Here is a 109,713-nt window from a genome sequence, read left to right on the forward strand (position 1 = left end):
GGCCGCCCTTTTAGAGTCGTCAGTGATCAACATTCGCTGTGTTGGCTGGCGAACATCAAAGATCCCTCGGGACGGCTTGCACGCTAGAGCCTTCGCCTTCAAGAGTTCGACGTCACCATCGTTTATAAGTCCGGCAGGAAGCACAGTGATGCCGACTGTCTGTCTCGTGCTCCTGTTGAGGACAATACAATACAATACAATACAATACAATACATCTTTATTTTCCAGAAGACAACTGGATGGTCTCCTGGGCTAAAAGCTACACAAAAGCTTGACGAGGCCCAAGAGACCAATACAAGGCAGCAGCGTAAAGAATAGAAACATAATAGATGAATAGTACATAGGAAGACAGTAATAGGGTAATAATAAAACAGTTACTGTGACAAGTAATAATGATGTCAATCACATAAAGCAACCAGTAATGAACTGAAACCAAAATAAAACAACTGAAAAGCACATACGCGGAAACAAGAAACAAAAATAATGGATCACAACTGCACAAAATAGGAATGTAATTGTTTTTTGTTCAAGCCCACTGTGTGTCTGTATTTGTTTAGTATTGTAGGGAGGTTATGGGTAAGTGACTGATATTTATAAAATGTACGAAAATGAGGAACTGCCCACGCATCAACATTTCTTGTTTGCACGCTAATATTTCGTCGCTCTAAGGATGCCAAGGACGTTAGAAGGTTAGTAACTTCAGGGGAGGAAAAGTATATTGAATGTAATAGGCGAAATTCATACAACTTGTCTACACTTATGATATTGAATGATTCAAATGCACTCTTTGTAGTTTCCATGGGCTCAATATTTGCTATGTAACGGATGATTTTTTTCTGTAAAACCAGGAGTTTATTTAAATTGGTTTTGGTGGTTGTGCACCAAACTAGACTGCAGTATCTTAAATGAGAGTTAAACAAAGCATGATATACTTGAAGTTTTATCTTGGGTGGAAGTACTGTACGACAGCGCGATATAACTCCTGTAATCGAGGAAAGTTTTTTACGAAGGTGATCAATGTGAGCATCCCAGGTTAGATGCGAGGAAAAATGTACACCTAATATTTTATGGTTGTCAACGATTTCAATTTCTTGGTGCTCATAGGTTATAGTGTGATTTATTTCAACTAATTTGTTTTTAGCACGGAATATAATAGCTTTAGTTTTAGTGCAATTGATTTGAAGTCTGTTTAACTTGGACCATGTAGATAGCTTAGCTAAAAATTCATTAAATTGCATGATTAAACCATCAGCATTAGGGCCAGAAATAACAATAGTACTATCATCAGCATATATCACTAGTTTTACTGTATTATCAATATTCACCAAGTCATTAACGTATGTATTGAACAACAGCGGACCTAACACACTTCCTTGGGGTACGCCACTTTTTATCGGAAAAAGGGATGAGCTGCAGTTTTTGAGAAACACTCTCTGAAACCTGTTGCTGAGGTAGGACTTCAGCAAAGCTAGACACGTGCCGCGGATCCCGTAAGCTTGTATTTTGGATAGAAGAATGTTATGGTCCAGGCAGTCAAAAGCCTTGCTGAAATCTATGAAAACAGCCAACGAGAACAAATTACTTTCTATGCTTCGTAAAATATTTTCTTTTAACGTTAGTAAAGCAGTTTCCGTCGATCTGTCCTTCCTAAAACCGAACTGTGTATTTGTTATTATGTTTTGTTTGTCAAAGAAGTTAGTTATGCGAGCAAAAATGATCTTTTCTAGTGCCTTAGAAAATACAGGGAGGACTGAAATTGGGCGATAGTTTGTTGCCAAGTTTGGGTCGCCGCCCTTGAAGATTACAGAAACCCTAGCACATTTCATTTTTTCAGGAAAGACGCCGGAATCCAGTATTAAATTAAATATGTAAGCAAGTACGGATGCAAGTAAGGTCAATACATACTTTATCGGCATGATTTGAATGTTTTCAATATCAAGCGCCTTACTGTTTCGGAGCAACATGAAAGTGTTATAAATCTCCTGCTCATCAGTAGGCTGAAGGTATATTGTTTTCATTGTACTAGTGGAGATTCCAGTGGTATCTGGAGGATAGTCACAAGGATTTGCAATACTCACAAAATGATTGTTAAGGTAATCCGCAAGCGCTTTACCGCTCAATTCACCACCTTCATGTGTTAAAACATCCGGAAGGGAACTTTTACTTTTACGACCCAAAACAGTGTTTATTGCTTTCCATGCAGCATCCGGGCGTTGTCGAGCGCAATCTGCAAATAACTGCTCATAGTATAAAGATTTGGCTCTCGGAAGCTCAGCGTTTAGCTTATTCCGCAATATTTTAAACTCCTTTAGAGTTTCTTTTGAACGTGTACGCAAGAAAGAATGAAAGTGACGATTTCTATTTTTGATCATTTGTAAGTGTTCTCGAGTGACCCATGGTTTCTTAATCTTTTTTGTTGGCACGATAGTTTGCAAAGGGAAATGTTTAGCATAGATGCACACAAAACGATTTATGAATTCGTTATACGCGTCATTCGCATCCACATTTTTTAGCACGGCAGACCAATCTTGGTTCATTATTTCATTCTTGAACGAGATTAGCTTTCCTTCGGTAATGCGCTGAACAAAAAATGTTTCCCTTTTCACATTCCTGTCCAGTGAATCAATGCGATATGTTAAGAAAGTAGGACAGTGATCACTAACGTCGCAGGCAACTGTGCCTGCATTGTAAATTTCAGTGTCAAGATTCGTAACAATGAGATCTAGCATGGATGATGTAGAACATGTAATTCGAGTTGGTGTTTTAATCACATTTCTGAAACCAGATGAAACCAGTTTTGTGCTAAAGTCACGAACACAGTTATTTTCCTCTAACATGTTTATGTTAAAATCACCACCACTGATGAGCCTAAGGTTGTTTTTACAAATAAATTCCAAGAAGTCTTCATAAAATTCTAAGAAGCGTGCAACATTCCCAGTTGGTGGACGATACAAGACAGAAATTATTTCTTGTTTATTTTTCAGCGTTAAGATTTCATAATCCACAGTGGTCTTACTGAATTCCGGCAAAATTTCACCTTTCTTGTGCTTTGCAACTAGAATTGCGACGCCACCACCCCTGCTGTTTTTACGATTAAGAAAGAAGTTATTGTAACCATCTAGTTCCAACATTTTGCTACTGTTTGTATACCAAGTTTCCGACAGCATTAGGACAGAAAATTGAGAGCAAAATTGCTGTAATAAAAGGACAATGTCATCCTCTTTACAGTTCACTGAACGTGCATTGATATGCATAACTGATTCGCATGATAAATAATCAAACTTCACATCAGATGGCAGAGTAAGCTCCTGATAATCCATCTTTCAAGGCTTTGAAAACACGAAGCAGATAGCCAGATGAGCACGATGTCGGCAATCACACGTTATCGGCATCACGAGCTGTGTTGTTGACCGAGCTGATCCCGACACCGCTTTTGTTTTTCTCGGCGCCATCTCCACGTCCGTCCTCACTCAACACCAAAGAGACGACAGTGAACTATGGCCTCTCATTGAGTATCTAGAAGGAAGCGCTGAGTCTCCACCGCGAATCTTCTCTCGTGGACTGTCGTCGTTCTGTTTGCGCGATGGCGTTTTGTATAAGAAAAACTACCACCCGACGCAAGCTCTCTATCTGCTCGTCGTACCTGCGGCCTTGCGCGACGAAGTCCTGCAGGCGTGCCATGATGACCATCTTCTGGTCACCTGGGTTTTTCCCGCACTTAGGCGCGGATACGCCAAAAGTACTACTGGCCCAGGGTTGCCGCAGTTGTACAGCGTTACGCCAGAACTCTCCGCGAGTGCCAACGTCGCAAGACACCACCGACTAAGCCAGCCGGACTACTGCAGCCTATTGATCCACCACACGTTCCTTTCTACCAAGTCGGCATGGACTTACTCGGCCCCTTTCCGGAGTCTTCCCTGGGTAACCGGTACATTGTGGTCGCCAACGACTACCTCAGTCGATACTGTGAGACGAAAGCTCTTCCCCGTGGAACAGCTGCGGAAATTGCCGCCTTCTTCATGCACAACATCATGCTTCGTCATGGCGCACCCACGGTCGTTATAACTGACAGAGGGACAGCATTTACCTCGGCGCTGACAGAGGAAGTTATGCGACTCAGCGGCACCAGCCACCGACGAACAACAGCTTATCATCCGCAAACTAATGGACTCACTGAGCGCCTAAATAAGACGATCGCCGACATGGTTTCCATGTATGTCGACGACGACCACCGCAACTGGGATGCAGTACTCCCTTACGTTACTTTCGCATATAACACTGCCCTGCAAGAGACGACTCACTTCACACCGTTTCGTTTAGTCCATGGTCGCGAAGCCACGACTATGCTCGACGCAATGCTTCTTCCTGGTAGTGTAAACTCCGCAGTCGTGGGGGCGGACCGCTTTGTTCACGAAGCTGAGGCCGCCCGCCAACTTGCTCGGCAACATATCCGGCATCAACAAGCAAAAGACGCTCACCGTTACAACCATCGCCACAGGGATGTCACATACCAGCCCGGAGAAAACGTTTGGGTGTGGAGCCCAATCCGACAACGAGGGCGCTCTGAAAAGCTGCTTCGGCGGTACTTTGGCCCCTATAATGTGATACGCCAACTCGGCGAGGTAAACTACGAAGTTCTCCCTCAAGGAACTGTTGGTTCCGCTCGACGACCAACGTCCGAAGTTGTGCATGTAGCACGAATGAAGCCGTACCACGCCCGCTAGCAGCTCACTCGTCTCTACCTGCGGGCGCCGAACACTAAGGTGTTCAGCGTACGCGCCCGTCGAGATGGTGGTCGGCCAGAACCGCCTTATGGAATCCCACACTCGCCCTGCGGTCCAACCACAACACGCTGCCGCTTGAATACTCCGTCGGACAGAGTACCCACGGCTCGGTTTCGGGAACGCTCACCGACCGCGTGCTGCTCGCACTGGAAGTAGCAAATGTCCACACTACTGAGAGCTGTCTCTCCCTCCTCGCATACGAGATCAAGACGGCCGTGACAGGATTCCGCGCCCGTCGATGATAACTGCTCCGTGCACCAGGACTACTGCCCCTCTCCACGGGCACCCCATGAACAGCAGGTGTTCGTGTGCCAAAATCCCGTGCGCGGGAAAGCCGCCGTCGGTCCACACGACCAGCCGCGCCGAGGGCGGCGCTTTCCACAGGGGGGGAGCAATGCCACATTCCTGGGTACTCTCGTGGCGCCGTCTCCCGGCCGAACTGCCTTCCCCGCTATTCTGGCTAGCCTTAGCCGTGGTGGCGGGCAGGGCTGCTTCTTCGTCCTCTCTTCTGTGTGGTCCCCTCGGGAGTCCGCTGCTACCTGGCGCTGCACAGTAAAACGTGTCCTGGCCGTCCCGACTGTCTAGCCGTGACAATATTTTGTGTTCCAATAAATTATGTCGCAGCATGTAACTTCTGCAGGCTTGCCTAGGCAAAATTTGCGTCGTATCGCTATCTCGGTCGGTGTGCAAAAAAGTGAGTGTTGAATAGTGAATTGTCTCATAAGCTGGCATAAAAACATGGCCTTGAAAAATTCACATTCTAAAGCACTGTTCACTGAGCTTGACTACAATTTCGTTTCAGAGGGCTGCAAATAATTTCGATGATTCTTATACGTTGATAGTTGGGAATTTTATTGTATGTCCAAATGTTTTCCTATTACGGGGAGACCATAATGTTCATGAAACAGGGTTAAACAGAACACACGCTTCTCTTCCGTACACCAAGAATGTGTTCTACCCAAGAGAATAAGTGTGCAAGAACGTATACATAAGCAGCACAGCTCCTCGACGAACAAGTAAACGTTCGCTTATTCTACACAGCAGCCCACGTAGGTGTTTTACACCGCAGGAACGATAACCATGGTGAACTGCGATCTAAACTTTAGAGCTTAGTGTTAACTCTGACACCACTGTTGAGTCACTTACCATCCCTTGGGTCCGAAGCACAAGATTGTGCAGTAGCTGCGATCGTAGAAAGCAAGCACAGTGCCCACCAGCTACGCACTTGCTCCATGCCTCCTGAAAGCCTTTACGATACCCAAGATCTGAGCTAGAGTGATGGGTGATGGCAACATATACGCAAATATTTAAGTGAAAGCACCTGCACTGCAGCTGTTTTTCTTGTCACGACGCCTCGTGACACTACTCCTTGATAATTATCTTGCGCTATTGTCTTTTCTCTCCAACCTTGGGTATCCGAATGAATAATCGCTCACGCTCGTGCCTATCTGCTTAAACAAAAAAGTCGAAGTTTCAGTTGTTTTTTTTTTGCTGCACCTGTCATTCTACGGCCATAGCGAATGCGCTGGCTATGACACATGCGAGACAAGAATATGACATTAAAGAAAGTAAAAAAAACTGGGGGAGATTAACTGGACCAGGCTGCGCGAGACACCTCCACTATACCCCGCTGAAGCAGGAGAATAACAAGCTGACCATCGAGCACCTTGAAAACAAGTAACATTACGTGATAATTTATTTCACGTGTTGTATATACTTTTAAATCTTAACCCTCCTTTCTGGGTGAGAATAGTGAGGGAAAGGACAGCAGTTTATGCAGAAGAATAAATCTTGCGCAAGAAACGAAAATGTGATTGCACATTTTGAAAATGCAAAAAAGGATAGGACATGGAATAAGACAGCGCTAGCCAATATGTTCCAGTCAACAGTGCGTCAACTGTAGTGATGACTTTATGCAAAAAATGCACAAAACAGCCGGAAAAAATACTACTCCGATGAATAGTGAGATTATGCGTCAGATGCCAGAAAAAAAAATAATCTGGGCACGAAGAATTGCTCGCGGAAATAAAGACACCCATGCGCACGTAATGCGAAATTTCAGGGATAACTACTTCAGCCCATAATTCTCCTTGGCCGAAATTGTACAAAAACATGGGTGAAAAAAGGAAGGTAGAGTCACAGAGATCAGTAAATGTTTTTACAAATCTTCAGAGAATACCTGCGCCAAATTTTATAGGGTGCTGAGCCCTAAACTCATTAAGCACTCTTTACGACATAATCTGGCCAATGTTGTCGGGGAAACACGAAGAAACGGCGGAATGGCATGATGTTGCACCAGAGGAAAAACACATTAAAAAATCTACGCTGAATTTAGCTAAATCTTACCTCCGAACATTATAAGACCTGGTGTATACGCCACGTGCGCTGGCTGTAAGGGCGCCGCAAAAATAAAATTGGTGTGGTTTAGCTCTGGTTAAACCTAGTTGGTTGCGAAAGCAATACAATGCAGAAGCAGTAGAGCAACTAGATTCAGATATACACTCTTTGTCGGTGAGTTCTTTGGCGAGACTCCTCGAGGAGTGCGGTACGACCGGCTCCTCTTGGCGGCGATGAAGAGAGCAAGCTGACGTCATGCGTCACCATAGCAACGGAGAGGCTTACGTCACACCATCTGTTAGGCGCGATGGCGGCTCCTCGAGGAGCAGAGGAGTCCACGGGCCACGGACCACGCGACGAGGGGTTAGACCTGGCGTAGTGTTGCTTTCGCAATAAAACCTCTTGCAACCGGTTCAAGAAACAGTGGCGGAATCCGCTGGCCGTGTTCCTCCTCGTTGGTACCCGTTTGCAGACCAGCTTGTCGAAACTGCAGTGGCTCAAGTTAGGGGCTCACGTTTTCTCTTCATGTTTCCTTTGCAATAAGGGAGCCTTGACGCTGCATATTGTTCACTGGAGTGTCGTGAGCACCTTCTCTTTCCTATTATCTAACAAGCTACGCTCTTCACTTCGTTTTACGCAATCGGCACCATCTGCTGGGTGGTTGTTGCTGCACATGCAACAATGAGGCTGCTCTGAGGTGCAGTTATCAGCAGTATCACCTTCTCCGTAGAAACGGCAGCGGGACTCGGACTTGCATACTTTGCTGCTATGCCCCAACCGCCAAAAGTTGATGCATTGAAGAGGGTGCGGTTGCAGCCTGTCTACACGGATACAATCGGCCACATTTTCAGTTCATCAGGGCAGGAAGAGCCAGAAGAAGTTTTTTGTTACAGACTCAGTAGCAGACACGCGTGCCATTTACCCCTCCACTGCAACGATAAACTGAAAGGACATCAAGTCCTGCATCCTGAAATTCTTGTAGAATTTCTTGCGGGGAAGATGCTGGGTCGACACCACGTACAATAAATACCCTTGACACATGCAAGCTGTTCGGGAATGGATGCTTCCACCGGCAATCAGCTGGAAATTTTGCACTGAAGCAACTCCGCTACACAAACGATGTCTGAGGACTTGCAGATAATTTCTCTACGGCACTTACGGGTGACTTGCTGGGTTTGGGTCTGGAGATCTGGAGAGCTTGGCTGGTGTCGCTGGGCGCGCCGTGGGAGTGAAGGACGAGGCCCAGGATGCGAATCATGGAGACTAGCGGAATGGGGTGGTTCCCTAGCGCAGCGTAAGTGAGATAGGAGGGAGGGTCGGTGGGGTCGTGCGGCCTGGGGCGGTGAAAGAAGAGTTCTGATTTGGAAGGGGAGCAGGCTAGGCCGCGTTTGCGAACGTACGAGTCGATGGTGCTGAGGGCCGACAGTACGTTGTGTTCCATGTTGGCATCACTGCGTCGATTGGCCCAGACAGTGATGTCTTCAGCATAGAAGCTGAAATGTAGGTCGAGATCTTGGGAGAGTTGGTGGGGGAGTTGGAGAAGGGCTATGTTGAAGACGTGTTGAAGGGGATAGGAGACTGCACAGCACCGTGAGGCGTTGCTTCCGGGCTTCCGGGCCGCGTTTCTGGCACAACGTTGTCACTGCCTTCAGCCCACATATCTCTCCCAAATTCCTGGTGAGACTTCGCATGGGCTCCAATATAATCATCGCAAGTACTCCCTACGACGACACGGCTGAGGCTCTCCGCTGCATAACCAAGCTGGTCCTAGGGGGCAAGGAATATCACGTCAATGCTTATGTGGCAGCGCCGGAAGACGTCGTGCGGGGCGTGATTCACGGAGTTGACCCAGGAACACCGTCCGAAGAACTTTTGGCCAACCTCCGTGTCCGAACCCAGGGAGCAGAAGTACTACAAGCCCGCATGCTGGGCCAGACCAAAACAGCGGTCATTACGTTTCGCGGCCCGATCATTCCCCGCTATGTCATATATTACGGGGGTGAGATGGCCTGCTATCCGTTCAGACCTACCCAACAAGTATGCCATGTGTGCCTGAGACTGGGGCACAGATCGGACGTCTGCCCGACCCCCAACATCAAAGTATGCCAGAATTGTGGCCAACACAACCCCGAGCAAGACCATCCCTGCACAGTAAAGTGTGCTATCTGCGAGGGAAAACACCCAACGGGATGCAAGGAGTGCAAACAGCGTCTGAAGACCAACACTACTCCTCCCACCTCCCCCCAAAACACCAAAAAGCAAGGCAGGCTCAGCCGAATCGACAAGTCCAAGCGAGATTTCAGGTGGTTCTCATCGGAAGACGAGGAGGCCGAGTGTACCGACCGCTCCAGCGCTCGATCCAGATCTAGAGGGCGATCTAGTTCCCGGTCCAAGTCAAGGCCAGGAGACCTTTCCCTCCCAAAACACAAGCAAGACAATGCGAAGCAGGAGACCAAGACCAGCCAGGGCCAAGGACTTCCACCAGGGAAGAAAATGGACTCGCCCGACAAAAGGGAAGCTGGTCTCAGGTTGCCGTCTCCCCTGCTCCAAACAATACTAATACATGCCAGGATTGCAAACAGCTAGAAAATACTAACAAACAGCTCAGAGCAAAAATATCGGAGCAAAACCAACGCATACAAAGGTTAGAGGAAAAGGTCAACCAACTTCTTAGCTCTCGCTCAGCAACACCTAGCCTAGTACAAGCATTACCAGCCCCAGCAAGCATGGAAACTGAAGACCTTAGCAATCTACGGCCTCAGACGCAGAACACAACTCCCCAAGCCTCTGTTCAATGCCCTCCCCCTGACACAAATGTTGAACAACCAACTCTCCAACAAATTATGGTCCATCTCCAGGCTCAGATGCAAGCTCTGCAACAACAAATGCAACAACAATCCCTCCAGATGCAACAGCAAATTTCCGCTGTGCAAGGAGAATTCAATTCTAAAATCCAAGTCGTCACGCAGGGAGTCAGGAAACGCGCAGGACTGACTGACAACCACCGGGCCAAAGTCAACAGAAAACATACAAGCGTGGCTGACGTCAGCGATTGTGAATCCGTTGCTAGCAGTCAAGATGGCCCCCTCCCCTAAACAAGCACAAAACCACTTAGAAATCTGGCAATGGAATTGTAGAACTTTCAAAAATAAGGACAGTTCTTTGCTTATGTTCATTCAAGTCTCCTATACCCCCGGATATAATCTGTCTCCAGGAAACCCGCGTGGATCCTTACCTTCGTGGATATTATACAATGGCACCTACGGACTCGCCGAGAGTAGCTACTCTTGTGGTCAAATCAGTTATGACAGTCCCACATCAACTCCCCTTCATAGATATTAACCATGTTCCAGTTGAAGTTCTGCCGCAAAAGAGGGGAAAGCAGAGCATCTTTATCCTAAGTATCTACAGCCCTCCAAGCCGCAAGAAGGATTTTCTGCCTATACTAACAGAATGCACCAGAATAGCCCAGGACAACCCCTTGGTCGTTCTGGGAGACATGAATGCAAGGCACAGCTCCTGGGGCTACATAAGCGACTCTCAAAAAGGTGCTAATCTACTTGAAGCCGTGGAGATGCTAGGTTTAGAACTCGTCACTGATATTACCTCTCCTACCAGAACAGGGAACAGTATTAGCCGAGATACCTGCCCAGACCTCACCTTCATTAAGAACATTAATCACGCAACCTGGACTAACCTAGGGGAATCCTTGGGCAGCGACCACAACATCATAGGTCTCTCTATACCAACTGCCAGAATCAGAAGAGCTCTGGGAAATGTACACATCACGGACTGGACAAAATTCAGAGACTGCCCGCCGCCAGAAGGAGGCATTAAAAATATTCAAGAGTGGACTCAACTAATCAAAGATGCCCACTCAAGCAACACTCGAACCATCCAACGGACCGTAGAAGCACCGGACGTAGATCACCACCTATTGCATCTATGGGAGGCTCGAAAAGGCCTCACTAAACGCTGGAAAAAGCAGCGTCTCAATAGAAAACTAAAACTACGATTTGCTAAGATTACACAGCAAGCGCAAGCATATGCTATACAACTGTGTAGACAAAACTGGTCTGAGTTTTGTGCTCCCTGAAAGGCACTCTAAGCACATCCCAGACATGGACCATCTTAAGATGCATGCTCGACCCGAATAAGGCCAAGTCAGTTACCAGCCGAACTCTCCAAACAGTTGCCCATAAGTTTCAAGGCACAGACCAAGACCTCATAACAGCCATGCACCGCAAGTACATAGGAGACCACACCCCTCCATGCACTCTGACCTATGAAGGACAACAAAATCTAAGCTTAGACGCCTCCATAACGGTATCTGAAGTTTATGCTGCAGCAAGAATAGCTCAGCGGAACACAGCACCGGGCGGAGACAAGGTTACCAACGCTATAATTCGAAACCTCAGCAACGACCATCTGAAAGACCTAACAGAATACATTAACAAGGAGTTATGGGAGAAAGGCCAGGTTCCAGCTGAGTGGCGCCATGCGGACATCATTATGATTCCAAAGGCCGGGAAACCCCCGGCAGTAGAGTCCCTCCGCCCAATCTCCTTAACCTCCTGTCTGGGCAAACTGTATGAAAGAATCATACACACCAGACTCCAGAACTATATAGAAGATAACAACTTTTACCCCTACACTATGGTGGGATTCCGAAAAGGTCTCTGTACACAAGATGTCTTCCTAAAGATTAGCGAAGAAGTGCTTAATACAATACCCACCCACGGAGAAAACCTTCTTTTAGCCCTGGATTTAAAAGGAGCCTTTGACAACGTCTCCCATCAGGCTATCCTAGAGGAGCTGAGTGGTCTAAACTGTGGAGAGAGGATATTTAACTACATCAAGGCTTTCCTCTCCAACAGAACCGCCACCATAGGCATTGGTGAAGTCCGTTCTCATGCCTTCCCCATGCCTAACAAGGGTACTCCTCAAGGGGCTATAATATCCCCCCTCCTCTTCAATATTGCCATGCTAAAGCTAGCAAGAAAGCTTCAAACGCAGCCCGACATAGGCTACACGGTCTATGCCGATGATATAACTCTATGGGCCACACACGGCTCCTTAGCCCAAAAAGAAGAAGGCCTACAAGAAGCCATACACAGGGTTGAAGAATTTGCTGCGGAAAGTGGTCTGGAGTGTGCCCCGGAGAAGTCTGAGGTCATTAGACTCCACAAACTCCCTTACACATCCCCAGGAGAAGTTGAGCTTTTCCTGGGTGGACGCGAGATTAATGAAGTGGACAAGATCTGGATACTGGGGCTCTGGCTTCAAAGTAACCTCAGATCCGACCACATGATCAGAACCATCAAAACAACAGTTAATCAAATCTCAAGAATGATCCGCCGCATTACCTGGCACCGCAAGGGTATGAGAGAAGAGGACACCTTAGACTCGTCCAGGCCCTAGTTCTGAGCAGGATAATATACGGCCTCCCTTACCAAAAACTGGGCACTGTGGAAACCAGAGCTATCGATACAATCATAAGAGGGGCTTACAAAACTGCCCTCAATCTTCCAATAGCCACTTCTACAGAACGACTCCTAGAGCTTGGTCTGCACAACACTTTTACCGAGCTCCAAGAAGCCCTGTTGGAAAGCCAAAAAGAACGCCTTCTAAAAACCAATGCGGGAAGGACGATCCTGACTAAATTAGGGATATGGCCGGGGCTGGAGACAAGAGGCAGTAAAACCTCTCTTCCATTCCAAACCCGAGAAAAGATCACCGTTAGTCCAATCCCACGTCACATGCATCATGCTCATCAGCAAGGCAGACGACAAGCGCGAGCAAAGGCACTTCAGAAACACCTAGAAAGCGACCGTAAAACCGTTTACGTAGACATTGGGGCCTACCCCACGCCGGGAAAGTTCTCAGTCGCTGCGATTGACCACCAACTAAAACCGGCTCTCCAAGCTTCTATATATGCAGAAAACCCCTCCTCTGCAGAGGCTCTGGCAATAGCTATCGCCATCAAACATAAAGACCAAAGAGGAGAGTCCTCCCACGTTATAACAGACTCCCAACAAGCCTGCCGAGACTTTCTTAATGGCAGGCTTCCCTCAAGAGCAACACAGCTACTTGGCAATCTCAGCCTAACACACAGACTAACATGGACACCTGGTCACGAAGGACTAGCTAGAAATGAGGTAGCCAAGGATCTAGCCCGAGATTTAACCTACCGGGCGGATCCTCATCCCTACCCCACGCCCATGCCTAGCACCTATGGTGACAGATTAGAACATATTCGGCTGGATCGCAGAAAATACCCACCCCCTCACATAAAACTAGACTCCTCCGCAGCCATAGACTGGAGGAAAATTCAGACCAACACTTTCCCTAACTTGTTCATCCTACACAAGATTAGCCCCGCTCAATATCAGAATGCATGCCCTTGGTGTGGAGCTTGCCCTACGCTCTACCACATATCGTGGGAATGTACAACGAAACCAAAACACTTAACAGTATCCAACCCGACATATGAGCAGTGGGAGGTGGCTCTGACCAGCGAGACCCTGGATCAGCAACTTAAGTTGGTTCAGCAAGTCCGTCAGTCAGCTAAAGCCAGTGGCGCCTTGGACTAGGGGTGCCACCCAAGTTGCTCGAGTAACCTTCCTGTTTTTAAATAAAAGTATTTTCTCTCTCTCTCTCATCGCCCCACGTGCTTATAAGCGCAATTCAGGCGTCCACTGACCCAGGGAGCCAGTTATCAGCACTTCCTTTCATTAAAATGATTGAAGTGTAAAGCGTTGTCAACGCCAACGCCAATGAACGCAACTAACGTCGACTGTCTATGGCTTCAACGCCGCTTTTCTGGCACAGCGTTGTCATTGCCAACGCATGCAGCACACATCTGTCACTACCGCCACGTAGCTTAAAGCACGATTGAGGTGTCCAGTCTTCCAAGAGGGTAATTATGCGCCTTAACTCTGGTTCAGGTGTCCAGAGACATGTGTGACACAGATACTGCGCCATTTCTATCCCTCAAAATCCAATTTGCCAATTTTTATCCTTTGCTTTCCAAGCTCCCGCTCCATCGGTTTCGCCGCTTAAAGCGCGAATAAGGTGTCCACTGCTGGTCACAACGGGTGCAAGGGGCAACGGCGGCGGCAACGGCGACGTCGTGAAACGCAGAAACGGGAGCCGAAGAGCTGCGCTATAAAATTTGAAGGACGCTTAAGCTTCGCATCGACGGATAACGTCACCTGGACCACCGCGACACCACTCTTGAGCCGGTAGGCCCATTTTTTGGACTTTTAAAGGACTTTTTAGTGGCCAGCCGCGGCCGGGAGCGCTGAGCCTAGCGCAGGCCTAGCGCGTTCCCGGGGCGGTACCGTGCGGTGCTTGCGTGTCTCGACATCAGCCAGCATGGAACACCGGGACGCTGACGACCCTATCATGAATGAGCCTACCCGGACCTCGGCCCAATGTTCGGCGAATATTCAAGATACGGACGAATCTTCTGCCGCGCCGCCGACCAATGCGAGCTCCGGACTCGGGGACGCAGTGACCGAGGCCATGGAGACATCGCTACCGCAGCGGGACGACGGGGCCGACATCGACTCACTGCAAGACGAAGATATGGATCGTTGGGAACTCGTTTCTTACAAACGGCGCCCAAAAAGGAAAGGCTCGAAGAAAGGTTCGAAGGGGCCAGGTGATCCCCGCGAAGAAGTAAGCAACAAAATAGCGCCGACAGCCGCAGCTGGCGGAGCAGAGACGCAGGCGAGTGGCGGGACGCGCTCTACATTAAAACCACATCTGGCGGGAGCGCAGCGGCAGATAAGGCCACGTCCGCCGCCGCTACGGAAGGATGATATCAAGATCATTTATCCCACCAAGGGAGGCCTCAAAATCACCGAAATCCGTGTCGACCAGGCAACGCAAGCCCTCGTCGAGGCCAGCGGAGGAAAGATCAAGGAAGAAGACTTCATCATGAGACTCCGACCCGGATCGAACATCATGATTGCATGCACGCCCGACGTGGACATCGCCGACGTGCTCAGGAAAATCGAAAAGCTCACGATCAATGACGAAACTTATGCAACCAACACCTATCCAGCACTACCGTACGACTTGAAGCCTGCGGTAATCCACAGCGTCATGCTGGGGCAATCACCGGCCCTACTAAAATCGAGGCTGCGGCTTCGATACCAAGGAGTGAAGATCCTCGAAGTGAGAATGCTGGGAAGTCGGAAACGGCGCTCATCACGTTCGACGGCCCTTATATCCCGCAGTGGGTCATCTACCGCTCCGGAGAATTCAAGACCTACCCATATCGTCCTACCAGGCATATCTGCTACGTGGGCGGAGAGCAAGGTCATCGTTCGGACACCTGTCCAACGCCGAACACCAGGCTCTGCAGGATGTGCGGCACACACGACCCACCAGAAGGCCACCCTTGCAAGGCCAAATGCATGGTGTGCGAAGGCGACCACGTCACCAGGGAGTGCCGTCGACGCCTGAAGACTACCGACGAGCTCCGTGGCAGCACGACCGGCGGCCGGCAGTCCCGGAAACAACAATGGCACGAGCAGCAGCAGCAAGTGCCGCAGCAGCAACAACCGCAGCAGCAGCAGCGGAACCAGAATCTGAGTCGAGAGCGCCGACCCAGGTGGCTTAGCTCGGAGCGGGACCATGGCCGCTCCTCGAGCCGAGGCTGTAGCACCCCGCGAGATCGCAGCCAGAGCCGATCCAGGGATGACTCTTTCCCGCCGCTCAACCGATCAACGGACAAGCCGAAGCAGCAGCAGCAGCAGCCACCGCAGAAACAACACAAGAAGGGCGGCGTCAACGTGAACTGGGGAGCGCGCTCTCCAAACCCACTGATTCCCCACTCTGATCAACCGAATATAACGCGTAACTCGAGAAGGATTAAAGCTCAAAGAGAGGAGAATGCATCTCTCCGAAAAAAAAATCGACGACCTCATTAAAGAGATGCAGGCTCAGAGAACAGGGCAGCTACCGCAGCCGCGACACCGCCGGTCGAGGTGCAACGATCTCCAACCCCCTTAGAAGTGAGCCCCGAATAATTAAGAGCTTTCATGCAGCGCGTGGAGGATTTCATGATTCGCACCGAAGGACAGTTTCGCCAAACTCATGCAAGATTAGATGCTATGCAGGTCCAACTCAACCTGTCAGAATAGAACGTCACATTACTACAGCAAAAAGTTGCGTTGCAGGACCAAAGTTTCAGCAACCACGTCAAAAGGCAAAATACGCAACGAATAACAAACGAGGCCCGGGATAGGCTCATACACGAGCGCCGTTTCGGCACTGAAGGCTCCAGTCAGAACAATGCCCAAAACCATGGCTAAACAAACTCCACCCGAAATCTGGCAATGGAACTGCATGGGGTACCGCGAAAAGTAGAGACTCCTAATGCAGTTTTTACATCGGCAAGACTCCACACCCGATATAATAGCTTTACAGGAAACTAACGCGACACCGTCACTCAGGGGATATACGTGCAACGATAGCGGACGCACGGCAACCCTGGTCAGCAAAAAGTTGGTAGCCATAGCCCATGACCCCATTCCCAACACCAAAATTGAGCACTTAGTGACGGAAATTATTCCCAAAAAGAAGCGTAAGGAAAAGAGTGTCTTTCTCGTAAACCTCTATAGCCCGCCTCGCCAGCGGGACGCGAATATTCATACACTCTTTCTAGGGGCCAGCAAACTTGCGAAAACCAACTCGTTGCTCATTGTAGGCGACTAAAACGCTCGTGTACAGCAATGGGGATACCCCACTAATAATCAGAAACGTATTCAGGTCGAGGACGCGGCGGAAGCGATCCAATGTACCCTCTTAACAAACGAACTTCAACCCACGCGCCTTGACACTTCGATCTGCCCAGATACGTGTCCGGACTTACCGTTTGTCAGGGGAGTGAAACACGCAACGTGGGAGAATCTGCTGGAGAATCTAGGCAGTGACCACTATATCCTGAAGACCACGATAGCAGCCACCAACATCAAGCGCAAGTTCGGCACGGCCAAGATCACTAACTGGCCGGCTTTCCGCAAGGCTTGCACGGACCTGGAAGGGGGATTACTTCCATACATGATTGGTGTGAACAACTTAAAGACATCCAAAAGCGATACACTCAGGAAGTGGATCGCACCAAGCAAACACCAGAGGTGGACCCTCGGCTCCTCAGGCTATGGGAGGCACGTCGAGGACTGACCAAGCGCTGGAAGAAACAGCGCTTTAACAGGAAGCTCATGCTCAAGATCGCAGAAGTCACCAAGACAGCGGAGGAGTGCGCGACCCAACTGGCCAGGGAGAGCTGGCAGCAGTTCAGTAGCTCGCTGGACGGTACCCTCAGCACGGCCAAAACGTGGCTTATACTCAAGACCCTCCTCGACCCTACCCAAGCCAGGGCCGAAAGCGGGAAAGCTATCCGCAGACGCATCCACACCTTCGAGGGTACGGAAGAGGAACTGCTAGTTAAAGCCAAAGAGAAATGCTACGGCATGACCTTGCCTGCGGCGTACGCGAAACCATACCTGGGGAAACCGAACACCCACCTATACAGGCTGATCACCAGGGAAGAAGTGTTCGCTGCAATAAAGGCATGCACGCGCAACACTGCGGCGGGAGCAGACAAGATCCAGAACGCACTCATACGCAACCTCTGCGACGAGGCGGTCGACCAACTGACCACTTTCCTCAACGGGCACTGGGCCGCAGGAACGGTTCCTGAAGAGTGGAAGCATGCAGAGGTCGTAATGATCCCCAAACCGGGTAAGAAACTCCAGATCGAAAATCTCCGACCTATCTCACTCACCTCCTGCCTAGGCAAGCTTTACGAGCGAGTCGTTACTCGGAGGCTCCAAAGCTACATGGAAGACGATGACCTGTACCCCCACAGTATGTTCGCTTCCGAGCCCACCTCTCCACCCAGGACATCCTCTTGCAACTCAAAGAGGAAGTCCTCACCAATGTCCCGAGCGTAGGCGAGAACGTGTTTATGGCCTTCGACATCAAAGGGGCCTTCGACAACGTCAGCCACACGGCTGTAATGGAAGGAGTCGACAACCTCCACTGCGGCGAGAGGATTCACAGCTACGTGAAGGCCTTTCTCTCCACTCGCGCTTCAACGGTTGGGCTCGGAGACCTTCGCAGCGCTAAATTTTCGACCCTCAACAAAGGCATACCTCAAGGGTCCGTCGTCTCGCCACTACTTTTCAACGTGGCCATGATCGAACTCGCGAGACAACTCGAGAAGATCGAAGGCATACAGCACGCAATATACGCTGCCGACGTCACGGTCTGGGTTACCGCTGGGTCGTTCCGCCAGAAAGAAGAACGACTGAAAGCAGCGGCTACCTGCGTGGAAGAATATGTCAGTGCACGAGGCCTCGCCTCCTCCACCGAACAATCCGAACTCCTGCGAGTACACAAAGGGAAACACAAGGAAGGGTCCCTCAGTGTCTATCTCGAAGGTCAGCTAATTCCCGAACGAGACAAGATACGAGTCTTGGGAATGTTGCTGCAGAGCAACCAGCGATGCGGCCATACGCGCGGCCTTCTCAAGCAATCGACCACTCAGGTCGCCAGAATGATCACGCGCGTGTCGCAGAAGCGGAGCGGCATGCGAGAGGGGGATACCCTGCGCCTGGTTCTGAGCCTGGTGGTCAGTCGCGTGGGTTGCGCCCTCCCGTACTTCAACCTCAACAAAGGAGAAGTGGATAGTGCAGATACCATACTCCGCAAAGCTTACAAAACAGCCCTGCATCCACCAATGAACACCTCCAACGCAAAACTACTGGCTCTTGGAATTCACAACACCTTCGAAGAGATCAAAGAAGCCCAACTGGTCACGCAGTTAGCCATTCTCTCTCAGACTCCTACGGGGCGCTCGCTTCTTAGACGACTGGGGCTAGGCGGAGCTGCGGAAATCGTGAACCGTACTGCGAGCATACCGGACGCAATTCGCCAGACTCTAAAGGTTCGCTCCCTTCCCCGGAACATGGACTCCAACCTGCATGCGGCCCGTAGGACAGCCCGGGCGAGGTATGTACAACAAAACCTAGCTACCAAATCCATAACGGTATACACGGACGCGGCTCCGTATATAGGAAGCTCACATAACAACACAGTGGCGGTAGCTATTGATTCTAACCTAAAGAAATTAGCTAGCGCCTCAGTCAGGGATTGCACGGTAACCGAAGGGGAGAAGCTGGCCGTAGCTCTAGCGGCGGTAGCCGGTTATTGAAGCAACACATCCCTTACCATCCTTACAGATTCGAGAGAAGCGTGCCGTAACTACATGAACGGCCGCATAGGTCGCGCTGTGCTCCGGCTCCTCCAGAGCGCGACCGCACCAAAAGTCACACATTGCATTTACTGGGTGCCAGGACACACCGACATAGCGGGGAACGAACGCGCCGACGAGGTAGCTAGAGGGTATACGAGCCGAGCTTCCTCCCAATCGGACGATCTACCCGACCGAGTCGGCCCTACGTACTCAGACATTCTCAACTACTATAAGGGGGCACGGATCCGCTATCCGCCGCCTCATCCTGATCTAAATCAACTAGAGGCAGTGTATTGGCGAAGATTGCAGACAGGAACATTCCCACATATCCTTAACAAGATTTACCCGACGCAATATCGGTAGACTTGTCCGTGGCGTGGCAGCAAACCATCGTTGTACCACATCACGTGGGAATGCATAATGAACGACAGCTTTCGCAAAGACCCCAGTGCAGAACAGTGGGAGAGCCGGCTCTCCAGCGGCGATCTGGGTTGTCAACAAGGTCTGATCCAGCACGCCCAACGAGCAGCGAAGCTGAGGGGAGTTCTGGAATAGGGGCACCGACCGTGTGAGAAAGAGGATGTACCTCTTCTTTCTCGTCTGCTACTAGCACGTCTTTCTAGAGCAATAAAAGTCTTTCCTACCTACCTGCCTTAAGCTTCGCCTTTAAGAGTGGAACGCGACAGCGTCTTGCAGCGCTGCCAGGGAGCCCACGGAATACCCTCGCCCGTTCTGCGCGACACCTTGCCCGTCGGAAAAATTGAAATATTGGTTTTATGCGAATCATATTACAATAGGTAACCCAAGCCCTTCGTGACGGTTACATGCCGTGCACACCACGTGACACAATGACGTCACGACAGATGAGAGACCGGGCTCCAACTTGTGGCGTCGCTGCGGTTGCACGCCGTTCAGACCACGTGGTATGGTGACGTCACACCACGTGACACAATGACTTCACCACAGATGACAGACGTGGACAGGAATCAAAGTAAGAAAGAGAACGCCACCATTTGGCAATGGAATTGCCGAGGGTACCGACGGAAGCGAGCGCTATTACAGCACCACGTGCAACATGTAGAAGACAAACCAATTGCTATAGCGCTGCAGGAAACTGGGGGAAATCAGGTAAAACTGGCCGGATACCAAAGTTTCTATAGCGATAGGGGTGAAAAATGCAGGGTGGCCACGCTGGTGAAAAGGAATATAGCAACCCTAGAGCACGAAGTGAGTACGGGGGACATAGAAGCGGTAATGCTAGAAATGATTACGGGACGCAAGAGAGCAAAAAGCATATTTCTGCTTAACATCTACAGCAACCCGAAGCAGAAGAAAATGAAATTCGGAACGATATTTAGAAAAGCCATCAAACTGGCCGGCCAGAGCCCGTTGGTGATCGTGGGAGACTTTAACGCGGCACACCAGGAATGGGGGTACGCGAGGCAAGATCCGAAGGGCAGACATCTTCTTGAGGAGTCCCAAAATCTCGGACTTACATTGCATACCGACCCATGTGCGCCCACTAGAGTAGGTAGCAGTGTAAGTAGAGACACCGCGCCGGACCTCACCTTCAGTAAAAATGCAGGCAGGGTAGAATGGGCAAACACCAGAGAAAATCTGGGTAGCGACCACTTCATCGTAGCTACGAAGCTGGGAGAAGGAATCAAGCTAAGGAAACTCAAACAGGCGAGAATAGTGGAATGGGCCAAATTCCGCGAGATTCGCAGAAGCCACAAAGCTAAGGAAATTGGAGACATAGGAGACTGGACAAAACAGCTGAGGGAAGATGCCAGGCACGCGGAAGCAGTAGCTGAAGGGGAAGATGCACCGGAGATAATGGATAGCAAACTAATGAGCATGTGGAAGGAGAAGGAAAGGCTCGAGAAGAGACTCAAGTCTCAAAAATGGAACCGAAATTTAAGGCGTTCGTTAGCCAGACACACCAAGGAAATGGAAACGTATGCTGTTAAACTAAACGAGCAAAATTGGTACGCCAGGTGCGACGAAATGGAAAGGGGCATGAGCCTAGCAAAGACGTGGAATATATTGCGGCATCTCCTCGACCCGGGAAAATCTAAACAGGCAGCGAGCGCTAACCAAGTGAAAGCGAGACACGCTTTCCAGGGGACGGACAAACAGCTGATGGACAGGCTCAGGGACATTTACATAGGGGACGCGACAGAAGTACGACAGGCAGAATATGGAGGAGCGGAAAATGAAGATCTAGACGCGGACATTATGGTAGCGGAGATCAGAGCAGCTATCGCTGAGCTAAAAAATCGCTCGGCCCCTGGCCCGGATAAAATATCCAATGTCATGCTCAGGAATCTAGACAACGACTCGATAGATGCAATTGCGCGGTACATGAACAAAGTATGGACGGAAGGTAAATTTCCAGAGGAATGGAAGCAGGCAGAGGTTGTTCTCATCCCCAAGCCGGGAAAAGAACCAAAATTGGAAAACCTAAGACCGATCTCGCTAACGTCTTGCGTGGGGAAACTCATGGAGCACGTAGTGCAAGCGAGGTTAACGAGATACATGGAAGATGGAAACCTATGGCCGCACGAGATGGTGGGCTTTAGACCTAAGCTCAGCACGCAGGATGTAATGCTCAGACTCAAACATGACATTGTAGACAAGAAAGGATTAGATGCCAAGGTGATCCTAGGTCTTGACCTCACGAAGGCCTTCGACAACGTCCGACACGAGGCGGTGCTCAGAGGTCTGGAGGAGGTAAACGTGGGCAAGAGAACATACGACTACATCAAGGACTTTCTCCAAGGGAGGAAGGCGGTGATTAAATTCCACGACGCAGAGTCCCCCGGCATAAGGCTGGGCAGCAAAGGTACCCCGCAAGGCGCCGTACTGTCCCCCTTCTTATTCAACATAGCGATGAGAGGTCTCCCGGCCATGCTGAACAAGATCCCTGATCTAAAATTCAGCATGTACGCGGACGACATAAACATGTGGATGAATAACGGAAGCGACGCGGAAATTGAGTGGAGTCTTCAAAGGGCAGCAGACGTAGTGGTGAAGTACGCGGCCGAAAGAGGCCTGGCGTGCTCACCGCAGAAATCGGAGCTCTTCGTGTACAATAGCAACAGCAGGAACAAGAGAGACGTAGAAATTAAAGTGGTGGTGGGAGGCCTGGAGGTGCCCAGGGTCGAGGAAATGAGGATCCTAGGCATGTTTATCAACAAGAAAGGCAACAACACCAATACCATAAAGAAATTAGCCACATATGCAGACCAAGTGGTAGACATATTCAGGAGGGTAGCGGTAAAAGGGCGAGGACTAAAAGAAAGGAATCTCCTGAGAATGTCGCAGGCGTACGTAATAAGTCGGATCTGCTACGCGACGCCGTACCTAAACATGAACAAGGCAGAAATAGAGAAGGTAGATAGAATATTCAGGAAATGCGCCAAGTGAGCTCTGGGACTTCCGATATCTACGTCGACGGAGCGGCTTGAAAAAATGGGGGTACACAACAGATGGGTTGAGCTGGCAGAGGGGATGAGGATATCCCAATTAGAACGGCTCGGCCAGTCTGAAACGGGCAGGACAATACTCGAATGGGTAGGAATCCGGCCAGAAAGTAGCACGCACAAGATGGTAAACATCCCGGCAGGAATCAGGGCCAAGATATGCGTCCCACCTATGCCGCGGAACATGCACCCCGTGTATAACAAGGAAAGGCGAGAACATAGGGCTAAGGCCTACGAGAGGAAGATGAAGGAGCGACCGGCAGACCAGGTGGCGTACGTAGACGCGGCGTGCGGACAGCACGGGGCGGCTGTATCCGCTGTGGTCGACGGGGCAGGAGTACCAACGGTAGCGGCTTCGAGCCGCACGAGAGATGCCAATGCGGCGGAAGAGTTGGCGATAGCGCTCGCTTGCGTCGGTACCAAGGCCACGACGATTTTAAGTGACAGCAAAACTGCAGTAAGAAACTTCGCGAAAGGAAGAATCTCGAAAGAGGCCAAACACGTCCTCGAGGCGAGGCCGATAGAACGTAACATAGAGATAATATGGATCCCAGCGCATGAGTCTATTGCAGGAAATGAGGCTGCACACGAGCTTGCCCGAGCTCTCTATCACCGGGCGGCCGCAGAGCAGCCCTCCCGCATAGACATGAAAGATAGCCTAATTTCATACCACGAGATCACGGAACATTATAAGCTGAGCAGGAGGGTCTATTCCGTTCCCTCGCAAAAGAGGAGGCAATTGCGTGGAGAAGATTGCAAGGGGGGAATCATATAAGCCCCTTCTGGGTATACATAACAATCTCCAAAGAGGAGAAAGACCAATATTGTATAACGTGCGGGGAGAGGGGCACTATCGACCAAGCCATATGGGAATGTGCTGGAAGCCCGGGCGCCGAGAAAAATATAGAAGATAGAGAAGCCTGGGAGACCTTGCTGCGGAGCGAGGACCCCGCTAAGCAGCAACAAGCCATCCGCCTGGCGGCTGAGGCCGTGAAGAGACAATGTGTCTTCACCAGACCTTAGTTTGCGAGGCTCCTAAGTAGGGCTCCCTTAGGCCTGCGTGCCGGGGGGTCCAAAAAGGAGTCTCATTTCGGTGGAAATAAACGTTTTGATGATGATGATGCCGTCACTGTGCCGTCACTGCGGTTGCACACCGTGTGATTCACGTGGTATGGTGACGTCACACTCCCGCGCATTTCGAACGCGCGTTCACACTCGGTGTAGGCGAAATGCTCGAAAATTTGAGATAAGGGGTGGCATAGAGCAGAAAAGGACAAATTGGATAGTATGATACGGCAGGCCTATAAGGCTGCGTTAGGACTCCCACTAAATGCCTCAACTGAAAGGCTTATGAGGTTAGGAATACATAACACCTACAATGAACTGAAAGAAGCCCATTTAATGGCTCAAACAGCGCGATTAGCCAATTCCAGAACTGGCAGGAGTATTCTTACCAGGCTCGGAATTAACTTTCAACCTACGAATAACGATGCTAAAGTGGACTTACCCCGCGACTATAGGACGGCCCTACTAATCAAACCACTCCCCAAAAACATGCACCCCTTACACCATGAGGGTAGAAGACAAGCAAGAGCCAAAGCCTTACATAACAAATACAGACAGTGCGCTGGAACACTTTATGTAGATGCGGCAGAATACAAAAATACCAATGGCTTTGCAATTGTGGTTGTGAACGAGAATGGCGACCACATCGTCTCGGCGACAATCAAAACGAAATCCTCTGAAACGGCAGAAGAGGCGGCTATAGCCCTCGCCCTCGCGCATACCCAAGGGAGCATCATCTTCAGCGATTCCAAAATGGGTATCAATAATTTCGCTAAAGGGCGAATTACAAACACCTCCCTTAGAATCCTTAACGCAACCAAATTCTCACCAAATTATTCCGAATTGATATGGGTCCCAGCCCATTCGGGGAATCCGGGGAACGAGGCAGCCCACAATAAAGCCCGAGGTTTCGTCGACCGGGCAGTGGATGAGTCTGGCTCCCTGAATTTCACGAAGGACTCCATGATCACATATCATGATCTCACCAATCATTTTAAACTAGAGAGGAGAATTTTCCCCCCTCCAGACAAAAGACTTACTAAAGAACAAGAGGTTACGTGGCGTCGTCTACAGACGAGATCGATACGCACCCCATCACTCCTCGCGCACATTTATCCAGATCTTTACAACCCAAACTGCAAACACTGTGGCCACCGTGCTACCTACGATCACATCCTGTGGGACTGCAAAATAGAGCCACCTCCGGGTGATCTAGTTACAGCTCCTTCTCTCGAGCGGTGGGAGACCGTGCTGGCTAGCTCTGACCCCAGAACGCAAGTTTTGGCGGTGGAGTGGGCTGACAAAGTCGTCGAGGGCTATGTACTCTCGACCACTTAACGCGACATCTTGCCAAGCTCTTCCCGGCGAATAAAATGTTTTACAATCAAAAAGGTGAAATGCTCGCTCCACCGGGCAGGCGGACGCGGCTTCCGTGGAAATCCAGGCGCTCACCCAACGCGCGTCTCGGGGTTAGTCGGCGTTCCGCTGTAGCCATGCCGTTGTCTTCCTCCACGACGAAGGATTCTAGTGGTTGTATTAAAATGACCAAGTATTCAACCAAAGAAAGCCATGTATTACCAAGCCTAGCTATCAATATGCTTCGCATCTGACTAGGCTTAACCTTAGCTAAGCCTCAGCCATTTTTTTAGGGAAGGAAATGCAGCAGTCTTACTTTTCCTGGTGAACACCTGAGCCGCGTCCATGACACGCAACTTCCCATTATAGGTCGCCGGTTCGAATCCCTGCCGCGAACTAGGCTTTAACTAGTATGTTAATGAGGCCCGTGCACCGTGCGATGTCAGTGCACGTTAACGATCCCCAGGTGGTCGAAATTTCCAGAGCCCTTCACTACAGCGTCCCTCATAGCCTGACTTGCTTCGGGACGTTAAACCCCAATAAACCATAAACCAGTATGTTAATGCTGCATGAAACGACGAATCGTTATGACACCGCCCGGAACATTCTGCGGCAAACGGTTGGTAAATTGGTTTTTGAGGAAGGAAATGACACAGTATCTGCCACATATCTTGGTGGAAAACCTGAACCGCGCCGGAACGGAAGGGAGGAAGGCGGGAGTGAAAGAAGAAAGAGGTGGTGGGGGTGGTGAAAACATTTATTAAATCATAGGGAGAGGTGTTGGGGGTCGTGACTTGAAGGGTCACGCCCTTACAACCACTAGGTGGGATGCCTAGTCTGGTACCCCATTGGCGTTTGCCGCAGCCCGGGCGCGCTGCGGGGGTCCCGCCGCCTCAGATGCAGGCTAGGAGGTCTTGGGTCCCAGCAGACTCTTCAGCCAGTTGGACGAGCAGGAGCTGGAGCTCAGAGTGCGCGCTGCGCACCAGGGTCTCCCAGGTGTCTATTCTCTGTATTGTTCGTCCCCCCGGGAGAGTACGGGCATTCACATATTATGTGGTCGAGGGTCCCTCTCGCGCCACAAAGGTTACATTTATCATTCCTGGCATCGGGGAACATGTGGTTCGCCATTATCGGGTGCGGATACGTACAAGTTTGCAGTCGCCTCCACGCGACTGATTGTTTAACTTCGCGTCTGGCGATCTTACCAGTCTATACGCTTCAATCTATAATGCTACATAGTCTCCCCATATTAAGGCGAAAGCCTTTAATGCCTCATACTGTCGTCAGCAGCCGCGTTGACAGCCGCGTCGGCATCCGTGTCGACAGCCGTGTCGGCAGATGTGTCCGCGTATTGACGGGTGTCCACCGAGATATGCGAGACAGTTACTGCGTAATTACCTTTCCTCAAATACAGTTTTCAGTTTCTTCATTACGGCCCCCCTTTCTCGTTCTTCTTTCACTCCCACTTCCTTCCTTACTGTACGGCACGGTTCGGGTGTCCACCGAAATGGCAGAGAATTACTGCGCCATTTGCTTTCCTCAAAAAGCATTCCGTTCAAAGGGCAAGGCATCGCGTCGAACCTGTGGTGGCGTTCCCCCCTTCCTGTACGGTGCGGTTCGGGTGGTCACCGATATGACAGAAAATTACTGCACCATTTCCTTTCCTCAAAAAGCGTTGCGTTCAAAGGGGAAGACATCGCGCCGAACGGGTGGTGGCGTTCCTCTTTTCCTGTACGGCGCGGTTCTGGTATCCACCTAGATGACCGTGACGTCACCAGTGTCACGTAGGCAAAGTGGTGCGGGAAACGCTTTCGCCTCTACGGACTTTAGACAGTCAAAGTGCCCCTGAATTTATATAAGTATGCGCTCTCCACCCCCTCGGTCATCGAGGGGCCAGTAGGGGCTCGGCGGTAGAGATCTCGAGCCAGCTCGTGGGCCGCCTCGTTGCCGGGGACGGCTTCATGCTCCGAAGTCCAAATTGTGTGAATTTGCCTATCAAGTTTCCTCTGGCTACGATTTTGGCCGCTAATGGCGAGATCCTTCCGTTGCTAAAATTTTCTATGGTAGTTTTGCTGTCACAGATGACAAACTTCGCTTCTGTTCCAACGCAAGCTAACGCGATCGCATATTCCTCGACAACTTCTATGCTCCGCCCGCGCAAAGTGGTCACGAGATTGCCGTGGCCGCTGACGATCGTTGCCACCGTAAAACCGGCATATTATTGACCACTTCGCCATCTTTGACGTGTACTGACATCGCACAGCACACGGGCGCCTTTTGCGTTTCGCCTCGATCGAAACGCGGCCGACGCGGTCGAGTTCGCACCCGGGTACTCCGCCTCAGTAGACGAACGCCTTAACCACTGAGCCACCGTGGCGGGTACAGCTTCGTCAGCCACACCAGGTTCTGTGAGAACGTAGGGAAGGCAGCTGTCTGTCTGTTCTTTCACTCACTTTCTTCCCTTCCCTTACAGCGCGTTTAGGGTGTCTACCGAGATGTGACGAAACTTCAGCGCTTTTCCTTTCGTCAAAAACGTTCCCCTAACGCCGAAGCTATAAAAGCAGAACGCGAGAGGGACGCGCCTCTACCAACAATCTTCTCTCGTGCGTCTCATTTTAACTCTGCACGTGGCAGCGATTGCAGGTCATCGCCAGCCAGTGGACAGGCCCGTGCAGTTTCCTTCCCATTCGTCTTTCAGTCACAACGACGACTCGTCAGCGTAGAATGACTGCCGGATGTTCGAGAACTCCGGACGCCCACATGCCCAAGACAGCCTGTGCCAAGGACCTGTCCATCCGACAGCGGTGCCGACGAATGCGGAATTCCCGGTCAACGTTCAGTGGTGCGTTCGTTACTCTGCTAGCAAGTGGAGTGGTTTAAAAAGCTGCTTTTTTCTGTGACGCCTTTAACAGCTCATCATTTTGCGCTATCCTTCTGTATGTCACGACGAATTGTTCAGGTGAGCTTCATTTTTGCGACCCGAGTACTCTATTCGATATGATAGAGCTGATATCTGATGGAGCTGCATGAGCTGTGGTATGTGGCCGTGTGTATGCGTCGCACTGAAATTTTTATCGCGTGCGACACAGCGAAGCAAGAATGCGACGTCCGGGCGCCCCGCTCTACCAAGCCCAACGACCCAGGCGCAGTATATAGTGCCACATAAAATGTTTGCGTTCGAGACGAAGAAACCAGGCTTAGAGAAGCCGTCGTTCCGTCACACCCAGGCGCTCCCTTTAAGGTATCTTACGAGCAATCCGCGTCTGAGATCTCCTAAAATGTGCTTTAATGTTCCCGGGAAGAAGTCAGACATAGAGAGCGTCTGCGTGGTTGGGCCGCGTGGTTGGGCCCCGTCGGGCTATATGTCAGGCCTTACGAATCGCAGCGTCTCTTGCGTTCTATTGATTTTCCTGTTGTATTCGAGAGCGCGTAGCCGTGAAATTTCCGCGCCGGGCGCACCTTATTATCGAACCTTATGAGCTCTAGTGTCTCTGGAGACACGTAATTTTTCAATCGTATTCGGCACGACGAAGCCAGACAGCGCGCGTTTCGTCGGCTGCGTTGCGCCGGGTTCGTAGTGGAACGGCGCTCTTTGAAACCATGGCATCGCATTAAATTTTCAGTCGGTACCGATACCAAGAAACAAACCCGTCTCCATGCTTGTACTAAGACGGGTGTTCTGCGTTACGAAGAAATATTTCCGTCCTGTTTGACACTGCGCATAATTTTTTGCTGCGTTCCTCAAGCGAAAGCGGCACTTCGGGATGTGTTGTCACAGTGTGCCACGAAGGGTTCCCGTACCACGGAGCCCTCTTGAAACCGATGCTTCTCTGGCGCTACATGATATTTCTCTGTCGCGTTCGCTAAAATGAAGTTATATTGCAAAGCGTCATCTTATTGTGCTATGACGGATGCCCCGTGTTAAGTTCTAAATCTGAACTAATTAAGCCCTGTTTTGCGGAGTGTAGAATTTCTGTCGTGTTCCTTACTGCGAAGCGACACATTGAGCGCGTCTTCCTTGTGCCACGACTGATGCCAGTATTACGGAGCCCTCTTTGAACCGATGCTTGTCTGGGGCCGCATAACAATTTGTCCCATTCGTTAGAAAGAAGCCACTTACAGTGCGTCATCTTAATAGTTGTATGACGGGTGCCCTGCGTTAAAATTTATTAAAACCACAGACAGTTTGACGGCGCATAGTACTACAATTTTCTATCGCGTCCGATAGAACCAAGCGATACTGCGTCTCCCTGATGGTGCCACAGAGGGTACCCCACGTTACGAAGCTATTTGAACCGATGCGTGTTTTGTGCCGCGTAGAAAGTTTTGTCGCGTTCGATTCGACTGAGCGACAACTCAAATCCAATTCTCTGATTGTGGCGCGACGTTTACTCCGCGTTACGGAGTCCTATTTCAACCGACGCGCGTTTTGTGCCGCGCAGAATGTTTGCCGCGTTGGATTCGACGAAGCAACAGTTCGAATCCATATCCCTGATTGTGGCGCGACGGGTACCCCGCGTTACGGAGCCGTATTTAAACGGGTGCGCGTTTTGTGCCACGTGGAATGTTTTACCGCGTTCGATTCGACGAAGCAACAGCTCGAATCCATATCCCTGATTGTGCCGCGACGGTTACCATGGGTTACGGAGCTCTATTTGAACCGATGCGCGATTTGTGCCACGTGCAATGTTTTACCGTGTAGATTCGACGAAGCAACAGTTCGAATCCATATCCCTGATTGTGCCGCGACATTTACCCCGCGTTACGGATCCCTATTTGAACCGATGCGCGCTTTGTGCTGCGTGGAATGTTTTACCGCGTTCGATTCGACGAATCAACAGCTCGAATCCTTAGCCCTGATTGTGCCGCGATGGTTACCGCGCGTTACGGAGCACTATTTCATCCAATGCGCATTTTGTGCCGCACATAATCACCTGTAGCGTTTTTATACGATGAAACAGCACCTAGAACGTGACCTCGTTATAGAAAACGTCGGGCGTTTCAAGGTACCGAGCCCTACATGAACTGCCCTATTGGAACAGTGGACACCTGAATGGTGCTTTAAGCTACGTGGCGGTAGTTACGGATGTGCGTTGCATGCGTTGGCATTGACAACGTTGTGCCAGAAACGCGGCGCTGAAGCCATAGGCCGTCGGCGTTCATTGTTGGCGATGACAACGTTTTACACTGCTAATTTTAAAGAAAGTGCGCATAACTGGCTCCCTGGGTGAGTGGATGCCTGGACCGCGCTTATAAGTGCCTTCGCGCTCAGTGTAGCTCTCATCACCCCACCTACTATCGCGCTCTATGTAGCTCACACTGAGCGCGATAGTAGGTGGGGAGATGAGAAAGATGTAGGCTGTATGCGTTAGCGCTCACAACGGTGATCGAACTCTCGTAATCAACCATCTGCCACCTCCAAGGGTGGCAGGGTGGGTGGGGACTTCAATGTAGATATAAAGACAAACAGGAATTTCTTACCGCTTATGCGGGAGAACATCCCGTTCCTCTCGCTCGTAAAGCCCTACCTCGCGAAATACTTGCATAGACGTCTCGTCTTTGAGAATCATGCATTGGTGCAGCAAGTCGGGGATATTAGCCATCTATTTGTTCGACCGCAAAGCTTCCTTCATGACAAGAGTGGAGTATTTCTTCAGGAAGGAATATGTGTTTAAAATAAGTTGCCTGTAATTGTATATATATGTCTTGCTCGAATTCTTCGCCTCATTCTATCAGAAAGCTGAAACAGCTGATGAACTGCGCTCATATTTCGCATCAGGAAGTAACATAATCGTCGGCAATTTTTTTTTATATAGAGTTCTAAACTAAGCAGCGAAATACTGCTTGCGTTTTTGCGACTTTGGCGCACCGGCTACGAATCCGGACGCAGTGACTGACCTATGCCTCATGCCCTGTGCTACGGATTCCAGTGGGCCATGCACCAGAGCGTGTCTTCATCCACTTGGCTTTCGTTAATATTTTGATCTCTACCGTGTGCGCCTTGTGAAGCGGAATACGCGTATTTGCGCTCTGGTTCTCTGGCGTGTCAACGTGGTAATTCAAGCTGCTGCATTGTACTGGACCATGATTCCTCTGATTTCTTTTTTTTGCTTCTCTCATGTCATTCGGTGGAAAATTTGCGCTTCGTGCATTATTTATATCTTTTTTTTTAATGCTAACTGGTCATGTTTTTCCTGAAGACACCTTGTGGCTTTGTGTCTACTCCAACCGTGCTGCCATATATTCTGTTCAGACATGAGTAAATTCTCCCACTAAATGTGTTCTAACTGCACAAATCCTCATACTGCACAGTGTTCATACTGCACAAATGCAGTAGGTTCGAAAGGTGCTTGGAACTTTCAGTCTGTGCATTGAAATGGCCACAAGTACAGCACTCATGGACACCTATTTTATTTTGAGGCAAGTCAGGAATATTATAAGGCATGGTTATGCAAATGTTGAAGATATTTGTTCAATTTTCCTGTGCGTAAGAAATCTTTATTTAAAGAGCTTGTTCATTGGAAGTGTTGAGTAGTTAAGACAGCCACAGAAAAGCAATGAGAAACGTTTCTGGCAACAGTAAAAACATTAAGAGCAAAAATACCAGCCTGCCGAGGAGAGATCTTCGGATATTTTTTTGTGAAGTGGAATCTTGCGATATATGATAAATTTTCATTCATGAATAGTTTCCCTTGAAACACGCGCTAGTCTAGAATTTCTGTGCGTGAACTATCTGAAAATATTGAAATTATTGAAGTGCGCACGAAGCCCAGAGTTACCATCACGGTAGTGTGTGTTTATTAGTTTGGTGCCCAAAATTGCTCTGTGACGCATTGAAACGCGTTTTATTTCACCTGCGCTTTTTGACCGCCACCGCTAATTGGGCATGTTGACTCCGGCCTCCCCTTTTAACAGATGCTCATGTGTTAGGAAATGACGCATTTTCAATAATATAACAAAGCATATTTTGTGCAATACAAAGGCGCCGCATTCTTTGCTGTCAACTTGTATTCATGGAACCCAAGTTGTGGATATTAATCTGAAGCCCTGCCATGCGGCGTCTTTTAGAGCCGATGTTAACTAGTCAGAGGTAAAGCCCTCATCACATTCCATACCATACCTTACCTTAGTTCACCCTGCCACGCCATACTGCCTTACCCCTTTATGAGACATCAAGTTGGGAGCAATTCACGCCGGCTATTCACGGTGGGATTCTTGTTCTTATCAGCCTCTTATGAACTATGCAAAATTCGAGTTCTCTAGAGTTAGCGGTTTTTGGGAGTCCCACCGCGCCATGAGTGCATTTGAGAAAGTGGCACCTATGTATCCCGCTGACCTCTGAAGGAGAGCCGCTTAAGAAGAAAAAAAGTAGTTTTGTTATGTGATTTGAAATTGCTGTGGGAATACAAGCAACAAAGCACAGAGCATACAAAAGCCCACTTTCTAAGACAAAAAAATCTAAAGAATGTAATTCTACATCCATGCACTCAATGTCACATTCGGAGAACGAACACGGGCGTGCTTTCCGCTGTCTACTTTCTGTCGTGGAAAGGCAAGAAGCAAATTGCACAAAGGGGCACGTCGCAGACTGTGCAGGTTAACTATGTTCTAAATCAACATGCAGCGCAAGCAAGGGGATCGGTTCGCTTGAGACGCAGGTATGTACTGCCACCACTCAGCTATATCATAAACAGCCATCAAGACACCTTCTTTGAACATCCACGAGGTGGCAGTAGAAATTAAAACGAAATTTATTCGCGAGGTTTCCACTTCAGAAGTCAGTGTAACCACGAAAAAAGTAGGACATGTGAGTCGCCAACGATGGATTTGCATCATCCTCATCCTCCACGCTGTCGGCATAAATTTCACTGTCACCTAAGACGTCCAGGAGTCTGAACACCAGCTCAACTGCTTCCTGCGTGGACAGAGACTTACGTGCATGACGCAAAATGAAGCTCCCATGCACCGACGGGCGGCACACAAAGTTATAGTGGATATGCTTCAAGAAATATATTGCTGAGAACCTTTTAATTTGACTTCGCAAAACTTTCTTTTTTTGCAAAAAGTACACACAGGACAAAAGGCAATGATGTATAAAGCAGATTTCAGAATTAGTCAGTAAAAAGAAAACTTTTGAAACTTATCGTTCATAATGAACCGGCTGCACAAAGCGCCAAAATCTGCTGAAAGCAGCACGCAGCGCGCGCAAGTGGAACGGTTCGTTTCAGACGCATGTCCGTGCTGTAAGCGCGCGTCTACATTTAACATAACTATTAAAAAAGCTTCTTTCAACATCGACTAGGTTGCAGCGGAAAATTAAGTGAAATTAATTCAGCGGTTTCGAGCCCCAAAAGCAAAACATGACTGTGTAAACAGTGGGACTTATGAGTCCCGCTCTCCAGCGAAGGGTTACAGTACCTTAGCATATCTTACCATATCACACCAAAGCATACCGTACCTTACCGTACCTTCCACGCCTTGCCATACCATACCATACCTTACCATATCTTATCATTCATACCAAACGATACCATCATGCCTTACAAAACCTTGCCCATACCCTACCCCATCATACATTAATATACCACTTTTTACAGTAAGCAGCCTCCTTTCGAGGCTGCCCATCTGGGATTCCACTGCAGAACATTCTGGATAATATTTCCACTGCTGGGACTCAAGAGCTTCAATGAAGGCGCCGATAGCCCTGCTAGGCAGTCTCACGGTGTCCGAGGAGCTGGATGGTGCACTGCGCATTTAAATCATATCGCTGTGACTGGCGACGCCTACTTGCAGCGAATACTGTCAATTTTCCAGTCTGCTATTTTTCCAACAGTTCTTTGGTGACTGCAAAGCTTCAGTGCTGCTGGCTATATGTAATCGCGCTACTGATGTGCTTTGTTTTCAAGCAAAAGCAGCAGGAGCCTGTTTTGATCATACCTTCTTTGTGTATGCAGACGGTGCGTGTGTCGGCAGCGTCCGTTGTGCAGTTGTCACGTGGGTGCTGCCGGATGCTGACGCCCACGATTTCGATCGGCAGTAAGGCGATGAAACTAGCGAAACCGAAGACCACAGGTAAGGAAGACTGTTAGGACGAGAGCAATTGGTCCGGTCCTATAGTCACTACTGTTCCCTGGCCAACAAGATAATGTGGGCATTGTTCGTTGGCACCTATTACTCTGCTTATGTCAAAAAAAAAAGTTGGCAAAAAAAATGTCGCCGCCATCTTGAATTTCGGCGCCGTTCCAGGATTTGGCCCCCCGGACTTTGCCAGTATATTTCGACTTGCGGGGGATGGGGGCCCTTGCTCGTATTTTACGGTATGAGTGTATTGGTTGTTTTCAGACATAGAAGTGATAATATTTTGGTCAATTGCATTTCATAGAATGCTCCATACACGCCCGTTGAGAATTCCTCCCGCGTGTCACGTGGCACTTAGTAAGGCTTTTGTTTTTTTATACTGTTATACTGCTACACTACTATACTGTTATACTGTTATACTGTACTTTTATAGGGATAAACTGTTAAACCGTTAGCGGTTAGTGTCGAAATGGACTGATGGTTCTCGGAGACCTGTTGTTTCTCAAAAGTACTTACCTCTTCCTTTGTTTTTGGTTTTTTCATGGAATGTATTTACTTCCGAGCACAACATAAAATATCATTAGTTAATGAGCTCACCCGCTCTCAGCAATAAACACGATCATGAAATGCTCGAGTTACATTCATTTTTATTTCTTAGAGGCAGTGTTGTGCGGTATGAATAATGCATGTCTTATGGGACATGCATTAGCACGTGTTCAAATGCGTCCCTGATTTTTGTTCAAATGAGATAGGAAAGCGGAGGTCTCTGTCTGTGCTCAATGCACACATTAGCTGTCATTGTTTTACTCAAAGCCAAATTTTTGCCGTGATGGCTCGATGGCTATTGCGCTTGGTAGCTGTCCCAAAGACGCAGGTTCGATCCCGGCCACGACGTCCTCATTTAGGTAGAGGGGAAATGCTAGAGGCCAGTGTGCTGTGCATGTCAGCCCACGTCAACAAACCACAGCTGACCGAAATTATCCAGACCCTTCGCTATGGCGTCCCTCACAGCCTAAGTTGCTCTGAGACGTTAAACTTCATACAGCCAACCAAACGAAATTTTTCTATTGCAGGTGTCATGTGGCACCTGTTGTCTCTTCTGATGTCCATGGCGTCCTGCCCTTAGCAGATATTACATCACCGTTTCTTTTGTCGCCCCACGTCACCGATTGTGTAGAGGCTAAGTAGTAATCACATCTAATAGATCTATTCGCCCTTCACTATGGCAGCACCCCGCTGCTTTGGGATGTTACACCTATATCAGCTAAACTAAACTAAACGTTCTCAAAACTGGTTTGGCAGTGTTGCGAGCCGTGCCGGTTGCTATGATATGAACACTGACCTTCTTTATTGTGTCTTTCAGCAGTGACAAGAGTCTGTGCCCATCGAACCTTCATTGAGAAAGGAAGAAGACATTGGCGTTGGCCGCACTTGGCGCGTTCGTCACGTGGGTGCCAGTGGAGTCTATGGCCCGCTTCCTCGCCACCGCAACGATGAGGGGAGTGAATGTGGTGCCTAGAGGTGAGGAGCACTGCGAATAATTGTGTTCCAGTGGATGAAGTGAGCAGCCCAAGAATGGTGGAACTCGGACTGCTTGCTTAACTGTGCTGTTGGCGTTACTGAAACCAGCCGTTACTGAAACCAAGCGCATTAGTAAATGCTCTAGGGAATAGATTTATTCGCCCTTCACTACAACATCAACGATTGCCCGAGTCGCTTTTGACGTTAAACCCCTATAAGCTAAACTAAACTACACATTCCCAAAACTAGTTTGGCCTTCTCTAGAGCTGCACCAGTCACAACGATGTGAATACTGATCTTCTTCTTTGTGTCTTCCAGCAGTGGCAAGAGTCTGTGTTCATCGAACCTTCATTGAGAAGGAAACTGCCGTGCGTGTTGGAAGCACTGGGCGCATTCGTGCCATGGGTGCCAACGGAAGCTCAGACCCACTTCCTCTCCACTGCAATGATGAAAGTAAAATTGGGGCCTAGAGGTGAGCAGCACCATGAATAATTGGGTTCAGTTTGATCAAGCGAGCAGCCCAAGAATGGGGGCGCTCCCTCTTACCACTTCACTGCGCCGTTGACGCCTAAGAAAGCTATGCATAAAACTCTATTTGGTATTGTACCAGGTCTTTAATCTTTTTCTTATTCCGCACAGAAAATTTTGAACATGCTGAACGTAAATGGGAGTGGTCTTGTTGGTACTTATGAAGCCTTGGACGGCACGTGACCGGGACCAAGTGCAATTTAGGGACCATTACTTCCACTAAAGGAGCCGCTACTTTTTAATTTTTCTTTGAGGGCGTGATATTATATTGTGGAATGGTAAACATGTAATAAGAAAAAAGCGCGCGAAAACAGCCGCTGCTAACACCAAGCGCATCAGTAAGCGCTCTAGATGATCAGTTAATACTATGAAAGCAAAGGCGCTGTCATTTTCTCTCGTTCTGTGTGTGAACCTGAAGAACACTTTGACCGAATACATGGAGGGAGATAGGAGTTTAGTACACTTGTGCATTATGTGAATTCTTACAGAGAACGGGCGATGATGAATCTGCAGTCGAGGCAGATAAGTGGTTGTGGAGGATGCCTGCTCTTGCTCAGTAAATTATAGCCATTTCTCTTACTGTCTTCCATGGTTTCTACAGCTTACTGCGCACAAAATACGGCGATCCTGAGCATGCCTAGTTCGAAAATCTGAAGTTTAACTGGCCTATTGTGTTTCCCGCACTTATTTCTATGTCTATATCCTCGCGAAATGCACTGATACGAGTTTGCTGCAAGTAGCTGTGCCATCTGCGGAAGCATTCTAAGCCAGGTTGTTAAACCTAAAACTGTGCTCGTGTAATGCTTTGAGAAGCAGAGGATCATTCTATGTCTGTGGAGTTTTGAGTGCCTGGGCAAAAACATTTTTAAAAAGCAACTATGCATCCTCGCCTGGCCACAGAACAACTGAAGCATAGAGGGGCGAAGCATATGCCAGGTTTTTCAGGGAAGCCGCCTAATAATTTTTAAACATAGGGTTTTTTAGGAGAGGAGGAGCTTTTTTTTTAATAACAATAGACGCGTTGGCGAATATCAAAAAAGAACGGAATCATGTTAATTAGTAAAGTGAATAGCTAAATTCTAATATTCACTTTTGAACTACTAAACATAGGTACCTGATTGCAATTAGGGATTTCTAGCTGGACAATAGTAGTAGCCATACCAGTTTTGAAAACACTATTACTCTTGCCACTGCGGCTCTACAGCTATGAGAACACAACCTCGCCTGGCCGCCGCGGTGGCTCAGTGGTTATGGTGCCCGGCTGCTAACCCGAAAGACGCGGGTTCGATGCGTCCGCGGCGTTTGAATTTCTTTGGAGGAGAAATTCTAGAGGCCCGTGTACTGTACGATGTCAGTGCACGTTAAAGAACCCCAGGTGGTCGAAATTTCCGGAGCCCTCCACTACGGCGTCTCTCATAGCCTTAATCGCTTTGGGACGTTAAACCCCATAAACCAAACCAAACCAATCTACTAATTTCAGCTATTTCTCGCACTCTTCGAAAACCTCGTGCCTGTACTTTACACAGCTGCGTCAATCAAAAATCGGCACTTTGTGAAGCGCTTAGAACGTGCCATTCTCTACCCCACCAGCTCTGCAGCAGCAAAGGGATGAGGAGCGGGGTCCACGGCAGCTTGGGCGGGGCTAAGAGTGTCCCTTGGTGCATGCGGCATATACTCCGTTTCATACATAGCTGTCAACGCTGCCAAAGGTACGAAAGTAGTCCGCTGCAAAAAACAAGCAAAATGTATCCGTCCGCCTCGCGTCGTGGCTGAGTGGTACGAAGCGCGCGCCTTTCTGTTCATTTTACAAAGGGCCTAGGTTCTACTCCCGGCTCGGGTGGTTTTTTTTATTATTTTTTTTATTTTCCTAAAAAAGATTCATTAGGTATAAACTCGAAACTGTCAAACTCTAATACCTACTTTGAAAAACACAGCGCTGTTTACTTGTCTCGAAGGGAAAGGCAGTGTAGTGTATTGGCGACGGACGTGATTGCGAAGTGCTTTTCTCGGGTACTGAACGACTTTTTAGCATGCGGCACACAATGAATCATTGTGTGGTGATAGAATTCAGTGTGGCGTCGATTATTCGGAGCAGCCTCGGCTAGCGGCAACCTTGTATTGATCGGTGTACTCGGCGGCTTTAAAGTGAGGAGCGTCTGACTCGGGTCTCCTCTTTGAGCTGTTGTCACAAGGAAAATTCTTTGAAGTCCTTCCGGTCGTAGTAATGTTTTGTATTAGATGTCGGATTCGGTGTGTTATGGGAGTGAGCTAGTGCGGCGAGATGGGGATTGTTGAAAGCTCTGCATTTTTAGGCCCTGAGCAGAGATTCCGCTGCACAGACCATCGAACTCAACAAGTGGTGTCGTATATTAGCGCACTTGCCGCTGCAGGTGACATTGTTATTGTGAGAAGACGACGACGAGGTACCGTGGTTCATTAAGAGGGCGCACGAAGAAGTTGACGAAGCTCGCTGTTCGTTCTCCTCACGGTAGCTCGTCGTCGTCCTCTCGCGGTATCAATATAAACGAGTAAAAATCCGGGCTTCTTACACACCAGTGAGGGGTAAGCGCAGGCAGCGAGAGTGAACGTTGCGGCCGGCATTTAATCGTTGATTCTGTCCAAAGTAGGTATTTCGCGTTCGGCATACATACGATGTAACTTGAGTCGGATGGCGTTGACTGCAAAGCTGTCATATTTAACACTGCGAGAGCTAGATATGGTCAACTGGCTAGGTCGTTTTTGCGGTGATCTCATTCCAGTAGCGAGACCTTCCTTCTTGAACCTCGCAACTGTCCGAGGGCTCACCCCGGTCATCTCGCCCAGTTTCGAGAACTTCGCGCACAGTCTTCTCCGGGAAGCGCTTCCTTACGCTAGAGTAAACGTTGACAATAACCTGCTTGGAGTCTTTCGAAAATTTCGGAGACTTCAGCTTGGAGAACAGGCGAGCAGGAGATGTTTTTGAAGCCGCAGTGGGCGAAGAAAACAAGCGAGTAGGCGATAGCGGTGCCATTTTCTCCATACTCGGAAACCGAAAGACGAACGCGGAAGACATCACCGGCCGGCCTAGCTGCGAAAACCTGATACAGGAGGAGCCGAAAAAAACCCAGAAAACTAAGGCACTCTGTTTTGAAGAACATTAAAGAAAAAGCAATCTTTTTGCAAAATAAAACACCATTATTATTATGCTGCAATATTAACCAAAAATAACTTTAATTTTGAGTTCATTACTCTTGTCACTTTCGACGCACTACATTACGATGCGGACGAGAAACGGGAAGAGGCGCCGTAGCCTTGGCTGCGTTGACAGCTATGTATGAAACGGAGTATAGAGAGTCGCATTGGGATTGATGTCACTTTGCGCCCTCCCGCAAGCGCATGGTTTTCCGATACCGCAAGAAACGGTCCAAATTATTTGAACCACTTCGAGCGAGGATAATCGCAACTTCAGAATTCTAAAAACTGGCATGGTTATTACTAACTACTGGCCAGATATATAAAATTGTAATCAGGTGGCTCTCGGTAATACTTAAAAGGCTAGCTATAACAATTATTTAAATTTTAATATGATTCTGTTTTCTGACGTCAGCAAACGCTTGTATTGCTATTCCATAAAAAAGCTTCTATTTACCACAAAAACTCTTTACCTAGGATTAATGGGGCCATCCTCTCTGAGACACCTGGTATACATTGCATTGAAGTTTTAAAAAGGACAAAGCTCATGTGTTCATCAGGTATGTATGAAGGCATATACCAATTCTCCCAGCTAAATTTAGCAATTGTTTAAGAGATGAAAAATCCTGCCACCAACGAAGTTTTTTTTATTCATGAAGGTGTTCCCTAAACATGTAATGCTGTAAACACTCCCTAACCGAAAATCTAATTCGCAATGGAAGTCTCTCCCTACGAAAATCAGCGGCATCAGTCTCTCGGTACACGACTGAATGCTGTTAATGTCTGTCACTTTTGAAGTTGGTTTGGTTTATCGTTTATGGGGGTTTGACGTCCGAAAGCGAGAAAGGCTATGAGGGACGCCGCAGCGAAGGGCTCAGGAAATCTGGACCACCTGGGGTTCTTTAACGTGCACTGACATCGCGCAGTACACGGCTTTGAAGTTGATAAAAATTACTCCATTGTCTTAGAATTATCTCTTTACAAAACTGTGTCGCTGCCAGTGTTTGGTGAAACAATTCTGCCGCTTATGAAAATGACGTTTTAAAGTGGGTTTTCCTAAGATAGTTATCACCATGAACTTAGGGGTAAAACTCATCTGCAATAAATGTTCCCTCCATCAAAGTCTTTTGCAATAAATAATTATCGCCTGAATGTATGGCAAACGGCCTGTACGCGAATTTTCTTCCGCCATATTATTTGCCCTGAAAATCTTTTAGCACTTATTACTTGGGCTATACCTCAACAAAACAGTCCATGCTTTATCACAAAACATTCTTTTCTCTGTGTATTCATTCTCTAACACTAGCATATGCAGCGTCATTCGTCTTCTGGTCACGTGGCTTGCTTTAGGCCCATATACATCATCATCATCATCCTGGCTGCACCCACTGCAGGTCAAGGCCTCTCCCGTGCCTCTCCAATTAACCCTGTTCTTTGCCAGCTTGTTAATCCCTTCTTAATCTCATCCCCCCCCCCTAACTTTCTGCCGTGCCCTGTTACACTTACCTTCGCTCGGAGGCCACTATGTTACTCTTATGCACCGGTGGTTATCTTGCCTTCGCATTGCATGTCATGCGCAAGCCCATTTATTCCTCTTGATTTCGACTAGGTTGTCTTTAACCCGCGTCTGTTGCCTCAACCACTGTGCCTGCTTCTGGTCTCCTAACTTAACTCCGGTCTTCTAACTTCCATATCTCGCGGCACTGTCCTTAACTTAACCAGAACCATTTTTTGTTAGCTTTCATTTTTCTGCATTATAGGTGAGTACCAGTGAGGTAAAGCTGTTGTATACGTTGGTCTTGACAGTTATCCGTAAACTGCCATTCGTGATCTGGAAGGACTTCCCATATGTGCTCAACCCCCTTTTTTCTATTTCCCTCTCATGATCCCGATCAATAATCACTACCTGTCCTTAGTAGACATATTCCCTTTTCCCGCACCTCGCTACCAATTGCGAACTGCTGTTCCCTCGCGATATTGTCGAGCGTTACTTTGTTTTTCTGAATGTTAATTTTCAGACCCACTGTTCTCCCCTGCCTGTCTTACTCATTGATCACGCTTTGCAGTTCATCTTCTGAATGACTAAGCAAGGCGATGCCATGAACGAATTGCAGATTACTTAGAATTTTTCATTAACTCCTATCTATATCAGCACTTTTGCTCGCTAGCTTCAGGTCTTCCTTCGGTGCAACACTGCACGGCTCAGAAGCACAACAACATGCACTAGAAAATTTCTAGCCATTTTGTTTCGTCAATGAACAGGAGTAAGTGCCAGTAGCTGCCGCACTGCTGTTTCTGCATCTATTTGCTACATTGTGTTCTTCTTACCTCTTCGGAAAAAAATCCGACGAATTAAACTTCTTAACAAGAAGAATTGTGACACGCTCAGATGAAAGAAAGATTTTTTTCATCAGACAGATGTGACATACACATATTGAGCGAACGTAATTTTGCGTGAACGACAGCGAATGAACCGAGAGCAGATTTGACATCTTCCAGGAAACCTGCTGCTGGCCTAGTTGAACTTTGCTGCTGAAGTGTTTTATGATAAGAAGGGAAGAACACAAAATGAGTTGTAGAGCCTGTCTTTGCTCCAGCCAGCAGAGCGACCTCTAGATGTTGATTTGTTAGCAGGAAGGGAATTTAGCGTGTTATTCTGCAGGAGTCCTGCAGTACATGGAAGAAACTGAAGTTTACTAGCAGAGCTATGAAATTAGTCATTGTTGTGCTTGGAATGCACCCATGGGCATGAACAGCCTGAGAGGTATTTATACCCTTTTCACACCAGCATCAACTCCGGTTGTTCTATTCCCGAGCCCCTTATAGAGCGGACTCGATCATTTTTGTGCCCTTTGTCTGTGGGGTTGCATCCAAAGTAAACGTAAGAAGTCTACACTCGGTGAGAACTAGGACTTCGACATTTATTTACACTCCATAGAACTGACGAATACTATACAGCAAAATGCACCACATTCCTGAATCATGCGGCAGTTTCCGCGTTTTTAGTTCATAAGTATTCGTGCGAGGTGAATCGTTCTTGGGTAGACCCTAGCCTGCTGCGTTTCATCACTTTTAAGGCATTCTTATTTCCTGAAGACGAATGTGAATATTTCTCCAGTTCCCCTTTAGTAATCGCTGGGATATCACTTTTGCTATTTGCAGTTTTCTTGCTGCGTAAAAAAAACGCACATAATTTTATTTATTTATTTATTTCAAGATACCCCTAAAGGCCCTCTTGACGAGGGTATTACATAGATGGTGGTAAAAATTACAAATTTTATACATAGAAGGAACATTTAACATGAGTAACAGGGCAGAAAAAGAAGCAAGAAAAGAGCAATAACTGGTACTCAGCAACAATCGAAATGTGGCGCAACAACAATACGCAAAAAAAGAAAAACAAAAAACAAAAATAAAAAATTACCGACGATTACGTTACTTCCTAATGCGAAATTTGAGCGCAGCAAATAAGCTGTTTCACCTTTTCGATAGATTGAGGCAAAGAAATCGAGCAACACATGTATGCGCTATCACAGAATTTTTTTTTTATTTTTCACACGTATTCCTTTAACAAAGACTCCACTAACAGTTCTTGACAGTCATGAAGGAAGCTTTGTGGTCGGAGAAATAGACTGATATATGTTCGACTTGGTACACCAATGCTTGATTCTCAAAGACGAGATCTATACAAGTGCCTCTCGAGGTTGTCACAGCCGTGGGACGCGTTACGAGCGAGAGGAACGGGATGTTCTCCCGCATAAGTGTTAGGAAATTACATTTTGTCTTTATGTCAACATTAAAGTCCCCCACTACTAACATCGGTGTGGATCGATGGACGGTTAATGCGAGTTGCAGGAAGTGCACGACGTCTTTCGTGAGTGCGGTAGGGGCGAAGTAGGCAGCTACTACCAGCAAGCCGTTGGGCAACTTTGCGGCGCACAGTTCGCCAACTTCATGTGACGTGCCAAACATTTCGACTGGTATTGCAGAGAGACCTGTGCGCAAGTAGATAGCGACTCCCGCCGCTCTGTTGTGGTCTCTGCGAGCACCACAGCAGTATAGGAAATCTATGATTTCGAGAGGCTCTTCGGGATCCATCCAGGTTTCAGCAAAGCAAAGTACAGATGAATGGCGCAGAATGTGATCGTGGTGTACGTCCTTGGCATGTGCGGCAAGGGAGCGTACGTTAAGAATGTGGTTGTGAATGATGAATCAAGTGCTGCCAGCGAATGACGCGTCCATTGGCTGTCTGCGTGTGTTACTGATGTGTGGTTAACATGTTAAGCTTCGCCTGTAAGAGTGGAACGCGACAGCGTCTTGCAACGCTGCCAGGGAGTCCACGGAACGCCATCGCCAATTCGGCTGTACGCCTTGCTGGACGGTAAATTTATTTTTTGAGGAAAGGAAATGTATCTCTCTCGCATATCTGGGTGGACACCTGCACCTCGCCGTAAGGGAAAGGGGGAAGATGGGAGTGAACGAAGACGCCGTATTAGCTAGACGCGCCTTTGTTCATTCCAAACCATTCAGCTGGCATTACGGAGTGGCTAGCGTGCTCGTATCGCACTCCGGAGACCCTGGTTCGATTCCCCAACTCGACCAATTTCGTTCTCGGCTTTATTTATTTATGCGGTCTAACTAGAAAGGTTAATTAGGCTATTTCATATTTATATTATTGTATTTCTATCCATCGTGTTCTGTCATTAGAGAGTTTTAGTATAGCGGGCTTTGCGTAATTGAGTGCATAGCGGAATAGCGGGTCCAGAGTGCGCATGCGCAGAACGCTAACGGGGAAATAGCGTTAGCGTACGCACGCAATTTTCAGAATTTAGCGTTGCGGCATTTGCGCCCTTAGCGTGGAAACATGGCGGCGTCCTTTCAAGCGACAGCCGCCCGCTTCAGCCGATTCAGCAGCTCTTGCGATTCCGGTCGGCATGTTTACCGGCAACTACTGGTGTTTTTGCTTTTCGCTATGACTTACCTTGCTTCGACGATAAAGTTTAAGCTGCAATTCAGCCCTGTTTTTAAGATACGCTCTCGATTCTGGAGCGCGCAAGCCTAATAGCACCTCCAGCTGCACTGCTACCGTCTGCAACGGCCCGAAACGCAGCAGAAACCTAGCAAAAACGTCTGGAACGAGACAAAAATAGATTTGGAGGCTTTTCGCGGTGTTTTATGGACTTAAATTATGTAAAGAGAGTTTATATTAAATTTACAAAAGTTTTTTTAACATTAGACGTCATGTGATAACAAATATTCTTGCTCCAACGGCTTGTAGCTAACATTGCCTTTACTAGATGGCGCCACTATTTTACGTTTCTATTTTATTTTTTTTTCAATTTCGGGGTAATTTTGCAGACGAAAATGAACGCTGCACTAATAATTCGTTTAACAAACTCGGAAATATTATACTTTGGCAAGTTAGCGGCAATGTCAACCATTTTAGAAGGAGCGTTGGCATCCATGTCAAGCAGATGGCGTTTAGCGTTTTCAAAACGCTACACTAAAACTGTCTGTGGGGATAAGTTGCTTGCGGCACGCTAACGTAATTTCCCTTAGGTCCGCTATCACGCTAACGCTATACTAAAACTCTCTATTAACCTGTCAATTGTTGGAACTGTCTAGGATGTTCGACACAACGTATAAGAAACGAGCAACGTCTTACTGAGCGGGGAAGTGCGTGGTGGTGGAGGGAACGCGGCTTCGTACTTATCTGTTTTTTTTCAGCAGCCTCGCCTTCCGCGGACGCTGTTGTCGCTGCGGCGCGCGTCTTTCTTTTCTTCTGACCTCTTCATTCTCCTCTAGATTAATTAGGCTAATTGATTAATTAAGCAATTAACTAAACTCAGTCCAACTTAGTTGCAGCATCACTATACGATCCCTTTGATTGGTTGCATGGTTACTAGCCAAAGTACAATTGGCCCCATTTGAAATTCGCGCACTGTGACGTCACGAGCATTTCGACCAATTGAAAAGCGTGACATTGGGGGCGGAGCTGGTTACGAGGCCGACGCCGACGACGACGCGAAACCCAGGAACGGACGCCAAAGAGCTGCGCTCTAAAACATCGGAATAAACAACGAAAAGCGAAACTCAAACACATTACGGTGAACAGAACAGAACTAGAAGAAAACTACACATCGCTTTGATTTTTTAAAAGTTCATGAAATGATGTCGCGTTAGTTTCAGTTGCGATTGTGGAAGGCAGCCGGTTCCAATCAATAATGGTTTTGGGTATGAATGATTTGGCAAAACTTGAAGTGTGACATGTGATGCGTTTGATCTTGAAAGGATGGTCACGGCGTGGAAACACTGCTGTGGGTAAGTGAAAGAAATCGTCGTGAAGCAAAGGATGATGGTAAATTTTGTGAAAAAGAGTTAATCGGGAGAGTTTACGATGATGAGAAAGGCTGTCAAGACCAGCACGAGCTTTTAACGCTGTGACGCTAGTAAAACGTGAGTAGTCGGAATAAATGAAACGAGCATACTGTACATACTATGTACATAATGCACATACTATGATGCGCAGTTTTTTCATGTAATGTGCACGTTGTAACAGAAACCATTTCATTACAACTCGGTGGTTACAGTGCTCCATGGTGAACTGGAGGACTCCTTTTTCAATCCGGTCGAGACGACAGAGTTTCGTCGGAAGCAAAACGAAAAAGCGCCCGCCTCCTTTGCGAAATCACTCCACATTTCTAAACCCCCGGCATCCAGATTTGCCCTGAGCCATTCACTGACCGCATTTGTTTTTCCAGTCCCGGACTACTTGCTGACAGGTCTCGGCTTCCGCTCTGACAGGAAACAGCGTCATGGTCACATGACATACTTGCCATAGGCTGCTTTCGAACTCGGCGCCAGAGCCGGGCTCCCCCTCGGTTACCGTCAGACGACGCAAGCCACGGCCACCACGACACCGAAGCAACGCCGTGCGCTCGATCATGATATTGAGTCGATTTAAAGACTGTACTGTCAGCTTAGCGTAGGTGCATTACAGAACTCAGCTTCGGAGGTATGCTCGCCGCTACTGCTTGCGGCGAAGTTCGCACAAAGTAGCCCAACTCGTTGCGGATCGGTAGATAGACGAAAGCCTTCGCAAAAATGTTGGCAACAAGCTCTATAGCTGCTCCAGTATACGAGTGGTTCACCTGCGATGCTTTCAGGTAAGCGTACAGACAGCATGTCGCAAAACAAGCAAACGAGAACCTCTTGACGACACGAGCAAACAATACGCGCTCGAAGCTTCGAACGCGCGTCCGTGTGCGGTGGATTTCAAGAAAATAAACGAAGATGCAAGAACAAAAAGTATTGCGATGGCTCAGAGAGCAGCTACGGAGCTCATGTGAAGGTTTAACGCGTGATATCGACCTCCAGGAACACGAAAAATACTCAAAATGTACACGGAGTCTAACTCAATATGGCTGCCAGCGCGGCGCGCAGCTATCGTCTGCTGCCTTCTCAGCAGCCCCAAGCAGCCCGCGGACTGCCATAGGCTAAAAACGAACGCGTTGCTATGGCGATGCATGCAGGTAGGCGGAGCTTTCGGGCTGCCCGAGAAAAACAAACACCGGACTCGAGTCCGCAAGTAGTCCCGGACAGTCCGGGACTGAAAAACAAATGCGCCCACTACTGTGTCCCCCGTAGCCCGAGTCGCTTCGGACGTTAAGTCACCGCCTGTTGTAGTTTTTTTTTTTTTTTGAACACTGCGAAGGTAAATTTTCAGTAACTGAGTCATTGGCGTTCTTGTTTTTTCGTCGTGATTGGCAGCTCGAGCTCCTGGCCAGCCCGTCGTCCAAGCCGCGGACGCCTCTTGTGTCTGGACTGTTATCATCACGTGGGTGCCGCCGAAGGCCGGCTACTGACTCGGCCGTGCAGAAATAATGGCGGAAAGTGAGTACGGTTGCACATGATTTTGTACGTAGCAGATGCAAACATGACTCTGTGGTCCACGGTCTGAAGGGCACAACTAAAAAACTGCAGACAAGGCTACACATATGCAGAACTTGGTAATAACTTAAAATCCACAGCATAAAACTGAAAATCACATTTCCGCAAATCGTGAAATACTGCACTGCTCAGCTTAACATTTTTTTCACTGGAATATTCGTGCATGGTTTTGCCTGAAATACAGGGGGGGGGGGGGGGGGGTTGGAACTAACAAATTTTTTTTTTGCGGTGGATGTCTCTGAGCACGCTCGTATTCTTAATATCCACCTCCGATGTTCAGCTGAATCAATGTAGCTAAGAAACTGAAAGTGCACGTTTGGCGCAAAATATCTCTTTATTGAGATTTTGGTGTTATGTACTGCGTTTGCTTTATTTTCAGTTTTCTGCGAGAAAGTGATAAAGCTGTCTTCATGAGCTCTGCCTACTTCTCTGCAAGAAAAAGTTGTGCTGTTTCATTATAAGGATGCTATGAACCGAGCGAGGGGTCACAATGTTTGCTATTTACAGGATGTTGCAGCTGGATTAACCTTCAAAAGATAGTGGCATGAAGACACTGGTGGCTGGGTTCCTGCTGTGTTCTTTCCTTGCTACTAATAACTAACCTCACCTTCAAAACCTAGTGGCATGACGAGACAGGTTACTGCATTCATAACATACTGTGTCCTTTCTTAGCTACTAATAACTAACCTAACCTTCAAAAGCTAGTGGCATGAGGAGACAGGTTACTGTGTTTCTGCTGTGTTCTTTCTTGCTACTAATAGCTAACCTAACCAAGGAAAGCTAGTGGCATGAACACACAAGTTACTGCGTTTCTGCTGTGTTTTTTGTTGCTACTAATAGCTACCACATTACGAGACATGTTCCTGCCTTTCTCTTGTGCTTAAAAATGCTGGTCCCATGATTAGGCAGGTTATTGCATTCCTGCTGTGGCCTTTCCTTGCTACTAGTAACTAAAGTAACCTTCAGAAACTTGTGGCATAACCATACAGGTGACTGCAGTTCTCCTGTGTACTTTCTTTGCTACTGATAACTAACGTAACCTGCAAAAGCTAGTGGCATGAAGAGACAGGTTACTGCATTTCTGCTGTGTTTTTTCTTTGCTACTAATAACTAACCTAACCTTCAAAAACTAGTCACGTGAAGTGAATGGTAACTTCATTTCTGCTGTGTTCTTTCTTTTGATAGTAGCAACTAGCCTAATCTTGAAACGCTAGTGGCGTGAGACTAGCATCAACACCGGTCGTTTCATTCCCGAGGCCCTCATAGAGTGGACTCACTCATTCTTGTGCCCTTTGTCTGCAGGGTTGCATCCGCGCATAAGAGGTCTGGCTTCGGTGAGAACTAGGACTTCGACATTTATTACTCCATAGCCCTGACGAATACTATAGCGCCAAATGCACCGCAATCCTGAATCATGCGGCAGTTTCCGCTTTTTTAGTTCTTAAGTATTCATGCGATGCGGATCATATGCGTATATCCTAGCCTGCTGCATTTCATTGCTTTAAGGCATTCCGATTTCCTGAAGATGAATGTGAATATTTTGTTCTGTTTTCATTTAGTAATCACTGGGATATCACTTTGGTATTTGCAGCTTTTTTGCTCCGTAAAAAAAATGCACGTAACGTACATGTTATGAGGTGCAATTTTTTTTTCCATGCAATGTGCACGTTATAACACAAGCCACTTTATTACAACTCGGTGGTTACTGCGCTCCGTGCTGAACTGGAGGACTCTTTTTTTTCAATCCGGCCGATGATGATGATGAAAACGTTTATTTAAAGCCACAATGACTTAGTTTAAGGGAAGGCTGATCGGGTCCCTAGTCTGGGACGCCGTTGGTAAAATCCGCTGCCCGTGCTCTTGCGACGGGGGCTCGTTGTTCCTCCATGTCGGAGCTGGACAGGGCCGCCTCCCAGCTCTCCCGCGTTGGCTGATTTATGATGTCAATACTGTTGTTTGCCTGACAAGCCCATACCATATGGTATAAGTTTGCCTTCTGGCCACAAAGCTTGCACTGTGCCGTAAAGTACTCGGGCTCAATGGCGTGAAGCTTAGCTGGATTATTAAACGACATAGTTTGTAGCATTCGAAGGTGGCATTCTTCTTATTTACTGAGAGCGTTAGTGGGCCTCGGGGGCGTCTGTCTTTCAAGGCCCAAATGCTGTAATATCTCTGAATATGTTGTTAATGGAGAGGGGAGATTTACTGGAGATTTACCCCCAGTCATTCACTACTGTGTCCCCCCGTAGCCTTAGTCGCTTCCGGACGTTAAAACACCGCCTGGTGTGTTTTTTTTTGGAATACTGCGGAAGTTAAATTTGCCGTAAGTGGGTCACTGACGTTCTTCTTATTTTGTCATGATTGGCAGCTCGAGCCCTTGGCCAAGCCCTCCGTCCATACCGCGGGCGCCTCTTGAGTCTGGAGTGTTATCATCACGCAGATGCCGACGACGGTCGGCTGTCGTCCAGCAGCCCCTACTGACTCGGCCGTGCAGAAATATTGGCTGAAAGTGAGTGCGGTTGCACGTGACTTTTCCACGTAGCAGATACAAACACGACTCGGTGATCCACGGTCTGAAGGGCACAACTAAAAAACTTCAGACATGGGCTCGAATATGCAGAATTTCGTAATAACTTAAAATCGCCAGCTCGAAACTCAAAATCAAGTTTACGCAAATCGTGAATTACGTTGCGTGTACTGCACTGCCGTTTTCTCCACTGGAATCATCATGCATGGTTTTACCTGAAATAAAGAGGGGGTCAAACTTACAAGCCTTTCTTGCGGTAGATGTCACTAAGCGCGCTCATATTGTTAATATCCATCACTGATGTTCAGCTTAATCAATGTGACTAAGAAACTGAAAGTGCATAATCGGCGCAAAACATCTCTTTAGTGAGATGTTGGGGTTATGTACAGCGTTTGATTTACTTTCAGTTTTCTGCGAGAAAGTTATAAAGCTGTCTTCATCAGCTCCACCTACTTCTTTGCAAGAAAAAGTTGTGCTGTTTTATTTTAAGAATGCTATATACCTTGTGATGGGTCATAATTTTTGCTATTTACAAGATGATGCAACTGGATTAACGTTCAAAAGATAGTGGCATGATGAGACAGGTTACTGCGTTTTTCCTGTGTTCATTCTTTTGCTACTACAGGTTACTGCGTTTCACCTGTGTTCTTTCTTTTGCTACTGCGTCTCTCATAGCCTCAGTCGCTTTGGGACGTTAAACCCCATAAACCAAACCTTCTTTTGCTACTAATAACTAACCTAACCTTTAAAAGTCTAGTGGCATGAAGAGACAGGTTTCTGTATTTCTGCTGCGCTTATTCTTTGCTACTAACACCAAACCTAACCTTGGGGAGCTTGTGATATGGCGAGGCAGGTTCCTCCGTTTCTCCTGTGTTCTTTCTTTGGTACTAAAAACCTAACGTTCAAAACCTAGTGGGATGAAGAGACAGGTTGCTGCGCTTCTGGTTCATTCTTTCCTTGATAATAACTAGCTCAACTTTAAAAAAAGCTATAATATTGCTAAATATTGTGGCTTTATTGCCTATTGCTTTATTGCCTATATCTTATAGCTTTATTAAAGGTAAATAGTTCCTTTTATTACTAACATTTATAAAGATAATAATTACAAAATTGAAATAATTACAATAGGAAACAAACGCGGGTAATGACATCCTAGTCAAAATCAAGAAGAAATAGGCTTGGATATATGGACATATATTGCAAAGGGAAGATATATCCGCTGGTTCTTTTTTGTCTAATTGGTTTTTGTGTAGCTTTTGTCATTGACGTTGGCCCCTTTCTTTTTTATTTTAATTTGTTTTCTGTTTCCTTTTATTTTCCGTTTGTTTTCCCTGCGCTAACCTCTGCCTTGATGTGGGCTTTCTTCCACATTTTTGGTTTTTTCGTATTTCTTGAGAGTTTTCCAACAAGGAGTAAAGGAATCGATTCTAAGAGAAGGTGGGCATAGCAGGGTGTTGCGAAAAGTTAGGTGGGCGGATAGGATTAAGAGCGGGGACACGATGGCCGTTGGGCTGCCCCGAGATCTCAGCCGTCTCACTCAGCTCTCGCTCGGCAGCGGCGACTGTGTTGATGCCGGTATTGGATGCCAATGACAGCGAAAGCTACGCAGCCTTTTAGTATACAACAATTCGGACTTGAGTACCTTCAATTCTAGTCGTGAAATTTCACCATGCTCATCAGAAAGACCGGATGGCAATGAAATATCATTTCTGGGAATAAAGATTGACGAAGATACATGCTTTTGCTAGAAAAAATGGCAAGTTGGAACTGCCTTTGTAGAGGCAACTTACCTGACCTCGAATTCAACATTTCATAAGCGCATCAAAGCTCTAGTGGTGGTCTCCAATAGCGAGTGATCGGCACTCGTGTCTACAAAGTGTGTGCAAGATATCCCCATCGCTGACTCCAGTGGTACCGCCATTACCTGTAGCTTGGTCTCCACCTATGCACAGCTTGCCATTCAATAAGTAATAGTGCCAAAGTATTTATTTCAATAAAAAAAGAGAAGTATAAGCCCTCTTTGTGGCACTTTCTTTTGATATATCCACTTTGTGAACACCTCCATTATACCGGCCCAGGGGAGCTTTAAAAATCATTGCACTAAAATGCATTGGCTGCTTTGTCTTAACAGACAGAAGTAACACTACAGTCTCCTATATGCCAGCGCGATACATGGCTTCATCATCCGTGAAGTATCTTTATCGAATCAGCCCCTAAGAACGTCAAATACATCGTGCCCGAGTATAGCCCAAATTTCCTCCTTAGGTGATAGCTAAATTGCATTCTTGTCCACGTATGTCTAACTGGTCCCAAAGCTAATTCCCAGTACTTTGCTCTCTTAAAATTATCCCTGTCTCGGTATGAGCTGCGTTTATGTTCGCTTTGACATTGTTGCACATTGTACCCAGTGCAGGTGCCAGAGCAGAATCTTTCTCCTCCTCGCCTAAGATGGTGGAGTGGTTAACGCCCTCTCGGACGCATGGAGTATACCTTTCTTCGTTTGAGCCAAGGAAAAAAGGCTAGAGAGAGAGTGAGAGATGAACGGGAAGGCAGAGAGGTTAAGTAGCCGACACCTAGTGTGTTATCGTACACTTAGGAAGGGGAACGGAGGGAGAGGGAGAAAGGGGAAGAGCAAAGAGAGATCACTTTTTCACATGTCCGTAAAACAAAGGTCTAAGCGAATATAAATTCAGTACACATTGAAAGGAGTCTTATCTCCTTCTAAATGTCGATTAGAATGTAGAGCTGCTCTAAAAAGTTGGCGCCAGAACAAAACCACTTAAAAACTTGATATCTTGGCAGTCCCACATGCAGCACATGCTGCACCATGTCCTTTGGAATTTCCTGGTCTACCAACCGTTTTGTCATACACACATAATTATGATAATGATATCATTCAGAATGTATGACAGTGTAGAACATTGTGCGCCATGCGAAGGTGTAATTATATTTTGTGATTGCTCTTCTAAGACGTTATTCCATCACATTGCTTGTTTCAGTGGAGCGCATGCTTCCAGGCAGTGACGAAATTAAGATACTTTCGTGGTTACCTCTTATTCCGACAAAGTTTTGCCTCCGTAATTCTGAGGCACTGGTTCTACACTGAAAGCGGGAGGATGCCTGTTATCCTCGACGCAGGCAGTAGTAGCCAGAGCCCGTGGCGACGGAATTCTCTCTGCCGAGGGGGACGATATGGGCTTCTGGAACGCCTGAAGGGGTGCATCACGTGGGTGCCATGGAAGCTAGGTGCCACGTGGGTGCATGGCCCAGTTCCAAGCTCACTTTACACGCGTGGCCCGCTGAAGTACGCTGGTTTTCCTGGCCACAACAAAGCCTCCCGCTTGCACTGAGTTAGCTTTCCGAACTTGCTAATACTCTGACGTGCATATCGTAAGGCCGATCAAATCTAAAAACCTGGCATTTAAGCTGCTTGGTTCGACAGCGTCTAGCCATTGATATACAATTGTACTTACTATCCATGAGGTTTGCGGTATCGCCCTGGTGTGATACCGTATCACAAGTTACAGTGTTCTTATGCTGTCCTGTGAGTGAGAACGAATCATGCGCCTGCCTCGAGCTCTAGTAATTTGTTGTGCTCAACCCTATTCCAAAATAACTAAATAATATTTGTGTCAACACAAGGCTGTCATTAAATTCCTGCCAATGCCCAATATGTACACTATTCTCCGCGGGCCATATCACTAAGCGTAGAAGTGACGCAGTGTGTGTGCTGTTGGCGTAGGGAGCAGCCAGTCTGAATTTGTCCACTCAGTGCGCACATCTTGGGTGCAGTTGGTGTTTTATTATCGCGCGCTCTCTAAGTGTTCGATACTATGTTTTATTGATTTAATGTATAAGCTTGTTTGATTGTTCAGGAAGGACAGGCAATTGTCAGGTTGGAAACAACATTTGGCTTGCTTTTTCTTGATTTACACGATGCAAATTACAATCGGAATAAGAAATAAAAAGCATGTTTTTATAAATGACGACCACACCAGCTCAAGTTTTCAGATGCTGAGTTCATCGCAGGAAATTTTTGGTTGCTCCATGATAATAAAAATAATGACAACTAGCAGTAGCACATTGTTTGCTGTATGCAAGAAATGCAAATAACTTTGAAAAAAAAATTGATACATTGGTTATTTAAGAAAAACTGATACGTTGGTGCAACCACTTATAACCGCAAATAAAATATCGCATTGAAGTGCACTAAGAAACTGCCTATTACAGAAAATGTCGCGATTAACTAGGATTAGCCGCCGCGGTGGCTCAGCGGTTATGGTGCTCGGATGCTGACCCGAAAGACGCGGGTTCGATCCCGGCCGCGGCGGCTGGAATTTCTTTGGAGGAGAAATTCTAGAGGCCCGTGTACTGTGCGATGTCAGTGCACGTTAAAGAACCCCAGGTGGTCGAAATTTCCGGAGCCCTTCACTACGGCGTCTCTCATAGCCTTAGTCGCTTTGGGACGTTAAACCCCATAAACCAAACCAACCATTAACTAGGATTAGTCCATGGTGGTGTCCTGCACTGCATGACGGATGATTGGCATTTTGGGAATGATAAACAGGTGGGAGCCAGGATTTTTCCATTGCCCCAGTGGCACTGCTTTCAAATTAAAATACACGTTTTTTTGTAGTGCCGGTCATGATGGACCACTGTATCCGTAGCGGAATCCTTTTGTCACCAGCGTGTGCCCATGACTTTGCATCTAGAGGCCTATCATGAAACATATGAAAAATGCTCGAGAAATGAAGATAAACCTTGGCTCCCAAGCACGAAGAGGAAATATTGCTCTCCTCCGAATAAAAATAATGCGCTTGTTCTGGCCGCCTGTCTAATCTGCGATGCAATGTATGACGTCTTCCCGAAGGTGTTTGACAACACGTTACCAGGTGATTTGCTTGTCCGGAGGCGCCGATTACGATGCTCTCTGAGTGGTGGTGCAATGTGCTACTTCGCTGCAAAAATTAACCGTCTATTTACTTCTTGAAAGATGTGCGACCAGATGCAATCGCACAATATGTATGCACCCTTCATGAAGATTACTTTTAAGGTGCTTTTCGAAACAATGTGGGCTGCAGCTGGCACGACGCGGTTTCGGCCATTTCACTGGGCTGCAGCTGCTATGAAACCGGTCTTTTTTTTTTTTTCACTCGGTTGCCCTAGGAACGCAATCCTCCTTAACACTCGGCTACAATTGATGTGTGAGGTATTGGTCTTTTACGTGGGGCTCCAGCAGCCACAAACCGGTTTTCCTCCTTTACGAAGACACCACCACACTTCACCAGGATATATAGCGGTTCTTTGTTTAGTGACCCACCTAGTGCTGGCGCCATCTACGGGCAAACCATGGCAGGTGGCAGCTCACAGGTCGAGGCTTCAACCGTAGACAGGCCGGCATTTCCACCACAGAAGAGTGTAGTACTAGCCTGTTAAAAAAACTCACACGAAATATCCACCCAAAATACATCTCAAGAGAGTTGGGGCGTGCTCAAAATGTCAAGAGCAATAAAATGCCATAGCTCTTCTGGACATATAAGGTGCACTTTGATAAAGATAGTATTTGTGTTTTAAATAATAAGGACTCTCATAATTTTCTGTTCTCGAGGTAAATGGCATTTGTACGGCAGCTGCCGAGTTAAAAGCCTCGTTAGCACTTCCCCAGTTGAACGCTCTTATTTTTAAAACAACACGAAGCGCTCAAGGCTAGGAAACAGTGCTGTAACTTTCGCAGCAGTTTTTTGTGTGTACGTAAGGCAGTGCTGAAGTCTGGAGGCACTGTTCGTATGTGTTCTTTTCCTTAAACCACCCTTCTGCCGCCGATTTCAAAAGGTACGTCGGAGCGCTTTTTTCGCGGGCAGCCTTGACGGAAACCGAACACCGAAACTATATAGAGCTGGAGATAATCGTGGCAGTTCTGACAGTGATGTTTAGATAGCGGCAGCGGGGCAAAATTTCGTCAAGGTATGTGGGTCCTAGGAACCTTCTCCACAAAATTAACATCAACTGTTTCCTATGTGCCATCACATGGCGTACATGATTGCATACCAATGGTGACAAATTTGGCGCTGATAGAAAAGATTGGCGATATTTGCCTACTCTTGGCCTCTGTATGGTGACTTTCCTGAACTGGTCAAAAGAAACACTACCGACACCGTAGGCAAAGCGCACTATTGGGTTTGTTTAATGCAGGTGAGTTAGCACATGTGCTAATTCTACATCGTTTCTTCGGCAGATGACTGCTGCTAATGTTTAACGTCAGCCTCACGGAGTAACCACGATGATGGGTATGTGGATAACTTTTCTCTACCTCTGACATTCTCTTGGTGAATAATTATGCTCCTTTCTGATGCTGCGTTACCCACTCAGCAGTACATACGGGTGTGTAGTCGAAATTAATATGCATTCTGTTGCACTAAAAGGCGCGCAAGCCCTCTGCGATATTAACACATTTTAAAGAGACGCAGGTAGTATAAATTAATTAGAAACCCTCGATAACTACGTTGCTCATATCCCATGCGTCGTTTCGGGATGTTAAACCCATAATTTAAATGTGACTGCAATTATAGCCAGCAACGTCGATGCTGCAATAAAAACCTTTTTTTTTTCATTGTTCTTTAATATCGACACACGCGAGCTGGAACCATGCCACTAACGTTCTCTCTTGATGGACAGTGTGACTGTGTGGCGGGCCAACCACAAGTGTGGGAGAAAGATGCGCCTGCTGTGACTGGGCTGTTATAATCACGTGAGCAACGCTAACCTCCGAATCCTGTCCAGCGGCCATTCCCTGCCCACTTAGGCGGGAAAGGCGTCCTGAAGGTGAGGAAGACTGCCAGTAGCTTTGTGCACGCAGTAGAAGCGGCCATAGCTCCGTCGCCCATGCTCCAGCATGTGGAATTTGAGGCACATAGTGCAAGCCTAAACTAATGCAGGATGGGCATTGACATCGCTGAAACTAGTTAGGCATGCTGCTGAAACATAGGCAGTCCATTTATTCAACGCGCAGCAAGCTGTACACCTAGTTCATAACCTTCCTTCTCATCTCGGTAAGTCAGCGAAGTTGTTCGGAAACATAAAGGGAGTCAGAGTTTAGGCTCTTGCACTCGGTGGAATGCTTGTCACAAGCCTTTGTTTCGAGATCTCCACTCCCAAAGCCGACGCTCAGTCCACCTAATCAAACGCATGCACGACGTTTGCGGTTGGCGAGGAACTTCCCCTATCATGACATCCCCTTAATGTTAGGAGTTTGTTGCATTTCTGTTAGTGGAAGCAAAGTATTAAATGGTCACTTTTTCCACTTCCTCAGCAACAAAAAGCTTGTTTTTTGTCATTTAGAATAAGAAACAACCGGGAGAGAAATAAATGTGTTCTATGTTATCCTTGCAATGCTACGACAACGCCACTGCGGAAAGGCATGCGTGCTTCGCTCCGTTCTCCATATTTCTGATGCTAAACAAGCTCTGCGTGAGTCATGCATGAACGGTAGAAAGAGAAGGCACACATGGAGGAATTACTACCTGAGCAAGATACTTACACTGAGGATCTTGAAAAGGAGTTAAATAAAGGCGGTCTCGTAACATAAAATTCCGTGTGTTTGTCAGTATGGCACATACAATTACGAAGTGCTTTCTTAAGAAGTGGTCCGTTGTTTAATCCTAGTGCGTTAAAACTTCCAATTTGTTTTTTACCCATGACTAGTTCTGCCCAGTTGGCCCTCAGTGAGAATTTTTCTGCCCCACTCTACCTACAAAAGGAACCACTTACTTCCCAGTTGGTTCCCAGTTCCACCCATGTGGCACTAGACCTTGAAATGATATGCCCCAGTTGGTAGCAAACTAGACTCATTTAATTCCCACATGGCCAAAACTGGGTTTCAATGTGCAACCAGATGGCTTCCAACAGGAACCAGTTACTCCCATTTAACACCAGTCACTCCCACTTCAATTCGCCTTATTTGGAGCCCTGAAGCTGCACTTCTGTGGATGCTGATGATTAATTACTCCTCCTATATTTCAAATATAGTTCACTTTCGGGACTACCCAAGAGCACAATTACCGTAATGAAAAACCTACAATGTTGTCAGTCTCGCGTAATATGCAATTCGTCTAGCCGTAATGCCCAAGTTACTCGGTGTTGCATTTCTAAGTCTTGGCTTCACTTCTGCCTTCCAGTCTGGTTGTCTTCCTTGGAAGCCAATGCCTGGCTCAATCACTCCAGCTGAAGCAGGCCTTTGCACGCACATCGTCACGTCAGCGGATGCAACTCACTGCGGTGCATCCGCGGCCAGCCACATGCGGCGGCGGTGCAGAAGGTGAGGTTAAGATGCTTCCCTTTGAATCCTCCACGCACTGCATGATGACACGAGTTCTGATAATGCCCGCTGTTTTTGTAGGAGACACAAATGTTATGCAGATGGAATCAAGTGTGTAAACTTTGTTCTCTGCGCACATTGCAGCGCACATATGCGCGCGAAAAATCTCGGCGCACACTCAAACCAAGTCTCCCTTCTCCTTAAATGAATGCTCATAACGACGCGTTAAAGTCTCCTAAAGCAAGCATTCATTTCAAAACACCCACACATCTTCCGAAAGTCCTTCACTACTGACAATTAGACATTCCTTCAACATGACTGCATTAAACACAATGTACTCAATTTCTTGTCCATGATTTTTCTTTGCTACTTCATACTTGTGTCAAAATTGCTTGATGCTGTTTTATTCCATCAACATGGAGGTCCTAACAACGGTTTCATTACTGGCCCCTCTTCGGTAATAAAAACAATAAATGCGAGTTCGATCCTGGCCGTGGCTGTTGCATTTCTATGAAGGCATTTCTATGAAGACAGTCTTGACACGAAAAAAATCGGCAGGCCCAGACAATATACCGAACGCATTTCTGAAACGTTACGCTGAATGGATTTCCAAGTATTTGCTTATTTTATACAAGAAATCAATAGAAAATCCAGAACTCCCAGAAATGTGGAAAATAGCCAAGGTAATTCCAGTACATTCCGGAAGCAAATGCTTCCAACTATCGCCCTATTTCTCTTACATGTACGGCTTGTAAAATCTTAGAACATTTAATTTTGAAGCACATTACAACGCTTGTAGAAAACCACAATTTACTTATTCCCAATCAACATGGCTTCCGAAAAGGTTTGTCCACGACAACGCAATTAGTAGAAACTGTCCACGACCTAGCTATGACAATAGACGAAGGGGGGCAAATAGATATGGTATTCCTTGATTTCTCAAAAGCATTCGACCGGGTATCTCATTCTAAACTTCACTACAAGCTAGTTCACTTTCTTGGAAACGGATCAATAACTAATTGGATAAAAGTCTACTTAACTGATCGACATCAGTTTGTCTGTTTTGAAAACAGCCAGTCGGATTTAGCAGCAGTATTATCTGGCGTGCCACAAAGGTCAGTGTTCGCCCTAATTCTTTGCCTTCTCTTTATTAATGATCTGTGCAAGAATATTGATGCAACAGTACGTATGTTTGCGGATGATTGTGTGATGTACAAAGAAATCAATAGCTCTGCCGACCAAATACTGCTAAACAAATCCCTGCTGTACATACCGGAATGGTGTGACAACTGGCAGATGGCCCTCAACCTTGAGAAAACCGTCTGCATGACCGTCACAAGAAAGAAACAACCATTAAACTTCACTTATGGAATTGAACAGAAGTCCCTTACAAAAGTAGAGCAATTCAAGTATCTTGGTGTGATTATTAGCTCCGATCTACGATGGAACAAGCACGTGACACACATTGCTACAAAGGCACATTCCGCGCTTTATACCACAAGACGTTCCCTTCGACTTGCTTCACCTGAAACAAAACTGTTAGCCTACATTTCACTTGTCCGCTCAGTTATAGAATACGTTATTATTGCCTGGTTGCCCTACACTAAACAATATATTGATAGATTAGAAAGTGTTCAGCGAAAAGCTGTCCGCTTCATTTATAACAAATACAGTCGCCATGACTCTCCCTCACTGCTTTTACAAAAAGCCGGCCTATCTACAATTCACACACGAGCTAGACTGTTGCGGCTTAAGTTCTTGTTCCTCCTCTTGAATAACGACAAAAAACTTGATGAAACTAGATACCTGCTTACGCCTAATACACGTGTCACAAGAAGAAAACATGAAAAACATCTATCTGAATATAGATACCACAGTGATGCATTCAAATTTTCATACTTCCCGCATGTAATCCGTGAGTGGAATATGTTGCCTTCTGAAATTGTAAGCCAGCTCACTTCTGAAGCATTCGTGTCGAAGGTAGCAAACCACTTTCAAAACGGTTAACATTGTCACCATGTGTCATTTACCATGTTTCTTTCTATGAGAGTGAAAAGTTCCTTCCCTGCAGTCTTTTATTGTGTACTTTTTCATGCATATGTGAACCCAATCCTGTTACGGCCTCAAAGAGAGGCCAACAGTATGTAATAAATAAAATAAAATAAAATAAAATAAAGACGAAATTCTAGAAGCCCATGCACTGTGGGATGTGAGTACATGTTAAAGAGCCCCAGGTGCTCAAAATTTCTGGAGCCCTATACTACGATGTCCATCAGAGCCTTAGTTACTTTGGGATGTTAAACCCCCATAAACCATTAACCACATTTTTTTTTAAATACTGATTGTACTTTTCAGGTGGGCATTTCAAAAGGGATTGAGTTGCCACAGGCTGCCAGTCGGCAGCTGTCTTGCAACAGCAGCCGCCTTGTTTTCAATGCCACCAGTACTCTTTGGTCATCATCACATCCCTGAACGATGCCCAGTCGACGAGAGAAGGTGCGGGGGCCACACCTCCTTGCCGAGCCGATGGAGACACCGGTATGTATGGCGTTCTCAAACTCGGCGATGTTTCGGCTACGCAACAAGTGGCAAGAGTTTCAATATGAAACTGGGAGGTACATAATCAGTGGAGAATATCTCAAAATTTCGTGCACAGAGGCTGTTAAACTTTATAGTAACACCGCGTCATTCGTGCAAGCATTTTCCTCCAACGCGTCTCTCTTTAGCCTTAGCAACATTCATCTGATCCATTTTTTTTTCTTAAGCAGGTTCAGCCATCTTTGTTGTCTGCAAAATTCACACATAAGTTTTAAAAATTGACTAGAGATGTTTAGATGCCGTGCAGGAAATCTGCATTAAAGCACAAACTTGACGGCTTGTTCCTCCCGACTGCCTGAACGTGTGCGCCACGTGTTTAGCAGGTGTGTGCCTAGAGTGCAGATCTCGCCCACGAGGAATGCATTGATGAAGCCTTGAAAGTCGCAGCTGCCTCAGAACTGCTAACTTATCAACGACCCATTAATATTCAGAGAGTTAAAATCATTGCGCAATAAACTAACAGCAATGTTAAAAAATCCAAAGACGTACTGTATCAACATGTTCTACAACGACAAAATGTCCTGATCTGTTATAAGCTAGAGAAAGCTGAACACTCTTCTGCATCCTAATATGAAAAAAACTCTCCCCAGTGTTATCGAGCATGCAGGTAAAACATTTTGAGGGGGAGAGCATTGGTGGATACATTTAATTAACTTTTCGTGCTGTTAATTAAATGTATCCACCAATGCTCCCCCCCCCCCAAAAAAAAAATGTTTTACATGCATGCTCGATAATACTGGGGAGAGTTTTTTTCATATTAGGATGTAACGCCTTAGCTGACGATGCTGCTCGATCGGCTCACGACACAACCAACACTGTCCGCATACCACTGAAAAGAGCTGACGCAGCAACGCACCTTCATCTGCTCGCCCGAAACCTGACTGTAACGTCGTAGTCTGCCCCTGGAGGTTGGACACCCCGCTCGCACCAGTTCAACCTCTTGCTTCAACATCATATACGATTCGGCCTTCCCCGCGGTGATAACACACTGTTGTGCCGCCTGTGGCTGGGAGTGGCGTTCACAAACGCCTATTCCCATCTCATCGCAATGGCACATTCTACAGCGTGTGAACAGTGCGGTTGTGATGAAACGATCAGACACCTCCTCTGCTCTGTGACTGCCCTCGTTTAGAGCGAGAGCGCGGTTTCCTAATTGCTACTGTGTACCTCTTGGACTTCCGTCCTTTAACAGAGTCCAACGTTTTGGGGCCTTGGACACAACCTTCCTCACATAGGAAAGTGGTGAAAGCGCTTCTGAGATTTTTAAGGGAGTGCGCGCCCTCTGTCCCCGTGACATAGTGGTCGCTGGACACTTAGGAAACTCCTTTCATTGCTGCTCTTTTTCCTTTTTTTCCCCTTTGCTCCCCTCCCCAAGTGTAGGGTAGCCAACTGGGGATCGCCTGGTTAACCTCCCTCCCTTTCCGTCCTTTTCTTTCTCTCTCTCTTTCCTGCTTAAATGTGGTGAAAGTCTTGAGCCTGCTAGCACATCTGCACCTGACGATACCAGTTTGTACTCTTTTCTTTCTTTGCGCGAGAGACTGTGACGAAGTATTTTCATATAGTAATGTTACTAAAAACGGCAACTGAAAGATTTCAACAGAATTCAGATTGCACGTGTGAAGTATGTACTTAAATTCATCTGCCCTGTCTTAACGCACGTCTACAATCTAATGCCTTCAACTGGTGTATTTCGTGAAAAAATGCATGAAGCCCAAGTGGTGCCTAAATTTAAACAATGCGATAGAAGTAACCTTCACAACTACCGCTCTATTTCAATTTTACCTGTATTCTCATAAGGCATGGAGAAATTGATGCATACAAGGATGACAGCATAACTACATCAAAATAAATATGCAACATGATTTTCAGAATGGCTTCAGGCCGCATCGGTCTGCTGAAACAGCTCTTCTAACTCAAAGAAATAATCATTGAATCTTTTATGAAAAAGACGTTTGTGATAGGTATACAGGGTGTCCCAGCTAACTTGGACCAAGGTTTATAAAAAAAACTAAGCGTTCTTCAGAACTGAAATCGCGTGGTTGTTGTTAGGGTTTATCTAAAGCTACACTACCATTTTTTCGCTCCTCCTATTGATTAATTAGTCGAGATAAAGAAAGTAACTTTTTGAATATAGCTTGAAACGTTCACGCGTTCAGTGCCCTGCACTGAGAAAGAGGGATGAGGGAAAAGGAGAGAAGGGGCGAGCGGCACAGCCACAATTGGTCACTCAAAGACAGTCGCTCTCAGGAAGCAAAACAGTGCCTTGTAGGCCTTGAGGGCAGTCGAATGCTGTGGCCGCGGTCTCAGGATCTTATCCACCGCTGAATGCCGAGGATCAAGGCGGTCCATGGCCAACCCCGCGTACGTCTTTCGGTCACCAAAGCAGGGCAATCGCATAGGAGATGTTCAATTGTCTCCTCGCAGCCACAACTTCACAAGCAGGGCTATCAGTCATCCCAACCCGGAACGTGTACTGCTTTGTAAATGCAACACCGAACCATAGACGAAAAAGCAATAATGCTTCGCGACGTGGTGTACTGCGGAGACAACGGGAACGGGTCACTAACAAGACACACAATTAAGAATAACGGGATAAACTTAGGAAGCGGAAAAGCAAGCGGCCTAGATTTTTTTAAAATGCTGCCAAGGTTCTCTGAATGTGACCTCTTCAAGTTGTAAGCGTTCTTGATGTAATCTCTTTAACAACCTCGGAAATTTGTTTTGTAGTGTCTGCAAACCACACGTTGTTTTCGAAGTGCTCACTTTCTAGGGCTCAGTGTAATGTGTCTGGCGGGCAGTAGTGCTTTCCTGTAAGTTGGATAAACGGTTTTGAAAGGCAACACTTATTTTTTTTTAAGTGCTTCGCATAAAATGTAGTTGAACATTGTGATTACCCGGGTAACATTGTATTTTCAAAAAGGTGCGGTGTACAAGTGAAAATGGGCAAACATTCAAGTACACTAAATAAACTTTTCTGCAACCTGTGAAGTCTTTGCAAGGTTCGATGAACTGTGGTAGACCAGAATAAATGATAGCAGTACAGTCTCGAGGCAAACATTGAATTATAAATTCGCATCTTAATTATCGTAGAAGTATATGACAATTTCGATGTATTAACCCCATTACTTGTGGGAGCTTAATTTCTAGGTTTAACTCATAGGAATAATTTGACATAATTTCTTAAAAAATCAAGCCTAGGGTCTTAATACTGGAAGTAATTTCAATAGTGCTCCATTTAATGAGATAGATTTGCTGATTCGTAAACGTCTGTTTTTAGTTCCAGATAATGCAGCTTTTGTTTTGTTCGCATTAATCAGGAGATGATTTCTGCTCGTAAATTCGTATAGTTTTGCTAATCTTTATTTAAATTAGCGTCTTCGACAAGGTTATATTAAATGTCCGCACACTAAAATGCATATGATGATGATGCACTCGTGTGGTCTCTGTCCAGGGCTCTCCAGTAGTTCTTACACTCTAAAGAGTAAATGCGAATTGAGATGTTCTACAGCGCACTCCCTATTACAAAATAAGTACGCCAGAGAACAGCTTGCTCCCTTTGTACATTCAGTTAGGCGTATTCGTGTTTAGAGTGTAGGCCCACTTTCAGCTTTACTGCTTAATCTCCAGGAGTGTACAGCAGAAGGATTCCTCGTGCAGTAAATGCTCATGGTGATGATCTTAAACTGATGTCCTCATTTCCCATGCCTTAAGCTGCCCACGTTCAGGTTGGCCCTTTCGAACTTGTGCAAACCGATATTAGGGCGCGAAAAACGATACGGAGGCAGTTTGCGGCCTAGCATGAATCGGTAGAAGCCTGTGGAGAAATCCGCTTCGTGACATCGAAAAAGTGAACGCAACCGCACACAACGAAGACGAAAACCGATCACAAGTGCGGTTTCCCGCGTGAGGCCTGGGAGAATCACTTCGGTCTGAAATTCTAGGGAAATTTTTCTGGCATTTTTATATCTTAGAGTAAACAGCATTGGGCACTATTAATTGTGAGCTCGACAGTGTACAGCTATTTCAAGACGTTCAGCCCAGGAAGAGGTGTAGGTGAGGCTATATGGAAATGCTGATGAACTAAGTCGGGTACCGCGATAACTGGTGCTGTGATACGCTATGTATCAGAAACCGTTCGTCGGCACGGTGATGTTCACAATGCGCTTCGAATCCATAAGCTGCTTATCACCATTTTTTTTCCTGAAATTGTTCTTTGTTCTTTTGAAATACTTGTTTTCCGCTTAGTTTTTGCCGACAAAAGAAAATATCAGGGCGTTGCTTAAGAAAGCTTCTAACTCCAAAAGCCTATTATTAAAATTTGTGGAATGACTTAGGTGAAACAATCTGTGCAGATGTTCAACGGTAGGCTTGTAGAGACTGTATAGAGAGCATTTTCGCGAATAATGCGAACTCAGTGGCGATGAGCTGGCTTGACGTTGAAGCCATCGCTACCAGGAATTCGCGAAAGCGGCCTAGTTCACTTGTTTTACCACCAAGAATACCCGGTGGCAGCAAAGGCTCTATGTAAGAACGTGACCACTCGGCTTTCGTGCCACGCAAACGTGTATATGGACGCACTGGCGTGTAGCTCTGCAGGCTTAGGTGGGGAAACTTTTGCGAAAGTCACATTTGGACTTTGCAGTTCGTTTTGACAAATATAGTTCTGAACAATAGAAAGCTCTATTAAAGTTCAGGTTCTTTTCGCGGATCACTACTTCAGGGTGCGCGTCGATTCAGTGTTGGACGTGAAGCAGACAGCCAGAAGATGGACGAGCGATGGGACACGGACGAAAACAATATAGAAAGAAATATACAAAGAAGAACCAGACGCTTTGGACAGAGCTTACTAAGCTGACTGACTGAATAAGTGGCCTTCGATCTCAATGCCTGCTCTTCATTGTTTCTCGAAAGCCGGGACGTCTCCACTTCCTTCGACGAAGCCTGACCGAGAACCAGATAACAGCACGCAACAAGCTCTTAAGTCAATTTATCCGAAACTTTTCGAAGCGGGTGGTTGTGCCTAGAAAGAGAGCAGTCGCCGCAGTACTACTTGATAGCAGCGTCTCCCTCCCGCTCTTTCTTCGAGAGGGCCGCGCGCGCCCTGCTTCCCCAAGTTAGCGGGGAGAGAAAGACCTGGGCCCTGCTCTGAGATGCGCCTATGGCTGCGCGTGGTTTGCAGAGCATTAAATTCGTCACCAAATTTACTATCAGTGACTCCAAGACCGCAATAAAGAATTTCTAGAAATCTCGTACCTCTACCGTCACCCTCCACATCCTACAATCTATCACGCACACTCCTCCTTCTCAGGGAATGGGCGGCCCACTCACACGCCCGAAGCGTTATTTATCCCTGCGGGGCCGAGCCCCTATCCCCACCATGGAGCGAGGTTAGCGAAAGACTGGTTGACCCCTTATCAGGACATCACCCTAAATTACCGACTTCGAGAGGTCCCTACACCGCGCGAAATCTCCTAGCGCCAGGTTCAAACCAACGCCTTCCCGAATCGTACAGTTCTCTCCTATATCCACCCTACCCTCTCCTCTCCCAACTGCACATTCTGTTGTGGCCACGCTACTCTATCCCACATCATGTAGACCTGCCCTATTAATCACTACCGAGGAGCAGCGAGAGACCGGGCTGCGCAGCTCGGAGATGGGCCTTCAGGTTGGACTCGTCCAACGGGCTGACTGGGTCGCCTTTGCGCATAAGCTCTTACCCACCCGGCGGCGTGGCTGACCTGCTGCGTTATAAGGAACTCCGGCCTTTCCACTCAGCTAAGAGTTTAATGTCTGCCAGTGTTTGTTCTCCTTCGGCGCATGCCCCGCGAAGTGTAATGGTCATACAGATGCTATTAAATTTTAATCTCCTGAAAAGAAAGCGATCAGAACTGTAGGTTATTCAGAAATTGGCGCCCAAATGTACTCAGAATTTTGGTCATTTCCATAGGCGCACATTGTTTAAACGTAGAATGATTCTGGAACAAACGATGGACGAGACATTGAGACGTGGCTGCGTTTAAGTTATACGGGGGTAAGCTATACAATCTAACCCGTGAGAAAAAACCTCGTCCGTTGTCTGTACGATCTGTTGTACCAAAATATACGACTTTTTCTAGTGAATCCGCAGAGGCTATAACGCCTAGGGGCGCTGCCAGTAGCGTCGCAAATTCCCGATAACGGCACTCTATTTCCTTTCTGTGAAAATTTTTTTCGCGTCAATTATTTTTTGCTGGCCACTTTTTTGTTTTGGTTTCTTCCAGTCCCTTGCTCATTTATCGCGAGCCCTTTTCTTTTTCATTGTAAAGATTATAAAGTGGTTATTTCGGCCATTGTTCGTATTACAGAATGCGTTGATCTTGATAAGTGTTTGAAGTGTTCATCGATAATTTCTTTATCTGTTTCCCTCTCAATTATAACCAATGTCTTTTCTTGTATTGGGTTTAATGACGCATAAACAGCTAAGGCTATTATGCTCCAAGCTCATATTACCTATGTATGCGTGTGTAAGCTAAACAAGTAAGTATGGGCATCAGTGTTGGTTGTTTTGTTAGGGCATTGTCATGAGGTCAAGGTTAAAGCGCTCGGCGTTTTCGAAGAAATGGCCTTCTTGGCCAGTGTACATTTGTTCCTCCCTTCTGGAAGCATTCAATGGTGTCTCGTGTACAGCGTCGCCGTTAAGCTGGATCACACTCCGAGTTTTTCTCTACTAAACCCATGCTTCTCTCAAAATGCAGGCAAGCCGAGGCCGGCTTGTGCCAAGCTCTCCCGCTGATCCCCGTGGGCCTCTCGTCGAGCTCATTTCGCGGCCCGTCGAACGAATGGCGGAGGCAAACCGGGTTCCATCTAATTCCACCACAGTGGAAAAAGGGCGGAGTGAGGTAAGTCAGATGATTCCAGTATCGGGCTACGCAGCTTAAGCGTCAGCCTTACTTGCCCCATTGTGAGAAAACCTGCCTTCTTGTGTGTGCATGTGTGTGTGTGATAACACTCGATGATGCGCTTAAAACAAGGTGATTAAATTTATGATCGGTCACGCGAGGTTGCTGGGAAAGAGTTACCAAGATCGCACAAGTCCCACGGGCGGCAGCACCTTCAATCTGAAGGCAGTGACGCTGCGCTTGACCGCTGCTCCACTGCGCCATGAGGGCTCTTAGGAATCTGTACTCTCATATACGGGCATTAACCCATCAGCTATCACGCCATGCCCTTAAGGTGGAGCGCGGACCGCAGTACGGTGCCGACGGCCTTCACAAGTTTAGGGCGCCACCAGGACGGCTGCGGCGGCTGCGTAGAGCAATGCTGAGGCAGAATTGCCGGCTGCGTGGCATCGGGTTACATCACGTCGAAGCGCGCGGGGCGACCGCGTTCATAAATTGACCGGGAAGGCTTGGGCCTTCTCACACGTAAGCAGCCTTAAGTGTGCCTGTCGGGTTTTTATGGCTGTTTACCAGCGCCCTGCTTCGAGATCTTCGTACTACGGCGTTACGCTAATGGAAATGGCGGCTGTTATTTTTTGATTTTTTGGGGGGGTTTTAGAAATAAGTAAAAAATTTAGGCAAAAAACGCTATAATGTTTTAGACCGCAATATCCTCAAAGCAGAAGTGAACACAATATTCACACAGAACATTGTAGTTGTGTAGGAAAAAGGCCCAAAACGACAGAAATTAAAACAAACACGTCCTTGAAATGAGAACCTGGTTATTCAGTGAAAATTGTTCGAAAAGAAAGGAAAAGCTTTATTGTGGATAAACACGGAACAGACAATAATTATTTAATGAGAGTGACAAACTACGGAAGCACCAATAATTTTCCTGATGGCAAAGTTGTTCGCAGAGTTATTATGTCCAAGACTGCCGAGGATAATAACATTGTCACGGAATGGAAGACCACCAAGTTGGCACTGGCGCGGCACGGACGCTCGCGCCAGGGCCGCCGATATTAAATCATTCTTTCGCCATATGTCGTGTAGCCCTGTCTTCCTCCGCTTGCCGTCACGTAACAATATGTGTTGAAAGGAGATGTTTGCCTGCGAAGGTGGTGGAGCCTTTTGGTTGGTAATAGTGATGGCTGAATATGGTCGTCACAAATAATGAAACCTACAATTATATGAGTGATAAAAAATATTTTGTGCTGAATTACTTTTGTGTTGCTCGATATCTGAATATGTTATTTTTGTTTTTCCCTGCCGAAGAGTGATGGTGGAGATGAAGATAATGACCTGAACAGTGTCCTAATTTGTTCGAGCAGCTTAGTGAGCGTTTTGGTGAATGAGTCCGAACAATGAAGGCACACTTATCCTAAGCATCATCTCACTCATCTGTTATTTGCTAAAAGCTTGAAAGGCCAGACTATGTTTAATCTCACGTGTTACTGGGCCTGCTTTACGACGAGACGAAGCACAGACAAATAAATGCATAAACGGTATGATCAACTCAAAAGCTTCCGGATACTGTGCGGACACAATTTTCTGGAGCCAGTTCAATTTCCAGCTCGAAAGCGTATGTGAGCCGCTGACGACGACGCTCCATATAGCGCTGCATCCAAATAAGAGCACGTTATCTCAGCGTTCTTTTTCAATTGGCTGTGTCTGTGTGTGGAGTCTTCACGCTCTGCGCAGCTCTTCATATGCAGGAAGTCGGTACACTGAACAGGAGGTATGCGTGTTGCCGCTTTGCCAACCATTAGAGCGCCCCTCGGAGATGCGCTTTTTCACCGGCTCTAGACTTCACTTCTTCCCGTACCCCGAGACGTGACTTCATGAGCGCGCTTATCGACACATTTGCTTTGGTGTGCCGTTACAGGTGCAGAGGAAGATCATAACCCGAATGCAGACACCGTCTCCCACACATCGCTCAGTGGGAGGTGCCATTGTGCGGCCTGTGCAAAGGAGCATCAGCCTTTCCGTGCTGCAGACCGGCAAGGTGGGCGGTGCTGCATGTCCGCGTACGTCGTTCGCGACTTCGACTAGTCTTCGCTTTGGAAGAACCGGGACGAACAGTATAGTTAAACCTGGATATAACCACTCTTTTATTTACCACAAACGACGTTCTCTGCAAGTGGCATGTACGATCGAAGCAGTTTTACAGAAGTCGACTGAACAATTCGTCCGACCACCAACTAACAGGGCAAAGCGAGGGAGTATTTTCATGCTAGTGGTGTCCAGGGCGCCAGTAACGAAGTAACTGCAGAAGATACGTTTCATTGTGTGCTGCAGTCAATTGAATACCGCTGGGATTTTGCCGTGCCACGCACGTTTGCGTTTTTGTTTATGCTCGCTGTGACATTAAATGTAACTCTACAGACCCGCTGCTAGTAACGTGTGCTCCAACCAAACGACGGAACTGCGAAACCTCCACTGTTTAATATACGTAGGTGACGTGCGTACTAGCTTTATGCATTGACATTCGGCGTCAGTCAGTTGAAGTTGAAGCTGTAGGGAGAAAAAAAATGCTGTATGGATTGTCTGAATCACAAGGGGGCATAGGTCCTCCTGGGGGCATTGCTCCTCCTTTGGGTCGTCCGTAAGGCACTGCATACCTTTATTAGGAAAGGCGAGGTCTTGTAAACTTGTCCACATGGCTGTACTTGAATCTCCTTGTCGTTCGATTTTATAGAGTCTCAATCTGAGCTATTTAAGCAGCGTTTGCTTAGGGCCTACTTGGTTCATGATTTCACCGCGGAATACTTATTAGCGCAGCACTTAAGGGAACAAGATAGGCGTCGAAATTCCCAACTGTTTAGAAACAAGGCGCGTACATATATACAATAATGCAGTCATTCGTTATATAATAACCTTCACAATCTTACGTCTATATCGCCAAGAAATATTGTTTTCGTTTCACGCACACTAAGGTGTCGCTGATGCACACATCATCAACCTTTTTAGCTGATAAAAAAATGCTTCCAGTTATCGCTTGTTCCCTTTATGTGCTGCGCTAAAACATATTCAGGCTTAAGAATTCCAGCTCTTTCCATTTTGTAATTTTCCTTGGGCAGAGGCGTGTGCGGATGTGAGCGGGTAGATAAGTGTTGTTTGCGTAGTTGTGCATCTGTAATCAGTGCATGTTGAAAGGGCACGATGCTTTGTAATACCAAATATCTGCATGAGCATACGTGCCTGAAATGTTATTTATCAACAGTGTGCTGTAAGTTTCTCTCGCAGTGATTACCTAAGTATGCTTCTTTAGGCGTGCGAGTCTGTACACAAATGTTCAAAATATGGTAGTGACTGTTTATTTCCATCAAGCGAAGCGCAGTCATACTGCAGCAAAGGAAATGTATATAGCTGCCACGTTTTTTTATGTGTAGCATTTGCGCATTCAATTTCTAAGTGGGCAAAGATTTCGAGACGAACGACCCGGTCGGAAATTTCGTCACCTGTTCCTCATTCCTGGAAGAGTGCAACTGTGCGGCATTTGTACCTATCCGCCCATTAATCGGATCCCCCATTGAGTTGGCATTTGTGAAAATCATTCTTCACTCCAGGCGGTGGCGAACCAACCTCGGCAGCTGCCCAGCCCCGCAGTCGTCGGCCGACAACCACTTGGGCCAGGCCCTGCGAGAGACGGGGGCCGCATCAGGCAGCACACGAGAAGGGTGAGCCCTTTCACCGCACCACACGGAGGTAGAGCACCAGCCGAATAACCAACGATCGCAGTGTCGTGCTACATGTATTTCTCTTCCTCATTATTCCTCTCTCTTTTAGCAGTGCCCTGCTTTGCGGCCTTCATGCTATGGCACTTCCCTGTCGGAATGGCAGCAATTATTAGTGCGATAGCATTTATAGTGGGCATTCCCGGCGTTTAGCATTATCAAATGCCTTTTAAAGTTTATGTATACAGGGTGTCCCAGCTAAATTGGACCAAGGTTCGTAAAAAAGCTAAGATTTCTTCAGAACTGAAATCACGTGGATGTTGTTGGGGTTTATGTAAAGTTACAGTACCATTTTTTTCGCTCCTTCTGTTTGAATAATTAGTCGAGCTAAATAACTTTTTAAATCTAGCTTGAATCGTTCAGACGTCAATAGGAAAGTTGTGGAGCTCCACAAATATTGTCGAACCCAGGCACCACTTCCAACGAGATAGACTTCACGTTGCATTTTTTCTTCGGGAATGACGAAAGCCCGCGGATTTAAAAAATATACCACGTGACAGCGCACTCCCTGCGCCGGATGTGCCGGGATTACAGCGCTCTCATCCTTGCTTTCTAATGGTGTCTTCGACTGGTCGCTCCCACGATCCGGTTCGAATTTGGCAAAGTGAGAGCCGCTCCAGCTCCGAGCGCATAGCGAGACCAGTCAAGCCGAATGGTCAGCAAGCTTTCAGAGCGAAAGGGCAGGAAGCAGAAAAAGGACGTAACTTCCGTAATGGCGTACCCAACGTAATGATTCGTCTTTTTTTCGACATTTCGCCTCACAGAGCCACACAGCAGGGACGTTTTAAATGCGTCTAATACCTAAGCGCCTAAACTTGCTTGAACGGATGCGTAAAAACCGACGCGTTAGGCCTCGCCAGACCGGTCGTGGTGTGCCCTGGCTACCCTGGCTTCGCATCCGTCTCCGCCATGGAGGAAGGATGGTCTCCGCGAAACTAGCGAAACGGCGGAAGTGGCTCTGTCACGTGAACATATCTCGGGGCCGCTCCGACTTTTTTCTCGGAGCGCCTCAGAGCGCTCTGAGCTGGAGGCGGGTGCTCTGAAAGAACCAGCCGAATGTAGTCAGAGCGCTTGATTTTGACCAGCCGAACGTGCGGCTGCATCTCAGAGCGCTCTAGAGCGATCTGAAACGACCAGTCGAAGACACCATAAAAAACACTCGCTTCGCACGTTTCGTGCTGACCAAGACAGGGCTTCGCGTTGTGCATGATTCCAAGATAAGCGCCAGAGGGTTCGGGCGGCAATAGAAAAAAAGCGCGGCTCCTGTTTTTCAGCGTAATTCACACGACGTTATCAGGCTTGTTATATACATCTTTCCTTGTTGGGATCTTGCTCCCAAATTCAAACTTATGACTTTGCTATCGTTCCTCCGCATGCATTCTGCTAATCTGAGAGTGCATTTATCGCCGCAGAAACGGTAGCCGTGCTTTCTTTCAACTGCCGCCCGTACCCACTGGCGCTTATTTTGGAACCAAACACAACGCGAAGCTCTGTCTTGGGCGGCACGAAAGGCGCGAAGCGAGTGATGTTTTTCGCAAAGCACGGATGAGAGCGCTGTAATCGCGGCGCATCCGGGCGCACGGAGCGCGCTGTAACGTGGCATTTTTTTTTAACTCCGCGGCTTCGTTTTCCCCAATAAAAACGGCCACGCTAAGTGTATCTCTTTGCAAGTGCCTGGGTCGGACAGTAATTGTGGAGCTCCACAACTTTCCTTTTGACTCCTGAACGTTTCAAGCTATATTTAGAAAGTTAATTTATATCGAGTAATTATTCAAATAGAACGCGCGAAAAAAATGGTACTGTACAACAACATCCCTAACAACATCCACGTGATTTTAGTTCTGAAGAACGCTGTTTTTTTTATAAATCTTGGTCCAAGGCAGCTGGGACACGCTGTACACATAAGGCATTTGATTCAGTCAATCACAATATTCTCCTTTCCAAGATTCACACTGACAGTTTCCGTGGGAGTACGCAAGCCTTGCTGAAATTATATTTCCAATATATAAAGCAATATGCAGAACTAAATAATGTGAAGTCATCTACACCTCACATTAACTCCGGGGTACCACAGGGGAGCTTTGTAGTACCGCTTATATTTTCCATTTACATAAACGACGTAATCCGCTACACAATCAATGTGCAGTTTGTATCACATCTGTTTTGAATACAGGTAGTTGTGAATGTGGCATCGAACTTTGTGCAAATAAAGTGTTGGCCGACATTCACACACGAGTTGATGCAAATCATCTTGGGATAAATCCAAATAAAACAAAGATTGTGCTATACTTGGCGAAAGGAAAACACATTTCTGAGCCACTTGATATACAGTTAATATACAGTTAGGCCCCAATATATTGCAAAGAGTTGATTCTGTAAAGGTCCTTGGTGTCAACTTTCAGTGCCCTTAGGATGGAGTAAGCACATTGAACATCTTTGTTCTAAAGTTAGCTCTCCTTGCTCAGAAAGAATTCATACTAAAACATTTTGAATCCAAAAACATGGTACTTGGTTTATTTTTAGATTTTTCAAAGGCGTTTGACCTTGTTAATCACTCTGTGCTGCTTAAAAAATTAGACCACTACGGTATTAGAGGCATAGCCCATATGCTGATTTCCTCATACTTGCGACATAGATCTCAGTTTGTTAGTATTGCCGGTGAATGCTCCCAGTTGAAAGCGGTAGCTTCTGGCGTTCCGCAAGGGAGCATTTTGGGTCCGTTTCTTTTTGTTCTTTATATTAATGATATTGTTCGCATCGATAGCACTGCTAAGTACATAATTTATGCAGATGACACTACTCTGTTTTTTTCGGGTACTTCAACGGCTGATCTCACAAATCGAGCTAATAAAACCTTAAAAGAAATAAATACTTGGACTGCTGATAATCACTTAAGAATTAACGTTAGTAAAACTGCAGCCGTCATGTTCCACCCACGTCACAAACACTTTGAACTTCCTCTAATTGAATTAAACAATACCAGAATAGAATTTGTGCAGTCTGTGAAAACTCTGGGCGTTTACTTTGCAGCAGATATGTCGTGGAATGACCATATTAATTACGTCGTTCAGAAACTTTCCAGAACAGTTGGTATCATGCGCCGCCATTGCTTTAATTTTCCTACGTCAGTCAACATGTTACTTTATCACTCTTTGTTCTCTTCCATAGCCAGCTACGGATGTATGGTGTGGGCAACAACAACAGCTGAAAATATTAACAAACTCACTGTCTTACAAAAACGTATTATACGCATTGCATGTAAAGTGCCGTATTTCTTCCACACTGCGAGCCTTTTCCACCGACACAACGTTATTCCAATGAAATCCATGTATAACTATAGGCTGTGCTATAAATATAAACTCGCCATAATGAAAAATGATGACTTCTTACTTACACTTGCTAGGTTAGAGCAAAGCAGAACTGTGTATGATACCCGCGCAGCAGAGCCTTGGAATGTTAAGAAATGCCGTACAAACTATGGCAAACAAATGTTGCAGCATACCTTACCGACACTTCTGAACCAGTTGTACTGCCACAAGAATCTTGATGTCTCCAATATTTCTCTGAAAGAATTGCCCCAAATATTCGTGTAGTTCTTTTTTTTCTTGCTATTACCATTTTGAGTGCACCTGTCAGTTCTGCTGTCCTTTATTTTCTCCTCCCTGTGTTTGCCTTTATAGTCTCTTTGACCTAATATAGTTTTTTTCTTTTACAAGCAGAATGTACTACTTACTGAACGTACATGTGTCATTCTATGTACAGAACATACGAGTTTTTTCTTACTATTTGTTTGATGTCCTATTCCGCTGCCGTCAATGCTGCACTGTAAGAGGAAGCCAGGACCTCTCAAGCTGTCTATACAGCTTTTTCCCTGGCTGTCCTCGCAACACCTAGTTGCGGAAATAAACCTTCAAAACTTAAAGTAGTGTACGGGTCTTATGCAGAATCAAAAGCATACTTCCCGAAAAATTCAAAATCATGCTGTACAATTCCCTAGTTTTGTCTTGACCCCCATATTGTTACCTGGTTTGGGGCACTACTGGTGACACGAATTGGTCTAATCTGCACTTACTCAAGAAAAAAGCTTTGAGATGTTTAGCAAATAGTCCTGACCTTTATACTTCCAATGATCTTTTTTTGCTATATATGATATTTCTCCCAATTTTAAAATCTATAGATACATGTTGCTGGCATCCTTCAAGTCCTCGGTTAAAACCAGCGATAACATCTTAGAGGCTGAAAAAGAATGAATATTGTCGCCAGACCCGTCATGGTGAAACGTGGAATGTGCCCATGCCACGAGAAAACTACTGGAAGGAATCATTATTATACAAGCTTCCCTCGTCTTAAATCGGTTGCTGCAAGAGTTGTTTGATCCTTTTTGTAATCGGAATTCCATGATTAATTTTTTTTGACATCTTTACCTATGTGAAGTGTGTAGTAGATTTTAGTCGCTCCCACATAATTGTTTTCAGTGACAACTGTTTGTACATGCCCAGTCACTTTCATTTTGAATGCCTGCTGCGTCCTCAATAATTGCTTACAATCTTGGCAATACTTTTGTGTTCCCTTTCTTTTTTTTCCTGTGAAATATTTGTGCCAAAACCATATCTGTATGAATGCCAATTTATAAGGGGGCAGGACTTGTGTCAAGCCGTTGCCACAGCTTTTTGTCCTGTGTCGTCCTCTGAAAAAAAGAAATAAAAGAATTTAAAAAGAAACTTAAAAAATTCCTCACACTATCTAATGCTTTGGATTCCCTGCCTTGTCTGCGCTTTCGCTGCCGCACACCACTGGTCACTTTATCGGCGCATTGTGTGATAAGTCAATTTAGCATCGTGAATTTTCTCAGAACACGCGTGCGATAGCCGTATTTTCTGTACTTACTGCCTTTTTTTTGTTTCCTGAACACTGTGGGCACATCTACAGTGCTGCGAGGAACCGCGTCTCAGTGTGCCGTTGTGTCAGTGCGTTCCTGCAGCGCCATGCCTGATATTCATCATTCCTTCTCTGCAGGTGTCACCAGCCGCTATTCGAGGCCCTTTAGAAAGCCACCGTCACGTCACGCGCAGGCACAACCAGCTGTCGCACTGGGCTCTGCAGTGTGCATACATAGCCCGTGAGTAGTGCGCCAGGCGCACTATAGCCTTTGATCAACTGCACGATTAGAGCTATCCTGCGATGAGTTTCATCACGCAGCTTCTTTCACCTCCAGTAGAACCTCCGCACCTGTCCTGCCCCCGCCTTCTGGGGTGCTTCCCGCCTACTACTTCCTTGAATACACTTCTGCAATCTACCTTCACTCTCCAGAGATGCCATACAACAACCACTGTCCCTACTCAACCCTCCAAAAGCCCCACCCAACATTAATCCACCTACTTACACCTTCCACAAGATCTTCACCAGTTAGAAACTCATGCCGCAAAGGGAGAAAGAAGCACATGATGGTAAAATGAAGTTCAAAGACTCAGTGGGAAATCCAGCTGCCCATCGTGGAGCACCGCCTGCAAGCCAACTCCGCATCCTGCCTTCACCCACCTCCACCAATACCCGTACGCCATCTACCAGCATCATTCACCCTCGAGCAAATTTTGCTCGTTCGTGCAGCCACGCCTTTGAATAAGGAATTATTTACCGTAAAAACACCAACGTAGGCATACAGGGCAACAGCTGTTGCGCCTTTCATTCATTTGATTTCACGACTGTCCTGTCGAGTTTCTCTACGTCGAACCCGAGACAGAGTCTAGAAGCGCCGCTCTACGCAGCTTTGAAGTGGGACATTTTAAAGCCCTTGCAAACACCGCTGCATATGGCTGACTAGATACATTGAATAACGCCATCTGCTGATACATATAGATACATTGATACTGTGACAGCTTATAAGTATTATTAAATAGTGCTGTATTTGTGAATGCATTCATTATGATTAAAGTTCGGCGCAGTACCATCAAGTTTTGCTCTAACAATGACCTTTTCTGTAGCTGAGCGCAACTTTCCAGAAAATGTCGATGCACGGTAATTTTTCATTTTCCCTCCATCCAAATTCAGCAGTGGCTGCAGCGGTCGTAATTGAGCTCTAGAACTCAAGCTGAGCATCAGAATGGCACAGGCCCTGAGCAATTGAGACCCTTTGTATATTCTGTGTGAATTCTGAGTGGATTCTGTGCGTACATTCTTTGTGAAATACTGCAAATAATTATCTGAGCACCATAACCAAGTTTTCTTTCCATCACCCATCGGCTACCTCACGTCTGTCGAGGTACGCATTATCGTCTTAATTGCGAGGCCATCCACTGACCTCCCTGTGCATGTTTTTTACAGCCTTCATTATCACACGAAGACTATCACACGCAAGTGCATACGCTGACTGCCTTCCGAAGTGCCCCACCGTTTGACGTAGTTTGTTCTTGGCAACATGGTCACTCACGTTGGCCAGTTTAGCATCGGCCTCTTTAACTCCTCGAGGCCACAAGCATACGGGGAAATTTCATGTGCCTCGTGACATCAGCAACAGTGGAGCCATGCAGTTGGCTGCAAGTATTGGCACTGCGTGCACTGCACGAATTGCCTGCATTGCCATTTGGATATATTTCATCAGGATTTTTGTGTGCTGCCGGTCATGACTGCGTGCACCTATTCTAACTGTACGTGAGAGAGTACGTGCTCTTTGTACGCGTTCGTTAGTTTCTTTCACAGAGAAGGAACTCCGGTAAAACTTGACTGATTTAATTGGCCGAACGGTAAAACAAGAAAACTTTACAGAACAGATTGGAAGCACGGCCTTTCCATTGAGCGTCTCGCAAACCACTGTCTTTTGATGCCGGGCCGAGTCCTCCTTTCTTTCTCCCTCTTCTGCCGCCGCTCCCGCCTCTCCGGCATTGGACAGTCAGAGTTCCCGGAAAACGGCGACAGGCAACCGCGCTGCCCCACCTCACAGCCCGCCGCCCGGTTCAGGGATGGTCGCGGGGGGACGGCCGCGGGAACCCCTTTCAGGTGCCTGCCGCTTGTGCGGCTCGCGCGGACACACTCACAGACGCACACACGCGCGCACACAGATGCACAAGAGTCCCTGGCCGAGGAAATTGCGTGTCGAAAGGCGCCGCATTTTGTCTCCCTTTTCGTCCCCGATACACTCCCCCCGAAATGACGAAGTCATTTGCTAACCTGGGTGTTCCAGAGGGTATATTAATTGAATAGGTGAAGTGCGTTTCCAGATTCAGCGCAGAGGCTCATGGGTAAGTCGTCTGCTACCCCTACTTCCGGTTCCAAATTTCTCCCTCTACTCGCTTGCTTCACGGCAGTCACTGTGCAACACTGCAACACCGCTGATTATATTGCATCGTCGCAAGACCAACTAGACGTCAACTCTGTTCTGCTTCGTAGCGTGTCTTCGCATGAAGTGCAACCGAAATAGTGCAAACGGTAGGAGGCTCTCTATGCGTATGCAGTGCGATGTGTTCAGACGCGCTGTGTGCGCGGTTGTATGCATGGATAGTCTGCTAGCCCACTGACAGCTTTTACACGCTTTGAGGCAAATACATCTATCGTTTGCTAAACTGTGCAAGCTCAGCCTTCGCTGTCTTTGTGGTGCAGCAAAAAAAAATAATATCTAATGACCAACGCGTTAATAGTTCAATCGCGCACGCAGCCGACTGCCGTGCATCACCCTTGCCCATCATGTTTCATCCTGGTTTGATCATTCCCACAAAGTGCAACCCATCTTCGCACGAACACTGAAATATCAAACATCACACTTACTATTATCTATCGCAGAGTGGAACTCGTTACCGGCTGACATAGTTGCTGAAACTTAGTTATCACATTTCTAAACAAAACTTACAGCGCACCTTGGCCTACAAAACTCACCGTGATATTTTCAGTATCGTCGAAGCATTAAGTCTTATACGCTCAACGTATGCATCTTTCAGTGACTGCAGTGCTGTGTACTTGCAATTTGTATATATAGTTATTCTTTGCATTTGTTAACTACTGTGTGCCAATAATCTGTATTGTGTGTTCATGCCATCCCCCCTCCCATACGTAAATGACCACTTGGGCCTTTAGGGTATATAAATAAATTAAAAAAATACGGAGAACAGCCAGCTGGCCTACGCTGGCAATACTATAACCACGGGAAAACACGCGTACCTTTCGTTATTGTTAATTTCTGCGCTCAGGACGCGTTCATACGGAGCACGCGCTGATCTTACCGTGATGCCGTGCAATGCGCAATGTCGCAGCACAAACAGATTAGCGAATAAACGATGCCCGAATGCACGGTAATTGCTTTGCAGAAGGCATTGCGTGGGATATATTTCGAACCGGAAGTAGCTGGCAGACGATTTTTTTCATGGTTGCTTGCATTCACTTCGGAAACTTCGGGCGCCGAAGTTTTGTTCCCCCCGGCATTCGGACCTCAAAAAATCTTGCCCTGTTGCCTCTTCCAGTGAAAGCCCTTTCAATTACTCCAAGCTTCCACAATTGGCGCGGCTGCAGAGTTTCTTTTAAGAGGACCACGTCGTCAATGTCAACTCGTTTTCTACTTTGAACGCCTTTGGAATGTGTCAGCTGCAACTCCTTCAAACACTCAGAGCAACAGCGCTTCCAAACCCTCTCCAACGCTTTACCACGAGTCGAGATCATATGTCCCAGGTGGTTACATGTCAGTGCAGCGATTTCCTTTCGTTGCAGCGCCGGTAGAGAGGTCAGTCATCGTCCATTCAGAAGCATAGCGGGGCAAAGCGGCTCAGGTTCATGTGGCTCTGTATAAGCATGAGTAAGTGGGCGGGAATTCAGTACAGCTTCCACTTCGGTCAGAGTAGTTGGCAGTTCCTCGAGAGTTAGGTAGCCATTTCCGAGAGTCTTCTACGAGGCTAGTTTCGTCAGTCCGACAAGCCGCTCGTAGAAGCCAACCCACCAGGGTCCGCGTTCCACAATGAATTTCCACTGAACCCAAGAGCTTACAATGTACTCTTGCACCTGGTCACTTCGCATTGCATCCCAGAGGCGCCCCAAATCCTTGTTCACTTTCTTGAATGTGAGGGCGTTGCCACCGTAGATGGTGTTCGGCAGTCCTCAGCTGGCGGTGAATCTCCGAATGCGAGGAGTGAGCCCTGTCATGACCGGGATGTAAACCAGCCGAAGAGATATTAAGGCGCAGATTTCATCGACCGGGATGATCACGGTGGCGGCCACAGTAGCGGCAATTTCGACGGGTCGTTTGACCCCACGATGACCCCACGCTCGGCTCGGTGTCAACGACGTTCGAGAAGCAACCGACGACAGGGGAAGAAAGGGTGCCCCTCGTCTGAAAAAAACCCGGAACGAATCAGAAGAAGCCAGCGCAGCTGCGGCTGCGACGTCATCATGCCACACCTGTGTTCGATGGACGCGAGCTGCCAACAGTAAGGTTGCCTCGCAGTGCGACAGAGATGTGGACTTACGTTTCCTCCTCGCCAGTTCCCACGGGTAGACTCTACAACAGGTGTCTTCGTTGGCTGTGTTTTGTAGTGCCGATCTTTTGTGTCACGATGAATTGCCGCCTGGGGAAAGGGCGGAGCCTTGGGCTATTTAACCTGCGCCCAAAGTGAGCACAAACGCTCTGGGCCCTGGGAAAAATGCTCATCCAGTCGCTCGACGTCATGAACTATTAATTGTTGTTTCTTGGCTCTTTTACTTCATTGTAGATAAGTGTCTTAGTTTCTTGCCATTAAACCTGCTTGTTTTCGCAATCCCAACCTTTGAAGCTTCAGACCGTTTCCTCATCCCGGACGAGCCCCCTTGGTGTTGCAACAACTGGCCCCGCTACCTCGAGCCGTAACAGCCCGCCGACATATCGCTGACCAGTTCCAGATGGATGACTCGAGTGACCGCGCAGGTGAACAGCGCTATATAGCACTTGATTGCAGTGGTTCCCTTGACAAAAAGTGGCCCGGCGAAATCAACGCCGGTCACCTGAAAAGGTTGGGCCTCTGTTATTCGGTCTTTCGGTAGTGGTGCAGTCAGTTGATTTGCTGGTTGTGCGTTAAATCTTTGGCACATTACACATTCTTTTAGAGTCCTTTTCACCACATGCCTCGCTCCGATCACCCAATACTTTTCCCTGAGCAGAGTTAATGTGTAGCGTATCCCTCCGTGCAATACGTTGCGGTGGCAGTAGAGGGCAAGCAGCTTCGCTAGGTGGCTCTGCTTAGGTATCACGACCGGATGCTTAGCGTCATGATTCAGGTGACTACGTTGTAGCCGTCCACCAATCCTCAAGATTCCCTTGTCGCCCACCACAAGTGAAGCATTTCTTAGTGAAGAGTCGACGGGGACAGCCTGCTAGTTCTGAATGCTTTTCAACTCTCTGTGAAAGCCCTCCCTCTGCTCGTTGCGGATCCAAAATATTTCAGCCTGATCCAGTTCATCATCGGTAAGAGCTCTGACTTCGTCGTTGCGTCGTCTCACCCTTGAGACGAATCCAAGCACCCAAGCTGTGACTCTGATCAGTCTTATGAAGGAGCTGTAGCGCTGAATGTCCATTAATGCAGGGGAAGGCACGTGAGATGACATGGCTGGCAACGCCTTCATTGGATGTTTTCGCTCCAGTTCCGCATCGGTGAACGTGTTCTGCACCAGTGCATGTGTGCACTCGCCGTCATGCTTGCGGAGCCACTGGCGCCCTGTCCACCACACGTCACTGGCCGCAAGGCGAGAAACGGCAACGCCGCGCGTCAGGAGGTCCGCGGGATTCTCTTTTCCCGGGCAGTGCCTCCATTCATAGCCGTCAATGACGCACTGGATCTCGCAGACACGGTTTCGCACAAACTGCTGCGAGCGTACCGCGTCTCCGGGATCGCGGAGTCGGTCCACAAAATTACGCGATCCGGGTGCTGCCCGAGAGTGCTTAGTAGGTATCTGCATAGTCAAGCGGGGAGCAAACATGCCATGAGTTCCAGCCTCGCTAGAGCGAGTTCTTTCAGAGGAGCCACCCTCGATTTGCTCACTACCATGGAAGTTACGCCGTCTTCGGAGGCGGTGGTGAGGTATGCGACCGCCCCGTAAGCCGCGGGACTGGCGTCTACAAAGATATGTAGTTCCGTCTTTGCTGCTTGCCCGCCGACATCCGCTCCATAGTACCGCGGCACCTGTATCTCAGGGAGATGTTTTAATTCGCCGTACAATGTGATACTTTTCGGCTATATCACTTGGTAGTGGACAATCCCAATCCAGGTTTTGTCGCCAGATTCTGAAACAAGAGCTTGGTTTGGTTTGGTTTGGTTTATGGGGTTTAACGTCCCAAAGCGACTCAGGCTATGAGAGAAGACGTAGTGAAGGGCTCCGGAAATTTCGACCACCTGGGGTTCTTTAACGTGCAGTGACATCGCACAGTACACGGGCCTCTAGAATTTCTCCACCAAAGAAATTCTGCCGCCGCGGCCGGCATCGAACCCGCGTCTTTTGGGTCAGCAGCCGAGCACCATAACCACTAAGCATGGCCCGCACAATAAAGGGCGACAGCCATCCCAGTGGGTCATAAATCCGTGCCGTTGTTTGTAGCATGGATCGTTTGGTGTATGATTTATCAGCGTTGTCTGCAACGCACGGTGCAAAGGTCAGGCGATCCAAAATGCGGTCCCATGTCAGCCCTAATACCTTGAGTGCACCAGACATAAATCTCAGGGGCTTCGTTTCGTTAGATTCTTGCCAAATAGCTTTCGCAGCCTCTCGTTATTCGATGACCATTTGTGCAGCTTCATCGAGGCGGCGAGGAAGATTGCGTTGGCTTCGGTGTATATCTTCACGGCCTCCTCTTCCTCGTCTGCACCAGTTAGGAGGTCATTTACATAAAGGCCTCGCTGAAGCTGGATCACGGCCTCGCACGATTTCAGGTGGTGCTGAAGCGTAGCGGAGAGTAAAAATGGACTCGCGGTGGTTCCAAACGGAACTCGCTACAAGCGCCACGTTTCAATAGGATGCAACGGAGAACCGGGCTGAGGGGTCTCTCGGAACGAAAAAAATCGCAGGGCGTCTCTGTCTTGCTCTCGAATTCCAATTTGCAGAAAGGCCTGTTGACTGTCTGCGCCAAGTGCAACACTGTACTTGAGGAAATTAAGGAGCCAAACGAGGTCCGCTGTTTGGTTGTGCCCAGTCTCTAGGTTGTCATTGAGACTCTTGGAATTTTCCAGTATGAGCAAGCATCAAATCGACCCTCAGTTTTCGGGAATCGTGAATGGCAGCTTCATGAGGCATGTGGTAAACGCAGTCGTTGTGGCTGACCTCGTCTTCGACCCGTTCTGCCATGTCGGAGATGCCGTACTGCCTAATGGTCGTGTCGTACTCTTGGAGCAGGTCAGGAGCCCTTTGAGCCGGTGCGCCACCTGATCGAGTCGCTTCAGTGCAATTTCCCTGTTGTCCTCGAGTGAAATCTCGGATTTCCAGGGCAACGCAACTTAATAAGGACTACCGACTCGCTTGATGTTGTCCTCAAAAAACTCCAAAGCCTCACATGATTTCTCGGTGTCATCGATCTCATTCACCCCAATTAATTCCAAGGTCCGAAATTTGGTCGGAATGTATGTCGCTTCCCTCTCAATTACTGAGGTTCGCAGTGCCACGGTCTGGAGGCAGTTTGTCTCCTCGGCACCGTCCTCAACAGGCCCTTGAACAGTCCATCCAGCTGATGGTTCCATCGCGCTCAGTCGTTTCCCAGGTTTCACGGATATGCCTGTCGTTAAGTCCCATATGTGATCCATATGTGTCCCATATTAGTCATATCATCTCGGGACTGGAATGATCTGCCGCCGGAAGCCGTACTCATCGTCAACTGCATCGACTTCAAGAAAAAGATTGAGGCCATCCTTATGTAATCAGTAATCTTTATGTATCCTGTAATCTTTATGTATCCTGTAATCTTTATGTATCCTGATCTTTATGTACTCTGTAATCTTTATATAATCTGCATGTAATCCGCCCATCCCTCATGTAATGCCCCACAACCGGGGCCTTTGAGGTAATAAATAAATAAATAAATACCCGATCAGCAGCTCAACATTTTCCGGACCGCCGTTAATTGAGAAGTCAGCTGGTTCGTACCCAAGGACCTTAATTTCTGCAGTACATTTCCCGGTGGCGAGGGAATAGGTTGGTCACAAATGACTTCTTTTTCCAGCACATCGAGTTCGCGTAAGCATCCGCGCTTTGTCTTTAGCGTAGCTCTGACTCTCCGGGACTCGCGTTTCTCTTGGTGGCCTCCGAATATACCGACGGTCAACCTTTCATGCCCGAGAAGCGTCCATCCCTGATTCCGCGAGGTGTCAGCGGGGATGTAAGAGCACTGACTGCCTCCGTCGAACAAAACTCGCACCTGAGCGCTGGAAGCTTCTCCACTACACAACGCAGTCGTGGTCTGCAGCAGAACTGTCCTTTTGAGAGTGGAGCTGTCTCCCGTGGCTGTCGCTTCGAGGCTTATTTGTGCACTCGTCACTGCTCGGCTCGCTTCGGGTGGCCTGTTGCGAGAGTACCTCGGGTCGCACATCGTGCTGGCATGCTTCTTGCGGCATTTGTTGCATTGCACGTTTACGCGGCATGCTCGTGACTGATTTCCAGTTTTTGTGCACCGGAAGCAACGGCCGGACGAGCGCAAAGGTCGTTTCTTCTCTTCCGGGATTTTTGAGGCGTCACAGTTCTGCGTTTGCTGCTCGTTAGAGTCACAGAAGAAGCAATTCAGTGGTGGTTCGCTCTGATGCAGCATTGCTGCGGATCGGTCATGCTTGTCATTCCTTTTTCCACGCGGCTTATGACTCTCCTTCATGACTTCTCTACTTCCCACGTCTACTCTCAACAAGGACAGTACCTTAGAAAGTGAGGAGACGGTAACTTTTCCGCATTCGTCGGTAGTGTGTGACGAAGTTTCGGAGACGGAGCCTTGTTGCTCGCTGGCGAGGCTGTCGGTGTCGACAACGCACCTTCGGCTGAAGACCAGTAAGATGTCCCGGGGCATTCCTCGCTGTATAATCCGAAGCAGCATTCAGCTATAGGAATCAAACTTCCGTCCGAGCATTTCGAGGCCTCTGAAGACGCATCCTTTCTGGCTTCAACATTCCTCCCTGAAAAAGAAGAAATTGTTTTTGAGAAAAAGAACTAGAGGAGTAATTGTCTCACTTTTCAGTGGACGTCTCAGATGTGCCATGAGAGAAGGGATAAAGGAATGGGTGAGTTGCCGTAGTGGAGGGCTCATTGTTTCAGTATTCCTCCTCCAAGTAATGAGACAGGCACGTTGCAACGCATGCTAGCCAGGATCAGCAAACACTGAAGAGGAACTCAAAAGTTGGAAAGATTGCGCCGCGCAGCTCTACACCACTGAGGAGCGTTGGTTAGTTTACAGCCCTTCTGCTACAAAGCGGCAGTGCTTCGCACTGTACTTTTAAGTGCGACTTGCGCGTAGTGCATGTTAGCTGCCGGAAAATATTGCAAAATCAAGCTTCTTTCAAATTTTGCAATAGGAAGTATTGAAATTGTGGAACAGTTTTTCAAGTCATAGAACAATATTTCCTTCTCCACGAATATTCTGGTCATATGCTCTTCTCCATGTACCTTACAAAGTACATTTTAGTCATATATGGTTCTTTTGATTATTCGCTAAAAAGTTTGAATAATGTTACAAGCAAACCAATGAAACTATTTTGTCTTCGTCTTTAAAAAAAATTGCAGCGCTAGGCTTCTCCATGCTTTCCTTGGTAGTATTACTCCTCCTCATCATCTGCAACTTGCAAACCCCAGTTATTGACTGCGTTAATTCAGTAGGTAGCATAGCTATTTGGCCATATCCGCTGCAAAACTTCAAATTTATTAACGTATTAACAGAAGGTAGTGCCATTGGTAACTCACAGCAGGGCTGTCAGTTACCAATGGCGCCCTTAACGACTATTTGCCTGTTACATTGGCATATGAAGATCCGCTGAGCAGTTTGTCTCGTCGCCGCATGAAGCGTGATAGTCCTCTAAACTCCTAATTGTGGCCAACCCTTGCCACTCGTTCACATTATGTGGCCTCTACATGAAAATGCTAGACAGGTATTATGAAAGAGTTCGGGTAAACATGTGCCTGCCAACTCAAGCAAACATACTTGTCCCTCAGCTAACATACCTCCTCCCCCCCAAGTGCAGTTTTACACCCGTATATGAGCCGGATTATCGTAAACTGGAGAGTTAGCATCAATTGATGCCAGTCAACTACAGCGTTTTAAAGTTATCGGTCTCATATTTTTGCTTCCCCAGACTGGGTGCCCTTCTCAGAAGCCATAGCTGAACTCTACTGCCGGCAGACCTTCAGCAGCTGACTATTAAAGGCTCATCCACACATGGCCCGAAACGGCTCCGCACAGAAGGTACAAATCAAGGGGCCGCTTTCGTTTCACGAACACAAGCGGAAAGCTTCTCTAGGCCTTATTGATTCCCATCAGCTTTTTTAATGTTGAGGTTGAGGTGCAGTGATCGATGGCATGCAGCACTGCAAGCAGTCACTGAAACTAAGAAAAGTGGTTAATTTTACAGCAGTCACCACTGAACGCCGCCAAGAAAGAAACTAGGACTGCAGGCTAGAGCAAAGCTGCTGCCCTTGCACACGGGGTAACTAATAATAATCAGTGCATATACAAATGTCGCTTCCACCGGTCTCAACTGTCAGCACTACGCATATGCTTCTCGAACATTTTTGGACGAAAATTTTAAGCATTCAAAAATTGTAAGGTACTGTTGTGGAAATATTGAAGGCAATGGTGGATTCTTCCGAAGTGTAGCAGTTAAGTTGGCCAAAGAAAGCCAATGGGGAACGCCAACGTTTTGGATGATCACAAAAACGCTAATAGCAAAAAAAAACGTGCGCCTCTGTGATGTCTTCAATTATATGAAAAAACTCACACACGAAACTTTTCTTGCCCAGGATTGCTGGATATATTCTCTTGGCGCTCGTCCCTTCGGAATAGACACAAACTGGCCAAAAGCGGTGACGTAAAAGTATTCGAACGTAGGCTCTTAACCCTTTGAAGGTTTTTGCCGTATGTGTACGGCGGCGGTTTTCTGTCCCGCAAGGTCTTTGCCGTACGGGTACGGTTTCAATCTTCCGTTTGAAATTTTGCGCCAAAAGAACATTGCGTGCTCACTGGGGGGTGCTGCCACCTCTTAGGAGTTACAAGAAGTGTTTGAATTTTGTGCTGCCTTCTTACGGAGATAAGCAGAACTTATGTCTAGCTTTAGCGCAGCGGCACAGACTGCGGCAACACCCCTTTTGTAGTTTTGGTTTCGCCGCGTGATCGCAACGGAGTCGCGCGAAATTTGAGTTTTCTTTTTGTCAGCACTATCTTGCAGGCGCTGCCGAAGTTGATTTCTATCTTTATTGGCGCTGCTCTTAGCTTGCTTATCACCGTTGCTCGCGAGGTATTCTCGCCCTCTGTGGCAACGCGCCTACGCGGTTTCGATTCCAGTTGTGAGTGATGCTGTCACCAAAGTAGTTCCTAATTTTTTTTTACTATTTATTCTCGATTATATACATTTTGTAGATTCAACATCCGCAATAAAGTCATTTGACCACCTGGGAAAGTTTTCTTCAAAATAATTAGACCCTCAAAGGGTTAAAGGTGCACTGAAGAGGAATCTGACTCGTATTTTTACCGCTGGAACTTGATCTACACGTTCCGAGCGTTCTTGAAAACTTCGAATTCTTGCGCTGTGCCGCTGATTTCCCTCATTTAAATCGGATTAACGTCAGGTTACCGCATTTTATTTAATTCCCCGCAAACGGTGGGAGGAGTCGATCGACCTTTCACCCAGTCCCGTGGGGGCTTGCCGCTCTGCCATCGGCAGAGTGCTACGTAGTGATCGGCGAAAGCAAGAAGTCGCGATTATTTCTTTTTCCATGGGTCTAATTTGCAGCTACGTAGTCTGAGACAAGATCTATTTATTCGTGGAAACCTAAAAGAAACAAAATAAAAGCGAAAACACAGTCGTCATATGACTGCCTGTGACTCCACGCGTTGGTTGGCTCCTCCCACCGTATGCAGGGAATTAAAAAAAATGCGAGAGCCGTACGTTAATCCGATTTATTTAGGGAAGTCGGCCGCACAGTTCAATAAATCGAAGTTTTGTAAGAATGCTGGGAACGTGTAGTCCGATTCCCCGCGGCAAAAAGACGAGTTCAGATTCCTCTTCAGTACAGGTTTAAAGAACATTATTTTTGCAAACATTCGCGGAAAGAGACATTCACTTAAGACACCTGTTGTATGTGTACGCATTCAAGGTACCTTACACGAAAAGATGTGGATATGTGTTTTCAGCCCGGTGCATTAATCCCGGCGTTAAAGCTATAAAAGCTGGCCATTCAACCATTTAACCAAGGCAACCTCCTCACAAGTGCGGCTGATAGCAGCAGCTGACATCGCTGGGCAGTGGCGCATCGCTTAGCCACCGCACCACTGCGCCAGTAGTAGTAAGAAGACAACCAGGGACTTATGAATTTAATGTAGAGGATGACCAATTCCGCATATACGAGAATTGACCCATTATATCTATTTGAATAACTTAAATCCGTGTACAATGAATCCCAGCACCGGAGCCGAAGTGCTAGCCCACCTAATATTCACTTTCCCTAACTACGCAAATCGACCCTGGTCCTTTTCTGCATGCTTCCTAGCTTTAGCACTGTCTAGTCTCCCGTTCTTCCAAAGAGTTCTCTCTCACTGCTCCCGCTGACCACCATGGCCTTTTCTGTGTAAGGCAAATGCTTCCTTTCTGAAAAATAATCTTTAATATGTCATATCGACTTTTCAGTCATGAGTGCGCTTGAAGATGCGTGGAAATCCGCAAGCTGGGTTTCAGCTGACGGCGCCTGCATCTAGTTCTAACTTTTTATTGTTCCTTTGATCGCTTATTTTAGCTGCGCAGTTTACATGGCTACATTTAACAGCGCAGGGAATTCTCTTCCCACAGGCTGCCGGTCGGCCAAAGGCGAGGGAAATGGCCACATGCACCCTGTGGCCGATGCTAACGGTGCTCTCTGGTGTCCACGACGTACAGTTGGCGGGTGGTGGTCGTCGAAAGACTACGCTTCGCTGTAGAGGTCGGCGGTCAGCAGCTACGTACGTCGCTCCAAAATCACCGACGTTACGATGAAACATCGTGCGATTAGAGCTGCAGCGTGCCTCTGGACGTTGGTAGCATCGGTTAATAATGTTTCCGGCGTACTTGCTGCCGCTTGGTGGCCATTTAGTCGGCCCAAATTCTTCTGAACACATGAGCGTGCTGAATGATTTGTCATTACTTGTTTCTCAAAAGTGGCTGTTTTCAGTATAATAGTCTTTTATATTGATTATCTTCCCTCAAAGTTTCCAACCGTCTTTCACGTCAGGTTAAGCGTCATGTCTAGTGGAAAATTGGAAGTGTAGTGCGGGTTACACGGGGCCAAATCTGCAGCAAGGGCGCATTTAGTGGCTTCCTACATGGGACTGTTTCTACACGTGCTCCGTGTGTCATGATTTGGGTGTATCAAAGCATTCCACTAGCAAAGCCAATGCATTCAGTTCCCGTCGTTTTTATCTGCGTTAGCATACTGCGATCACTCTGTACTCAAGTACGTATCGCATTTTTAATCCAGGGCAACATTCATGCGTTTTCTTTCGCAGGTGGCCGCTGACTTTTATACTCTAATCTATCCCGCTCTAGTTCTGATTTGTCATGAGCAGTGTCTGAATGTTCGCTGAATGGCGTCGCTGTATTCATGAAGAAATACAGCTTACCTCCTACCTTCCTTTCTCAGCAAGCTCCAGAATCCGCGGTTCCCGGGATGTCTCCAATAGCGCCATCATGTGCTCCGCCCGGTCACGCAGAGGCTGCTAGCTGTCATACCGAGGTCTACAATGTATGTCTTGTGAGTGCAGCATTTGGCACATATTACACCGACTGCCACTTCGCCATTGTAGAGATCTCGCAGAGAGCTTCAGCAGAGCACCTCTGGAGCGGAAAATGCTGGTTGGACGCCAAGTAGCAACCCAGATTTGAAAAGACGGATCCCAAAGCAGTAATTGGCAGAATTACGTTAGACTATTTCCTTCTGATTTTCAAAATTTTGCTCAGTGAAGCATCAATGTTCTACTAAAATAACTAAATGTCACGAAGAGTTCGGGGATTTTTAAGCAATGTTTCGAAATTTGGAGAAACAAAGTACAGTCGGGGACACAAGTCAATGGTCCATGTGTTCTCTGAAGGAAGATGATATCTTTGTTATTAGCCGCCGGCTGACGACTACACTTGTGGATGTGACAGAACATGATTTTTTACTTTCACCTCAACAAGTGTGGTCTTCAGCTGCCGGCTTATAAATGAGCGCTCGGCTTCATTTACGAAAAACGTGGTCTCGAGACTGTCCCCGACTGTACTCTATGACCAGTTTGGAAAGGCAGAATGGCTCATTACACAGTAGTCTACATAGTTTCGGGGCTATTCTTTATGTACACTCATAGACAAAAGTTTGCGGGACATAGATTCACTAACTCACTAGCCAATCAGATGAGATTTTTCTGACACTCAGGTGGTATTTTTCTAGCAGATAGAGCACGCATGTTTGCTTGCACTCCTGTTAGTTTCAATGAACCGCTGTGCTTAGCAAAGCCGTAATAATATTTTCCTCGGCATTCGCGTGTCGCAAAGCTTCGCCCGCAACTGTATCCCCATGCCAGACCATTTCGGTTGATCGATGGGAACAACAGCAATCATGGCCGCCGCACAAATAGTATGTGTACGCACTGAGCATGGTGTACCTGCCTGTTGTCGGAGACATCTGGTCGGCCGCATGTACACAAGCTGATTTGCAGTATGGGACACGCACATAATAGGGAGGTTGATATGTCTGAAACTTGCAAATGCAAATTTAAAAGGGCGATAGCGGTTTCACAGCAAGAACAAGCTCTTGATGATTGCACGGCAGCAGTTTCAAAAGAACACCGTTATTAAATGTGTCCTGGTGGACTCAAGGTGGGGTCAGTAACGTATTTTTCAAGCATTTCACAGCAAGCAAGTCAACACCAGTACAAGACAAATCTTATACCCACTGAAAACAGGCGTGTACCCGGTGCCTCCACTTTTTCAAAATAAAAGTGACGTAAATGCCAATTTTAAAAATTCAAAGGTTAGTGTGCAGGATGTTCGATGCCGAAGCTGTTCTTCTAAATGCTGTGCAGGTTTCTTTTGGAAAATCTTCTTGTCTCGAAATGCTGGAAACTAAGTGACCGCGATAGCACTAACGCGTGAGCATAAGGTAGGGATTAGAAAATGTTGCCTTGCGGCAGGTAGCATTTATGCTGTTTTAATGGCACAATGTACTACCAATTCGTGTTTTTGGACACGCTTATCCGGACCAGCAAACCAGAATACGCCTGGGTGACGACAGAGTTAATGATTTCAGGTTACTTGACACGCATAGATGGTAAGCACAGTGGTGCTATCTAGCTATAATAGCTTGTAGCACAGAAACTTGTCAATGTTTGTCTGACAGAAACAAAAAGTTTTTCATTTTAAGAAAACGTAAATCATAGTTCACCCATTTGTGGTTCCCTTTCAGAATAGAGCATCTGTACCAAAAACTCACTGCGGGCGGACAGCCTAGCTTCTTTTATGAGACTTTTAGTGTCAGTTTAAAATTACAAATCCTTGTTTTACCGGCAAATGTATTGCTTAACCATGCACAAGAAGGGTGATAAATTGGACGTCATAACGTACCCTCAAATTTCTATGGTCCAAATATTCTTCCCGTGCTTCAAAGCATCTACTTGCAAGAGCTTATTAAGGTTTCCAAAAAAATTTCTCAACAGAACTTGCGCTTCTTCACTAAAAGAAATTCATCCGCCATAACCTTGAAAACACACTTCTGATAATCGGTGTATTTGTAGACTTTACTCAGATTTTGATTTTATTAAACGCAAAATATTTTTTCAAAACCTTGACAAAGAAGGTGTAAGATCCTTGCATTAGAATTGTTCAAGTCCTACGTTACAAACACGCTGCAGTTTGTGCCAATAGATCATTTTAAACTCGATATATAGGTGATAGATTCAGGTGCCCCTCAAGATAGCATTCTAGGTCTGTTGCTCATCAACATGTACATACGTGTCGTAGCTTACACACAAGAACCAAAGCTCATCATGTATGCTGATCCTGTCAGCATATTTATATCTTCTTCCTCTCCTGCTCAGTTGATTCAGCAAGCACATGTATTTCTGCGTAAGTTCAGCGCTTGGTTTTATGCAGAATTTCTTCAAAATATTTCCAACAAAAAAGGCATTTTTTACACTAAACATACAAAAAAATCGGGGGGCACTTTGACTGTCTAAAGTGCGTAGAGGCGAAAGCGTTTTTCAAACCACTTTCGCTGCTGCTGTGGCACTGGTGGCGTCACATATAATTGAGTACTAATTACTAAGTGATGACAAATCACTACTTAATGGTTAATTACTGATTAATGCCTGAAAACTAATTAACTGCTAATTAATGACGCCTAAGATTCGCCTTTAGGAGTGGAACGCGACAGTGTGTTATAGCGCTGCCAGGCAGTCCACGGAACGCCACTACCCGTTCGGAGCGATGCCTTGCCCTTTGAACGCGACGCTTTTTGAGGAAAACTGTCATCTCGGTGGACACCCGAACCGCACAGTACAGAAAGGCAGGAACGCCACCACCCGTCTGGCGCGATTCCTTGCCCTTTGAACGCAACGCTTTTTGAGGAAAGGAAATGGCACAGCAATTCTCTGTCATCTCGGTGGACACCTGAACCGCACCGTAGAGGAAGGGAGGAAGTGGGAGTGAAAGAAGAGGAAGAGCGCCCGTAATGATGGAAATGAAAATTGTATTTGAGGAAAGGAAATTCGGTTCTACGCCTCGCTCGTCCACCACCACTCGTCGGTAAATTGGTTTTTGAGGAAAGGAAATGTATCTGTCTCCCATATCTTGGTGGACACCTAAACCTCTCCGGAAGGGAAGGGAGGAGGATGGGAGTGAGCGAAGACACCGTATTCACTAGACGCGCCTTTGTTCATTCCGGACCATCGAGCTGGCATGGCGGAGTGGATTGCATGCTCGTCTCGCACGCCGAAGACCGGGGTTCGATTCCCGAGCTTGACCAATTTCCTACTCCGTTTTATTTATTTATATGGCCTGACTAGAAAAATTAATTAGGCTAATTTGGTAATTAAGCAATTAACTAAGCTCAGTCCCACTTACTTGGAGCATCACTATACGATCCCTTCAATCGGTTGCATGGTTACTAGGCAAAGTACAATTGGCCCCGTTTGAAATTCGCGCACTGTGACGTCACGGCCGTTTCTACCAATTGAAAAGCGTGACATTTTCTGTCGACAACTGCTGCTTACAACGATGAGGCATTAAAGGCTTTCGCCTTAATATTTCAAGAGGTCTCAGTGCAACATTTAGCTTTGCACAGGCTGAAATTGTTAATACTATTCAATCCTTGGTGTGTATTTTGGGCGCTATCTGTTGCGTGGCGATTAAGTTAATTTGTTTGGACAAAGCGTTAGTCGCTCTGTGTGCCTGTTCAGCAGATTAGATACACGTTACTTGCTTTAGAGGAGCGTTTAATTTTGAATGCATTATTTTCCTCTCACATACAGTACTGCTGTTTGGCATGGGGCTCGACAACGGAATCCAATATTAACAAACCTCTTATTGCAAACAAAAAACTATATTATTGAATATCTACCATATGTATAGCACACTGAACCTGTATTTGAAACATATAATCATCGTAAAATTCAGCAAATGTATAATAAAAGAAAACCAATTTTATTTTAGCTCTCGAAGACATTGCGCGACATTTACTCAAAATAGCAAACAGTCTGCGCCCTCACGACTAACTGGTCATACAGATGTGGGGGAAGTTCCCAAGTTCAAAAATAATTATGGTTATTAAATGCTGAAGAAACAGCAAATCCAAACTTCTAGCTAAATTTCACAATAGAGGCATAGAAATTTCCAACCTAACTCCGTCAGAATTCAAACTGCTCATGTAATGTTACCCCTAATTAATACTTTTCACGAGTAGCTTTAGATTTTTTGTGGACTGTCCTTATTTTGATTTTTTGATACATGATAGCTTTTTTTTCTTTTGCGCATTGTACATTTTTGCTTCAGTTGTATTGTGAGCCCATTATGATATGTCACCCTGTGAAAGCGCTCCAGAATGTGTGTGTATGCCTTCCACACCTCTTGCTTGTACAGGGGTCGATGGCTTCTCAATCTACTCGCATGGAGCTATTACCTCAGCAACCTCCATTCGTGGGAATCACAAATAAAGCAAAAAAAAATATTCACTTCTTATAGATTATTATAACTGACTACGGTCAATTGTCGGTCCTTTCAGCGGTCATCATATTCCACTGCAGTGACGTGTGCTGAATCTCTCCACTCCAAGAGAGGCCGCCAACGATGTGTTAGTTGGAGCGGCTGAGGAGGGAGGCATATGAGATTGTGCTTTTTGTGCGATTATAGTGGCTGTCGTTGGTGCAGTACGTGGTGTATTGGAGGGTTTAGAGAAATGCCTCCGTCCTAGATTAGCCTCAACTGGAGCGATGGTCATGATAATGGCGACGATGGTGGAGTATAGGCTAATGCTTTTTGTGATCCGATTCGCTGCCACCTCGGAGATCACGAAGTGAATCAGGGAAGAAACGCTGGAATACATTCTGTTGGAGCTCTATGAGACCTGTAAGTTGTGCAGTCACTAATGCACATGAATAAATTTTAACTAAACGCATTTGGGTGGCAGTATTTCCTGTAAATATACTTTTATACTTTCTACCCCCTTTACTTCAACACCTCTCTCAAATTCATTCCCGTACTATTGAACTTTTTAAATACACTACAGCCGACTAATCTTGGCATATAAACTTTTGTTGCTCATGCTCTCTCTCTCTTGCCTCGGCTAGGATTTGACGCAACACTTATTCGCAGGGCACCAACGGGCGACGCCAGCTGTGGAAAAGCGTCGCCTACTTCATCCTAAGTTCTGAAGGTGATTGTGCAGCATTATTCCTTATTTTATTTTTTTTTTCGGAAGAAAGTAGATATAGGAGACGACGCGAAAAGGAAGGTTTTCACCTGGAAGACTCACAGCGGATCACTGTTTTTTGTTTGTTTGTATGGGGTGTGTTACTGCTCGCTGCATTCCAGGCTGCGTATATGCCTGAAAGCACACAGAGGTCCTCAAAACGTTATATTACTTTGGAAAGTGGTCCAGCAATCCTATATAGATCTCTATTCAGGTCTTATGTTGAAAACCACCTATCCGCGTAGCTTTCGCGTAAAGTACAAGACGTGCTGTATTTACTGCAAAAACCGTACGTTTTTGATGCAGAAAAATGCTTAATCCTTAATCCTTAAAAAACACTTATCTAGCACCCTAAGGACCTAGCCTGCTACTCTCAAGTTGTAAGGGCTTGTTTCGAACAAAGGAGGAAAGCGTAGCCATTTTGCTGGGCCTCCAAGTTTGCTTTGGTTTCCAACCGTATACCTTTATTGCAATATTAGAGTAGCGCCTTTACTGCGTCTAGTTTGTTACTTTTTTTTGTGGAACTGCCTCCAAGCATTCTGTTATGCGTTGCGTAGTCCTGTATACGTTTAACTGTATTGTGGACCAATACTAATGATTTTATATTCTTGTGAACTTTTCTTAACAAGTATTCATGCACGCTTTTGTGTGTTCCTTCTTACGGAGTAAAAGTGTTCTCTCAAAATACTTGGAGGCCTCTTTCCTGGTGCAAACGTCTTATTCGTAATCCCTTTGCCATTGCCTCCATCACTTGCAGCATTATTTGCTCCCTGCATCGTCACTGCGTTAATAGTAATAAAAACTGCTCGTTTAACCGTATCGGTCCATTAGTTCTCGAATTTGGCATACTGTGCAATAGTAACATACTATTTCTACTAAGTCAGGCCCAAAGAAATTAGTCTCTGGATGCCACTCGACTACGCTATTTCTAGCTTTACTACAGTGCCTCGTTCCTCACCTTTCTTGCATTGTACTCATTTCTTGACACAAGCAGTCACAGAACTGCAATTGCATCATTCACCATCAAAGGAGCTACACTTTGAACTTTACCATTTCAAATTCTTTATAAAAAAATGTTAATTGCTTTACTATGAAAATCATTATCCGAGGTTCTTTCTGGCGCAAATATTTCTGCGTTGTGGCCGCTAGCATTTCGAAATTATAGCAAACCCCTGTCTACCAGAAAACTTGTAACTATAGAATATTTAATGAATCGCTTAATGCATCTGGTCCTAGCCAAACAAACAAAGACAGTGCGTTGCTCAGTACCATTCAGTGGTATGTATTTCAGTAGGTTCCACCAATGCATATGCCGTATTTACTAGCATAATAGGCGCACTTTTCTTTCAAAAATGCTTAAAGTTCGTGGTGTTCGTATTACGCAGGGTAAAATTTTCAGAAATTTTTCGACTAGCAAAATTGAGCATACCGCATAAGCGCACCCGTGTACGGGCCGCACCATTTTCCCAAAGGGAATATTTAAAAAAAACACCCTGTAAGGGCCCCACCGAAACTTCCCACGACCCACGCAGGAATAGCCTTCGAAATGCACGCCACCTGGCCTCCGCGATCAGCTCCGGCTGCGTGCAACGGGCGCTTGATCACGGAGGCCTCATGCGCGCACAGGAGCTTCGAGGTGCCGCCCCCGGATGCCGCCCGAGACCTAGGTGATCATCATCATCAACTTTTTATTTGCCGCGAGCTTTCGCTATTCCTATGGGCATCAGCATCACCAGCTCCAGTTTTTTGTGGCTGCCAAAGGCCCGGTATCTGTGGTAGCCTGTTCATCGTAGTTGTGGGTTTCATGTACTGCCGCCGAACGTTGCTATTTTAGCACGGCGGGCAAGCACCTTAATAGCTACAAGGATGGGAGTTTGCTGTCGAACACGGCAAGCGTGCGGCAGGCCGGAAATTCGGCCTGGACGAGAAGTGCGGTAGTTACGACTGTGGCGTGCCACATTTTTCGTTTTCGACTTCTAGCGCCGTGGTTTTCGTCCACGCGTAAGTCAAGAAGGTTTCTGGCTGTAGATGAAGCTCTCCAAACAGACGCTTAAAGTGAGCATCCCTGAAAACTATGTGCGGCTGTTCCACGCGATGCTGTATGTGCTGTGGGTCCGCAGCAACTGCGACGGCAGCAGCAATAGTGAAGACTAGTGGTCAGTTCAGCAAAAACTTTATTAAAATAAAAATTGGAGGGGGGGGGGAGCGTCGGCTTGCAATGATGTAAATACAGTATTGATAACAGTTCCAAGTTCGGGGTGCGCCTATTATGCGCGGAAATAAAAAAAAGTCTGGTTTTTCACAACCAAACTAGGTGCGCCTATTATGCGAGTAAATGCGGTACTCCTGTGTTGCTACGTGTCTGTTTTTCAATGCAGTGCACGCTGGAGCCGGCTGAAAGTGTACACAGATGCAGCGCTGCACTGCCTGAATGCAATGGTGCGCTAGGCTGCGCTGCTACAATCGGCAATACAGAAATCTGCTGAAAGGAATGTCAGAAAAAAAAATGAAGCGGCCGCGTTGCCGTTGCATCCATCAGGACATCCCGCGTGGTAGCTGGAGATGAGGACGAAAGACCGCTGTTAGGCACGCTCCCCATCATGCAACTACGATAAGCGCTATCACATTCAGGTGGCGTTTTCAGTCCGAACACGAGCAGAGCAGGCAGAGCTCCACCACCAGCGCTGAGCAGCCGTTCTTCCAGGAAGCGCTGTTTGCGGTATGCTAACAAGGAGAGGAAAAACAGCTCCTAGAGATCATGACATGTTCCATGAGCAAAATAAAGTGGTTTTTTCGTGCATTTGGCAATGCCCATGACAGAAACAAGTCAGGGCGAACGAGCTGGACACTCTAGATCTCCGCCTTCTGGAGAGAAAGGCGCTTACAAACAAGAGCCAGTCTTCAGAGGCCATGCAAAACTCAAATACTGATCCCCTTGAGCTATTTGTATGGGCGGACAACACTTATCAAGCGGTCCGTCTATCTATTGGTGATACAATAAATTACTCAAGCAAATGAAGGCGTGCTCTCAGGGCTGTTTGAAAAAGCGCTGGGTTTGAATGGAGCACAAGCGTTTAATCAGATCACGCCTTCATCTACCTCAACTGCTCACGCTCGACTTGCAGTGTTGCCAGTGGCCCAAGAGTTTCAAGTGTCGAATACTGGATGAACACGCTAACCTACCTTTCAGAACCAAAACTCCGGGAAGATCAAACACAGTGCAGCGTTAATGTGCTCAGAGCAGCCAATTCCAGCGCACGCTGCAGCGAAGACCGGGCACGGTGCAAAGCCTGAGTAGGGTGTTGGGGCTCGAGTTGTAAAATTATTTCTTGCCACAGTCAAAATGTATTCCATTAGATTGCATGAAAAAATGTCATTTAATGTCACGTGGTAAGGTTGTGCGTGTGCTCAGTTGCAGCTGAAGGCCGAATATGTTGAGAAGAGAAATCATTCGCCAGGAGCGAATTTTTTTTCTGGCATGGCTTATACTTTCTGATCGCTGAAACTTTCGTGTCAGATTTTGCCTTGCTGAAAACAAAAAATAGTTGAAATGATGGCTGTCAGAACACAAAATTTGCAAAAGTTTTAAAAACCCATATTTTAGCACATTTTTTTCTGTATTGCATGTTTCAGAAAAAAATAAAATTAATTTACAATGAACCGTTGTGAAAGCTTAACGCCTTTTATTCACATACAAAAATTAAAATCGATGTGAAAAATGTTTGATAACTTTCACATGGCGACCACAGCATGAAACATTTTTTCGCCAAGAAAAAGTTAAAATAATGTTTCATATAGCGACACACTGAATCATTATTTGCTTAAAAAATTGAGATTGTTGAGGACAAAGTCCACGCTAGTTTGTATAGAATGACCCCATTGCCATTTCTGCACCTAACACAAGTTGCCTATCCATGCTGCTATACTTGACTTATACCATTTGTTTCAGAGAACATTTCTTGCGTGTCTCCAGCGACAAAACAGGAAAAAATGAATACTTTATGGAAAAAGATGGCTTTTGTGGCTTAGTGGCTTAGTGTTACCAGTGTTGGCAGACACCAGAACACCAGTGTGCCGTCTGTAATAGTAAGCTGCCTAATTAATTTTTAATAATTGACTTTTTAATTATTGGAGAGTTGTAGCCAGGTGTTAGTAGTAGGCCTATAAATTTTTAGAATTTCGAAAACGCAATTACTGTTGGCGCTGTGGTTCTACAAAATACGGATTTTTTGAACAGTTACATGGAATTTATAAGTTGCATTGCCTGCATGCTTGTGACACGGCATGTATTTTCGCATGATGCGACCAGATTTTCTCGACCCGCAGCGGCGAGGGTATCACGTTCTCAAAATGCTAAAAACTGATATGGTTGTTACAAATGACCTGCTGCAAACCTCTTTGATTGCTACCAGTTGCCCATCTGTGATAGATAAAATGTTAGTCATCAAAATTTAGTTCACCAGCTTAGTACTGATGACTATTCAAAGGCTTTCTGGTGTCCGCCAAGAGTTAATACCGTGTTGCAAATGCTATGTTTTTATCCAAAAAACTCTTTCAAAATTTGTGAAAATTATCCCTAAAACACCTGGTCAATGACGTTCACTTTCAGCTCATTATACTAGGCTTTCCACCTATCGTTTCTCTTCTATCGCTACCTTCCACAGCGTACTTTTTAACATCGTTTACACCTCCGTCTCCAACCCAGGCTCAGTGCCCTTCTTGGAACCCAAATCTAGGCTCAATCGCCTTCCCTCCGGCACCTTGCGGCAGCAGTGTAGTGCCAGCTGCCTGCAGAGACTTCTTCGCGTCAGTGGAAACGAATCCCAAGGACAACCTGGCTTCAAACTAAAAGCGGTTGGGCGTATAAGGTAAGAAGACACCGCTTCATTGTCCTGTATGCTATGTGCTCCCATTAGGCACTGAAACTGCACTGGACGTCCGCGGGACGTTTGAAACGTCCCCAGGACGTCCCAAGGTGTGTTGCTGCCCATTGGGCTGAAGCGAATTTACACCACTGCTATGAACACAAGTATGGCATGGGTGAGAATATTCGTGTGACTTGATTGCGCGAGAAGAAAACAGATGCGCACCCCTGCGCGCGATGGAGACAGCTGTGCAGGACTCCGAAAGAGGAGGTCATCAAGAGCTTGGTACTTTTTGCCGCATGCTGTTGACTCACCAGTTGACGGGGACCCGCAGCTGCGTTTTACGCAAAGCTCATTCCTCTGTCATCCTGTGTTATACTTGTGGGTCCTTTGCTGTGACTTGCTTTACTGACGACCGCCGCCGCCATTTATCCCCCTGAGACCTGCAGCCTAAGTTCTGTGGAGATACATCACAGTGGTATTTCTTGCTGCGTTTTAAACTTTTGCCTGCGTGCCATGTCATTTCGAATGCATACCAGTTTGAGTAAAAAAAAATACTAAGAACTTTAGCGGCTAAAGTGATGAAAGGCGAAAACCTGAGTGTTGCATTTTGCTACGCGAGTGTTCACTTCACTTTCTGTTGGTGCATTAATTAACTGCCAATTAATGACGATTAATCTTTGCCTTTAGGAGTGAAACAGCGTGTTGTAGCGCTGCCAGAGAGCCCACGAAACGCCACCACTCGTTCGACGTGATGTTGTCCTCAACGCTTTTTGAGGAAAGGAAATGAAGCTGTAATTCTCTGTCATCTCGGTGGACACCTGAATCGACCGTACAGGAAGGGAGGAAGTAGAGTGAAAGAAGAAAGAGAAAGAGGGGCCGTAATGAAGAAAAAGAAATTGTATTTGTGGAAAGGAAATTACGCGGTAACTCTCTTACATGTCTCGGTGGACACCAGTCGAAAATTGTATTTGAGGAAAGGAAATTGCGCAGTAACTCTCACATATTTCGATGGGCACCCGTCAAAATTCTCCCGCAGTGACGTCACGACCATTTCGACCAATCTGAAATGTGGACAAATTTGCTAACACGTCTTGGTCATGACAGTATGAGCCATTAAAGGATTTCGCCTTAGTATTCGAGATTTGTGTGTATTGCTTCTCGTCCGTTAACATTGTTCCCTCGGGGTGCATAGTAGGGTGCGTATTACGCTACACGTGGTGCTTGGGCTCTAATGTTATGCCCTTCGCCATAGTCTCCACCAGTTCTGTCTATGCGTCTACCTGAAGAGTCAATGCGTTAAATCAATGAAGAATGCTAATTTTGACCCTATCAGTTCGTACCTGTTCGAATCTAATTTACAGTGTATTGCCATTATTGGTAGTACACTTTGATGGGCAAGGCATCGGCCGCTTTAAGTAGAGCCCGCCATCCAACTGCAAGCTTCCTTACCTTAAAAGAACACATGATTACCCGCTCATCTTCCATAGAATTGTCTTGGTATCTCCTCTGTTACTAGAGCATACGCCAATGATTAACACTTCTGTGCCTAACATGTGTTGGCATTTTCCGTTCTCACACTTGATATATTGCATGCCGCTCTATTTTCGCCTCAAATGTTTTGAGCTACGACCCAACATGTGTCCCATGTACGTATCCATCCGCGACGTCCTTAACGTCGCTCACCGCCTTCTACAGTGCAGACTCTGCGTCCTCTTTGGAAGCCAAGGCTGAGCACTTTCACCCGCCGCTTCGCACCTCCCAGCTTGCAGCAGTGGGCCCTTCGTTGCCTGCAGCGACTTCTCGTGAGCGCAGAGCTCCTCTACGTGAATCTGCTGTGATCTAACTGCTGCTGCGGCACAAAAGGTGAGTAGAGACTAGCTTACATGCCTGCATACTACACTGTGTCTTGACGCGAACTTTCGCTGTGACCACTCTCGCTGGTGTGGGCCGGGCGCTATTATTTTTCATTCCTTTTATACACCCACCCTAATTTTTGTGTATTCGCGCGAATTTTTGCTGTGATGTTTCGAGGTTTTTCCTGTTTCCCAGGCATTGTCTAATGTATAGTATTTCCTGAAATTTTCGAAGTGCACAGGAATATTGGAGTGCTTGTCTCTCAACTGGGTGTTTGTGTGTGTTGGCTGCACTTTTAAAACTGCTGAGAGGCACAGTGCTCCACCACCCGAAATTGATATAAATTATTCATTACTTTGGCGAGTTCCACAGATCATACTTTCCGTGACGGCTCTGTTTCGATAGAGGCGAAGGCTTAAAGCACCGATGTACAATGATATTCTAGAGCACATTAAATAATATCAGGGTGTCTGTAGTAGCCCGCCACGGCAGCTGAACGGCTTTGGCGCTGTGCACGTTATCTCAACGCCCCTGGGACAACATCCCCGCTTCCTCAAGCCGGCTCTATTTCAATGTAGGTGAATTGCAAAACCACCCCAGTGCTGCACAGCTTCAGTACACATCAAATGGTGTCAGGTGGTTCATAATAATCGCACTTTACGGCATTTTCATAGCCTTTTGAGACTTTAAACTTGACGATTTACGACAGTAATTAGTGTGATAAGCCCAGAAACATCAATTTCATGAAAAATCTCTCTCTCATATACCTAAAATTAACCCTCTCATGCACCAGATACAGCGCTTTATCCCACAGACTTCTAGATCTCATACGCCCACCTGCGTAGTGTAGCCGGGAGCCGGTGTTCACTTTAAGCATAAGTATAGCCCCCCATCCGACTGCACGTTTCCTTACCTTATCAGAACACGTGATTACCCGCTCATCTTCCACAGAATTTTTTCTTGATATGTCATCTGTTACTACAGCAAACAACAATGATTAACATTTCTGGGCCTAACATCTGCTGGCATTTTTCATTCTCACACTTGATATATGCATACCCCTCCTTCTCGTCTCAATGTTTTGAGACTCGACCCAGCTTGTGTCCAAAGTACGTATCCATCCGCGATGTCCTTAACATCGCTCACCGCCTTTTCCAGCGCAGACTCGGCGTCCTCTTTGGAAGCCAAGGCTCAGCACGATTGCCCGCCGCAGCACTTGCAGATGCAGCACTTTATCCCGCAGACTTCTAGATCTCATGTGCCCACCTGCGTAGTGTAGCCCGGATCCGGCGTGGGCCTCAAAACGATGTTGTTCTTTCTTTCACCAGCAATTGAATGTTCCTCACTACACATTGACCTGCGCACCCCATCGCATAGTGACATCTCCAAACAGCAAAGCAATGCAGCTTATATTGTTTTCTTGTTCCTAGTAACTCCGTTATCACCTGTAAAACTGCAGAAGCTGCTGAATTTGTAATGAGCATGCTCTGCCTTTGTAGATTAGCAGGAGGAATAGCCTCTGCTTATCGAGCCATCAGTGAAGGTCCGCCCGTGGCATTGTCATCTGTGCAGTCGTCACGTGGATCCCGCGACTAGAGCCAGCCCGCTTCAGCAGCTAGGGCGATGAAAAGAGCCACCGATACAAATAGCTGAGAACAAGAAATGGGTAGCCCTCTACAGACTATTCGGTCACTTGACCAACCTGCATCTTCATTTAAAAAAGCTTCGCATGCAGCCATTGTCTTAAAACACTGGGAAGTAAATTTTTACAACATAAACTGTTCTAAGAAAAATTCCGTGACGTAGACACTCGACATTCGTTCACGTGACCTCACGCATTCACGACCTGAGGTGAGCTTGTGAATGTAGTGATGGCAAGGTGACCACAAAGTTGGTCATAAACTTCTACTTCCAGCCATAGGCGCCAACAAATATCAGCGAATAGCACGACAACAGCTTCCGCCTAGTTTAGCACATTACGTAGCCTATCATGAAATCTTTGCGACTTATATGTTGGCTGGATCTGTTTCGCAGGTAGCGCCAAGGTGAACAATGCATAGAACACTGTCCAATCAAAACACGGAAAAAATTATTAAATTAAAGCACGATCTTCATATTTTAGTTTCCGTGCGAAATATACTGAGGCATTGAAAGTAGGCAACATCTGTGACGAGCTGAGTGGAGATTTCAAACTCTACATATCTCGTTCAAGGCGTCTGAAGTGACATAATGCGTGCAAACAAAGGAGGCACTGAAGGCGAACCTCATCTGCTCAAGAAGAGGAGATGCGTTTTTAATGTCCAAGGCAAAGAATTTGTAATTGCGGCAAAATTTCGCTACAAAATCTTGAGCTACAGCGGCATGTAAACCACAGATTTCTGCTTTGTTTGAGAGCTATTCGCCTACCTACTAAGGCGCTCGCTTCTCCATGCCACGCTGACTTTTCAGCTATGAATACAGTGTCCGTGCAATGTTCCGCCCAATAGGGACAATCATCCATGTCTCTTGAGTGTAGCACTGTTTGCGCTGAACGGTTTCAATGAACAAATGTGCTCCATGAGTTGCGCCAGAACACCTTAGATACACAGAGGGGTAGCGTACCAACACCCCCTTGTAAATTTAGAATGGAGAGGATGTCTACACTGAAGTCTATTAATGGTTTATATTTCCGTGCACGGACATGAAGCCGCTTGCGTATAGAGCACCTCCAATGACCTCTGCGGTGCGAACAAATTAAATATTTAAAAAAGGTACTGGACCTCATGGACACTTATTGCACTAAGGCAAAGCTGCAAAGCGATGCAAGCAAGTGAAGCACGAGAAAAATGCCTTATTCACTTACTTTGCGCCATAGCCTAGCGCTTCGGCATTTCAGACCAAACTTCTCACGTTGGCATATCCGCACGCGCAGTTGTGGGAAAGTATAACTGGAGGAAAATAATTTAATCGGCTTCTTCAACACAGCCTGGAATGTAATGTATAAGCAGCCGAATGTGGATTCCATAAGAAACAGACTGCTGCAATAAATCTGAAGCCATGCCTTGCATGGAAATAAATTTAATTGCTTCTTCAAAGCAAGCTTCCATATGCCTTCGAAGGCATGTGGACATACATGCGAGGGCACGTGAGGTGCCTATGAAGCTGCAAAGCTCCTTGGGATGACACTGCTCCCCGCTTGTGGTAGGATACTCGGGGATGTAGCAATTGCATGGCTACAGTGCTCAAGAGCAGATAGTGTCTCTTGAGAACATTTGATCAACCCTTAATACGTGCAAGCATTGTACCTGTTCCCAATCTGGGTACCGGCTTGCTATTAATAAAATAACAAGAGATGTCTTCTAAATACTGCTGTTTATGAGTTTTAGATGCATGGCCGTTAATAGGGACCAACCCATGTGGATATACCGTATAAACGCGTACGTGTAAACGCCGCAATTTTTTTTTTCAGATCAGGGGGCCAGTTTTCGGGGTGTGACCCATACACGCGTGTGCGGGAAAAATTTTTTTTTAAGTACAAACACACCAATAAGGGAATGACGGGCACTTATTCTACGTCCATTCGTCACTTATCGTCACTCGCGAAGTACTTCGACTCCAGCTGATGCTGCGCTCTGGTGCACGCTCATGCCACAAGGAGCTGCGCAGCATGTCTGTTGTAAGCGCGCAGCCGTTGTTCCACACTTCCATCACATAGCACAGCAGCTCTTCTTCCAGGTCGGGAAACTCGCACGGCTTGCCTCGGAAAGCGCCCTTTTTGCAGCCTTTGTTTCTGAATGCATCCTTTTGGTTCCAGCATCCTCGGACGCACTTCTCGACCACGTTGAATTTCCTGCCCACCACACGCTTTCAGTGTATGAGGGTTAACTCCCCGCCGTGTAGCTATTAAGGTGCTTGTCCATAGTGCTAAAATTGCAACGCTTGGTGGCAGCACGTGAAAGCACCAACTACGGTTCACTAACACGCCACCACAATTCCTGTTCGTTCGGCAGCTGGAGCTAGTGATACTGACTGCAATATAGATAGCGAGACCTCATGGCGTCGCTGCAGTGGAAAAAGCTGATGATGAGGAGCCATAGCCTCGGGTGCCATCTGTGTGCGGTGCCTGGAAGCTAGTGTGCACATGCGTTGCCTCCGCGATTGAGCGCACCATTGCTTGAAGCCAGAGCTGATTACGAAGTCAACTTCGCGTGAATATCGAAGGCTTTCATATCAAGGCCTAACATTTATCGCCTCAGAATGATCTTTATTTTGACTGTATGACATAATAATATATTTTAAACTGGTTGGTTTTAATAGATAAGAGCTACACGTATGTGTGGATGTACGTGGCTAGTTTGAGCAATTATCATCCTTGTGATGCCCAGTAATGCAGAGACTGAGGATATCATCAGGAGCGGTGTTATGTAGTAATTTCACTGTAATTTCACTGGATGCATCACATCCGGAATGCACCAATGGGGTCTGTTTCGAAATTAGTATTTGTGCATCATTTCAGGACGTCCTTTGGAGCAAGCGGAGAAGGAAAAACTTTATTCATCTTCAAGAGCTGAGACTTTGAGAGTTGTTGATAGCTCTAGGTGTCCAGAAGCCCTTTTTAGCCTGCTTTACGGCCCCGAGTTGTACCACTTGGGTCGGAGCTGAGCAGCATGTCCTTGGGGCGGTGTCCTCTGTAATTTAGGTAAGAATTCCTAGCAGCCAATTTCGCTTTTGTCACTCATCTAGACATAGGAGTATCTTTCTCGCTCACGTACTCAGCTTCACTTACAGCGATAAGTCACATTGGGGTACTCTCTCAAACATTGCCTGAAAGTTGAAACACTGCGTTGATTTTTCAGAAATAGTGGTATTGAACACACTTAAATGCAGCCGCACAGACCTACGAATCGCAAAGTCAGTGCACATTCCCGCAGAGTTAGCCTCCGCACTCAGCTTTTCTTCGTGCGCATCGCGCAGCTAAACTCTTGAGCGCTGTCGAATGTTTTTTTTTCTGGGCTTTGCATTTGCAGGTGCAGTAAAAGCGAGCTGGTGTTTCTCATCATGGCAAAAGCGATGGACAACATGGGACAACACACGAGCATTGCAGTGGCTAGGAAGGAATGAACACATCGCAGTGCCTGCAAACCACTGCCAACGTGGACTAGCCATCCTCTTGCCGCAACAACGCCAATGTTTTCCACCTCTGCTGCGTACCTGAAGCACCATGAGACAAAACAAATAAATTTAACGAACAAAATTTGTGAGCATGATGTAAATGTTCAGTTAGAGGAAATGTACATTTACATTTATCCTCTCTCCTCCTGTGTTGAAAACGAAGCTTTCGGCGAATCCTTGTACGAGTTACAGTGCGGGGGGAGTTACTTCGCGCCGTCGTAAATGCACCTAGCGTTTGTCTTGAAATTATCTAATGCAGCTAGGTTCATCCAGCCCGAAATAGCTGCTGAGGCGCTACAAATGCCAGATGTTATTGTGGACCTATAGACAGCGAAAGCGTCTGCATACACTCTGTATAATCTTTTCCGAGTCAGTAGCACTTTCTTTGAATTGGTATCGGCGTAACGCGCAATCATATACTCCTTCAAGACTCGTGCGTGCTTTCACAAGGATGAGACAAAAGTGCAGGCGAAAGCTGCTCCACCGTAATCAACATTTCCATCACGTAGAGGAAACAGGTCACAACGACGGGTTCGTATCGGTCATTAGCTGGAAGGCAAAGGGAAGACGGCGCATATAAGCCGAGTCCTCAGTCCTGTCAATGATCATGACAGCGTGAAGTGTCCCGGCATATACCGATTTGTTTATACCAATGCAACCAACTGACAACCTGAACCTCCTGACCAGGCAAGCCAGTTATATGTTCTACGAATGTGTAAACCCCTATAAATACATCATTGCCATTGATGTCTAGGAGCGAAGTGCACCAGAATGTCCAACCCCTATCACAAAACTGTGCAATATCAGTGTACGCCCTGTTATCCTCCAAGATAGCGAGAATACAACTTGCGTAGTTTGGAACGTTGAGATCACAACCTTTCACTGCGTTTTGTCCATGTTACGACGGCCACCAACAGCATTTCAATAATTCATGTTCGGCACATCAGAAGGTCTAAATGCATCAAGCAGACCATCAAAAGTGACTGTATACCAAAATAAAAATTCAGGGGGCACTCTGGTTCTCTAAAGTGCTGCAAGGCGAAAGCATTTCCGGGTTATTTTTCATATTTTTTTCCTTTTTATTTTTATTTTTATTTTTTATTCCTTCTTATTATTTTGTTTTTATTTTTGTTTAGTTTCTTATTTTTATTTTTTATTTTCCTTTCCTTCACTTTATTCCTTTTATTTTATTTATGAAACCCATGCATTCACTATATGCGCCTTTATTCATGCTGGAACCTTGAGCCTTCGTGGCGGAGTGGTAGTGTCTCCGCTTCAAATGCCAAAGGCTCTGGTTCGATTGCCACCCTCGGCGCAGTTTCTTTTTAAGCAGTGACGCCGAAAAGCGGACAAATCTGCCGACGCGTCTGTCGACACGGCTGCCGACTCGTCTGTCGACACCGCTGTCGACACGGCTGCCGAGAGCGTCTGCTAAAGACAGTATGAGGTGATTAAAGGCTTTCGCCTTAATACGTGAAGGTTAGGCACTTCGGCACCTAGTTCGACCTTTCCTAGATATGTCACTGTAGTGCAGGAACTGCATGGGGATCGATCGCGTCTGCGGCGTCTGCAACAACTCCAACTTCTGCCTGAGATGCTCGGAACTACAAAGCGGCATGTTGTGCAACTGCATTGAAGTGCACCCACTACCATTGCCTTCAATACCCTTCCTCGAACATTGGCAGTCCGAGAGTGTTTCACACATTTAATATTCTCTAGTATGTTAGGCGTTACGAATGTACGAAGTACGGATCAGCGATGTCGTCTTACCTAAAACTGTTAGAAGGGGTGCACGACTTAGAACTGTCTTGCAACAGGCGTGTACAGAGCATCACCCATAAGTCGCTTTTATGTTGAAAGCAATCGGCCTCCCTGTGAATACAGAAGACCTATGCTGACATGGCGTATGTCGTTAGAATCAGGTCAATTCCAGAGCACCTCTGCTCCCCATAGTCGGCCATGCGCATCCAATGAGGCCATTAGTAATGTGATTTGAGTTAAATACTTCGAAATGATGTACCAGGGGCTACCACTACCAGGGACGCCACACAAGCCCAAACCACTTCCATCATGCAACCTCCCCGCAGTGTGCGTTCATCACCCCCCCC

General features: G+C 46.8%; 1 protein-coding gene and 1 pseudogene across 14 annotated transcripts; both read left to right on the plus strand.

Moving 5' to 3' along the window:
- Window positions 1-22,478: 22,478 nt before the first annotated feature.
- LOC149327958 (uncharacterized) lies at window positions 22,479-23,979 on the plus strand (annotated as a pseudogene).
- Window positions 23,980-27,307: 3,328 nt separating this feature from the next.
- On the plus strand, window positions 27,308-107,695 carry LOC149327959 (uncharacterized). 14 transcript variants are annotated; one of them, XM_089563036.1, is made up of 22 exons: window positions 27,308-28,143; window positions 34,256-34,373; window positions 35,743-35,900; window positions 36,219-36,372; window positions 47,370-47,492; window positions 49,918-50,058; window positions 56,312-56,363; window positions 56,752-56,824; window positions 58,251-58,390; window positions 60,746-60,928; window positions 67,723-67,866; window positions 69,791-69,910; window positions 71,475-71,585; window positions 76,659-76,761; window positions 81,389-81,519; window positions 86,903-87,012; window positions 90,435-90,545; window positions 95,636-95,696; window positions 100,438-100,600; window positions 102,296-102,463; window positions 103,954-107,132; window positions 107,461-107,695. In XM_089563036.1, exons 10-15 carry the CDS (start codon window positions 60,866-60,868, stop codon window positions 81,460-81,462), a joined length of 615 nt encoding a protein of 204 aa, XP_089419162.1. In that variant the 5' UTR covers window positions 27,308-28,143; window positions 34,256-34,373; window positions 35,743-35,900; window positions 36,219-36,372; window positions 47,370-47,492; window positions 49,918-50,058; window positions 56,312-56,363; window positions 56,752-56,824; window positions 58,251-58,390; window positions 60,746-60,865; the 3' UTR covers window positions 81,463-81,519; window positions 86,903-87,012; window positions 90,435-90,545; window positions 95,636-95,696; window positions 100,438-100,600; window positions 102,296-102,463; window positions 103,954-107,132; window positions 107,461-107,695. The 14 variants fall into 14 exon arrangements, with proteins under 14 accessions (XP_089419162.1, XP_089419161.1, XP_089419155.1 ...); XM_089563029.1 differs by having other exon boundaries at window positions 27,310-28,143; window positions 56,752-56,898; XM_089563032.1 differs by having other exon boundaries at window positions 27,310-28,143; window positions 49,990-50,058; window positions 56,752-56,898.
- Window positions 107,696-109,713: the final 2,018 nt, after the last annotated feature.

The sequence above is a fragment of the Amblyomma mixtum genome, chromosome 10 (assembly GCF_055824585.1).
Source record: "Amblyomma mixtum isolate Tamu chromosome 10, ASM5582458v1, whole genome shotgun sequence".
In the NCBI taxonomy this organism is placed as follows: Eukaryota; Metazoa; Arthropoda; class Arachnida; order Ixodida; family Ixodidae; genus Amblyomma; species Amblyomma mixtum.

Coding starts and splice junctions, on each gene's coding strand:
- LOC149327959 (XM_089563036.1), top strand. CDS start 60,866: ATGCCCAGTCGACGAGAGAAGGTGCGGGGGCCACACCTCCTTGCCGAG. Junction 67,867..69,790: donor TGGAAAAAGGGCGGAGTGAG/GTAAGTCAGATG, acceptor GTGCCGTTACAG/GTGCAGAGGAAGATCATAAC. Junction 76,762..81,388: donor GCAGTGTGCATACATAGCCC/GTGAGTAGTGCG, acceptor CAACCTTTGAAG/CTTCAGACCGTTTCCTCATC.